This window comes from Moschus berezovskii, chromosome 15 (assembly GCF_049115385.1).
Source record: "Moschus berezovskii isolate FMDL1 chromosome 15, NW_MosBer_1.0, whole genome shotgun sequence".
Classification (NCBI taxonomy): domain Eukaryota; kingdom Metazoa; phylum Chordata; class Mammalia; order Artiodactyla; family Moschidae; genus Moschus; species Moschus berezovskii.
Window position 1 is genome coordinate 43,934,392 of NC_142474.1, and position 128,452 is coordinate 44,062,843.

A 128,452-nucleotide genomic window follows, 5' to 3' on the forward strand; every position below is an offset into this window, starting at 1 on the left:
GAGAAGACCTTGGTCTCCGGTTTCCAAGGAGAAATGTGGCCAAGCGGTGAGGGTCATTTCTTGGGACACAGGGGATAAGTAAGCTTCCACCTGGAAATAACAAAACTTTATAAGAAAGAATCCAAATTACTCAAAACCCACAGGGATAGCAAAGGTGGTTTTAATCTTCATGAGCTGATATTTGGAAATGAAGCAGATTGAGAAGATTCACAACATGATCTGCCCAGGTCAGCTGAAATCCAAAGTCCTGATTGTGAAGTATCCTGTTGTTTCAGAGGGATCCTCACCTTGGCAAGGTGAGTTCTTGATATTGAAGAAGAGAAGTGATATGGGTGCTGATTTAAGTTTCCACATTGTGCAGGGGGCTGTGTCTTTTACTGTGTTTGTAAAGAAGGGTGGTGAAGTCACAAGTCAATTTTAGATGACAAGTGTTCATCATTCTTTGAAAAAAAAAAGAATTTTAATAATCGTACTGCACATTTGTTTAGTATTTCCTATGTTCAGACACTGTTCCAAGTGGTTAATAGGTATTAACTCATTTACTCCTTACTACATCCCTATGTGGGCTTCCCAGGTGGTGCTAGTGGTAAAGAACCCTCCTGCTAATGCAGAAGACATAAGAGATGCAGGTTCAATCCCAGGGTCAGAAAGACCCCTGGGAGGAGGGCATGGCAACCCACTCCAGTATTCTTGCCTCGAGAATCCCATGGACAGAGGAGCCTGTCGGGCTACAGTCCATGGGGTCACAAAGAGTCAGACACGACTGAAGCAACGTAGCACACACACACATCCCTATGTGGTTGGTACCACTTACTGTACCCAGTTTCAGTTCAGTTCAGTTCAGTCGCTCAGTCGTGTCTGGCTCTCCGTGACCCCCTGAATCACAGCACGCCAGGCCTCCCTGTCCATCATCAACTCCCGGAGTTCACTCAAACTCATGTCCACAGAGTTGGTGGTGCCATCCAGCCATCTTATTCTCTGTCGTCCCCTTCTCCTCCCGCCCCCAAACTTTCCCAGCATCAGAGTCTTTTCCAGTAAGTCAACTCATCACATGAGGTGGCCAAAGTATTGCAGTTTCAGCTTTAGCATCAGTCCTTCCAATGAACACCCAGGATTGATCTCCTTTAGAATGGACTGGTTGGATCTCCTTGCAGTATAAGGGACTCTCAAGAGTCTTCTCCAGCACCACAGTTCAAAAGCATCAATTCTTCAGCGATCAGCTTTCTTCACAGTCCAACTCTCACATCCATACATGACCACTGGAAAAACCATTGCCTTGACTAGACGGACCTTGGTTGGCAAAGTAATGTCTCTGCTTTTTAATATGCTGTCTAGATTGGTCATAACTTTCCTTCCAAGGAGTAAGCGTCTTAAAGATGGGAAAACCATATCACGGGAATGTTTAAACTACTCACCTGAAATTGCAATAGTAAATGGCAGATGTCGGTTTCAAACCAAAGAGCTGGTATCTTAGTCTTCCTGCTCTACTAGCCACAAAAAAAGTGGCTCATCAGGTCGTATCAAATAAAAGGCAAATATTATCTTTTATAATGTGAAGTGTCAGAGAGGGATGCTCAGAAAAACCACCAGCAGCACCGTCAATCAATCAAAAGTCCAGTCTAAGTTGTTACAACTGTATCACATAAGTGTCATGCATGCCTCTTGGTGGGCTTCCCTGGTGGTTCAGACGGTAAAGAATGTACCTGCAACAAGGGAGACCTGGGTTCAATCCCTGGGTCAGGAAGATCCCCCTGGAGAAGGACATGGCAACCCTCTCCAGTATTCTTACCTGGAGAATTCCATGGACAGAGGAGACTGGTGGGCTACAGTCCATGGGGTCACAAAGAGTCGGACACAACTGAGCAATTAACACTTTCACTTTTCATGCCTCTTCGCGGATGGCTCCTCTGGGCTACACTGAAGGGACGAAGCAAACATGCATTTCATACCTTCCTGCTGGCTCACCTGAAACACGACTCCAGTTCCCCCCCACACCCGCTGCCTTCCATGGAGGAGGGGGCATGGGGACCAGAAAGGATCCATTTGTTATCAGTCGCAGATGATACTACCACCTCCCTTCTAAATGCAACACCTGTGTAAGGCTGTTCTCAACAGCAGTGGTGGTAAGAACAATATCTGTGCCCACCAGCAGGATCCTGGACAGCTCCTTAAAATGGACTATTCCGTTCCATTCCGTCGCTCAGTCGTGTCCGACTCTATGCGACCCCGTGGACTGTAGCCTACCAGGTTTCTCTGTCCATGGGATTCTCCAGGTAAATACTTAGCACGCACCCACACATGACTTTAACTAGAATCCATTTTCTCCTTGTGACTCATATGGTCGTTGAACACAAAGCCTAAATCAAGAGTTTCTGATGCTTTTCTCTGGGAGGCAGCCCTTGGTTAGAGTCAGCTGTAGTTTACTTTCCAGTAGCAGTTACTTATGATACTTCCTATTTATGTTATTCCTCTTCTAAACTCTACTATTTAACCTAATTTACTTTCAAATCTCAACTGAGTCCACCAAAGACAAGTAATCCTTCTGCAACTGGCAGGGCTGAAGATTAAGCCACCCTGGGCAATTAAGCGTATCCCAAGGTTCAGCTGGTATGCTGCAGTTTACATTAATGACAGGCATTTAGCAAGGTTCTGCAGCTTACACCCCTCTCTGAAGGGGGATTTGTAGCCTTCATTAGCATCCTGTACCCAGCTAGGAAGCTGTGGCATACGCCGCCGCCAGGCTGTGTCACAGTATTATGAGATTAGGGCTGCAAACTTTGCCCTTCTGCCACCAGTGGAACCCTCTAGTACTTGGCCTCTGAGAGTAGCTGTGCCAGTTTTTGAAGGCAAAGCCAGAGAGGGTGCCAGGAAGGAAGCACAAACAACCAGAGTTGATTAACACGGTTATGAAATTTGAAAATGGGTTTTGAATCGGGACCCCAAATAGGTACAAATGAACATGACTTTCAGGATGTCCAATCTGGTGTTTCTAAAAGGAGACTGCAAGTATGGTAGCAATATCAGTTAACTCTTGCTGCTGCTGCTAAGTCACTTCAGTTAACTCTTACTATGTAATAAATGTTCTCAGGGAAGTCTCAGTGGCATAGCTCACAAATCTGCATCAACCAATCTAGCCTGGATGTGGCTAGATGACTCAGCTGCTGCCCACAGGACTCTCATTCTACCCCCAGGGACTGGCAAGTTAGCCTAGGCAGTTCCTTCTCCTGATGATGGCGGATGCAAAAGAGCAAGAGCTCACGAGTGCTGTCCACGAGTTTGCTTGTATCACGTCTCCTGACATCCCATTGGCCAAAGCAAGTCATCTGACCAGAGCCAAGATATATGGAAGTATGTCCTGCCCTGCAGAGTTACATGGTGAAGAGCACGGAAACAAAAGGGGATAAAGGAAGGAATATAATGTACCAGAGAGGACAAAGAGACTGGAAAAGACACACCTGATTAATGACAAAGGAAATGAAAAGTGAAGTCCCGCATTTAAAAAAAAATTACTGATAGAAGACTGGCAGCTGTATTTAAGACCTAGAAGGTCATGTAATGTACAGCTGGAACTCCATTAATTTAGAGTCATCTAAAACAGTGGTTCTTAGCATTCTTTGGATCTGGATTCTTCTTACACATGTGTAACAACATATAACATTTTGTAAGCCTTCTGGGGACTATCTGAAAACCATCTGTAAGCCCCTGGACATCCATAAGCCTCGGTTAAAATTGCATTTTTAACCAGATCAAACCAGTCAATCCTAAAGGAAGTCAGTCCTGAATGTTCACTGGAAGGACTGATGATGAAGTTGAAACTCCAATACTTTGGCCACCTGATGCGAAGAACCGACTCATTGGAAAAGACCTTGATGCTGGGAAAGATTGAAGGCAGGAGGAGAAGGGGTCAACAGAGGATGAGATGGTTGGATGGCATCACCAATTCGATGGACATGAATATTTGAGTAAACCCCGGGAGTTGGTGATGGACAGGGAGGCCTGGCGTGCTACAGTCCATGGGGTCACAAAGAGTCAGACACGACTGAGGGACTGAACTGAACTGATTCAAAATTGTATTTTAAGTCATTTGTTAAGGAAACCTTCTCTTGTGACAGGTGGGCAAACTGAGTTACATTATTTCTTTATGCTTCAGAGAGGTCTTTTAGCTGGTGTAAAATAGGTGCACTTGTTTGGATTTGCTTTAAAGCCTCCAGAGGTGTTCCTTCACAGGGTGTGAAATCCCACCCATTCCTGTGGGCCTCAGGGCCTCCGAGAGCTGATACCTGCCTGCCTCACAGTCTCACCTTCATCTCCTGTCCTCCCTACATCCAGCCACACAGCCTTCCATTCTATCTCCTGCACCTGCCAAGTCTGAGGCCTGTGTAGTTGATGTTCCCTCTGCCTGGATCATGTGTTTCCTGCAAATCCACACTAAATGAAGCACTCCCCTGCTTCGTTTAAGATGCTGAACAGAGTCTGTCTCTAAATGCTTCATTTAAAGTGCCATCTCTCAATCATTCTTGCCTTATTTATAAGTCTAGTTATTCGTTGTTTCTCTCTCCATCTGGGGGTCAGACGACCAGAGGGCAGAGCCTTTATCCTGTTCCCCATGCATTCTTGGCATCCAGCAACAAGCCTGAGATAGCAAGCACCCAGTCGTCATTAAATGAGTAATTTGATCTATTGCCCTGTAAGTTACACATCCACAGAGAAACCAAGAGAAAACATGCCGGAATACATTCCACAACCAAATTGTAAGAGAGAGAGTTAATAGAACTCGTTCTTATGAAGAAAATGGAACCCTCCCTACTAGTCTTCTAGATGGTTTTCCTTTAAGAATTTCAAAGTTTAATATCAAAGAAAATAAAGACAATTCATTAAATCAAACTATTAGCTGTAGCTGCCTAGCCCTCTCAAGGATTCTGCAGGGTTTTTATTGAGTGATATAGATTTGCTGGTACAAATGGGCATGTTGTCTGAATAAAGGTTTAGAGGTATCAACTTGTAACTGACAGACCAAGGGGCATGTTGATCCCTTACAGGAGGGTCCCATACGGCTTAATTTCTTGTATGGTTTTCTTCTGGATTATCAATTTGAAATTTGGAGCAAATTATAAAACACCAAATAGACATGATGAGTTGGCTGTGAGGAGGTTAGAAGCTATCCTCAGCAGCGATTTATGGGAGCTCCAACTTCAGAGGTTAACAAAGATTTGCTTTGGGTTTATATGCCGTTTTCCAAAGTCATTCTGAGCTGAGAGATGAATATGTAGCCCTCTTTGCTGGCGCCTTTTATGGGTCAGTGCAGCTGGGTGAAAATCAGCTACAAAGGAGATCCTGGTGTTATCATTAATGGTGACTTTGTGTAACAGATGTTGTCTACATATTAGAGGAGGCTGCTTAATTTGTCTCTTGCAAACATGAAGCCTCTTAAAACTATTATGTACTAAACATTGTCAGGAAAATTCCATTCTTTTGTAACACAGTCCTCCTTCAGGAAGCGCAGCAGTTGAGAATTACAAGAATAAAAGCGAGACTCAAATGAAGGAATACTACGCCCATTACATTTGTGTTCATCGTGATTAGGGCAGAGAGAGACCAAAGGGGGAGGAAAGGCATTATAGCATTGCCAAAGGAGAATACGTGTATTAAAAACAAAAGTCTAAATGAATAGGTCCTGGGCAAATGATGAAAAATTAGGGCAGAAATGGGGTTTTGCCTCCTGCCATTTGCAGGGAGGCATCGCCATTGACTTCACTAGCTAAGGACAGAGTCATGACAAATACCTAGAAATCTTGCACACAATGGCAGGAAAGTGACTTCATCTCACTCACCATCTGGTCAGCTGAGCCTGTTTTTCAAGCAGAAGAGTACCCTCTTGTTAGGTACATTAAGCCCCAACTCTCCATACTGCCCACCATGCACACACGTGGACACTGTTGTGATGGCCGTGTACCAAACTTCTCCACCTTTTCTTCTCTCTACAGATATGTACAAATTCCATTTTTATTTGGGGGCTTTTCTGGGGGACGTATCATGCATATCATCAAACAAGTTGCTGTCACTCTTTTCTCAGTAAATAAAAGGAGACTTTCATGAGACCAACAAAAGAAGGTTGTAGGTGGTAGACTTATAATATATACTGATTCAACCACTTTGGAAAGAAATTTGGCAATTTTATCAAGAACCAAAAAGACTTCAGTTTATAAAGCTATTGAACCACTGTCATATACCTGAAACTCATATAATATTGTAAATCACTATACTTCAGTAAAAAAAAACCCAAAAAACAAAAAGACTTCAAACATTGTGCCCCAAAACTTCACTTCTGGAAATCTAATTTTAAACAATTTAAAATAATAAAAAGACATGTCACAAAAATATATTTTTACCACAGCAAAAGTGGCATTTTTATAATATTAAAATTGGAAGCAAGTCCAAATCCTTACATTAAGTTATATTTGATAAATTACACTAAATTACCCAATAAAATATTTTTCAGCAATTACAATTATGGCCATAAAAGTTAATAACATGGAAATATTTATGCTAGATGTTAAATTAATTAAAAATTGACAGCCATGTAAAATGTGAATACAAAAAAAGACTCTAGGGAAATATACCATTAAGATAAACATTTTTGAAAAACCAAGAAAGATACAGAAAGGAAACAGGGTGCAATCTTAAGAGTAATTATTTTCCTCAGTAAGCACCAGCTAGTATCTATCTTAGAAACAGTTTTCTGCATATTAAACTACTTTATTGCCGTTCCTGGCAACACTTCTCCCAGTGGCCATATTTTCAGATTGTTTGTTAGATCATAAGTGTAAACAAAGGAGTAAATGTTTGTATTAACACTAATTTCAGCACTAAAAACAGCACATTTGTTTCTTCTCTTGACTTGGAAGCGTGTAGAAGTCCCTCCATCCTATTCCCAAGGAAAACATCCAAAAGTCTCAGAATAAAGGCTTTCCTGATGGTTCATCGGTAAAAAAAATCCGCCTGCAATGCAGCAGACTCATGTTTGATTCCTGGGTTGGGAAGATGCCCTGAAGAAGGGCATGGCAACCCACTCCAGCATTCTTGCCAGGAAAAATCCCATGGACTGAGAAGCCTGGAGGGCTACAGTCCATGGGGTTTCAAAGAGTCAGACACCACTGAGTGACTGAGTACACAGGAGAGTTGAGGCAGTAAACTGTCTTGCACGGTTTCATCTAATTTATTCCTCAACAAAATGATTTTGAGGTTTGTAATTGCACTATCTACTCAATAATAAGGACTTTCCACCTTGCAGTCCCTTTCAGCATTCTAAATAGAGAGGTTGGTTGGTTGAAGAGATTAATAAGACTTCCAGGGGATTTCCCTGGCAGCACAGTGTATAAGAATCTGCCTACCAATGCAGGAGACACGGGTTCGATCCCTGGTCCGAGAAGATCCCACTAAGCCCGTTAGTCATAGCTGCTGGGCCTGCATTCTAAAGCCCATGCAACAAGGGAAGCCACCGCAAGGAGAGGCTCGTGCACCACAAGGAGAGTGGCCCCCGCTCACTGCAACTAGAGGAAGCCTGAGCATGAAGACCAGCACAGCCAAAAATAAATAAATACATAATTTAAAAGAGGGGAAAAAAAGGCCTCCAGGACTGCTCACCCTTAGAGGGTCAATACAAATACACCTGACACCCATCGGCCCTAACCGTTATCACGGCTGCAAGGAGCACCAGTGACAGAATATCTGTGGACTCAGAGATGACAAGACTCCGAGTCAAACATAACCTTCTAAAATTATAAAGTAGCTTACTTCTTGTTGCCAGTGTCAGGTACTGTAAATGGCTTAGTTGCGAGATGTATTTGTTTTATAATAACCTCCCCCACCTCAGAAATCAGACCCTAGTTTAAAACGAACAAACAAAACCTGCATCAGCAACAGACTAAGTAGAAATTGAATACAGTCCAGAAAGTAGGTGGGCAGAACCCAGCTGGAGAATCTCTCCTCCAGAAAGCACATGTCTGAAGGTCCTCTTCTATGTCCAGCACAGAGCTGGCCTCTGACTGCTTCAAAAGCATTAGGATCACTCCCTGCCCTCAAGCACCTTAAAATCTGGTGAAGGGGTGTGATACATGGGTCATTGATGATGAAGTCGTCCCTACTCATAGGTCATGGAGAGAAATTGTTTTTTCTCCAGTCTCTGCTTCCAATCAGGCTGCATCAGATGCCCCTGTTCTGGTCCTTAATGTCTTCAGTCCATCACAAAACTTCCCTAGTCTAGCCACCATGGAAAACAGTATGAAGGTTCTTCAAAGAATTAAAAATAGAACTACCATATGATCCAAAGTCTCACTCTGGGTATATATCCAAGGGAAATGATAACGGGGTATAGAAAAGATATCTGCACTCCCATGTTTATTGCCGCTTTATTCACAACAGCCAAGATATGGAAACGACTGAAGTATCTGTCAACAGACGAATAAAGAAGATGAATAAAACATGAATAAAGAAGACGAGATACACATATGTGTGTGTGCATGCTAGGTCGCTTCAGTGGTGTCCGACTCTGCGACACTGTAGACTATATCCCACAAGGCTTTCTTGTCCATGGAATTCTCCAGGCAAGAACACTGGAGTGGGTTGCCATGCCCTCCTCCAGGGGATCTTCCCAACCCAGGGATCAAGCCTGCATCTCTTATGTCTCCTGCATTGGCAGGCAGGTTCTTTACCACCAGTGCCACCTGGGAAGTTCCGATACATATGTACACAATGGAAGATTATTCATTCATGAAAAAGAAGAATAGGCTGCCATTTGCAAAAGCATGGATGCATGTTGAGGGCATTATGTTAAGTGAGTTAAGTCAGACCGAGAAAGACAAATATTGTATGATCTCCCTTATATGTGGAGATCTTAAAAGGATCTAAATTTTTGGAATCTAAAAAAGCCAAACTTATAGAAACAGAGTAGAATGGTGCTACCAGGAGCTGAAGGGGGTGTGGGGGAATTGAGGAGATGTGGTTCAAAGACACAAATTTCCAAATATAAGAGGAATGACTTCTGGGACACAGTATTATAATTATCAGTTCAGTTCAGTTCATTTCAGTTGCTCAGTCATGTCTGACTCTTTGCGACCCATGGACTGTAGCACACCAGGCCTCCCTGTCCATCACCAACTCCCAGAGTTTACTCAAACTCATGCCCATCAAGTCAGTGATGCCATCCAACCATCTCATCCTCTATCATCCCTTTCTCCTCCTGCCTTTAGTCTTTCCCAGCATCAGGGTCCTTTCCAATGACTCAGCATTCTTCAGAGCTGCTAAGAAGCTAGATCTTAAATGTTCTCCTCCCCAAAAAATGATAATTATGTAATGTGATGGAGATGTTTAGTTGAAGCTACAATGGCAATCATGTTACAATATATAAATGGATGAAATCAATGCATCGTGCACCTTAAATTTACACAACATTCTATGTCAATAAAAAAACCTTTCCCAGTTGCTTCTGGTTATTAAATTCAGTATACATAATTCTACTGAATTTCATTGTCCATGACAATTTCAGTTTTTTTATATTTGGCATTTGATAAAATGCAAATATAATGTGCTGTATTTCTAATAAACCAAATCATGACACTTGCTGCTATGACAACAATAATGATAATACTGCAGTGAACAACCCTGTATTTCTGAATGAATTTTGGATAATTTGTCAGTAATCCTACTCTGGGTTCACATTGCCAAATCCTTTTCCAGATTATTTATACCAATTCACACTCCCACCAGCTATTATGAAAGCCCCAATCTTAAGTGAAGCTGCTCAGTCATGTGAGACTCTTTGCAATCCCAGGCTTTTCCATCCATGCAATTTTCCAGATAAGAGTACTAGAGTGGTTTGCCATTTTCTTCTCCAGGGGAACTTCCTGACCCGGGGATTGAACCTGGGTCTCCCACATGGCAGGCAGATGCTTTACCCTCTGAGCCACCAGGGAAGCCCCAATCTTGACACAGCCTCAATAACATCATTGATTTTCAATCTTTCATAATTTCATCAGCAAAATGGTATCTCATAGCTGTTTTGACATTTCATTACAGATAAGTCTGAATTTTTTTCACAAATTTATTTTTTACTTTTATTTTTCAATATTATCTATTCTTGTTCTTTAGCCATGAATTTATCGAGATTCTAATGTATGAAATTTTTATAATTTAAAGTCATATTTGAAAGTCATATTTTTACATACACTTTGCTTACTTTTAGTGTTTTATCATTTCTTAAGCATAGAGATAAAAATTTATAAACTCAAAAATACTGATATTTTCTTTTGTGATTTTTCATTATGTTTAGCAAATGGTCTTTTCTTCTAGAGATCGGTTACATATTTGTTGATTTTCTTCAAATACTATTACTTTATTTTCTTATATATTTAATTCTAAATTTATCTGAAATTTATACATAAAGTTTTGGCAGAGAAGGAGAATCTGTATTTTCCTTTGCTATTTCTGCAAATAGCTTGTCAACTTTTTCAAACCATTTATTGAATTATTCTTCTTATACCTATTGATTCATGATGCTTCTCTTATCAAATGTTTTCATGTACAATTACAATCATGTAGCTAGCTGTTCTGCTACATTCATCTATTTGAATGCCTTAACCACTCTGTTTCAAATAGCATAGCTTTAGCACACGCTTTTATATGGGATCTCCAATCACTGGCTTGACAATATCTGCCTTTTTATCTCTTTCAGATAAACTTTAGTGTTACTTCCTCAAGATCCTGAAAAACAGACCTTAAATCGCCTTAAATAAATGATCTAATTTGAGAAGAATTAAGTTTCATTACTCATGGCCATTAGCCATCCTTCTCAGAAACAATGTCTTCATTTATTTGAAGCTTTTTTTATATTTCCTTTTCATTCCTGAGATTTCTTGTTAAGATTAGAGATTTATTTTTAAAATTACATACACTAATCCCATTATCTGCAATATTTTCAAATTAGATGTTGTGTAAATAGGCTTGAAGCTTTAAAGGGTAAAATGATGTTTTCCTGGTTGGCTTGCATGTGTGTGCTTCCATATTAATTTCAATAATGTAAACCTCTAATCATCTCTTTTGGGTTCTATCTATACAGGCAAAATATAGTAAAGAAGCAAATTTAAAACCAAAAGAAAATTTGCATGGATATTTCAGATAAAAGGGATAGAAAGGAGAGTGCAGCTTATTTCAACTGGATCATTGGTACAGGTCTTGACTTAACTTTCCATACATAGACAAAGCTTATTCAAAGATACACTAGTGGAATTCCCCCGGGGTTCAGTGGTTAGGACTCCAGGCTTTCATTGCCATGGCCTGCATTCAATCCCTGTTCAGAGAACTAAGATCCTGCAAGGCAAGCCGTGTGGCAAAAAATAGAAAAAAAAGATAGACTAACTTTGCAGTGATTTTTCTAGCTTAATATTCATGCGTCTGTGTAGAATGTTATTTAATACAAAGTTAAATGTTCCAAGTGCTTGTTGAACATAACTTTTCTTCTGATGGCTTTAGGTTCCTGAAAATAATTCCTATACCACAAAGTTTCAAAAAACATTTGGGTTTTGCCTTATTTGAGCTGACTGAGACAAGTCTGAGTTAATTGGACTCTAGACTCTGATGCTGGGGAGGATTGGGGGCTGGAGAAGAAGGGGACAACAGAGAATGAGATGGCTGGATGGCATCACCGACTCGATGGACATGAGTTTGAGTGAACTCCGGGAGTTGGTGATGGACAGGGAGGCACGGCGTGCTGTGATTCATGGGGTCGCAAAGAGTCGGTCACAACTAAGCGACTGAACTGACTGAACTGACTAATATTAAAGCCACTGAAGAACACATTTCCTCCAAAATGCAGGGGTCCATAACATTGTATTATATGCTTGCCATTTCTACACTGTATTCATAGTCCCCCCAAATAATTTTGCTTCAGGGAAGCAAATCCCCACCCAGGGAAGCCCCTCAAACATTTTTTAACTCAAGAGAATATAATAATTTTTTATATATATCAGAAAACTTCCATTCTTCCTATAAGAAGAAACTGCTTTCCAAATGCAGAACACTTTGAATTTTGCTAAAGATGATGGCACATAAGAGAAAGTGTTTTATGGATAACACTGGTTTTTCATTCCACATGTTCATAAGTTTGTATAACTCAATATACATGGAGTTTAACTGCTGCAGGACCACGCTCCCACACATCTCTTTATCTGCACTTGAATTTTCTACCTAGAGTTGCAGCGATCTCAACTCTTTCTTCAGTACTTGATTGTGGGGAGTGACTTTTGAAGTTTTTTTAACAGTTTGCTTAAGTTTCCACTTCAGAGACACCTCGAAAGACGTCTGTATCAACTCTCCCCGCTTCCCTGCGATGTTTTCTGAAGGACATTCACAAGGCTGGATCACATCTCTGCTCCAGAGATGGCTGAACATCAAGGTCATTGACCCAAACTCAGGAGATCTGGATGCTGCCCCATAGGGGTGAGTCCAATGATGGTATTTTTTTTTTATCTAGAAGCCTAAGCAATTCTCTTGAATAATTTTAAAGAGTCCAAGACACAAAGGTCTTCTTGTGAAGGCAGCTCTCCAACCACACTGAAATTCCAACTCATCTTTCTACACTGGCCATACTACTAATACTGTTTTGAGTATCTGTGACTAGTTCTCTGAATTTCCTCTTGATGAAAGTCTATTAGTTCATTTTCTTCCACTGCACCATCACCTTAGAGTCTACAGCAACCACCCCCTCTAGAAAAATTTCTTTCCAATAAATAGTAGTATTAGATGGCCAGGGCAAGTTCCATGCATGAAGCGGAGCTCCCAAAGCCGGTGCTCTGGGACAACCCAAAGGGATAGGGTGGGGAAGGAAGTGAGAGAGGGGTTCAGGGTGGGGGGGACACATGTATACCTGTGGCCAATTCATGCTGATGTATGGCAAAAACCATTACAATATTGTTAAGTAATTATCCTCCAATTAAAATAATTTTTTTAAGTACACATAATAGACAAGGGTATAGAGTATGCATGCTATCTTAAGGCCAGGAAACAGTTCTCTCATAATAGCATCTTCCTGATAGGATAATAGCCTGGCTTAAATGAATTGATTCATATATCAATACTAACCACAGGACCTGATAAGTCTTGAAGAGTATTCATGTTTTTGTTTTATTCTACATAAATGTTTTTGAAGAAGCTGGGAATATTAAATAGTCAAAAATCATTTCCTCAAATGACCTTATAACTACAAGTCAATCTATATACAATTCCAGAATGAAAACATCTTTTGAGATCTCTTTCTCACTCAATGTCATCATCATCAAAACCATCAACAAGACCCACAGACATCTGTGGTATGTTTCCTGTGTGTCAGGCCCTATGGTTAGTATTTATATGGGTTAATTCATTTAAGCCACACTATTATCCTTTCAGGAAGATGCTACTATTATTTCCATTTTGCAGATGGGAGAAAGGTTGAACGCCTGGCTGCACTTCTGGCAGGTAGGAAGCTGGAGGTGGGACATAAGTCCAGGTGGGTGAATACCTGAGTCCTCAGTCTTCATCACACATATACTGGCCAGCTTTCTGTCCTTGAGGTTCAGCCAGCAGCCAAGCTTTGAATCTCCCTTTCCTCCGCTCCCTCTCTTCAATTACTCAAGGCCAATGGAGTCTAACCTGGCTCTCAAATCTCCACCCTCCCCTTGCTGGGCTCACCCTAGCTCTCAACAAATCTCTTGCACGGCTGCTACTGCCTCCTGTCCCAGTGTCCCCTGACTTGAGTTAATCCTCTGCATGGGCACAAAGCAAGGACACAGTCAGCCCAGGTTCCTCTTAACAAAGTCAGAGATGTGACATGTCACTTCCCACTGACGATGGAATCAGGTTTCAGACCCTGAGAATGCCCTTCGGAGCTGTGTGTTCAGGTTCCAACCCACCTTTCCTGTTGGATTTTCCACCTCTCCTCCTGCCAGTCTCAGGTCTGGTGACCCAAAATTACCAATAGTCCCCCAGACGGGCCGGGGACTTCCCTGACTCCGTGCTTTTGCTTAAATCCATTCCTCTGTTTAGAATGTCCTTTTCCTCTCTCCTACCTCTAATCCCCAGTTTCTGCTAGTCAAAGCCTATACCTTCCTCAAGGCCCCGCTCAGGTGCAGAGCCAGCCTTGACTCCTTGAGTTGGGAGGATTTGCTCTCACAGAACTGTTTACATAGGCGCCCCCCCATTCCTTTATTCACAGTTCAGAAATGTAAAATACTTTGAAAACCCCAAACTTCTTTTGATAACTTCCATGCAGACTTTTTTTTGTGGCCTCACCTAATCTGAGCTGACATGAGACTGTCATTTATAGTCCGTGTGAAATGTTACCTTTCTCTTTAAAAATGTTGGCTTCACTTTAGAAATAGAAACTGGGGTGATTACCATGTGCTGCCCCTGATTCTGCTGGGAGTGTTACAGAACACATGGTCTATGCACCATGCTGCCCTGCGTTGTGAACTCCATAGCACCTCTGGCCTCAGTGATTTCAGATGATGGATTGCAGACCTGCACTTAGTGTTAGGGATTAACGGTAGTTGTCACCACTCATCCTGCCAGCCACCTGCGTGCGGTTCCTCTTAACAGAACCAGGGATGTGTGTGGCTGACGTCACCACATCCCTCATGTCCCCAGTGAGGGGCATCAGGAATGAGTCCCTGAACTTCCTGACGCAGCACCACCACCACCTTTTCTTCCCTTCTGGTTTCACACTGCTGAGTTCCCACACCTGTCTAGGACCAGCTTCTTCAATCTGCATCTTCATCCCACTCCTTCTTTAGACTCGATGGCTTAAATTACTCCCTATTATTTCCTACATTACCCATTGGGTCTTTTCATTCCATCTCTAAGAAAATTCATGTCTGCCCACCTTCTTTATAAAAACCTTCTTTATCCACACTGATATAAATAAATTAATAGGAGCTCTTCTTTATAGTAATAAACCAACCAATAAATGCAGAAGGAATACATTTTTTTAGGAAAAAATATCACATTTTATAACCATCATAGTAATAACTGATTCAGACAAAAGTCATCAATGAGGGGCTTCTCTGGTGGTCCAGTGGCAAAGAATCCCCCTGTCAATGCTGGGGATATGGATTCCATCCTTGGTCCAGGATGTTTAAACTTGGCAAGGGGCAGCTACTGAGCCCACGCCCTAGAGCCTGTGCTCACAACAAGAGAACAGCAACGAGCAGCCCACATGCGGCAACAAAGATTAACCCCCGCTCGCTGCAACTAGAGAAAGCCCCAGCACAGCTAGGAAGACCCAGCACAGCCAAAAATAAATAAATAAATATTTCTTTAAAATATCATCAGTTCTCTTCAGTTCAGTCGCTCAGTCATGTCTGATTTTTTGCGACCCCATGAACCGCAGCCTGCCAGGCCTCCCTGTCCATCACCAACTCCCAAAGTTCACCCAAACTCATGTCCATTGAGTCAGTGATGCCATCCAACCATCTCATCCTCTATCATCCCCTTCTCCTCCCACCTTCAATCTTTCCCAGCATCAGGGTCTTTTCAAATGAGTCAGCTCTTTCCATCAGGTGGCCAAAATATTGGATTTCAGCTTCAACATCAATCCTTCCAAAGAACACCCAGGACTGATTTCCTTTAGGATGGACTGGTTGGATCTCCTTGAAGTCCAAGGGACTCTCAAGAGTCTTCTCCAACACCACAGTTCAAAAGCATCAAATCTTCGGTGTTCAGCTTTCTTTATAGTCCAATTCTCACATCCATGCATGACTACTGGAAATAACATAGACTTGACTAGATGGACCTTTGTTGACAAAGTAATGTCTCTGCTTTTTAATATGCTGTCTAGGTTGGTCATAACTTTCCTTCCAAGGAGCAAGTGTCTTTTAATTTCATGACTCCAGTCACCATCTGCAGAGATTTTGGAGCCTCCCAAAATAAAGTCAGCCACTGTTTCCACTGTTTCCCCATCTATTTGCCATGAAGTGATGGGATCGGATGCCATGATCTTAGTTTTCTGAATATTGAGCTTTAAGCCAACTTTTTCACTCTCCTCTTTCATCAAGAGGCTCTTCAGTTCTTCTTCACTTTCTGCCATAAGGGTGGTGTCATCTGCATATCTGAGGTCATTGATATTTCTCCCGGCAATCTTGATTCCAGCTTGCACTTCATCCAGCCCAGCATTTCTCATGATGTACTCTGCATATAAGTTAAATAAGCAGGGTGACAATATACAGCCTTGACATACTCCTTTTCCTATTGGGAACCAGTCTGTTGGTCATGTTCAGTTCTAACTGTTGCTTCCTGACCTGCATATAGGTTTCTTAAGAGGCAGGTCAGGTGATCCGATATTTTCATCTCTTTCAGAATTTTCCACACTTTATTGTGATCCACACAGTCGAAGGCTTTGGCAAAGTCAATAAAGCAGAAGTAGATGTTTTTCTGGAACTCTCTTGCTTTTTCAACGATCCAGTGGATGTTGGTAATTTGATTTCTGGTTCCTTTGCCTTTTCTAAAACCAGCTTGAACATCTGGAAGTTCACGGTTCACGTATTGCTGAAGCCTGGCTTGGAGAATTTTGAGCATGACTTTACCAGCGTGTGAGATGAGTGCAATTGTGCGGTAGTTTGAGCATTCTTTGGCATTGGAATGAAAACTGGCCTTTTCCAGTCCTGTGGCCACTGCTGAGTTTTCCAAATTTGTTGGCATATTGAGTACAGCACTTTCACTGCATCATCTTTTAGGATTTGAAATAGCTCAACTGGAATTTGATCACCTCCACTAGGTTTGTTCATAGTGATACTTCCTAAGGCCCACTTGACTTCACATTCCAGGATGTCTGGCTTTAGGTGAGTGATCACACCACTGTGATTATATGGGTCATGAAGATCATTTTTGTACAGTTCTTCTGTGTATTCATGCCACCTCTTCTTAATATCTTCTGCTTCTGTTAGGTCCATACCATTTCTGTCCTTTATTGAGCCCATCTCAGTGAATACTAAACACTAACAGTAGGTGATTGTCTAATGAAGAGTAGGATATATTTACATAGTCTCAAAGTATCTTTTCATAAATTACTGATTTTAAAAGGAAAATAGCTACTTCACAGTGGAGAAACGTGGCAGACCCCACATTATCAAGTGATCATAAATTCTGTCCCTGATAAGGGAATAAAACAATGTCGTGTGCCTCCTGATAGGATGTCGTGAGAAAGACACATCGCTTCTGGGGCCATCCTAAAAAAATTAGAAAGCTTCATCAAGTCTTGAGGAAGCATAATCAAATCCACACTGAATGACATTCTATACAATAACCAGTCCATACTCTTCAAAAACTGTTAATGTCATGCAAGATAATGAAAGGCTTAAGAACTGTTTCTTTTCAAGGAAACCAGAGAGACATGACAAAATGTAGTACACAACCCCGGCTTGGATCCAAATGAAGAAAAAATAACTACAACAGGACTTCTTAGATACAGTTACTGAAATTTGAATACGGAATATATGAAATTATTATTCTGGTCACTTTACTATTGTAATGGAAAGTAATGTCCTTATTCATAAGAAATCTACATTGAAATGTCATCTACTCCCACTGCTTCCTCCTAAACAGTTAATCCAGCCTTGGATCTCTCCCAAATTTCAGAACCACATTATCAATGGACTATGAGCTTCTCATGGATGTTCCAGACTTTACCAAATTGAATTTATTCTCTCTCTCTTCAAACCTTCTTCTGCAGCCCACGTCTCAGTCACTAACTTTCCTAAGCACTTCGTCTCACTTGGAACGGCAAGGTGGCTGTAACTTCTCTTTCCCTTCTTCTCTTGGGTCCCTCATTCTCTCCTTTCCTATGGCCACTTACAGCAGCTAGGCTTGGCCACCTAGACACCTGATGGAGCAGCTGATTGTGGCCCAGATCCCTTAGCATGAGTCAGAGCACTTTCCAGTTCAGGCCAGCCTCTCTTCCAGCTTCACCTGCTCCCGCCGCTACAGCCCTCCTTCTCCAGCTACACTCGGCCTCTCACTGGAACCAGCATGTCACATCATCTCGTTTCTTCACCCCTCTTCTCACGCCGTTGTTTCTTCTCTTCCCTGATCTTCCACCTGAGGATCCTACTCACCTGCCAAGGAATGGCCAGTTTCAATACCAGCTCCATTACAAAGTCTTCCTCTATCCCTCCCAGTTTGGTTGAACCAGATTTAATTCTCCGAGCTCCCACAGCACTTGATTTGATGCTTGTTTTAGTGCCATCTGCAAACTAAAGTATTGCTGATTGGTGGTATACATATTTGTCCCTCCACATTCTAAACTCCCAGGAGACAAGGCTACGTGTAATTCACTTTTGGTTTCCAGTAACTCCCAAGCACACGGTAGGCTCCCCACCAGTGTTGGCATGGACTCTCATGCCTGTTTGCTGCGATGATGGTAGCTGCCCTGAGAACATTTCTAACAAACGTCCGTGGATCTTACTTTGAAGAGCCTTTGTTGGGAGCCTGTTAGTCAATTAGTTACAGCTCCTCACTCCTTTCTCTGCTGCTCATTTTGGCTCCAGGCATAATCCTTGGCTTCCACTCTAGCTCCTACCCCTGCCCTGAATATCAGTCAGGCTGATGGCCCACATGTCCTGATGTTCCATCTCCCTCTTTCCTGCCCTCTTCTCTGGAACCTGAGCTTCCAGAAGAGGTGGGGTTATAATTTGACTTGGAAGGATGCATAGAAGTAACCATGCAATTTTCTTCAGAGACTTTCACTGTATTCTTTTGTCCCCATAACCCAGCCCCTGCTAGGTGAGCTGTGTTCTGCTTTGGGTCATTCTGGGTTAAACAGACACCTACTTTAAGCTCCCAGTGAGACCTCATGTAGCATCTAGTAGAAACCCTTCAACATACAGAAAGAAAATTGAGACTCAGAGAGAGAAACAGACTTGGCTAAGGTCATCTAGGCAGTTGGCAATAGTCTTTTGAGGGCACTGCTTTCCCCAGTTTGCACCTGGGAAGAGGTTTACCTACTATCACTTGTGATTATGAAACAATCTTCCCATAAAAGGCCATTTCACAGCACTGGCTCATCTTATTTAATACCAGGCAGTCATGTTCCAGTGTTTGATTGCTGAATATATTATATTTCTCTATGTTTGCTAAGTAGGTTTTCATGTATTGTAAATAATGTGGATGGACAATGTCTCACAGATGGGAACTGACTAAATATTGGTCCTTATTTTGCCAGATAATTGTAAAATAATAACCACCTGGGAAAAAAATCAGATATAGTTTTCTATGCCATATTGTCTTCAATAACACTGGATTTGATTAACATGGGGAAAAATACCAAAGCTGAAATGAGAAAAATAAAGAGGGTTATTTACATCCTGCTTTGTTTGTGTGTCCTCAAAGACGCTTTAATGCAGCACAATTTCAATGATTGTCAGAAAATTGGTAGTTCTCAGCAGCACCTAAGATTCTCCATTGACCTGATTGTTCCTGGGATTCATTATAAAAGAAAGATAAGGATAATTTTCCTGGAATTGTTGTCAAGCGTCTGATTGTATAAGCAACTACAATTTTCAGGTGTTTTCTGAGCCTAAATGTACAACAGAAAGCAGTGATTAAGAAGAAATCCACAAAACCATGTTATATTCAGACCGCCTTATACATATGTCTGTATTCGTTTTGTCTTTAGAATTCAAAAATCAAAGAAAGCAGAAACTATTTATTTTCAGTTTCACTGATATTTAATACTACCTTTGCTGTAGCTTACATAAATGTTTTTTGTACTTGGCATGTACTAATTGCTTTTATCAAAAATGAAAATCTTCTAAACAATGCCTGAGCCATTTCCAAACTAAAATGTCTTTGCCAGCACTTGAGTACATTCAATTACAAATGGGAGTTTAATGACGCCCAGTATGAGTTTAACTACCCAACTGTTGGTGTGATGACTTGTCTTCTTCACTCTCCAGTAAGTGCCATTAGGTATCAGTATTAACAAACATTTTGGTTTGGGTTCCTCCAGAAACCAAAGTCCTGGACTGAGGATTTTAGCGCAGTGGTTTATTAGGGGGTAACCCCCGGAAGCATCTCTGGGAGTGGGAAAGTGATAGAGAAAAGAAGTAAAAAGAGGGTGTACTACTGAGTAGGTCACCACTACAGGCCACCAAGTTCAGTGCCGCTAGGGACATCTGGAATGCAGTATGGCATGTGCCTCACCCTTGTTCCCCCTTAGAGATTTTCATACTAACCACCCCTATCTGGGTAGCTTGAGGGCAGCTGGGGCGGGGAGGCATTAACTTTTCAGTATTTTTGTCCTGTGCTAAGTTGATTCAGTCATGTTTGACTCTTTGTGACCACATATTCTGTAGCCCTCCAGGCTCGTCTGTCCATGGGATTCTCCAAGCAAGAATACTGGAGTGGGTTGCTATGCCCTCCTCCAGGGGATCTTCCTGACCCAGGGATGGAATCTGCATCTCTTATGTCTCCAGGATTGGCAAGCAGGTTCTTTACCACTAGCACCACCTGGGAAGCCCCATTTATTTTGTCCTGAGGTCAAATAAAACCTTCAGCAAAGAAGTCAAGATGCTGGTGTTTGGAAGTCATAGTGTAACATACACAGGGATGGTACAAGTGCAAAGGACATCTGGGCAGGGCACCCACAGCTGAGCTGTAATAGTTTATACCTATTAAAAAAATCAATGGGGAGACTGCACCATGGCCCCGGACCCCTGGTTCTCCACCTACAATTCTACCTGCCAAATTGCACAAGAGATTGATGAGAAAATTCAGCAGCGAAGTCAGTATGAAAGAAATGGTGAAAATACAACCAAGGTCCAGCCTCATGACTGGAGGGGCCAAGCGAGGGGCACCCAACCCTTGGCTCTTGGAGGAGCCGGAGGAGACCGGAGGCTTGGGTTTTGATGATATCCGGCAACAGCAGCAGCAAATTATCCAAGAACAGGACGCAGGCCTTGATGCCCTTTCCTCGATTATAAATCGCCAGAAACAAATGGGGCAGGAAATTCGGAACGAACTGCATGAGCAAAACAAGATAATTGATGACCTTGCCAACCTGTTGGAAAATACCGAGGAGAAACTTCACACTGAAACCAGGCGTGTGCATCTGGTGGACAGGAAGTCCACGTCTTGTGGGATGATAATGGTGATTTTACTGCTGCTCGTGGCCATCGTGGTAGCTGCAGTCTGGCCGATCAACTAGTGGCCATCAAGGGACCACCAACCAGGACACCTGCCAGTGATGGAGTAAAGCCGAGCATCCTCTTGGTACCTGAAAGCCACTCTCAATAAATTCCCCCAAAGTTAATAAAAAAAAAAATCAATGGATGTGTATTGAATAGGTAATACACACATGGTTAAACCTTTTTTTTTTTAACCTTAATCATTTGTTTTTCCTGAAGTGTAGCTCATTTACAGTATTGTGTTAGTTTCAGGTGTACAGCATAGTGATTTGCCTTTTTTGTTTGTTTCTTTTGGAGGTTATATTCCATTATAGGTTATTACAAGATATTGGGTATGATCCCCTGTGCTATACAGTAGATCTTTATTGCTTATCTACCCTATGCCTGTTTTTCATCACCACTGCATCACCTACCAGACAGTGTGCCATGTGGTAGCTGCTCAATGTGAAAGAAAGAAAGAATGGAAGGAAGGAAGGAAAAGGAGGGAGGGAGGGAGAAATAAATTGTCCTGCTAAATGTATATCCAATCTATGTGTCACAATGAAACTGAATAATTGATGGATAGGCTGGAGAATCCCATGGACAGAGGAGCCTGGTGGGCTACAGTCCTTGGGGTTGCAAAGAATAGGACACGACTGAATGACTAATAACTTTTTCTTTCCTAAGCTGGAATGCTCATGGATGAGGCCACATCCTTCTCAGGGTATCAGACTGGAGGCAAACAGTGTCAATTTGTCCCTTATTGGTGGACAGATGGCCAAGGCACTACCTGATTTCTCCGTTTCCCTTCACTGAAATAAACTTGGGTTTGTTTTTCACCTTCTAAGTGATAAGCAATCTGTGAGGCGATACGTTAAGATCCTACAAACATACTCTTCCTCATCAAAATTTCCCCTAGGGTTGGTATGCTTTGGTGATTCTTGTCTGACCCTATGTTTACTGTAACAGTTGAAAAATGATGAGGCTGGCAGTGGTGAGTGTCAACCGGAAGGGGAGCTCCTGGAAGAGTCAGGCAGAGTCTCAGTAATAGGACTTCTAGGAGTCGGGGGCTTCTGTTTCTGTACATCCATCCATTCAGAGTCATAGAGGACCAAGGGCTGTGGGACAAAGCCAGGCTACTTCCCTGGAGCGCAGGGCACCGGAGAAAGCTGCCACAGCTCAGTCACAGTCTCAGAGCTGTGCATGCCCATCAGCCACTTCCCCTGGGCTGGGTCTCAGGAGGGGAACAGACGCCAAGCTATGGCAAGCATCCCCCACTGTCTGCTTCAGGACATTGAACTAAAACACGGTTGACCTTGTCCAAACATAAGTAAAGGATACACAAATCCACATGGAGCTTATGAAGAAATACCACGAAGAGAGGGAAAGAAAACTGCTTCTAAATGACCCAGAGGAAGATTCTTTCTCTGGGAATGACATAACTCAGTATACAGGGGGAAAAAAAAGGTTTTTAGTAATATTTTGTTACTATGCAGGAAGATATTACCTGTAGAGATGGTAGCAGAAATCTGTAAGGACATAATAGGCTGATATAAAAAGGCAACAGAAAGAGATGAAAAGACAGTGAAATAAAGTTTTAATGATGGCTGTCATTTATGGAGTATTTACTATATGCCAGGCACAGTGTATACATTATCTGACTACTCCTAAAAAATAATCTCTACTCTAAAAGACAGAGAGTTTGATAAGAAGTAACTTGCTCAAGATCAAGCAGTGGTAAATATCAGAGTAGTTATCTGAATCCATGTTTGTCTGTCTGACTCTAATGCCATGACATATAGGTTAACCAAAGGATAATTGCAAATAAATTATTAGAATAATATATTCAGCAAATTTGTTGGATTTCTATATAAGCTGTATTTCCATAATGAAAAACCACTAGAAAATAAAAATTTTTGAATATTCCTTAAATAATACATTAAAAAATCATTTTCATAGAAATAAACCTAACAAAATATGTGTAAAATTCTTTACAAAATAAACTATTAAACATTGATAAACCTAAACAAATGGAGAGATATACTATGTTTATAAACTGGAAAACTTATCATAAATAAGTCAAGCTTTCTCTCCATTTAGTAGGCTGTCTTTTCTTTTTGTTTATGATATCCTTTGCTATGCAAAAGTGTTTTATTCTAATGTAGTTCCACTTGTTCATTTTTTATTTTGTTGCATTTGCTTTTGGAACCAGGTCTAAAATAGTATCACCAAGACCAATGTCAAGGAGTTTACTGCCTGTGTGTTTTCTTCTTGAGGTCTTTTATATTTTAGATTATTTTAAATTTACCAGTTGTAACAGAGTTCTCCAGAGGAAGAGAACCATTGGGATACATATATATAGAGAGAGAGAAAGAGAGAAGTTTATTCTAAGGAACTGGCTCACAAGATTGTGGGGTTGGCAAGTTTGAAATCTGTGGAGCAGGCAGCAGGCAGACTGCAGACCCAGGGAAGAGTTGATGTTGCAGCCCTGACCCGGAGTGCAGTCTGGAGGCAATATTTTTCTTCTGAGGACTTCAGTCTTTTCTCCTAAGGCTTTCAATTGACTGAAAGAGGCTCACCCACATTAAAAAGAGTAAAATGCATAATAAAAGTCTACTGATTTAAATGCTAATCATATCTATTAAATAAAAAAATACCCTCTCCACAGGTATTTGACAGGAGTTTGACCAAACGATTGGGCACAATGGCTTTGCCAAGTTGACACATGAAATTAACCATCACACCAGTGAAGTTTTAGAATTTTAGAATAAAAGAGAATAGAATTAGTATGGATTCTATATACTAGAAACATAGAAACATCGTGGTACTACTAATTCCAGCCTCTCCAAGTGCTTTACTATGCCATGCAATCACAAACTGAAATCTGATTCACTGATCAAGAGAAATATGTGATTATTTACTAATATAGCAGTCTCCGAACAAGGCTTCATGATTTATTAAGAATTCTTAAAAGGCAATAGAAACATTCTAATGGTGAGTGAGATAATATTAAATATTGCCATAGTATCTTATGAATTTAGGCATAAACTAGAACATCAAATAGTAATATTTGAAGATTATTATATTAAAGTTTAACATTTTAGACACCTTTTCTTGGAAGGTATTTCTGATTACACCTTTACAGCATTATTTCATTATCATATTAGTAGTATGCCTATTTTCATAGGGAACAAGACATAGTTATCCTTCAATAATTGATGTGTAGTTATGCAGAATGTAATTTTCTGATTATAATGGTTACGTTGGCCATGTTATAGTGTAACTGCTGTAAGGATTGTATCGTACTTGCTAAAATTTTTCTGAGTTCAGAGCTTAGTGATTTAATTCCATTTGACTAAAAAAACTAATCCATGTTAATGTTGACAGCACAATCTCTTTGTATTTTACTATCAAGTAAAATACAGGGATTTTACAGGGAGCAAACATCACTGTTTTGACTGGAAGATTTTTGTTCCATTTTAAGGGAAAATATACTCAACATTTTCCAGGGAAACTGGACCAAGGACCCTTCCTATTTTTAGTTTTTGAGGTTTCTATACTAACACTTTCTATATTTGTCAAATATGCCTAGTAAAAAATCCCTCACCTCGATGAACTTGGTATAAGTGTGAAATTCCTATTGATCTCTCATAAATCTCCAGAATTCCCACAAGCAGAAATGTGGAATTTAAAGGATTTATGCAGTGAAAGGCACTTGAGTAATACCTCAAAAAAAGCAAACTATTTATACATACAATAAAAACCTAAGTTGGAAGCATAGATCAAAGGATTAAAGAAGATACAGTAGTATAAAAACAAAAGGAGAAGATACAAACTCTAAAAACAACTGCAAATGGAATTCATCACAAGCTTTCACAGAAGGGAAAAATTAATTACATAGCATAGCATTAAATAGTGAAAAAAAAGAGTAATATTTGGTTTTTCATTTTTCCCAACCAATCACATGGGCCTTGAAAATTAGTATCAGACATAAAGCCCAATTTTCCTCTGAACTAAATGTTCACAAACATATACATAACTAATCAAAATCAAAGAACCATTGAAATCAAATGGCCATTTATATTATCAACAGAAGCAAGAGTATCTAAGAAATAGATAATCCATGATGTCAGTGTGTATTGTTGAAAGTGCTTACCGAGAAAGCAGAAAATCTAAAAAGCAAGTCGTCAAGGGCAGTAACAGCTGTTGAAAGAGAGAGAATGAAATTACTAACAATGATGAAGTGATTTCAGGAGGAAATGAGAAAATCACATATCAACAAATAGAATTTTTACAAAAGAAAATAGTTTATCCAAGCTTTGATACTCAGCATACTAGAAATAAATGCATTGCTGACATCTGATTCATAGGATATTAGTAACTAAATCACCAAGTAATGGAAAAACTCAGGGCTGAGGCATTATCATCAGAGGAGTATAAGGTCCTGTACATCAGTGTGGCTGAGGAAGTCATTTATTAATAAAATCTGTTTCAACATGAATATCTGGGCCATCAAGGAACCTGAGGTTAGATATGATGAAGACCCACAACATGATTATCTGGAGTTCCAGACACACATTTTTAGCTTTCTCAAGGTATTTGGCTTGTTGTCTATCTCCAGCTATTAGTAACTACAGAAAACACCTGAGTATGAACTAGAATTTTGTAGGGGTGAACTCTTGAATACACAAAGGTGCTCCCATCTTTCAGCACTCCCAGGAACCTAAGGATATGTAAATATAACTGTTCAGAAATTGATGCTTACAATAAGGAGTGTGCCTTCTATCAGCTTTTAAGCCACTCCCCTCCCTCTGCTGTAGCTTTAATCACTGCAGATGGTGACTGCAGCCATGAAATTAAAAGATGCTTGATCCTTGGAAGAAAAGCAATGACAAACCCAAACAGCATATTAAAAAGTAGAGACATTACTATGCCTACAAAGGCCCATATAGTCAAAGTTATGGTTTTTCCAGTAATCATGTATGGATGTGAGAGCTGTACAATAAAGAAAGCTGAGCACCGAAGAATCGATGACTTCGAACTGTGGTACTGGAAGAAACTCTTGAGAGTCCCTTGGACTGCAAGGAGATCAAACCAGTCAATCCTAAAGGAAATAGACCTGAATATTTATTGGCAGGACTGATGCTGAAGCTCCAATACTTTGGCCACCTGATGAGAAGAGTTGACTCACTGGAAAAGGCCCTGATGCTGGGAAAGATTGAAGGCAGGAGGAGAAGGGGATGACAGTGGATGAGATGGTTGGATGGCATCACCGACTCAAAGGACAGGGAAGCCTGGCATGCTGCAGTCCATGGGGGCGCAAAGAGTAGGGAATGAACAACAACAACCTTCCTCTGCTGACACCAGAGAAAGACTCGAATCAGGCAAGGCCCTGCCCACATGTGGGAACCCTCTTCCCAGCCCCACCCCTGTCACGATAAACACATGTCTCCTTTCTTTACGCTCTGGAGCCATTCTGGACCTCCTTGACTACCTGGCTTTGCTCTCCCTAGAGACCCCCTATTAAGGACATAATTAAACTTTTCATACCCTCTTCATGTGTGTGTGCCACCAATAGTCTTAACAACTGAGACAAATTTTGAGAGAGTGTCCATTCTGTTTCTCAGAGTGGTTGCAATGGTGTCGTTCAGTTGCTTAGTCACATCAGACTCTTTGCGAACCCATGGACTACAGCATGCCAGGCTTCCCTGTCCTTCATCATCTCCTAGACTTTGCTCAAACTCATGTCCATTGAGTTGGTGATACCATCCAACCATCTCATCTGGCAGGGTGAGAAGGGGACAATAGAGGATGAAATGGTTGGTTGCAATAGTAATTAATAACACATTGCTTAGCCAGGTTTCTTTCCCCTTATACAGAAAACTCTAGGCCAACTGGTTAATGGTCTAAAATTATAAAGTTAGTACATACTTGGTCAAAGCTGGAAACAAAATATTTGTTCAACTTAATAACAAGAGAATCATAGGTTCTACTTTTCATTTACTTATGAAGCATTTGGGATGCTTGTATTAACTTTGTAGACACAATCAATGTCATCAAACTGGGCTCTTGGTTCTACTCAGCTTCTCTTGAGCTCAAGACAGTCTGTTTCACCAGACCTGTTAAGAAGTGACTTTACACTCCCCTTCTCCATTCAGCCTGGGAAATCATGCTACAATATTCTTTCCTTTAACAAAACAGCTTCTCCATGCTTAAAAGATTTTTTAAAATCATTAATGGCAATGCATGCATGAATGCTAAGTCACTTTAGTCGCGTCCAACTCTTTTCAACCCTATGGATGATAGCCTGCCAGGCTCCTCTGTCCATGGGATTCTCCTGGCAAAAACACTGGAGTGGGTTGTTTTGCCCTTCTCCAGAAGATCTTCTGACCCAGGGATCAAATCTGAGTCCCCTAAGTCCCCTGCATTGACAGGCAAGGTTTTTACCACTAGCACCACCTGGAAAGCACCATTAACGGCAATAAATACAATTACATATCTTATAATCTTTGCATAGGAAATGGGTGAAAAACGAGAAGCCACAAAAGAAAATACTGACACAGTTGGCTGTATACAAATTTAAAGTCCATTTAGCAAAAGACACTAGAATCAAAATTAACAAACAGACTGGGGGAAATACTTGCAATATACACACAAGACAAAGAGTTAATACCTTTACCATATAAAGAACTCTTACAAATCAAAACAAAAAAGATGAACATTATAGTAGAAAAAAAAACGGTTGTTGTTTAGTCACTTAGTTGTGACCAACTCTTTGTGACCCTGGCTTCCCATCCATGGGATTTTCCAGGCAAGAATACTGCAGTGGATTGCCATTTCCTTCTTTAGGATGAAAAAAAGATATGAACAGGCAATTGACTATTACGTATATGAAATGATAAGCAACCCTATTAATAAGCAAAGACATGCAAACTGAAACAATAAAATACTCTGTTTGCCCTAGTATAGGTATGGTCTTGAGACAGATGAAAAAGAATGATGAAACTCAACACTGGGAACAGTAACCCTTATAATACTGCTGGGGAGAGCATCAATGGTGCTGTTTCTAAAGGGTGGTGTGTATCAACATATAAATGCTATTAACTCCACCTCTAAGGATACACCCTAAGTCAGTCATCGTCCAGGGGCACTGATGTGCACATACAGGGATGTTCGAGGGAGTGTTGTTCACATTATCTGAAAACTGGGGCAATGTGAACATCAGTCACTGAGGCTCTGGAGAAGCAAACCATGCTGTAATTATAGACGGGCATTCCATGTAGCCTACAACATGAAAAATGCCATGCACACAGAAGACTGCAGTCTGTAAGGTATCTATCACCCCATGTATGTTTGCTTTTTTTTTTAATGCATAAGAGAATCTAGAAGACTACACACTACATCTTACAATGGCTGACTCTGGGAGTCATGTCCTGGAAAGGACAAGAGGCGGCGTGATTGAGGCCCTGGGATCATTTTCACACAGGGGCCTTCCTGGAAGACTGAAGTTTGAAAGGCGAAATGGAGTGATGAAGGCTGAAGATAAAGATCAGTTGCTTCTCCACCAGCCCTGGAAGACTGCTGCTCCAAGTCCTGAGCCATTAGGGCAGAGGGAGGAGCGGTCCAGCAAACAAGGAACCAGGAGCACAGGAAGGGTGGGCGGCTGAGTCAGGAGGCTTAGCTGCGTTTTCACTGACCACCACCCAGCTAATTATTCCTGGCTATGCTGCCCTCAAGAAAAGGGAGATGAACAGGTCTGTTGTAGCTCTGTGGGGTATGGGGCTGGGAGCTGGGGGTGCTGCAAAGTGCTAAGGAGCACTGTGAACTGCCTGAGGCTGGCTTAATCAGTGGGCTCTGATCTTGGCAGAGGGGATGGTGAGGAAGACCACTTTATCAGGGAAGGGGGAAATGATGTTGAGAAAAGGGCAATGGCTTGCTTCTGGGAACATGTCGGGGCAGAACCCCTTCAGAGGCTCACTCTGTGAGCTGCCAACTGGAAGAGACAGAGACAGGCTTTGGCAAGCAGGAAACAGCACAGTTTAGTGGAGGCAACCGAGTGCCACTCACAGAAGGGGCAGTGAATGTCATTATCTGCAAGCCTCGCTGCAACATTCTGGAACCTGGTGCTCAGCCATGTTCATGGAGCCGAGTAGGAGGCCCCTACAGTCTGTGAGTGACCTTGCTTGTCCAGTGTCAAGGCAGAGGGACATGTTTCCTAAGCTACAGAAAGCCCACTCAAAGGCAGTTACAGAATGAGAGTCATTGAGGAAAACCCTTCCCCTCTCATTCCTCTCTTCAATAGACATGGGGTCCCAGGAGTGAGGACGAACTTAGACCCAAGACCTGGGAGGTACGTACGGAGCATGGCTTGGAGTGGCTGGTGCTCTATCCTTTGCTTCTGTACCCACATTACCCCTGACAAGAGAGATAAAATCTGCTGCTGCTGCTGCTAAGTCATTTCAGTCGTGTCCGACTCTGTGCGACCCCATAGATGGAAGTCCACCAGGCTCCCCTATCCCTGGGATTCTCCAGGCAAGAACACTGGAGTGGGTTGCCATTTCCTTCTCCAATGTGTGAAAGTGAAAAGTGAAAGTGAAGTCACTCAGTCGTGTCCGACCCTTAGCGACCCCACGGACTGCAGCCCACCAGGCTCCTCCATCCATGGGACCTTCCAGGCAAGAGTACTGGAGTGGCTTGCCATTGCCTTCTCCAGAGATAAAATCTACCTACAGTTAAATATGGACTTGGAGAGAGAGTACTTCAGAAACAAAATACCTGATGAAATACAGCTCGTGTCAAGAAACCAAAGAAGCCTGCTTTGACCGTAGGCAAGGGAGAAGCTGGGACCCTCACATCTTGATGCAAGCGCTGCAGTTCAAACTCAGGCCACAAAGACGGAGTGAGACAAAAACAGAGAGACTGGAGTTCAAAGAAAGAAATAGTTCTACCCTCTTTGTAATGTTTTACTCTTGAATACTTTTAATATTGAAACAGATTTTCTAGAAACTAGAAAGTAATTATGGAACCAAAGACATATCTTAACCACATTAATGAATTTAAAAACTTTGAGATTTATACTCATATAGATCAATAAAACAGAAGTGAGAGCTCAGAAATTTTAGATATACACATATGTGGTAAATTAATTTTCAACAAAAACAGAAAGGCCATTCAACAAATGGTCTTCAAATAACTGGATATCCACTTGTGAAAGAAAGGAACAAAGAAAGAAAGGAGGAAGGGAGGAAGGAGAGAGAGGGGAAGAAAGGGGAAGGAAGAAGGAAATAAATAATTAGATCCACACTTCCTCATATTCTCACAAAAGTATCATAGACCTAAAAGTAAAATCTAAAGCTTTATAAGGCCACAGTTGATCTTTTTTTGGTTAATGGAAATATTCAATATTTTTATTGTAGTGGTGATTACGTGACTACATGACTACATGCATTTGTCAAACCTTACAGAATTGAACACTAAAAAGGGTGAATTTTAAGGTTTCTTAATTATGCCTTAATTAAAATTTTTTTGTAATTATGACTGCTAAGAGAGGATCACTTTACGTAAAATCTATCAACTCTGCCACTAACTATCAAAAGTGACTTGGGTAAAGTCCTAAATTTTCTGGGCTCAATTCTTCAGGAAATACACTGAAGTCAGTTTAAGTGGTTCTTGAAATATATAAATATATTTACAAACATATCTGGGGTTGATTAGAGAAGGAAAAAAACATGAACTGTATAGAATTTAGAGACCATAAATTATACAAAATTCAGAAACATCATTATTTCAAAATGATCTTTCTCAGTCCATGAAAACAACATTTAAAAGATTTGTTTTATTTTTCAACATTTGGGAACATGATTGTTTCTTCAAAATAAAACAGTAAGTAGTAAAACAACCAACCAAGGTCTTTCTCTCTTTTGTCATTAACAATAAAGTTTTTAGTACAAAGGCAATACAAAATAGCTATACTGTACATAAGCTTTGTGTTTTTAGCAAGCTTGCTACACGCAGCAGTTTACAAGCAATGGAGATCACCTTTAAGACACCCTGAGCTTATCTCTTCCCTGCACATAACCTCCTGCAAAAGGGGAAAGTCACTTCATAAGAGCTTGTCCACAGTGCACTTTCTCTGTCCTTTGCCTCACAGGCAACATAAGCAATGTCACCATAGCCCAGCACTCTGGGTTCCATGCCTAACCCTTAGCAGCAAAGCTGGAATGGGGTTTAGGGCACTGAACATCAGCATCCTCTACACCATCACCATTAAAAGTGTGTAAATGGATTGAAACTCTAGTTAGACAAAACTTAGGAAAAGAAGTGGACTTCTTCCCTTTTAAAGGACACAGTGTCTGAGAAACAAAGAACCTCCCATTGGAAGTTACATAGCGCCCCCTCTCATCCAACATAGTTTATCTTTTATCATCAGCACCTGAAGAGCTGTCATTTAACTTCTTTTACCTACTCACCTGGGGGAACAGAAAAAATTTAGTGGCATCCCCAAATCAATTCACATTTAGGAATGGATTTTAAAATTAGTAAACTGCCACCTATATGCCCAACATTGTTGAATAACTTTCCCAGAATTTTCTTATGTTGAATTAAGATCTGCCTACACACATAAAATTTCCACCAATAGATCTTAAAATTTTTTTAATTGAAGTATAGTTGATTAGCAATATCATATTAACCAAATAGATCTTTTGATGCTACTGATAACAAATCCAATCTCCCTTTTATAACTCTAAGTATTTTAAGACAGCTTTAATTTTATACTAAACTTTTTTAATGTAAGCTGGTAATTTTCAGAACAACAAAAAATAAAATTTTTAAACAAATACACAAAATTCTACTGTCTAATAAACTGTTTATTTAGTGGCTACTAAGTGCTCAGCATAGTTCACCTCTAAAAGCAAAGAGCTTAGAAGTCATCATTCTCTTCTTTACAACAAGCAAGATCTGGACAAACTGAAATATCAGTGGCTTTTCTTAGACCCATTAGAGAACTGAGGACGCAAGGCTATCTGCTACCTCGAAATCTGGCAAGATGGGAGAGCCCTGGGAGTCACAACTGAGACCTGTCTAACTGAAGTAGAAGTGCAAGAGCCATAAGCCGGTAGGGGCATACAAATAGCAAATATAATGAATCACTGGAGGCTGAGGGTAGAATACCATAGGAGTGAGAATCTCGTGGGGTGATCAGCCTTAGAGGGGTCCAAACGTCTGTGGGTTTTACCTCCAAGAACCCCAGGTTCTGATGATAAAAAGCCAAGAAAGATCCCCCAGGGTTATGGTAGGGGGAAGAGAAAAGTAACCATTGTGAAATGCACCCAGAGCGTTGCCCTACGAATGGCCATTCTCCAAGGGCAAGGACTTTACTGGAGACTTCTCTGACATGGGGGAAGGGACTTTCTCCAGCCCCAGCCCTCTCTAGCTTTTTTGCCTCTCTACAGGCAGGGGAGAACTAAAACACACTTGTGAAGGTCACATCCAGGGACACAGCCCCACTAAAAGACTGAGATTTAATCATAAGATTATAGAACACTCCCACCCCCAATGACTGATCACCACATCATAACTATTACGATATACTATTATGATATGATAAACTATTATGGTATACTAACAGTGGGATTGCAGCTGAAAGAGCTTTGAGACACAGGCTCTATTTAAGAAAGTCCTTGATGAGGCCCTAAAGCAACAGGAGGGACAAAAAGTAAAGACACTGGAGAAATATGTCCTACAACTGCAGAAAACATTAAATACTGCACAACTCCTAACTAGATTATCATTAAAACGGAAATTTAAAAAAAGGCCAGGGTAGCAACACTTGTATCACACAAAACAGACTAAGAAGAAGATATAACAATTGTAAATATATATGCACCCAACACAGGAGCACCTAAACACATAAAGCAAATATTAACAGATAAAAAGGAAAAAATTGACAGTAGCAGAATATTAATACAAGACTTTAACACTTTATTTACATCAAAGGACAGATGATTCAATTGGAAATCAATAAGGAAATACTGGCCTTAATGACATATTAGACTGTATGGCCTTAAAAGATATATATAGAAAATTCCATCTAAATGCAGCAGAATACAAATTGTTTTCAAGTGTACATGGAACATTCTCTAGGATAGATCACATGCTAGACCACCAAACAAGCCTCAGTAAATGTGAAAAACTGAAATCACATCAAGCATATTTTTGACCATAACACTATGAGATGAGAAATCAAGTACAAGAAAAAATGTAAAAAACACAAATAAGTGGAGGTTAAACAATAGGCTACTAGACAACCAATGTATCACTGAATAAATTAAAGAGGAAATTTTTAAAAATCTGAAATAAATGAAAATACAATGATAAAAAAATCTATGGTACACAATAAAAGAAGTTCTAAGAGATTAACTTTTAGTGACACAAGTCTACTTCAGGAAATAAGAAAAATCTCAAACAAACAATCTAACTGTACACCTAAAGAAACTAGAAAAACAAACAAAACCCTAAGTTAGCAGGAGGAAAGAACTCATGAAAATCAAAGCAGAAATAGAGACTAAAAAATAATAGAAAAGATCAGCAAAACTAAGCTGGGTCTTTGAAAAGATAAAACAAACTTGATAAATCTTTAGCCAGATATATCAAGAATAAGAGAGGGCTCAAATCAATAAATTGAGAAATGAAAAAGGAGAAGTTACAACTGACAGCACATAAATACAACAAATCATCAGATGTTACTAAAGGACAGCCATATGCCAACAAAATGAACAACCTAAAAGAAGTGGACAAATTCCTGCAAATGTACAATTACCCAGGACTGAACCAGGAAGAAATAGAAAGTAAGCACCTATCCTTCTCAAACTAATCCCAAAAATTTCAGGGGAAAGAATGCTTCTTAACTAATCCTGTGAGACCAGCATCACCTTGACACCAAAACCAGACAGATACTGCACACATAAAAAAATGACAGGCCAATATCACTGATAAGTACAGGTGCAAAACTCAACAAAATGTTAACAAACTGAATCCAACAATACATTAAAAAGATTATGAACACAAAGATCAGTGGAACAGAATTAGTTCAGTTCAGTCACTCAGTTGTGTCCGACTCTGTGACCCCATGAACTGCAGCACGGCAGGCCTCCCTGTCCATCACCAACTCCCAGAGTTTACTCAAACTCATGTCCATTAAGTCAGTGATGCCATCCAACCATCTCATCCTCAGTCGTCCCATTCTCCTCCCACCTTCAATCTTTCCCAGTCAGGGCCTTTTCAGATGCATCAGGTGGCCAAAGTATTGGAGTTTCAGCTTCAGCATCAGTCCTTCCAATGAATATTCAGGACTGATTTCCTTTAGGATGGACTGGTTGGATCTCCTTGCAGTCCAAGGGACTCTCAAGAGTCTTCTCCAACACCACAGTTCAAAAGCACCAATTCTTTGGTGCTCAGCTTTCTTTATAGTCCAACTCTCACATCCATACATGACTACTGGAAAAATCATAGCTTGACTAGACGGACCTTTGGAGAAGGCACTGGCGACCCACTCCAGTACTCTTGCCTGGAAAATCCCATGGACGGAAGAGCCTGGTAGGCTGCAGTCCATGGGGTGGCTACGAGTCAGACACAACTGAGCGACTTCACTTTCTCTTTTCACTTTCATGCATTGGAGAAGGAAATGGCAACCCACTCCAGTGTTCTTGCCTGGAGAATCCCAGGGATAGGGGAGCCTGGTGGGCTGCCTGGGGTGGCACAGAGTTGGACATGACTAATGTGACTTAGCAGCAGCAGCAGACGGACCTTTGTTGGCAAAATAATGTCTCTGCTCTTTAATATGCTATCTAGGTTGTTCATAACTTTTCTTCCAAGGAGCAGCATCTTTTAATTTCATGATTGCAGTCACCATTTGCAATGATTCTGGAGCCCAAAAAAATAAAGTCTCTCATTGTTTCTACTATTTCCCATGAAGTGGGAAACTTCTATTTGCCATGAAGTGATGAGACCAGAATAGAGAGCCCATAAGTAAACCCACACACTTACGTTCAATTCCTCTACAACAGAGGAGGCAAGAATATACAATGGAGAAAAGACAGTTTCTTCAATAAGTTGTGCTTGGCAAACTGGATAGCTACACGTAAAAGAATGAAATTAGAACACTTCCGCACATCACACACAAAAATAAACCCAAATGGATTGAAGACCTATACACAAGACCAGATACTATATGACTTCTAGAGGAAAATATAGGCAGAACACTCTTTGATATAAAGAGTAGTGATATCTTTATGAAACCATCTGCTAAAGTAATGGAAATAAAAACAAAAATAAACAAATGGGACCTAATTAAAAGGTTTTGCACACAAAATAAAAAGGGAACATACAGAATGGGAGAAAATATTTGCAAATGATGCAACTGACAAAGGGTTAATCTCCAAAATATACAAACAGCTCATACAGCTCAAAAAAAAAAAATCCCAATCAAAAATGGGTAGACAACCTAAATCTTTTTCCAAATAAGACATACAGATAGTCAAAAGGCACATGGAAACATGCTCAACATCAGTAATTTTTCGCACAGTTGTGTCTGACTCTTGCAACCCCATGGACTATATAGTCCGTGGAATCTACAGGTCGGAATACTGGAGTGGGTAGCTGTTCCCTTCTCCAGGGGATCTTTCCAACCCAGGGATCGAACCCAGGTCTCCTGCATTGCAGGCAGATTCTTTACCAGCTGAGTCACCAGGGAAGCCCAAGAATACTGGAGTGGTTAACCTATCCCTTCTCCAGCAGAGCTTCCCAACCAAGGAATTGAACTGAGGTCTCCTGAACTGCAGGCAGATTCTTTACCAACTGAGCTACCACAGAAGCCCCAACTATTAATACTGGAGAAATGCAAATCAAAACTACAATGAGGTATCACCTCACACTAGTCAGCATGGACATTACCAGAATCTCTACAAATAATAAACCATTGGAGAGGGTATGGAGAGAAAGGAACCTTCCTACACTGTTGGGGGGAATGTAAATTGGTACAGCTACTATGGGGAACAGTATGGACATTCCTTAAAAAAACTAAAAATAGAGCTACCATATGATCCTACAATCCCACTCTGAGGCATATATCCAGAAAATCCATAAGGTGTGTGAACCCATGTTCACTGCAGCAATATTTAAAACAGCCAAGACCTGAAGGCAACTTAAATGTCCATCGACAGATGAATGGATAAAGAAGACGTGGTATATTTATACCATGGAACATTACTCATCCATAAAAAAGAATGAAATAATGCTATTTGCAGCAACATGGACAGACCAAGTGGGTATCATGCTAATTGAAGTAAGCCAGAGAACAAGAAATACCATATGATACCACCTAAATGTAGAATCTTTAAAAAAATGATACAAATGAATTTATATACAGAACAGAAATAGACACACAGACCTAGAAGACAAACTTGTTACCAAAGGGAAAAGGTGGGGGAGGGATAAATTAGGAGTTTGGGATTAACATGTATACATTACTATACATAAAACAGACAACCAACAAGGACCTACTCTATAGCATAGGAAACTATATATTTTGTAATAGCCTGTATGGGAAAAGAACCTGAAAAAACATATCTATGTATGTATAACTGAATTACTTTAACTTCTGAAACATAACATTGTAAATGAACAATACTTCAATAAAAAAAATTTTAAGTACTTTCTTTATGCCTGAAGAGTCATGCTTTCTCTAAAGAGGGGATAATGTTGTTCAACATTTTGGCTGTAGAATGTCATGGGACAAGAGAAGAACTGAAGGACAGCTGTCAGGAGATGGTGAGAATGCTCAGCCCTTAAAGGCATAAATCTCTACACAAGCCCATATCCGTTATAATACTAACGTTACTTTTCATCTATCTCCTTTGACATAATGTGGGTTGCCAACCTCTGCAATACTACATGCTATTTTAGGAAATATGTCTTTCTGTTGTTCTCAGAAAGAAAGCAGTGACTGAGAGTAAAATAAAGGAAACAAGAAATAAAGTAAATATTCTAGGAAACAGCTATGATCAGTGACTTCATCTACTATTTAAACGTATTTAAGCCAACCTTCACATTTTTACAGATGGGAAGACTGAGTTCAGAAAGTTTTAGTACAGTTCAATAGAGTAGGAATCAACTGAAGTCTAATTCTAAAGCATGATTGCTTTTTACTATGTCATATTCCTCTCATAGAAAACTAACAAGAATGAAAATATGAATATATCAGAGCCCTAAGCTAAAATTTCTAGCTTGAATATTTATTTAAGAGTGGTTATTTCTGAATGTTATTTCAAAGGACTTTCCCTTTGCACTTTATATATGTCTTGGTTAATTTTCTTTCCTTATTTTGGTTTTTTAAATGAGCAATAGTAACTTAGTAAATAGAAGGCTATTAAGGAAATACTAAGTTATGTATGTAAAACTGAACTAGACTGATTAAAAACATACTTTTAAATAATTATCCAGTGCTGGTGAGAGACAAAGGGACAAAAGGTTACATCACACATTGCTGACATGTAAACTGGATACAGGTTTTGGGGAGGGTAATTTGGCAGCTTCTCCCAAAATGTATAATAAACTTATCCTTTGATCCAATTTTACATCTAGAAGTCCATCCTGAGGAATTATTTGTACCAGTACACACAGATCTGCATATATTCACCGCAGCACTGTTTTTAATAGAAAGAAACAGGTGAAAAGGGAGAGGGAGGGACAGAGAGAAGAGGAAAGGAAGAAAGTACACTTGTCACCATGGGACCCATGAAATAAAATACAATAAAATTATCATGGAATATTAATAATCAGAAAGAGAATGTCTACACGCACTGCCATTAAAGCACATATTTGTACTGACAAGGAACGTGTGTAAAAGTACTGATTTGCAAGCTGATATAAAATAATTAAGTGAAGAAATCAGAATATATATGTAATGATGCCATTGTATTTTTTAAGTGTGAATGCATAAGTTATGGAGAGGGCAATGGCAGCCACTCCAGTACTCTTGCCTGGAGAATCCCATGGATGGAGGAGCCTGGTGGGCTGCAGTCCGTGGGGTCGCTGGGGGTCGGACACGACTGAGCGACTTCACTTTCACTTTTCGCTTTCACACATTGGAGAAGGAAATGCAACACACTCTAGTGTTCTTGCCTGGAGAATCCCAGGGATAGGGGAGCCTGGTGGGCTTCCGTCTATGGGGTCACACAGAGTCGGATACGAATGAAGTGACTTAGCAGCATAAGTTATAGATACATACAGAAATAGAACTATAGAATAAGAGTTGGACTGTGAAGAAAGCTGAGCGCCAAAGAATTGATGCTTTTGAATTGTGGTATTGGAGAAGACTCTTGAGAGTCCCTTGGACTTCAAGGAGATCCAACCAGTCCATCCTAAAGGAGATCAGTCCTGGATGTTCACTGGAAGGACTGATGCTGAAGCTGAAACTCCAATACTTTGGCCACCTCATGCAAAGAGCTGACTCATTGGAAAAGACCCTGATGCTGGGAGGGACTGGGGGCAGGAGGAGAAGGGGACGACAGAGAATAAGATGGCTGGATGGCGTCACTGACTCGATGAACGTGAGTCTGAGTGAACTCTGGGAGTTGGTGGTGGATAGGGAGGCCTGGCATACTGCGATTCATGGGGTCGCAAAGAGTCGGACACAACTGAGCGACTGAACTGAACTGAACACACCTAGAAAAACATACCCAGAAAACCCTCCATAATGATTACTTCTGGAGAGAGTTGTGGGACTGAGTATTTGGAAAAATGACTTTCACTTTCACCTTGGCTGAGGTTGACCAACATTTTCTGTAAAAGCACCAGCAAGTAAATATTTTAGACTCGTGGGCCATATGGTCTTTGTTGCAACTACTGTGCTCAACTCTGCCACTGATAAAGGTGTGTGGCTCTGTTCAATAAAATTTTATTTATGAACACTGAAATTTAAACTTCATATAATTTTAATGTTGAGTTTCAAGGCAGCTTTTTCACTCTCCTCTTTCATCCTCATCAAGAAGCTCTTTAGTTCCGCTTCACTTTCCACAATTACAATCGCATCATCTGCATATCTGAGGTTGTTGATATTTCACCCGACAATCTTGACTCCAGCTTGTGTTTCATCCACCCCAGCATTTTGCATGATGTTCTCTACATATATTAATAATATTAAATAAGCAGAGTAACAATATATAGCCTTGTTATACTTCTTTCCCAATTTGGAACCAGTCCATTGTTTCATGTCCAGTTCTAACTGTTGCTTCTTGACCTGCATACAGGTTTCTCAGGAGACAGGTAAGGTGGTCTGATATCCCCATCTCTTTTAATAATTTTCCACAGTTTGCTGTGATCCACACAGTCAAAGGCTTTAGCATAGTCAATGAAGCAGAAGTTTTTCTGGAACTCCCTTGCTTTCGCTATGACCCAAAGAATGCTGGCAATTTGATTTCTTGTTCCTCTGCCTCTTCAAAACCCAGCTTGTATATCTGGAAGTTTGAGGTTCATTGTACTACTGAAGCCTAGCTTGAAGGATTTTGAGCATAATCTTGCCAGCATGTGAAATGAGCACAATTATACGGTAGTTTGAACATTCTTTGTCATTGCTCTCTTTTGGGAGTGGAATGAAAACTAACTTTTTCCAGTCCTGTGACCACTGCTGAGCTTTTCAAATTTGCTGACATACTGAGTGCAGCACGTTAACAGCATCATCATTTAGGATTTTATATAGTTCAGCTAGAAAGTCTGTCACCTCCACTAGCTTTGTTCATACTAGAGGGTAATATGCTAAGTGAAATAAGTCAGAAAAAGAAAAGTACTGTACGAGCATTTACATTTATTCATTTACACATGGGATCAAAAAAAAAAAGAATCAACACAACAAAATATATAAACAGAGAACAAACAGATGTTTTCCAGAGTTAAGGGGAGTAACAGCAGGAAAAGAAATAAGTAAGGGAGATTAAGAGGTATAAACTTCCAATTGCAAAATAAGTGATTCATGAATATGAAATGTACAATGTGGAGAATATAGTCAATAACTATGTAATGTCCTTGTGTGTATTAAATAATATATCAAAGCTAGACTTATTAATCAGCTTGAAATGTACAGAAGTATCAAATCACTATGTCATGTAACAGGAACTAACATACTGATGTAGGTAAATTATACTTCAAAAACAAACTCAGAAAAAGAGATTGGATTTGTGCTTTAGCCTGGTGCCTCAGAGGTTAAAGTGTCTGCCTGCAATGCGGGAGACCTGTGTTTGATCCCTGGGTTGGGAAGATGCCCTGGAGAAGGAAACAGCAACCCACTCCAGTATTCTTGCCTGGAGAATCCCATGGAAGGAGGAGCCTGGTAGGCTACAGTCCACAGGATAGCAAAGAGTCGGACATGATTGAGCTACTTCACTTTCTTAAACTTACACAGTGCTGTATGCCAATTATATCTCAATACAACTAGAAGAAAAAAAGTACTTTTTTCACTTGAATCACTGTCAATTTTGATCACATTTTAAGCTCCCTTCTACTATAACTATCAAATGAGATAAGCACCTAGAGTTCATGCATGTATAAAGCACATTAGTAAAAGACGATTGTTAGTGGGTTTTAGGATTTTAGCCTTATCACCACCTTACAAGGCTTCCCTGATAGCGCAGTTGGTAAAGAATCTGCCAGCAACAAGTAGGATATGCTCTAAAAAGTTCATTAGTAAGTCAATTGTTTAGAACCTGGCATGTATACATGTGTGTATACACATATATGTATACATAAGCATATGTTCATACATACAAAAAACTTAAAGTGATACATAAAGTAATACACATATATGTATATATAATTTAAAAGTGCCACAGGACTGGAAAAGGTCAGTTTTCATTCCAATCCCAAAGAAAGGCAATGCCAAAGAATGCTCAAACTACCGCACAATTGCACTCATCTCACACACTAGTAAAGTCATGCTCAAAATTCCCAAGCCAGGCTTCAGCAATACGTAAACCGTGAACTTCCAGATGTTTAAGCTGGTTTTAGAAAAGGGAGAGGAACCAGAGATCAAATTGCCAACATCCACTGGATCATGGAAAAAGCAAGAGAGTTCCAGAAAAACATTTATTTCTGCTTTATTGACTATGCCAAAGTCTTTGACTGTGTGGATCACAATAAACTGTGGAAAATTCTTCAAAAGATGGGAATACCAGACCACCTGACCTACCTCTTGAGAAACCTGTATGCAGGTCAGGAAGCAACACTTAGAACTGGACATGGAACAACAGACTGGCTCCCAATAGGAAAGGGAGTATGTCAAGGCTGTATATTGTCACCCTGCTTATTTAACTTATATGCAGAGTACATCATGAGAAACGCAGGGCTGGATGAAGCACAAGCTGGAATCAAGATTGCCAGGAGAAGTATCAATAACCTCAGATATGCAGATGACACCACACTTATGGCAGAAAGTGAGGAAGAACTTAAGAGCCTCTTGATGAAAGTGAAAGAGGACAGTGAAAAAGTTGGCTTAAAGCTCAACATCAGAGGGAACAGCCAGGACTCCAAGATGGTGTCAGTCATACCACTGAAGGAGAAGCAGCTCCTGGAAGTCAAACTAGGGGAGCTGCCAACCTGGATACTGATGCGGGATTTCACCCCTTCAGGCATCGCTGGAGCATTTCAAAGAGGTTACTATCGCTATTACAATAAGTACGTGAACGTGAAGAAAGGCAGCATCGCCGGGTTCTCGACGGTGCTGGCAGCCTAGGTGTTTTTAAACTACTGCTGCTCTTACAGGAGAAGGAAATGGCAACCCACTCCAGTGTTCTTGCCTGGAGAATCTCAGGGATGGGGTAGCCTGGTGGGCTGCCGTCTGTGGGGTCGCACAGAGTCGGACATGACTGAGGTGACTTGGCAGCAGCAGCAGCAGCTGCTCTTACAAGGAGCTCAAACACGAGTGGCTACGCAAGTACCACTGAAGAGGTGCACTCTGCATTCCTGACCATCACCTTTGCCGGCACCCCCGAATCCTTTCACATCCTAAATGGAGAATTAACATCTAATAAAAAATGACTGGTTAAAAAAAAAAAAAAGCTCAACATCAGAAAACTAAGATCATGGGATCCAGTCCCATCGCTTCATGGCAAATAGATGGGGAAACAGTGGCTGACTTTATTTTTCTGAGCAATCACTGCAGATGGTGATTGCAGCCATGAAATTAAAAGACGTTTGTTCCTTGGAAGGAAAGTTATGACCAACCTAGACAGCATATTAAAAAGCAGAGACATTACTTTGTCAGCAAAGGTCCATCTAGTCAAGGCTATGGTTTTTCCAGTAGTCATGTATGGATGTGAGAGTTGGACTATAAAGAAAACTGAGCGCCAAAGAATTGATGCTTTTGAACTGTGGTGTTGCAGAAGACTCTTCAGAGTCCCTTGGACTGCAAGGAGACCCAATCAGTCCATCCTAAAGGAGATCAGTCCTGAGTGTTCACTGGAAGGACTGATGTTGAAGCTGAAACTCCAATACTTTGGCCACCTGATGCACAAAGCTGACTCATTTGAAAAGACCCTGATGCTAGGAAAGATTGAAGGCAGGAGAAGAAGGGGATGACAGAGGATGAGATGGTTGGATGGCATCACTGACTCAATGGACATGAGTTTGAGTAAACTCTGGGAGTTGGTGATGGACAGGGAGGCCTGGCGTGCTGCGGTTCATGGGGTTGCAAAGAGTTAGACACGACTGAGCGACTGAACTGAACTGAACCATTTCAAGATCAGGATCAGTTCAGTTCAGTTCAGTTCAGTTGCTCAGTCGTGTCCGACTCTCCGCGACCCCATGAATCACAGCACGCCAGGCCTCCCTGTCCATCACCAACTCCCGGAGTTCACTCAAACTCATGTCCACAGAGTTGGTGATGCCATCCAACCATCTCATTCTCTGTCGTCCCCTTCTCCTCCCACCCCCAACCTTTCCCAGCATCAGAATCTTTTCCAGTGAGTCAACTCGTCGCATGAGGTGGCCAAAGTATTGCAGCTTCAGCTTTAGCATCAGTCCCTCCAATGAACATCCAGGATTGATCTCTTCTAGAATGGACTGGTTGGATCTCCTTGCAGTATAAGGGACTCTCAAGAGTCTTCTCCAACACCACAGTTCAAAAGCATCGATTCTTCGGCTCTCAGCTTTCTTCACAGTCCAACTCTCACATCCATACATGACCACGGGAAAAACCATTGCCTTGACTAGACGGACCTTGGTTGGCAAAGTAATGTCTCTGCTTTTTAATATACTATCAAGATTGGTCATAACTTTCCTTCCAAGGAGCAAGCGTCTTTTAATTTCATGGCTGCAATCAGCATCTGCAGTGATTTTGGAGCCCAAAAAAATAAGGTCTGACACTGTTTCCACTGTTTTTCCATCTATTTCCCATGAAGTGATGGGACCAGATGCCATGATCTGTTTTCTGAATGTTGAGCTTCAAGCCAACCTTTTCACCCTCCTCTTTCACTTTCATCAAGAGGCTCTTGAGTTCCTCTTCACTTTCTGCCATAAGGGTAGTGTCATCTGCATATCTGAGGTTATTGATATTTCTCCCAGCAATCTTGATTCCAGCTTGTGCTTCTTCCAGCCCAGCATTCCTCATGATGTACTCTGCATAAGGATGACAAAAATAAGTTTCCTCTTTCTGGTACCAGACAGGTTCCCTTTCCAATTTTCTAAAGCACTCAGGGTACTCTTGATAATCACTTGATAAATTCTTGGGTAATAATTGTGTATTTTCATTACAGATGTTTTTGTTCTGGGGAATTTTTTTGTGAAAAAGAGAGACATAGTATGATAATGATTAATATAATACCTTCTTATATTTAGAGGGCTTTATGGGAGGAAACCAAACTTAAAATTTGGCATCAAAGTATTGAACTGGACTGATGCCTGCAAGTTAGAGGGTCATAGCCTCAGTATAAGAACTTTGTAATAGGGAAAGCATAATAATATTGTTGTTTTTATGAAGTCTTCTTTGAAAGGTGTGGAGTTCACTCCTTGGCCATCAGAAGGCTACACATCTGGACCAGGCTGCTTACTTTGCTCCCACACCTTGGAGTTACCTTAGTTGAGCTGGCTTGAGATCTCAAATTGTTGAGGAATGGCCACTATTATAAGCTAACTTCAGGAAATAACTCCATCTGCTAGAGAACCATTAATAATTTTATATTCAGTGTCTCTTATGTGAAGCCCCCATGAGGAATTTCTTTCAGAGCACAGTATTAGGAAGTCCTTCTTTTCCTGAGGAATCAGAGGAGGGGGGTTGCTCCACCCCCACAAAAAATAAGTTTAACTGGCTTTTCAGCTGACCAATAGGAAGCTTACAACCAAGACTGAGGCTCAACTATAGGAACTCAGTAGGCTTTATGGTCAACAGAGTTGATGCTTCTTTCAGCCACATCTTAGCTTCTTACTTTTATGAGTATTTATATATATTCATTTATTGCCTATGTACTTAAATGCAAGTACATATGCAATACTAAATAGGTAAAAGATTCTCCATTTCTTTTGAAACAGGTATAGAACAGACACTATGATTTGATCATTTAAGATCCATGACCAAATCATCTCTTTATGCCACATAAAATTTTTTTTTTCAAGAGCTGAGCACTTAAACAACACTTGTACCTACTAAACCTGGGTTTTATGTGAAAATGATTTCAGAGGGCACTGGAAACCCCAGGTTTCTTTTCGATCCTCTGGTGTCTTTAGAAAGCAATTCCTAAAGCACCATTTCCATCACCCTTTTAATCTCTGCAAATTGTTCATAAGAGCTGCATCAGGCAGACTGTCATCAATTATGTTCATAGTGACAGCTCAATCATATATGCACTGCCATGGATTATTCTAAAGCAACACTGCATTTAAGAGAATTAACTCCAGAAGAAATCTTCATACATACCAGACTATTTACAGAAAACTAAAACTTCATATGTGAAATAGTTCTCTTTCAGATCTTTGAGAATATATATTTATAATAGTAAGACATAAAACACAAAACAATTACCACGTATTCCATCATCTGACTCCTAGAATGACTTATGCACAACATTCAAGCATAAACTACCCTTCACAAATCAACATTTATTTATCCCATTAAAAAGTAAACTTTAAACAATTAAAAATTCTATTTTAAATTTATTTTACTTTGTAATTAAAAAAAATCTTTCACCCACTAACATTTGCCATTTTCCTATAGTTAAGATAGTTTGTTAGCTTTTTAAACTATTTTGCATGTACACATATACTTTTTATTTTGGAAGAGATGATTTACTCCAAATTTTACTTATTTCTCATGTGGGAGAATTATTTATTTTTAAAGACTTGTTGTATACCAATGTTGCTTTCATTCAAGCTATACTGATTTTCTCAAGTAATTCTTATGTGGCATTTTTGGCCAAATTCCAATAGCTCTTGTCTCGTGATACTTGTTTCCAGTATTACCTCTGTAATTCCCTACGCAGTTACAAGATCAAATTTAGGACTTAATTTTCAAATACTTAATAAACACTAGTTTTACTGAAGAGTCACCTTATTGTTAGTTTACAAACTGGGTATTTTGAGTCAATATCTAGTAATTATCAAGTTCATCTGACAGGTTTGTTATAAGACTCATTTTACTAGATTAAAAAAAATTTTTTTAAAGAAAACCTTACAAGGCAACTTTTATCAATTAGTTCTCTTCATGCCACTCACTGTCTATAAAAAGTATTTCATATCAAGCTTTGCAAATTACTGAACCAGAAACTAAATTGCTTAAAATGTACCAAAAACTGATTTTGATTTATGACATGAACACCAGCCTTGTGCATCAAGCACAATTCTCAACCTAGAATGCAGAGACCTCCACAACATTTGTAGTACACAGAACAAACCCAACAAAATTAGGCAACGTTTTCTAATTATACTATTGTCACAGTTGTTTTTCTTCTAAAATATACATCTTGTTGTTTAGTTGCTCAGTCCTGTCTGACTCTTTACAACCCCATGGACTGCAGCACGCCAGGCTTCCCTGTCCCTCACTATCTACCAGAATTTGCTCAAATTCAATTCATGTCCAAAAAATATGCACAGTAAAACTTTGTTAATAAATGCAACAAATAGTTTATCAAAATTCCCCAAACTGAAGTTTCTTTTTCAAGTGACAATAACAAATAACCCCAGTAGCTGACTCAGATGGAAAGACAGATATATTCCTTGATAATCACAAATTAATTTGTAAACATAAGAAGATACATCTTTAATGGGACTTGTAGGACAAAAAGAGACTTTACAGTAAATTCAACGAACCTCTTAGATTTGGAAAAATTGAGTGCACATGAGAATAAAAGTTATAAAATTATATTTTTAAAAAAGTTGTATATAATCACTCAGGTTATGTGTAGAGTTACAGTGCAAACTTAGACTAGCTTCTCACACAAAATAATAAATAGAAATACAATTTTGCTTAAAATTCAAAGAATTCTTTCTTCCTGTAAAAGAACAATTCAATTACATTCCAAGACATGTAAAAATGTCAGATAATGTTCAACAGAAATGCTATTTTAAAGTTTAAACACTCTGTGTAAGCAAAATATACAAGTAAACTTGTTGCCGCAATAAAGAATATAATTCCATATTGCCTGCCCTTGTTTCCCATATCATGTATTTAATACTTACTCTAAAAATAATTTTTAAAACACAGAAAAATTTAAATTTCTAGCCAAAGCTTGTAATCCTAGGGTAGGAGAGTTGTGCCCTAGTGGTCAATTTTCATATTTTTGAAAACTGACCAATATTTTTACACCTCTGATGTAGGATAACCTTATTCCCTACCTAGACTGTAAGAGTTAGTATTACAATTCGACACTAGAAGGGAAGACTTCGTTTTTGTGGGTTTTTTTTTTGAATCATTTAATTGATCTCATTATTAGGATTCCAACAACAATCGTATCTTTAACACCTACTACTCTTTCTCATATTGTATTAATAACCACTTAAATTTAAAATATATTCATTGATCAGAAAAATATTTTCAATCTAAAAATCTGATGATCAGGAAACAGTGACTCAAAATTTTTTAGAGGAGTTAAAGTGCAAGAAATTTGCATTTGTGAAGAAATTATGAAAGAATGGGGGGGGGGTTCAAGTTCTCTAACTTCTTTCTTGTGTCCTCCCAAGGAGAGTCTCATCCCTGGGCGCTAGCTGCATTTCAGGGCCTCAGGGAGAGCAGAACAGAGGGTTAAGATAAGGAACCCTGGTGGGGAAGCACGAGGGTTGGGGGTGGGGTAGAAATAACAGAGTAATTCTGTTAATAACAAAGGGTAAAATTAACATGCGAGATTCACAATAATTGAAATGAACATTTAAAGCAAAGAGTCTTTTAGGAGGAATAAAAAGAGACCAAATTTCAGAAATTGGTGAAGTTCATAAACATTTTCAATTTTTTAAAACTTAGTGTTTCATATCTATAGCAATTTTGTTTCTTTATAATCTCAATTTTGCTACAAAATATTAGTATCCTGACATATTCTTTTTGTTCCTTCCCTCCTGCAAAGACAGTATTTTAAAGGCACTTCCAAAGAGTAACAATTTTATTAACAACTATTTTAAACTAATCACAAATGTGGCAAGTGTCTCATTCCTAAAAGGCATGGATCTTGAATATCAAGCAGGAAGTTACATTTTCAAACATTATTTTCCTTTATAAGTAAATTCAGGACACACTAGGAATCTACTTGCTACCTTAGAAAAACAACATTGCCTTTTAAGTAACCGACTGGTTTTGCAAGGTCTCTCAGGCCTCTTTCTCTGAGCTTCTGTTTGACAACAGCAAATCCTCTATTTGGGTAAGGCTCCTACCTCAGGACTGTTCTGCCAAATAATTTTGACCCTAAGGTTAACTAATACATGAGAAATTTTCAATGAATACCACATTTCTGTCAGAAAGCCAAGAGATTCTATTGAATCTTTTTGTTTAGGTAATTTTTCTATGTCTGCCACAGTCCAGTTATTAAGTTTTCAGTGGTGTGGTATACAAATGTACAGAAACCTAAGCTGTGAAAAAACTAAGGCATCAAACCACATGCCACCTCCTGTGTGTAAAATGGCAGCATGTTTCAAGATGCATAGACTCACCCAGAAGAATCAGGTAACCGTGCCTCTGAGGGGCAAAGAGGAAGGCTGGAGGATGGGGAGGAAGGGCCATCTCTTCACTGTGTTCTCTTTGGTAGCATTTGTTGTTGTTGCTTTGCTGAGTGCCAGCATTATTTTTAAGAAAAGAAACCAACAGGGAAACATTTCTCAGAAATATATTTCCTGTGAAATCCAGTTTGGTCAACAGTATTTAACAATCTACTGAGTACTAATTTCCATACATAATTTAGACAGACAATAATATGATGAAATGAATTTGATAAAAACCTTTAATGGAGTATAAATTGGATTATTCTAATTTGCATCTGTATATACACATCCTCCAGAATACACGTTTTCAGAATCATCTGCACACATCCAGTGTTTTCAGCACTAAGATATGCAATTTCTGGAACAAGACCCAAACAATTGAGAGGAAGAACTGTTGAAGATTGCCGATATTTTTCATAACTGTTTACCTCTAGTAAACAAGTACTAATTAGGGTGTCAAGTTCCCAAGCAGCCAGAAAGTGACAGTCTGCAGAGAGCCTCCAGACCTGATAAGGTGCTTTCTTTATTCAAAGGTGTGAGCTTTCCAGATGTCCTCGGACTTGTAGCAGGACCCACTACAGTTGAAAAACAAAATAAGCAACAACTTGCAGTTCAACCACTCAAATGAACTGCTATCCTAAAGTTTATAAAAATATTACATGAGATGAAGTGTATAGCCTGAAAACAGAGCAAATAATAACTGTCTGGAAAAAACTAATGATAAGCACTTTTGCAGCTTGGATAACTAATCAATACAAAGACTATGACAATAGGTTTCATTTTTGAAACATGTTTGAACTTTAAAAGTAAAACATAATGATTCACAAATGACTTTTTCTGTCCATGGATGTTAAAACAACTATTTTTACTTACCCTGTTATCTTTGAGGAAAGTTTGAAATGAAAGACTCTACTATTTTTTATTTAAGTGGATCAAATAAACAATACATTTTGAATTAAACTAAACTTAAAAACCAAAGTGCAGTTTTCAAGATTCCAGCAACTACTTAAATACATACATAAATGCTTCTCTGTAATTCATTAATTAAAAAAAATTAAGTAGGCAATTCAACTGCAGGTAAGGATGAAGATCTAGCCCAAATGTTTCAAGCTCAGGAAAGACGTGTAAAAGTGGCATAGTGTTAAAATTACAGCAATACTAGTATTGCGAAGTAAATAACTGACATCTGCAAATAATCACGGTACCTTGTCTTTTGTTCTTTCAATATTTTAAAATACTAATACTCTACACACTTGCCTGGTTGACACTTTCTTCCCATAGGTAAATATGGGTCCCTTCTCCCCCATCCCCCCACCCCTAGATTCATTGCAAAACTCACTGAAATGAACAAAACAATGATTAAAACAATAAAAGCAAAACCATGGAAAACATTCCAAAGTACTGAAACCAAACAAGAAAAGGAATAGGTAACTGTTCTTACCTTCAAGATGTGTACTATTAGATTTTATGTTCTAATAGGTTAAACTGGAATTGTTCTGTTACATCCTGATCTTCTTCTGTTTTAAACAATAAAATCTTGCTTAAGAAAGCACTCTCCCTGTTTTTCTTTCTCCTGCCCCAGTCTCCAGGAAACCTTAAAAACTGCATCTTCGTTTCCTTGGCTGTTTTAAGCAAAGGACTGTTTTCAAATTTTAGTCAATATGTTTCACAGACTTCGTCATATTTTTTGTCATGTTCAGCATTCATAGGAAAGTTCACAATGTCTAACTTCTTCTGTGCTATGCAGGTAAATTTACAAATCAAAGGATGACAAAGTTTTTTTTAAAAATCATTTATCTACAGTTGAGTATCTTTCAAGCAAAAGTACCATTCTCACATGATTTCTGTATCCATTTCACATTTTTAAGCAGATTATATTTTTTGAACAATAAAAAGGCCCATTTTGAATAGCTAGAAATTTTGGACTTTTGGGGTGGGTTTTTTTTTTTTTTTTTGATTACTGTAGTGATAGGCCAGTAAACCCCAAGTTGGATATTTTCACTCGGGGAAGGGGGTGGTGCAGGAGGAAAACAAAAGGGAAAGAAACCTGTACAGAACTTTACAGGTGCGAGCTGAACAGGAAACATTAGAACACATAAAAACCTAACCTCTTTCCCTTATCTAACCTCTATCCCCACAGATCAGAAACAGAATACTTACAAATTAGCATCCGTGTATTTGTGTCTCTGTGTGTTTTCTCTTCTTTGGATTTGGATACTTTGAGCTAATTTGAAAGTGCCCGGTTGGTTGCCCACAAAATGATGCTTGAGAGTCTAAAGACGCATAAATTAGAAACCCTACAAAGGGAGAGGACGGTCATTGTACCTCATCTCTTTATGCGCTCTTACGGTGGGACCCAAGAGCTTTTTTTTTTTTTAACACTTTAGATGATGGAGCAAGTGAGAGGCTGATAGCTGGAGAGGACCAGGCGAAACCGCCATCCGCTCTCAACTTAGCACCATTCTGTCCACCGCCCCCCCGCCACACCTCCAAAAACACTGGACTTTGCTACTAAATCATTTTAGGAAACCGGGGTCTGATGGGCAGAGGCGCGGAGTCCTTTACATCCAACCTCGACGCCAGCCTGAGTTTGTTTCTGATCCTCCAGGGCTAGGGTAACAGGAAGTCTGGATGGAAGCAGGAAGGATGGAGAAAGCGAAGGGGGTGATCCTTTCAAGAAACATCCAACTGCCCCCTTTACCATTTTTGCCTCCCCTATGGGGAGTGGGGGTGGGGTGGGGGTGTTGGCGAGAGAAAAAAGATGTCAAGGACCATTGTTTGCTCGTTTGGGATGTTGCTCCGCCCCCCGAGTCTGTCGTAAACCCGGCGCCGGACTAAAATAAACCCCAGATCCCGCAGCTCTGGGGGCTCGCCGCGCCGCCGACTCCAGGTCACAGGCGCAGCCGCGGCCGAGGTGGCGGTGACCCGCGCGCGCCCCGGGCCCCCCTACCTGGCCGCCCGCCGAGCCATGTCGTTGAGCCCCAAGCACACGACGCCCTTCTCCGTGTCCGACATCCTGAGCCCCATCGAGGAGACCTACAAGAAGTTCGGCGGCGCCATGGACGGCACGCCGCCCGGCCTCGGGGCACCCCTGGGGGCCGCCTACCGCGCGCCGCCGCCCGGGCCCTCGTCGCAGGCGGCGGCCGCGGCGGGCATGCAGCCCCCGCACGCCATGGCGGGCCACAACGCGGCGGCGGCGGCAGCGGCGGCGGCGGCAGCGGCGGCGGCCGCCACCTACCACATGCCGCCCGGCGTCTCGCAGTTCCCGCACGGCGCCGTGGGCGGCTACTGCAACGGCGGCCTGGGCAACGTGGGCGAGCTGCCCGCCTACACAGACGGCGTGCGGGGCGGCGCGGCCGCCGCGGCCACCGGCTGGTACGGCGCCAACCCGGACCCGCGCTACTCGTCAAGTGAGCGGGGCGAGGAGCGCGGGACTGAGGGCCGAGGATGGCGCGGGCATTCCCCGCCGCAGCCCGGGGCACGGGGAGCGCTCGGGAATCCGGCCGGGAGTGCGCGGGGAGTCCTGGGACCCTGACACACTGAGCGCGCGGGGCGTCCTGGGACTCTGGGACTCCGAGCGCGCGGGGCATCCTGGGACCCTGGGACCCCGAGCGCGCGGGGCGTCCTGGGACCCTGGGACCCATCCGGCCCCGCCGGCGTCGCGGCCGCCGCGGTGTGAAGAGAGCGGGGCGGCGCCTGCTGACCGGTCTTCCCCTTGGGCCCCTCCCCAGTCTCCAGGTTCATGGGGCCGTCGGCGGGCGTGAACGTGGCTGGCATGGGGTCGCTGACGGGCATCGCCGACGCGGCCAAGTCGCTGGCGCCCCTGCACGCTGCGGCGGCGCCGCGGAGGAAGCGCCGCGTGCTGTTCTCGCAGGCGCAGGTGTACGAGCTGGAGCGGCGCTTCAAGCAGCAGAAGTACCTGTCGGCGCCCGAGCGCGAGCACCTGGCCAGTATGATCCACCTGACGCCCACGCAGGTGAAGATCTGGTTCCAGAACCACCGCTACAAGATGAAGCGCCAGGCCAAGGACAAGGCGGCGCAGCAGCTGCAGCAGGAGGCCGGCCTGGGCCCGCCGCCGCCGCCGCCGTCGCCGCGCCGCGTGGCCGTGCCCGTGCTGGTCAAGGACGGCAAGCCCTGCCAGAACGGCGCGGCCACGCCGACGCCCCAGGCCGGCCCGCAGCCGCCCGCGCCGACGCCAGAGCTGGAGGAGCTGTCGCCCAGCCCGCCCGCGCTGCACGGGGCGGGGGCAGGCCTGGCGGGGCTGGACGCGGCGGCGGCGGGGGACTACGGTGGCGGCGCGCTGGGCGCCAACCTGCTCTACGGCCGGACGTGGTGACGACGCGGCTGGCCGGGGGTCCCGCCGCCGCCCGCGGGTCTGCGCGCGCCGACGGCTGAGCCGCCGCTCGCGAGCGAACGGACGGATCGCGGAGAGGGGTGGGCGCCGGGCCTCCGCTGCGGGTGGGGACGCGACAAGCCCCGGCATCGAATCCTGAGATCGCGCCGGCCAGGAGGCTTTGAGGTGATTGCCTCTTTCCGGAGGTTCCTAAATTGTGTAAAAAGCCGGCCAAGTCCACATCTACCACCACGTTCCTAACCAAAGCTCTCGGAGTTTTAAAGGTGGAGACTTAGGTGGTGTTTGTAGCTCTAAAAATCAACCCAGCTTTAACAAGGTTTTCTTCTTGAAGTGGAATTTACCGTGGGAGATTAATTTTCGAACCCCCCCCTCACCGCTCCCCCCGCCCCGCTTAAGTGCAATTTCATTAATGTTTGATGGAAAGTAAATTGAATTGTAGCTCAAGGTGGATCATGCACATAGCAACATTACTGAAGAGGAGTTATTGCCATTTAGAGAAATGGAATAAACGTAATCAAAATATTGCTTATACGAATTGATATAGCTTTTTAAACTTAATGCTGTTTTTTAAATGTTTTGATCATGATTTGGCAATGAGTGTTTGTATATTATCCTAAAAGAGGCTTTTCCTCCTAAGATGCAGCTCATCAAAAGAAAGGATTGTAAGCTACTTTTTATATGGAAACTGGTCTCCCAAAATCAACGGACAAAATAAATTATACCCTATTCTACAGACATGTTATTTACTCTTTCTAAGGTATTTGATTATCTGAATTAAAGTACCTTGATAAAACACTAGAACAAGCAAGCAAAATTGCTAAGACAGACATCAATTAATCTATTTTTCAAAGCATGTCAAGAAGGAAGAAAATAAGGTGACTTATTGAATGGTAATCAGTTTGTAAAGAATCAGTAAAATATTATTTTCTCATATTTAGAAGTTAATAGGGGTTACACACCGATTTTGTTGGTGTTTTCTTGTACAGATAATGTATTTAATATGCTAAATTATATTTCCTATGTTTCAAAAGGATATTTAAATATAACTTAAAAGAATTTAAGTACTTTTTTTTGTAAATGTCAAATGATCATTTCTTTTTCACTAAGTTGTATAGGCTTTTTTTTTTTTACACTAGTTGGCATGATGTGACAACACAGCTCAGTTTATTCATGATTTAAAGAACTGGTAGTAGATTTAAAATGCTAAAAGAAGGCTGGAGAAAGTGAGTTCATAAAATGAAGAAAAATTAAAGACATAACATGGATAATGCATGTTTTACAAATGACCAAAACATTTCCCAGAGACCCTAAACCTCTTCTACATTTGAAATTTTAGAATTATAGTTTGAAGTGAAACATTTTATTTCATTTCATTGCTTGGGTATTTTTCCAAACTGTGCAGTGTTTTTAAAAATTGCACTTTCTCTAAATATATTTTCTACAGTAAACAGTAATAATAATTAAAAACTCCAGTTCCCTTCACAAAGAGAAAAAAAAACACTAAAGAAGCAAGTGAATCAATCTTTATCAAGGGGCTGTGAATGCATTTTTGTAAAATGATAACTGATTTTTAACACATTCTACACAGAAAGGAAATTTGAGCAGAAAAAATATGAAAATGATACAGTACACTTTCAGAAAATTCTCCCAGTTTGAGTTTTTGCATATTAATAAAATAGATTTTCAAAATGCTAGCCAGGCTAGTGTAACTATTACTGATGTGCCAGATTTAAAAATGCTTCTTTATATTGATTCCTTCAACTTCTGAAATTCTACTTCTAGAAAACATGTTATAAAAGCTCACATGGTTTGTAATTTTTTTTTTTTTTACAGCCCAATACTTAACAAAAACAGTAGCTTATGGACTAAGGGTTCCGAGTAACATATTTAAAGAAAATAAATCTTCATGCACAGTTTTTCCCTTGATAATTTCTGGAACAAAAAAATCCCTTAGACTAAGTGAACTATCAATCAAAAAGACAATTAAGAAGAAACAGCCTTCTTTATACAATATTTTCTGAAAGTGTATTTGGTACAGGCATATCTTTTTCCTTTCAGTGTTCCTTTAAATAGTAAGGGACTCAAGCCAGAGGTGATTGCTGGAGAGAGCTTAACATTGTGCACCCACAAATGTACTGAGTTTATTTGTGCACATCCAGAAATTAGGATAAAGTTTGCTTTTGAAACATTAAAATAGAAAATGTTTATACTGTAGAGTTCCACATTCTGATTAATGCGAAACAAAAGCTTTTTTTTCTTCTTTTGCAATTAGTGCTTTGCAGATCTTTTATAAAAACACAAACGGCCAGACTAGGTGAAACTCATTAACTGAAGAGGAGGATAAGTGTCTTCACAACCAAGAGGGAGGTTGGCGCAGGGTCTAAGTGGGAACAAAGCCCCTCCAAAGTTTAGCAGAGGCCACAGCAAAACTCGGTTTGAGAAATGCTAACTGCGGATATCACAGTTCCTAAAGGTTTTTGGGGTTTTACAGCACTCTAACCTATTTTTTCCCAGTTGAGACCCAGAAACCAAAATCCAGAATCCAAGTTGCAGAGAGGAACGGCGGAGATTGCAGGTACTTTTCTGAAATCTGTGTTGGGATGTAAATTGAAATGGCGTGTGTGTGTGTGTGTGTGTGTGCGCGCACGCGCCCCAATGTTGAAAGATACAGGAAGGGTGTTTTGTACATGGAAGAGGGGGTGTAACCCAGTTGTCTTCCGTTTGAGGCTTTGCTTAAAACTAAAACCTAACAGTCAGAACAAGTAAGTCAATCAGACTTATCAACACAGATGTTGTGTCCAAAACTCCATTCTGCTATTGACTGTTTACTTTCAATTTAAAGCAAATCAGAGACATAATCCTGTTCACTAAATGCAAGCACCTTCCAAAGACTTGCTTTGTTAGATGCATTTCATAATGATGACTTTTAGAAAGACTTTTAAATTTGTGAACCATAATCACATCAAGACCCATGACTGGATTTTTAGATAATGAATTTGTGCATAAGATAATGCACAATGTAGTGGTGATAAAAGTTTCAGATGTAGTTGAGAATATGAATGGGACCGCCTAACTATTTAACATTAATAACACTAATACGTGGATAAAACTCTGTATGTTAATTACTCAAGTCCAGTTTTAAAAAATACAGTTACTTGCCATGCTTAAATCCAATGAGACAGGGCACTAGGGTACATTTTATTAAAAATGAATTAAGTAAGTAGACTTTTGCCGCTAGTGAAAATTGGTGAGCATCTGGGGAAGATTCAAAGAAGACTTGAAGTCAGGAGTCGCTCTCTCCAGTAAGTATGGAGATAACTGTGATTTTAGGATCACTTTTATGCCATTATTTTTTGAGCACGGAGGTTTGGAAGCTTCTGAGAGAGGTGTTTTGGTTTCCTTTGTTTTTGCTTCAGAATGTTGGAATGAAATGACTTTTATTTCAGTTTCTAAATTTCCATGTAACCTCTTTCAGTAGTCGCTTAGGTGATTTCTAATAAAGGTTTAATCACAAATGTTGCCTAAGTTTAAGTTGTGCAAACTGTTTTGCGGTAGTAAATGGTTCCATTTCCATTTCATACACACTAATTAAAGCCTGTTACCTCTGGCCCTCGTGCCGTCTATGCTGTCTCAGATAACTAGCAATGCAGACGTTCACCTCACCCTGAGTGGAGAAGAAATCCGCCGAGAATGGACCGCTTGCTAGTTGATTAGTTTTGGAGCTCGGGGGCCGGAGGCTAGCGGGTCTGCTCCAGGCAGCCGCGGGGCCGGACGAGCCGGATGCAGGCCACGCCCGGGACCGCGCCGCCTGCGAACCCGGCTTCCAGGTTACGTCGGAGAACGACTGCATTCTGATTTCCCAGACAAGTTAAATTCACTTACCCTCAGGCTTAGAACTAAAAAAACTAGCAGCCTCGGAGAAGACCCTTTCCGCTGTCTCCTTCCAGCGCCAATGATCGCATGCGTGCGGGGCCAAGACGACGCTGGCCGGCAGCGAAGCTGCGGCGCGGGGCCCAGGGAACTCGGGTGATGATGCCGCCGACGCGCGCCCCCCAGAGCCGCCCGCCCGGCCCTGGCTCGGGGTCAGCCTGCAGGTCACCTCCCCACCTGCTTCCCCGACGCCGCGCGGCCGTACAGCGCTCTGGGATGGACGGATGGCCGTGTGCTGCCCTCGACCTTACCCTGAAGACAGTCGCCCACCACCGGCTCTCAGCGCCGCGATAAAGTCGGGGTGTTCCCAGGTTCTTAAATGCTTATAAACCTTCATCATGAGACCTTGAAAAACTTGGCCCTACTCAAGCATAGTAAGGTGGAGTACAGTTAACTACACAAAATCGACCCGTTGGCTTTATTTACTCCTGAGTGTGGAGGGGGCTAGTTATAGCTTTAAAAGCGCCATTGAAAGTTCTAAAAAGCCTTTGTTGAAATAACAGGGCCTTTTTCTGGAAGATTCAAACGTGGGGACAAGTTGGAAAGAGATGTCAGAGTAAGGAGAAAGGAAGCAAGGGCTCACCACTTGCTAGCGGAAAGCTAGGAGCTTAATTTTCCCATCAGGCTTTTGCTTATGTGTCTTCAAAACACTTAAAAACATTTTCAAACTTAATGTGTTTTGATCAGTTACGTGCAATGGTGCAAAAAACCAAGTCAAAAACAATGACTTTAGATATGCTCATGAAAACTTAAAAAACCAGATCAAAATTAAAGATCTGAGAAAATCTAGGTCCTGTAGAAGTGTGGCTATAGGGTACTTATGAAGCTGTACACCCTAAGACATGTACATGGGCTCCTTTGGAATATGCAATACTTGATTCAAGTGTTACACATTTTTAATATTCAGAAGATAAACAGCATTATTCCTTCACTGTATTGTGATGGTAATATATAATGGTTAATTCCCAGCAGAGACTCTTTATCTCAACAATAAAGAACCCTGCTCTATTCACCCATCATCAGCAATGAACTCAATAGCTTCAAAATACCTTCCTATCCAAGGTTAAGGTGAGATTTTTCCTCAATAGATTTACGATTAACAAATTGCCTTTGTTGAATATTAAAGCAAAAATGTCGAAAGTCAGAAAGACAAACCTTATTTTACAATCTGAGGCTAGAATGGAAGAGTGGACAAGTCTTCATACATGTGTCTAAATTTGTTGTGGAAAACGAAAAACACATATGGAAGTGCTTGTGTGTGACCTGCAAGCATACATTTAAGGAATTAGTGTACTTAGTAGCAAGGAAAAAATGAGTACAAATTGGAATCTATTGTGAAATAATGCAAAAATATACCAAGGAGCATAGACAATTTAGCTAGGAATTAAGCTTTTCAGGTTTTCTTTTTTAAATCCTTTATTCATTTCTGGCTGTGCTGGGTCTTCATTGATGCACTCGGGGTTTCTCCAGTTGGGTGTGCGGGTTTTCATTGTTGTTGAGTACAGGCTCTACGGCAAGTGGCCTTCAGTAGTTGCAGTGCTGGGGCTTAGTCACCCCGTGGCATGTGGAATCTTCTTGGACTGGGAATTGCATTGGCTGGCAGATTCTTAATCACTGGACCACTAAGGAAGTCCAAAACTTTTCAAGTTTTCTTCTTTCTGCTCTTCCACCGTGTTTTTTTTTTTCAACTAAAGTATAACTGACCTACGACACTGCATTAGTTCCAGGAGCGTAGACTGATTCCAGAATTCTATACATTACAAAATGATCACCACAATAAATCTAGTTACCATCTGTCACCATACAAAAATAATATTGATTATATTCTCCATGCTGTAAATTTCATCCTATGATCAATTTATTAGACCCCTGAACTTTTCTCAAAGATTTTTCTCAAACTTTGAGAATTCTCAAAGATTTAAAACAAATCTTTAAAACTGCAGCACAAATATGCATGAAATTTGTAAAATGGAGATAATCTCATGATGATTTTATAATTTGCCAAATTAGTAGTAGAAAGGCACACATGAGTCAGATGGGTTGTCTTTCTGACCATATCCTCTTAAAATCTACTTCTTCATTGATTTTCTTTTGACATCTAATTGTAAAATTCTGATATACTGATTTCAAACCCATACACTTGGCCAAGATTTTCAAAGTTTAAATACTGTAAAAGGAAAACAACAAGAGACGAGTTCTAAGTTTTGCATTGTTTTTTACTAAAGTCCAGAAATTTCCATATGACAAGTACATCAATGAAATGTTCCCAAAGAAATACTGAATATACACTCTAGTTAGCTGAGGGTTCCAGCTCAAGAGTTCATACCTAATTCTTGTGCATTAAAAATCAGCATGGATCTTAGATGATCTAGAATACACTGTGTTTTGAAATCCACAGCTGGTTTGATTTTTAACCATAATGAAAAACCAGTATTCCTATTCCATCAAATGTGTTTTACAAGCAATAATAAATTCAGATCCACTGTATTATGCAACACACATCTTTGGAAGGCAACATAAAACAGTGAGATCGGATCAGTAGAAATATACAGTTAAAAGAAATACACAAAGTACTGTAGTTTTATTAAAAACTACTACTTGAGAAAGAAATCTTTCCACAAATAGCATAAAACTGTAGAATGATGAAAGGATCTGGGAAAGCTTTACAAAAGCCTAATTCCAACTGTATCTTCCTGAGGGTGGTGGCAAAGGGTATTTCCTTCCTTCTCTGGGATATCCCTGAAGGGGAAAAAAAAAAGCAAAAGTTTACTTTGTGGATTAACATTCCTGCAAAGAAATTTAATCTTACTTCTTGATAGAAAAACATACCAAAAAGAAAGGGACTATTTCTTATAGGTATATCACATGGATGATCTCCATGAACATGTGTATTTGGTTTTCAGCCTCTTCGAAAGCTGCATGTGAGTGGAAATTAGCATAAATGCTATCACTGACGACTAACCAAATCAGCCTTAACAAGCGCCTAAGAAATCCCTTAGAATGTACACAAATGAAGGACAGTTAAGTGTATTGTATAAAACACTTGTCAGTCTCGCCCACTACCAGACCCTCCCCCAGCCCCCTTGGTATTTCAGGCCACATTGTGGGAAGGTGCCCACATCATCCTCAGACATATTAGACTAGGAAAACGGTTTTGCTTAACCAAGGCAGGAGCCTGCTGCCTCAGCTGTTTGTTTAGCTATAAATAATAGTGGACCACATTAGGTTATAACATAATCAATTACCGGGAACTTTCATTAACATTTCCGAGTATGCTTCCAAACACCACATTTGGTACAACCTAAAGACAAATGTGATGTGTCTGCCATCACAACTCCTTGTTTCTAGGGAAGATGCTGAAATGGACCCCTTTCCCCATACTGTCGCTCAGAGCACTTCACTAGTTCTCCACTGAAAATAGACTGAAAGTATAATTTTACTGGTTTTAACAGTGAACTTCTACAATTTAATACTGCTTCAAAATTCTAATTGAAAAAGAAATCTCTGCAGAAAAAAAGGCTGAAAAAGAAATGTATTTCCTAAAGGTCCTAAACGATTTAGATCTCCTGAGTGAATAACAATTATACCTCCTGGAACAGCAGAAAGCACCTCTAAAGGGAGGGTCTCCCCTAAAGGAGGCAGGAGAGCCACTGAACTGGGGTCAGAAGTTAACAGGCACCCCCAGCTCTGCTGCTGAACAGCAGGAGATCTGAGGTTTCAACTCCTGACTTGGAAAATGAAGGAACTGGACTCAAATTTCTCCAGAGCTACTTCTAGTTGCAGGTGCACCTTCCTTTCAATAATAGTCACTGTTTAGGTTGCCTGGTGTCACCTTGACTCTAGCAGCATAAAGTCTCAATCCAGAGAACCTGCTGATATCATCTGTAGAGATTCTGGGCAGACAGTATGTATGCAAAGTAATATTATATGTCTAAAGTACTGTCACAAAATTCTCTCAAAGGACAACTAAGATGGTTATTCTCTTGTAAAGTGAACTGAGACTTTTAAGAGTACATCAAAAAAAGTGTGAAGAAAAGATTTTCTTAGCTGGCAGGAGATTCTTCTCAGTTGTCAGAACAAAGGGACACATGGCAAAAACCTGAGTTAGAAAATTAATATTCGAAGCACTGCAAAAGGCTGAGGTAACACAAGGTAAGCAATTTAACAACCACTTCACATCACCACAGGTGCCAACTCCACGAATACTACACACTCTGAATCGCTGCATTCAGACCCTGCTCTCTGGCAAGCACTGGATTAAAGGGCATGTAAATACTGGCCAGGGTGTCAAATGGCTGAGGGACAGACTGAGGCAAACAGACCTCAGGCTTAAATGTTGCTACAACTGGATGTTATAAAGAGAAGGAAATAAAGCTTCCTCTTACTGAATTTGTCTAAGAATTACTATACTCAATGTATAGCTGGTTTAAATTTAGTTTAAAAAAGTGGGAAATTAGGAGAAATTTCATCCCATGAAGATACAACAGATAAATCAAGACAGAAAACTCCTAAGGGGAATAAAGGTAACAGCTGAAAAGGTGAGAGATTACTTTCAGCTTCTAGAAAATTACCATTCATTTTGAGAGATCTAGTTTCTAATAAAACAAAAAGCAACATCATAAGGAGAAACACTATGTTTTGGTGCTGGACCATATTTGTGCTAAATATTGGACTGTTGTGGTTAAAGGGGCTTTTGGTCTGAAAATTCTTCAGCATCTTCAAAGTACAACCTATTCAGTGAGGCAGATACTCACCCCATAAACATTTTTAATGAGAGATCCAAGGGCAACTGAGCTACTCTTAACAGTACTTACACAGAGATGTTTTAAAACAACCAACCAACCATTGAGTCCCAAGAGGCACGGTTAGTACAAAATGAGCAATAAGCTTCCCACCCCAAAGCCCAAACCACATCCATCACCTGTCTCCCTCCACGATCGTCACGTCTGGGTGGATACCCGCCTGGCCCAGCTAGCATCTGATACTGGTTTGGCTGGAAGGCTGCATTTTGGGTTTGGAGCATCCGGTTCCATGGTAGCAGAGGTTCGGCCCCAACACCTCTGTGGAAAAGCATCACATTTACATTAAAAGTCCAAATCTCGCAGGTATCATTTCCAAATTTGGGACAATCCAATGTGCCCTGGATGTGTCGTATGGGATATATAGGATCAGAGTGGCCTTTAGGTCCCTCACAGCAAGTGTAGTGTATGTAAGATATTTCATGAAATATCAGCATTTGTTTAAAACTCAGTTGAATCAGAAAGATCTGACTTAAAATTTTTTTTTTGTTCATCTTCAATTGTAAAGTTTCCTTTTTAGTCAGTAAAGTTTTGGACCCAAGATCACCAAGTTGGCTACATTTTAAGATGCTATCCAAAGAGTAAACATGCACGAGACAAGAGAATGAAGCTTTATTTTAAAAAATGTCCAGGCTCGTTCTTGGAGTCCATTCTTTCTAGTTAATTGCACACTGCAAATGAATTCTTACTGCTGAGTATTTTGAATCTAGGGTAGGGGACTTGGCTGTTTTTTCCCATCCATTATTCTGCTGAATATGTCAGAAGGTCTGATAGGGAGGAAACCTTTTCAAGTTCTATTGATGCGGCTTTCAATTGACCATGGTGACCTAGCAACATGAGCACTAATTGGCATGGACTGACTGGCATTTGGTGTACAGTTTACATGGGAACACAGATTCAAAAGCTATTATAACCCAGTTTGCTGGCCTGGATTACTGGTCAAAAGAAATGTTTTAATTGTTTTCAAGTGCCTATTTTAACTCTGCAGATACAAAACAACAGGTATGAAGTATTAAATCATAACAATTTAAAGCTGTCACATAAACAGTGTAGCAAAGATTTACCCTCTAAAGGCAATCACCCTGTATGACACAGCTTTCTTGAGGTATTTTCCTCAACTTCCATTTTATTCAACAGTCACTACCAAGAATAAACAGTAGCAAAATTCCCCAACGTACCTCAGCAGTAGAAGCTTTGGGGGCTGTTACATACATTGGGAGGAATTATAAGAAAACCTGAAATTTGCTAAAGCACTGAGTAGCTGGTATTAGCTATGACCACATCAGCATATGAATCTCACTGCCTAGGTCTTAGGGGGGAAAGCCCAAGGCTGGGCTCACCGGGTAATGGCATTCTTCTCACAGCTATTCAAGCCTGAATCCATCCTCTCCACCCCCACTCTCCTTCCTTCACTTGGAGCTTGCCCTTTAAAACAAACAAACAACAAAACCAGCAAAGATAACTATTTTTGTGTGATGTCTCCAAGAACTGCTCTCTAAAGAATTCTAGAAAGGCCAGTGCTATTCTTCACAGTTAGTGATGGGACCAGAACTCTAATGATATAATCTGCTGTGAGTCAAAATAAACTGAAAAATCTGTAACTCAGAAAAAATATGCACATATTCAGGGCTTTTAATTATTTTTGAATTCACTAATACAAATATATTTCAGTGAGAATGGCTCAACTGTCAAGCAGGAACAGCTCTGTATGCAGAAAAGACATGGTCTCTTCTGGTCTCTGCAGGACTGAGCAGTTAAGGTTCGTGGTGTGACCAAGGAGGCTCCTGAAAATCGGGCCATTAATGCAAAACCCGCTTGTTCCACGTACAGCTCACACATTGTATGAGCTGTGACCATGTTTTCTCCACAGTTTTACAACAGTAAAACTCAGTCAACTGAGTTTCAGGAAAATGAAACTAAATGGCTAAAATACATTATAAATGCACTTCTACATTATTTTATGACCTAAAGACAGGAACACGGCCACAATGTAGAAGCACAAAGTTCTCTTTTTGGTTTAAAATGATTAACTGAAATGTTTTTTGACAAAAATATTTATAAAAATAATAATTTAATCAAACAGTTACAAAAATAATTAATTAAATGGAAAGAGCCATGTAAGAGGGACATGTACGACTACCCTCTTTTGCTTGGTAGTGGCAGAAAGACCTTTATTTTACCTAAGTTTATCATATTTCTATACTAATTATATCAGTTTTCAAATACTTTTACAAACTGAAATCTGCCCTGGAAAATACATTCTAAATCTGAGATGGAAGTGCTGAGACTGACACATTTTAATTTTTTTAAATGAGTAGCTATTGATTGAGGCAACTTATTTGAGGCATTCCGCAGTGGATGGCAACAATATTCTTAAGTTTCTATACTACTACTGTTTTGGAAAGTAGCTGGCAGTATGACGTAACTATATACTACTCATTGGGATATTTTTAATTTATAAATACACACACACATATATATATGTATATGACAAATCAGCTTTTAAAAATCTACCACTGAGCTTAGTACCCATTAAGTGGAAAAACTAAATGGCCACTTTGGATAAGATATGGCCAGAAAAGAGACTCCGCCACTGGCAAGGACACAGACAACAGGCCAGCACCCAGGGGAGGAGGACGCACGAGCTGGGCATTAATCACCATCATGACGATGGCTAGGCTGTCCTTTTGAGGGGAGGCAAAGGTGGGAGCGGGGTGCTCCTGTTGTAATTTAAGTGAAATGAACATATGAATTATAAACACTATCTCAAAGTAGGAATTAATTCAAGAAACAGTGTAGTTTATTTAAAAAAAAAAAAGTACACTTAAAAAATTTTCTTCTCTAATAGGGTTCTCAACCAAACACTTAACAGTGCAGTGGAAAAGTACTGAACTAATGATCAGTGAAACCTGGTTCTAGTAAGAATTCTACTTACCAGTTGTGACATCTCAGCAAAGTCAAAGTGAGTTTGTATTTTCTCCTCTATGTCACATAAGGTCAGAAAGGTTAGACTGACACAGGCTACAGAAATGAGTGATGTATCTGATAAAAGTCTGGCTAATGGAGAAGTTTAGGAGGCTAAATTCAAACTTTGTTTTCTTTAAGAATAAACGGTGTGTTTCTTAAATGACCATGCTCTAAGACATAAGAAAGAATTCTATTAAGCTCACACGTAACTTCTGCCTTATGGCACAGTTTTAGTTTCTGACTGAAAGTAAACCAAAACTCTGGGTTCACAGAGTCAATCAGGAAGATACCAACTTGACTAGGGCACAGATCATCGATCAAAGAAAAACCCACGGATGTCAGGACATAAGTGACAATCTTAGGGGAGCTTAATGTGGAGAGGGAAGGAAAGCCGTAGGACTAAAGAAAAGGTGTCTCAGAGGGGGAAGGACTTCTCTGAAGTCCCTGTGGCTTCATGGGACAGGATGCTCAGAGCCAGTTTTCCGATGAGTTTTGCTCGGGTGAAAAGTTTCTTGGTAAAGAATGGTATGGAAAAGAGACTTCAGATAAGATACTGAACTGTGGGCTTCAGTTTCCTCATCTGTAAAAGTAACAACATCTACTTCAAAGCGGGGACAGGAGGAATAAATGAATTCATGTTTCTAAAAGCATGTTATTAGCACAGTGCTGGCACTTCAGTGATTATTAAATAACATGGGAAAAAGCAAGCAACAAAGTGGAGAAACCAAATCTTAAACATCAAACATGACAAACGTTCTGCAGAAGACGGTCATCTAAGGTAAGATCAGTGTGAATGTGATAATATGTCTTTAGAAAAAATTCACCCCTCACTCATTTAGTGTGACAATGGTGCTAACTCTGAGGATGCTGAAGTGGTGCATACCATGTGCCCTGAGTACTTACACTGAAAACCGAACATAAACACAGGCAAGAGCAGTCGTTCTAAATTAAAACCCAGCTTGCACTAAGTAGCTGATACTATTAATAAACAATTGAATAACATAATTTCTTTTATCTTCTTGAAGAAAATAATGAAATGAGGTTTTGGAGTCTCTAAAAAAAGAACTTTTTTAAAGGGGTAGAGGTTATAACCCTGTTCAAATAACAACACTTCATTCATTTCAGATGTGAACAGATCAGGCTGCTAAAACGGCAGAGGAGAGGCGAACAAAACAGATCAGGACTGGGAAGGCAAAGAAGGAAGTCGTGCTAGGAGAAGGCTTAAACTCGTCTCAGCATTTACCGATGCAGGCAAGACCAGCATGAGACGACAGACTTTAAAGCTGCCCTTAAAAATTATTCTTCAGATGTTAATATAATTATTCATAACACGCCTGGCTGCCTTGTCGTGCAGAGACCACCTGACTTAGGCGAGCACAACTTATCAATGAAAGAACACATGTCAAACATCCCTTGTTATTAAACCATGTCACATTCTTCCTCGTCCGTGGTACTTATTAGACTGCAGATCCCATAATCCTCTTCTGAGTCCCTTCTGAGTTTAATTCAGTTCAGTCTTAAGTAGTTGAAGAAACTGTTTTCAGTGGCAACTAATAACTACTGACCTACAGTGACACTGCACTACAATAAGCTTGTCAACCCTGAAAAAGTTGTACCAAAGAAGCTGATTAGGACTTCAAGAGGTCTGCAGCAAGAATCAATGGTTGGTCTGTACTGACACTGTGTTGCCGGCAAAGAAATGATAAAAGTGGAACCCCATTAGTTATGCCTCATTAAGCTGCACAACTCTTCTAAAAAGAAATTTGTTTAGCCTGACCAAAACCTAATACAATTTTAAGCTCTCTGTGTTGCATTTTTCAGGGCACCTCAAAAGCATCAATAAAGTAAAGGCCAGGAACCAAGAAAAGCAGGAAACTATATACATATAAATCTTTTACTTCAACGTGTTAACCATGTATTTTCCTAAAGAATAGGCCCAAGAGAAACTCTTTAGAGGGGAGAAAGTACATTTCATACTACAGAGAAAGCCCAAACCCCAAATGCTGGTGTGAAAAATTACTGAAAACTCACTCTAAATACTAAATACTAAACTCTGCTTTAGTATTACCTGTCAAATCTTTGCTGCTGGAAAAGGGGAGGGGGACCTCGCCAGGAGTCCTGGGGCCTCACATCTGGAAGATAAACAGGAAAGGATTAAACAGATTTTTTTTTTGGGAAAAGTAATTATTATTCAGCTGCCCACATATACTATAATTAACAATTCTTGGGAAAAACTGAGACTGAATATAATAACTACCATCATTACACACCGTGGAAATGTGAAAAGATATGAAATCGACAAGGTCAACAAATTTGTCTGTAAAATTATTTCTCCTTTGATAAGAAAACATAGCTTTTAGTTTTAGAAGCCTTTCTCATTAAACTCACACGTTTCTCTTTCCCTTGCTATGTGTGTACGTGTGTATGCAAAGACATATGTATTTTATATTCATATTTTAGATGCTGTGCAAAACGATGATATTTTTGCTTTATCCATAAACAGAAACTAAACAAATAGTAACTTTAATAGAAAGCCTAAAATCTGCCCCTTAAACAGGTCGACCGGAAAGCACCCTGACTTTCTGAGCTGTGCCGACAGGACGCAGACAGCACAGTCTCCAAAACAGGCCAGAGGACGTGCTCACAAAGGGATTGCCTACTTCCCTGCTGTTTTCTGACAGTCAAACCTCTTCCCCTAACACGAAGCGAAGCTGGGAACACCAAACAAATGACAAGGAACAGGTAAGCGGCTGCTGGCCCTCTGTGTAAATGGGGTGCAGGGCACCCCCAGCGCGGCCCACAGTTGGTACCAACTGTCCGCCGCGCTGGCCCCCAGTCTCGGTCACCTCAGCCACCTTCTGGCAGGGTCTGAGTGTGACCAGCTGTTCTAGGAGCTGTCTAATGAGGTCTCCGTGTGAGGACAGTAAGGCCTCCAGACTCCCAAGGCCCAAAGACAACAAGGCTTACCATAATGTATTCAAGCTCACATTTTAATGGAAACACAAACTAGAAACATGCTTTTCAAAATTACTTTCTTAAAGGAAAGAAGAAATGAAAGCTTATCTCTGGTTAGCAACCAAAAAGATGCAATCTGGGTTTACTTGAGGAGAAAAAGAAAGAGAAGTAGAACGGTGCTTTAAAACCTCCTGCCAAGGAGAATCACGAACAAGTAAAGGCACCTGGCTGCTCACAAGGGTTCCAGCAGGAAACACCTGGCTGCTTCCGCTTTGGAAGCAACATGGCCAAGGTGCTGGCCCAAAGAAAGCCTCCGAGGTGGACAAACCAGCCTAGGGGAGCCACCCAGTCCTGGGCCAACAGCACATGCGTACATGAGGCCTCCACCTCCAACACTCCCAAGCAGAATGCTCTTCCAAACTGAAAGAGTGATGGCAATTCCAGTCAATCTGAATTACGCCTCCCTGTCATCTCTTTAAAACCACACTGTTGTTTAGCTGCTAAGTTGTGTCCGACTCTTTGTGACCCCATGGACTGTAGCCCACCAGCTCCTCTGTCCATGGGATTCTCCTGGTAAGAACAATGGAGTGGGTTGCCATGTCCTTCTTCAGGGGATCTTCCCAACCCAGGGATTGAACCTGCATCTCCTGCACTAGCAGGGGGATCTTACCACTGAGCCACCTGGGAAGCCCTAAAAACCAAAAAAACCAAATTAGTAGCAGTCAAACCGAGAACAATGCTGATGACGTTTCCAATAATGATGTGGTCATTATTCAGACCTGAATGGAAACTCAGAAAGCTCATCACCACACAAGTCACAGGAAGCAGGGCCAAGAACCCTAGTCCAGGCCTGAAGTAATGTCCGAATCACTATGCACCATCAGGAAATCTAAATCAGAGGAGGTAAAACCAGAACTTCTTACAAGACAGCAATCATTTCACCTGTGTGGTTTATTTCTATAGAGAAACCTAAAATACACATACTCCAAAACACTCTATGATTTTCAATGAATTATGAGAAAGGAATCTACCAACAGTAAAACCACACTTGGGCCACTTTTTCTGATCATTACTTTGTTAAACTTGTAGTCCATAACTATTCAGATATTGTACCAAACTTAAGTTTGTGAAAACTGGTAAAATGTTTCCAGAAGCATTATAGTTTAGTGTCTTATTTAAACAAAGTTAATTAATATAAGAAACATCACCATGGAACAACTAAGCCCATGGGCCTGTGCTTGAGAGCCTGGGAACCACAACTACTGAAGCTCACCTGTGTTCTTCAAAAAGAGAAGCCACCGCAGTGAGAAGCCCACACAGCAAGGAAGAAGCAGTACAGCCAAAAAATGAATTAATAATAAAAAAAAAAGATCAAAGGAAACACAGTAAATTTCATTTGGACCCCTGTCTAACTCTGTACTTCACATATTCCAAAATCACTATGGACAGCCCGGAAACAGGCCTCCTTTTTAAAAGACTTAATTCTGTGATTTGGGTTGCATGGTGTCTATATACAGTGTCACTGCAAAGTACGCACTCTCCACGGGACTGCCCCCTAATACGAGGAGAATCGAATGAAGATAATAAAAAAAAATACATTCATATTAAGAAAAGCCTTCAGAAATGTTTATCCTAAGGTTTTATGAAAAGTAAAGGTAGGAAAAAAAGCAGGTGTATTTCCTCCCAGGAACACTGTAAGTGGAGGGAAAGTCCTCAACATTCTAGAATATTTACTACATCCGAATATACCACGTTGTTAGATTAAGCACACCAATTTCTAAGGAGAAATGGAATGTAAAGTTCACTGCGCACAAATGTTTTCTTCGGAGAGGCAGAGCCCTTCTCAGCAGTCCAACTGTATCCCTACAAGTGCCCAGGAGAGCGGCTGGAGTTCCTACTCCACCAACTCTGGTATGCCAGGTGCTTTCCTCTCTGTTTCTTATTCACTATTTCTTACCACCAAGACAATCTTCTTTCCAAACTCAGCACATGCAAAAATTATCGTGTTTTGTTAAAAACCTAAGCAAATTTTATAAGACTTTTAAAAATTCCATCACACGACTATTAAAATACCTCTTGCTCTCAATCAAAGAAGAAAACTAAAGAGGATTGACAAACTTCAAGGCTACCTTTAAACAAATCTCTTCATGTGGCTCTGAACAATATATATGGCCCTTAAGTGTTCATAAAGCAGAAATACTTCCTGGCTGACAAGTAATGAAGTAGAATGTAAAACAAACTTATTATCATTCATTTGTATGGCTCTAACAGAAGATCCATTAGAGAGGGGAAAAAAAATTCTGAGATACTGAATTGCACTTCAGAAAGGTAGGAGCACAAGACAGAAAAAATGAGAGCTAATTTTTTCCTGTGATCTTTAAAAACACATCCGTTTTCTAGAGCTCTACGACCACAGAAACCAAGGTTTTACCAACAGCTCCTCAAGTGACAATTTACCTAATCAGCATGGCAATCACAGAAAAGATCCCATGTTTACTGATTGCCACTAATCAAAAATCACTTTTCAAATGCAGATAACTGACAAGTTTACGGACTGAAGAGAAGTGACATGCCATGTTCTCCAGGCTGCAGAAGCGAATGCTTTATTCATGTCGAGCACTCAGGGCTGCACTTGACTCCAACAGTCCCCGGACAATCAACCCATCAGCCAAAAACTGACACATCAAAGACAAATCAAAGACCGATAGCGAGACGCCTGCAGCAGACACTTGACAGAAACTGGCTCTGTGACCAGTGGCTCTCCTTGACGGAACTCAGCACCACATGAAGAAACAGCTATGATACTACAAATATTTTAAAAGACTGACTAACCAGTTTAGATCTCAATTTTATTAAAACTATTTCTAATCAAAACTTAAAGTTCAAAATTCTATAAAGAGGAACGCTATATAGAGGATCATTTACTACTTAATACTTTCATAGCACGTACCATGTGCCAGGTACTGTTTCAAGTACTTAATAACTTAAACTCATTTACCATGGAATTTTGTGAGATGGGCATTCTCCGTACCATTTCAGAAATGAAATAACACTGAGTATTGATCAAAGCCTGCCTGAGGTCACAGGCTATCGAGGGGTGGAGGGGAAGCCAGGAGCACCCCCGCCACACCATGTCACTCCATGGTCCACGTGCACTTGCGCTGTTGGCTGAGGTGAGTCTCACGTTATTTTATGTCAGAAGCACCAGGAAAGCTGCCCCCTCAACCAGAGACTCAGAAGCTCAGGATCTCCAGAATCCTGAGCAATTGCCTCTCCAGAGGCAAGACTGGGGATCTGTACACTACTTTCAGCATTTTCAAAGTTTAGAATACACACACCTAATTAAAATAGGAGGGGAAACAAGCACACTTCACACATGCACTCTGGGAGTGAGCGTCTTGACAACAGAGACTCATTGGGAGAAAATAAGAAAAGATCTTATCACTGCTCTTCTTAAAAGGCTGTCACCACCCTAAAACTTTTTTGGTATTCAAAAAAGATATGAAAATGTAAATGTAAAGGATGAGATACAAATCAGACAGGAAATATATAGAGAGATACAGATGGATGGATGGATAGATGGATGGGACGGACAGACTGGTTGGCATACATGCAGGGATTCACAGAAATTGAGAGGTCACAAGAGGTCATGAAATAAATATGCCACAAAAATATTAATGATAGTAAACTTAAAAAAGAAAAGCCAAATCTTATGTTGAGCTATGTGTGAAGAGTACGGGGGAAAACTTCACAGGACATGGAATCTCCTCTCCTGACAGCTGGCAGCATCTGTCTGTGCTTATTGTACAAGTGTGACCACAGACGAGTGCAGACTTTCGCCTCTCTCCCTAACCAGAACCACTACCAAGCCTTTCCACAACTGAGTTGTGGTTCCAGAAATGAGATGTAACTGTGCACTTTTCTCTTTTAAGAAGCTTTAAAAAGCTCTTGCAAAAAAGGAGAGACACACAAACCACTGAATTCTTCGAAGGATTAAGACATGGCAACAATCTCACAGTAACCCTCACTAGAGAGATAAAAATGTAGGAAACACTTTTTAACTTGTTTTATGAGCCCAGGATGTGTGAAGCTGTAAATTCATCTCTCAAATCATAGACATGAATCAATATCCCACAAAATGCTAATACACACACACACAAAAATGGATAAATCAACATTAGGCTCATTCCAGTAATGCCAGGTTAGTGTGACAGTCAAAAATCAGTCTGTGTCATTCACCACAAAACAGAAGAAGAAAAAATAAAAAACAAAGAAACAAACATTACCACCTCAAGAAATGGAGGAAAAGCAGTTGATAAAATCCAATCCCCACTAGAAACAAGGAATAGAAGGAAACTCCTCCAACATAACAAAGGTTATCTATACATTAAAAATTTTTAATTCTTAAAATATAAATTAAAAATTTACCTAAAAATTAAATTATAACCAATATCATATTTAATGGTGAAATATTACAAGTCTTCCCCTGAAGACTGGAAATGAAACAAGGACGCCCAGCACCACCATTTATGTAGAATCACACTAGAGGTCCTAGGTAGTGCAATAAAGCAAAAAAGTCCAAAGGCATTAAGATCAGAAAATGAATACATAAAACTGTCACTACTCACAGATGACATGAATGAAAAGGGCAAAATCCAAAAGAACATACAGAAAAGACTTCAGAATAAATGAATTTTAGTGACACTGTCAGTCAATATTCAAAAATCAACTCTTTATATATATACAAGCAAGCAACTGGAAAATGACGTTTACAAGTCACCAGGTGGGGAAGGCCACCTGTTTCTTGCTCAAAGTGAATCCCTACTCTACAAAGCCTATTTCCTATTTTTAATTTAAAAAATTTTATATATCTTATTTTGGCTGCATCAGGTCTTAGCTGCAGCATGTGGGATCTTCCATCTTCGTTGGGCTATGTGAGATGTTTAGTTGCAACATGTGAGATCTAGTTCCCTGACCAGGAATCGAACCAGGCCCACTTACACAGATTCTCATTTGGGTCTGTGATGCCCTGATAAGAACTACTGACCTGGGTAATACTTCCCAAGTGTGTTGCATATCACATGTGATATGGAGATGGTTTTCTAGAGGTCCATGAAAAAGCTTGTTATCGTCGTGGTTGTATTCACTTTGATGTATATTTGAAAAAAATACATCAAGCACATCAAACCTGGAATGCACTGACTGATGATAGGAGGAAGCTGTTTAACACAGAGCCCGTGCTTTCTTTCACCTGTGCTACTCAAACTTGTTTTCTCAAACCTCAGAAACTCTACTGGACACAGTAACCTCCAAAATTCCCCATAACTGTGGTCTTGAGAATGACCAACTAAACCAAGACAAAGAGACAGATGGATTACACCTGGGCCTAGCATTCACATCTCATTTTGTTCTCCTCTTGGGAAGCCACGATACCAGCAGATAGAAGGAAACGGCCAAGAGCCACCGCAGAAAAGCACTGCCGAGGAACGTGTGAGTGAAGAGTAGGCTTTAACTATCCACCGGAGGTGCCCTCACCCACTGGTGAGCTCCTGGGGCACAGACAGCTCTTTCAAACCAATTAGATGCTTCAGTTGTATGTGGTACATCCTGATACATACTTCGCACACAGATATAAATGGAAATGCTAAGAAACACTATTTGCTCAATTTTGGGGGGGAAAGTAACTAAAGAAACTACCATACCAAGCAGCTCTCCACAGCCTATTAAACTCCATGCCCTCTGTGCTTCCTTCACTGAACAGAACAGAACCGCTCAAGTCCACAGACTTTACGATGGAGGCAACAACGCTCCATTCACTATCATTAAGATGCACAGAGAAACACACAGACAGACAGAACACAGTGAAAACAGAACCCTGAGAGCAGAAGACTGTCAGAACTCCTTTCTTACAGGGCTTCAGGTTAAAAATGCTTTTGTAAGTAAATTAGCATGAAATAATACTAAATATATGGCATAAGTATTTCCCAACAATGATCACTTTAATCTGGTTCTTTGACAGTTATAACTTTGATTTTAAAAGAGTTCTAAGGGTTCTCTGCAACAGAGTAACCCCCCCTGCTTTTTCTAAATTTAATTTTTATGAACTCTTTGAAACATTCAGAAGAAAATTTAAATGATAGGACACTTGGACTTAACAAATGTCATCATCTTGCCACATTGTCTCTTCCCCTGCCATGGGGGCTGACTGGTTGGGAAGCAATCAGACAACCAGGAATGGAGATGCGAAGGCTTCATGAAGAAAAGTAGCTTTGAGAACTTGGTACATGGCCTGTATTTTCTAGAAAATGAGCACAGCCATGGAGCTCAAACGTAACATTAAATGGGGATACGAATTAAAATGAATGCAATTACGCTATTAGGTCCACCCTTTTAGCAATGCAGATCAGAAACCACCCTTTGTCGCAGTACTTAAGCTAGGAGGTAGAACCCATTACAGAAAACGTACTTGACATGAGCTTTGGAATCTGGGCTTGTCCTCGCAAAAGTGGCCGGTACACGTTCCCCTGGAAAGCTGCAGGTGGTGGCGCAGCATTGCTGTAGACGCCAGTTCCAGAGGAGCCTCTTGGCATAACATGGCTATGAAAGGACCCCCCCCAGCCAAAAAGCGAGTTAGACACAGACATACCCATCACTATTATAATAAACAAATGCTGGCAGCCATCTCGTCACTACTAGATCTGACCAAGACAATGCAAAGTTGAAAGATTTATAATGAACAAAGTTCAAAACGGTACCTGATAATGGAGACAGCAAATGTTCATTTGTCACACCAAAGCTTCCCGATAATCATGTAAATATTTAGTACTTTATACAAAAAAAAATCATTTCAGTCTATTTCTCTTTTTCTGCATTATATTTAGTTTTGCCCTCGAAGACCTATGCTGTTGCTATCACTATACAGTTGACCCTTGAACAGCACAGGTCCACTTATACATGGAGTGTTTTCAACAGTAAATACTGGAGTCCTGCACAATCCACAGCTGCAGATTTTCAGTGGCTGAGTGTCCCTAATTCCACAGTTGTTCAGGGTTCACCTGTATATACTACTACTCTATATTTTACTGTTTTCAGTTTATTGCATCAAACATTTCCCTATACCTTTCATAGTCTTCCTAAGTGTAATGTGTATTAAGTATTACAGAATACTTACATGTTAATGTCGCATACTTTACTAAACCTGTCCACTCATTTAGTACTAGTTAGTACTAGCAGTATAGACGGCAATGCCTAGAGACATGGGTGTATAACTAGGCTCCTCTAAAATATTTTCTCAGGATAAATTCCAAGAAGTAGGAATCTGGATCAAAAGTTCAGAGGATCTTCAGAACTTAACACTCTACTTAGAGATACTTCTACGTTGCTTTCCAAACTGGCTGAAATAATGCAAAAAAGAAATCTAAAGAGTATTTTAGACTTGCATTTTTTTTTTTTTTTTACTATTAAATGAAGACTTTCAAGCAACCTGCTGAATACCTCACATTTACATAGCAGTTTAGAAACTATCCCAAGCAGTTAATCCCCACAGCTTCACGAGGCTAGTGTGATTACAACCTCCATTTCACACACAGGAAACGGAGGCAGAATGAGGTTCTGTAACAAGAATATCCAGTGGTAGACAAGGTGTCTGATCCAGTCACTCAGGACTCAGAGCCCATGATGCCACTGTCCCTTACTAGTCACTGCATAAAGTACATGCTACTGATGGTAACCTACTGCCTAAAGCCCACTTTGAATCTTAAAGCTTTCCTATGAATTGGAAATATCTATTTATGACTTATCAACATCAGTTCACAGATGATAACTCATTAATACATGCCCTAGTACTTTGCTCTTTTTATCCCAGCTTTATGTGTCTATAAGCCAGGAAAAAAGAAAATTTGAAGCTAACAAAGGCGAAGGATAAAAAACAGAAATTCACAGCAGAGGAGATACAAAAGGCCAGCAGACACTTTGAGAGGCTTGACCTCACTAACAGGCCAGGAGACGCACTCAGGCATCACGGAGGCCTCAACACACGGGCACGAGCCTAGGAGCTGCCAGCTCCTCACAGAGGGACTGTGACACCCAGAGGTTAACTCAGTCACAACTCTCTTGAGGGTAAAGAACATGTTTCATTTTTTCGAAATAACGGTCAGAGACAGCAAAATCTCTTGAGAAAATAATGGAATTCTCAGGCAACATAAAGCAATAGATAAACCAAAGACACAGAATTTAATGTAAAAAATGAAGAAAAGCAGAAAAGAATCAAAGTCATTAAAACAGCTGCAGAACAGTTGTATTTAATGATCTTGCATATCTGTGGTGTAAATGCTGATAATGCTCCATGCAAGATTCTGGACAATCAAAATACATAGACAGAAAAACCTACCACTCACCCCAAAGCCCTGAAGGCTGCAGGATCCAGGTGGACAGGCCGCCGGTCCCGGTTAAAGCCGAGCTGGGGCTTCCACTGCCGTCCGTTGCTGGATTTCTCCCAGTCACTAGGTTTCAGGACCGGTGCGGGTTTTCTAACCATTTGAAAACACAATATTTAGTTACAGGGATGGACCTCACTTACACAAAATAAACTTGAAGAGTTTATATTTTCTAACTTGTACAGTTGTTACCTTGCTCCCGGAAGCATAACAGCTTTAAAAATGTAATCTTCAGCAAACTGTGGGTCTTTAAAATTGATACTAGAAGAGAACAAGAAACAATTTAATGACTTCACTGGATTAGCCTGCTTCACTACTACCATGTAAATTCAGGTACTTATGACCTTTGTTTTATTCTTAAGGTTTTTTTATTTTTCTTTTTTTGGCTGTTCTGCATGGCTTGCAGATCTCCGTTCCCCAGCCAGGGACTGAACCTAAGCCACGGCAGTGAAAGCCTGGAATCCTAACCACTACACTACCAGGGAACTAGATACTGTAGATCTTTAAGCAGAATGACTACAATTCAGAAGTCTTTTCCCAAAATTATCTTAGCAGATTCTGCCAAACTGCCAAATGGCTGTACATCGTTCTCACCAAACTGCCACTAATCCCCAGGATGGCCCTCGTGTAACTTTATGTGCAAAGTCATGCTCCACCTAATTATAGGTGATCACAGAGAAAGAACAGACACTGCCAGCCCAACTCTTGAGAAATTCCAGTATGATACCAAACACTGGTACAAGAGGTTTGCAACAACAAAAATAAAAACCACCTTTCATTTTGTTCGGTCCATGGCAAAGACCCTGCCTTGAACATCTTCAAGAAGATCAGTGTTTGTTGCAAGAATCAGTAGAAACATTTGCAAAATCAAAAACAATGAACAGATTATCCACAGGGGAAAACACACAAAGCCTCCCTGTTGGAAGCCCACATCCTGCTCGACTGATGTGTTTCTATGAGAACGTAAACAGTCACAACTTGAAACGAGTGATGGCTGCATCCAGACTCAGACTTTTAACAAGTTGGGCCAAACTGCCTTTTTGTGTGTGCGCGCGTGTGGGTGGGTGTGTCACTGTGTGTGTGTCTCACCCAAAGCACACGTCTTCCTTCTAACAAAGTAATGTCTCTTCTAGGACTCTGGATATGCACCTAGTTTATATCTAAGAATGCTCATAGCATCAGGATTCATAATGCTAAAAAACTGTCTAAGTGTATGGGCGAATAATGGACTGGTTAAAGAAACTATGGTTCTTTCTAAAAATGGTATCCTTGGAGACTTCCCTGGTGGTCCAGTGGTGAAGAATTTGTCTGCCAATGCTGGTGATGTGGGTTCCATCCCTGGTCCAGGAAGACCCCACATGCCAGAGGCAACCAAGCCTGTGCACCACAACTGCTGAGCCCACACTCCCTAAAGCCTGTGCTCTGCAGCAAGAGCAGCCACCTCAATGGGACGCCTGTGCACCAAAACCAGAGAGCAGCCGCTGCTCAGCATAACTAGAAAAAGCCCAAATGCAGCAAGGAAGACCCAGGGCAGCCAAAAACAAATTTTCAATTTTTTTTAATAATAAATAAATAGAAATGGTATCCTCAACTGGCATTTCTTAAAATGTAGTAACAAAATACTTAATGACAAGGGGGAAATACAGGCAACACACTAGACACATGTTCACCAGAAGGTTATTTGTACACGCAACCATTTCCAACCATTTCCTTTCCTTCTCTGTGCTTTTTTATATTCTCCAAAGATCCTCTGAAGATTACAGATTACAGTTGCAATCAGTGAAAAAGGGTTTTATTGAACTGGTTGACAGTTTAGATAGCTAACTTTTTTTCTCTTCAAACAATGCCACTTAAAATAATTAGGGCCCATCTGTTAGAGAGAAACTTTTGTTAACTGTATATTTTAAGTACATAAAAATGGTTCCATTTATAATAAAATGCTATAAGCTCAAGAACAGCTGAACAGCACTTCATTGACTCAATCTGTTCCTCTTGTAAACTCACTCTTCACCATGACTGTTTTTATCTCAGATGTTCTCTACTCCAGGTGGCTTAGGGCAGGGCCAGGCACAGCAGGCAATGTGAAAGGTTTAAGAGGGAGAGAGACAAGGTGGCAGGTAGGTATGTGGATTTGGTGGGGCTTTCTAGACACAAAGTAAACAGAGAAAATTAGTAATAAAGCAAGGCCTGCAACTAAAGTATCTCAGAGCAGTTCTCTGAGTGTCAGCAGGCCTTTTCGGCAGTTTACCAAATAAATTTTCAGCATGCCTACTATATACATGGTCTCATGGTGGGAGCAGAGGCACAAACAGTGCCACCATGGGGCCTGCCTCCTCTTCTAATACGGGAGACAGACTGGAAAAGTTTAACAGTTTAGTAAGGAAGAAAGTGGAGAAGGCCACGACAGCCACAAAAAAGATGCTGATCAAAGCCTGTCACCTGCCTGCCACATAGGACCTTGTGAGCGTGCGCTAAATGCATGCGTATGTGAAGGTGGGGTCCTCATGGAGGGACCAGCCTAGAGAGCAAGGAGGAGGCGTCCCTGCAGAGCTGTGGGACCCAGATACAGAGCATGGTTCCACCAAACTATGGCAGGAACCAAAGGTCTCCGAGGGGTGGCAGTGGTTAAGAAAGATGAGAGAAGATTCAGTGGGAAGGTAGGTGGGATTTGGAAAAAAAAATCAGCTGGGAGAGCACTACAGTAATCCAGGAGAAGAGAATACAAACAGGCTCACTGGGAAAAGCCAGATACGAGAAATAACTGGAAAGAAAGACGGTTCCAGAGCAGTGGTATCAGTACACGGAGTCACGTACCATGAAAAGCTGAAGTTCCTAAGTCTGGGCAACGGGGGAACAGGAGGCGCGGGAAAGACGGAGAGATGGGCAAGGAGGTGTGCGTGGGTGCAGGACACAGCAGCCAGTGTGGACACAGAGTCCGGGTGACACAGAGGGTGTCACCTGCTGCTCCAGATGGGAAGAAAACTGAGAATCAAACAGAGGTTTTATATATTTAAAGTTAACAAAGAGTTACTGTAAAAATACCATGCCGAAGCAAGTTACAATGGTGGAAGAAGAGAAGGATGAGAGAAATTCAGGGAGATGGCTCAGTTCTACTCACAGTTAAACTACTACTATGTGGAAAGATTTATGGAATCAGAATTGAAAATAAAATTCCTAGGTCACAGTTGATTGTATTCTCTAAAAGTCCTTCCATGAATTTAAGACCCTTCAATAACTTCTAAAATATATTTCCTCAACAACACAGGTAAGACCTAATGCGATGGAAACAGGAGGTGAGGGAAAGTCCGCTGAAGTGGACTCAAATAGACAACTTCTCAAATACAGACTCCAACACCAGATGCATGCAAACACAGAAGGAGGGAAATGCCAGGAGTCAACACAGACAGGAGTAACTGGCAGGGGGCACTGGAGGTTTGCATGTTCAGATTTTTTGTTTGCAAAGCAAGAACAACACTGGGATACAGAAGAAGCCCTGAAACAAACATCCAAAAAGCTAAAGTAAACTGCATCAGTCTCAGCATGACCTCCTCAGAGAAAAGACCAAAAATGACCTCATAAAAGGAGTTACTTTTGGTCTTTCAGGCATCTCCAGGAAATCAACTCAATTTTATTATGAAGTTACATTCAACATACACCTGAATAAACAGCTGGATTTGAGATTTCTTTTATAAATTTAATAATCTTGTGAAAACAATGGATACCAAATAACACGAAAAGAAATTGCAGGCTCAGAAATCACCGTCACCACCATAATCATACAAACAAAAACTCCAGGATTTGTCAACTCTCGAACTCTTCCGTGCACAAGTCCCTGTCCTAATTGGAAAGTTAAGTAGAACTTACTATTTCTAGGGGGCTGCAAAAACACACTGAGAAACTAAGGAGCACAGCAAACATGTGCCAATCCGGAGAGGACTGGTGGCAGTAACCGGCCTGAAGGTCTGCTGCAAGACAGGGACCCAGGGGTAAAACAGAGTCCACACTGGCTCTGCCGGAATCAGACTGTTTGTGGTGGACACAGGAACCTAGCTTATGGTTCTGAATCCCACCTTTAACAAAAGAGCCAAAAGACAAAGAGCCAAGACAGATTATACGCCAAGATAAACAGAAACCGTGGGTGAAGATAAAGGGTAAAGCAACTATATGCCAATACAAATTAATTTAAAAAATGATCCACCGGAAATGTAAGAATGGGGGTGGTGAGAGATGAAGGCAATTAGTCTAGTAAGATTTTTTAAATTCACAAAGGATTTCTATAAGTGAAAACCTTCCTAGAATGGCAGCTGCTATCTAAATCCATTAAAGATAGGAAAATAAACATGCTTATACTTCACAATGAGAAATCTAAATAAAATCCAAAATAGTCCCTGAGAGTGAGAGAAATTGTAACATGTGGGAAAATAGTATTCAGGAACAGCTTTTACAAAATCCTTGAATTACTTGAACATTTGCCCTGTTCTCATCTAAAGAGTGAGGGAAACAACAACATAAACCTTGCCATCAAGATTAGGAATTCATACAATAGTTACACAGATGCGTAGTTAAGTTTGCTGATTTTTATTCTAAAGAGCCATATTATAATTTACATACTTGGCAGAGAATGCTGTCACCATTGAGGAAATGAAGTATGAGTTTTCCACGTAGCAGAAATTAGCCCTTTAAAAGTCTGTAATTGTTGATAAAAAAATATTCCACAAATTCATTCTATCTCAACCAAAATAAAGTACATTAACAGCTCTGTTTTTGAACTCTACAGGGCCACGAATATAAATACAATTTATATTATGTTACAATACAGGGAAGCCATGTGGGCCTCCAGGGTGAAGAGGTCTGTTTGAACCTACACAGCACACAACTCCTGGAAACTCCTACTTTCTACCTCCCACCTCTCTAATCCAGGAAGAATTAGAGGTTGTTAGGGGAAACCAGAAAGCAGAGAAATAAGCTTGTTAAGTCAGTAACCTTAACAATATACATAATTTAAAGTCAAGAGGCTCTACTTGGAGGTCTGCAACACAGGGACTCTCCAAATATCAAAGACTTGCTGGAATAATAGTTACCATTTCCCTGTGAATCACAGGTCTTCTTAAACTTATTTGCAAGTTCAGAGCTGTATTCTGGGCAAATGTCAGGAATTTGGGGAAACTTACCTGATCACAGCATTGTGTGTCAGATCCTTCAACACAGGAATAGGAGAGCATACTACTCTAAAAAGAAACAAAAGAACCACCTGTTTGTAAGTTGTAACCTTTGGGAAAAGTGGAAACAAAATGTTGCTATGTTTCTTAGGCTTTCAGAGAGAGAAATCACTAAATCAATAAAAACAATACAATCATAGGTAACTTCTAAAAAGGGCCCTGTTTGTAATTTCACTAATAGAAAACAATGATGAATAAGGGGTTATAACAGAATTTGTAAATAATTCTGATATAAGAATTCTTTATATTCTATAAACTAAAAAGGGGGCAGTGGGGGAACAGATAACTGAATAGAAAAATAGAACAGGTACTTCATAAATAAGGAACACCAAACAGTTGAGAGACAGGTACACAACAAGGTACACAACATCCTGACACTTTAGTAAGATTATGAAAGTAATTTTGACCTTGTGGATGGTCTCAAGAGCTGGGCTCTGACCCCAAATCCAAGGGTTTTATGTTGTTTTGTTTTCTATTTTCTTATTATTTCTAGAAAATGAAACATTTAGGCAACAAAGTAGAAATGCTAACTAAACATCCTCCCAACCCCTCAATTATATACAATGATGCTTACTGATCTGGAAGAACAGCTTCCTCATCCAAAGAAAACTTCCCCTGGATCCCATGACATAGTTCAGGTGGTACAGCCACTGACTGTAGGGGAAAAAACAACCCAGTCCTGATTATACAGGTGAAAGAATGGAAAGCAGGAACGCAAGCCAGTGGTCCCAGGACTACCATTCTTAACTCCCCGAAGGAAGAAACCACGCAAGTCCCCATCAACAGACGAGTGGACTAATGAAATGTACTGTATACACAAATGAAGTATTATTCAGCCAATAAAGAAAAGAAACACTGACATACGATGGCTAAACCTTGAAAATTCTGCTAAATGAAGTGAGCCAAACATGGGAGGACAAATACTGTATGATATGACTCAGGGGAGCTGTCAAAATTAGGTGACTCCATAAAATCAGCAAGCAGCAGAGAGGCTGTGAGAGGTTGGGGGCATGGAAGGATGGGGAGGAGTGTTTAATGCTGTCTGCAGGGTACAGAGTTGCTGATCAGGAAGATGCACAACTTTGTAAATGGTCTTAATGCCATAAAATTATACACTTAAAAATGCTCTGAATGGTAAATTGGGTTTATATTTGGCCAAAACTGTAAAAATGCATTCCTGATTAAATAATCAAATGAATACACTGTCAAGAAACACATCACGATGGAAAAGAAACCATACCTCTGTGGAACCTGTCTTGTACAGCTCTAAAATGAAGTCGTGCAGTGGGTGATGTTTCCCAACAAATAAGATGTCGCCTCCAAGACTGTTTCTTCTGGCTGGGGAGAATGCAGGACAAGATCAAAGTTATACCAGCAAGAGCAATTTTTATTATGAGACCAAAATTAGAAGATGCATCTAAATTTTTAAAGCTTTATTACAGGGACTTCCTTGGTGGACCAGTAATTAAGAATCCAATTGCCAGTGCAGGGGATGTTGGTTCGATCCCTGGTTGGGGAACTAGCATCCCCATAAGCCCCAGGGGAACTAAGCCTGAGCGCCACAACTAGAGGACTCAAGCGCTACAGCAGAAGATCCCGCATAATGCAACCAAGACCCTATGCAGCCAAATAAATAAATGAATGCTTTTTAAAAAACTTAATTATAATGAGTTTGTAAGAAGATAACAAGAAGAGGCCTAAACTTAGGTGATGTGCCTCTGCAGAAGAAAAAAAACTTTGACAATAAGGTTTCAAAAATCAATGATTATCAAAAAAAAATTTTAATCTCAAAAAAACTTTAAAAATCAAGGACAATTAGGAAAAAAGTCACTGAAAGATACCTGCACATAGAATTGCAAGATTTTATTTATGTAGAACTCAATTTCTTATAAAATACAAACATTCCCCAAGGAAGTACAAATTGTATCATCTGAGAATAAAAATTATTCTAAGGATGGCTGATAGAGAAATTATTTCTACAGGTCTGTTACACTGGTATTAAATTTGCCAGTTGAACCCAACCTTGCAATTTCCTAATATTTTAACTATCAGTAAAATGACAAAAATCCCAGTTCTTGCGAAAAATAACATTTCAAGTTAACAATCTGAGAGTAAATGCTTGCAACTCATCCTAACCTTCAAGCAAAATTATTATAATCTGGAAGGTGGGGGAAGATGGAGGGAAGAAGGGAGATGGAGGAAATCAAACACTTATAACTTAAAAGCTTTCAATTTAATTTACTAGTTAATTAGTACTCAAGGTACAGATAGTATTAATTTTAAGAAACTAATTTTTGTTACAAACAAGTAAAATCAATGATTTATGTCTCCTTTATGAAAAATTTGACAAATGGGAAAAAAAAGGTCTAATTCTATAAGCAAATGCCTGTGTCACACAGACTGTGCTGCCCGGTGGGCACGGCCTTACTCTCTTCAGGGGTGAGGTCTGGGTACACCTCTTCCAGGGCAGCACGCAGTCTCCGCTCATCCACAAACGGCAACAGAGCCACACCTGGGGACACAAAAGCACACCAACCGCCCCAAGTATTAGAGTCACCTAAATGTCAACTGGTCCAAATGGACATTTCTAGTAGAATATTCCCACAAACATAAAAACATGCTGGAATTGAACTATTTAGCCAAAATTCAAATGTAGAAGAAAAAAGCTCCAATTTTCCATTCTTAAAATGGTTCATATGGAAAACCATCTTTGGTCTTAACTCTGTGATAATAAAAATTTTAAGTTAAAAGAACACTTAAGATAGCAGCCTGTTCTCATCTTCCTTATGAGATGGCCTTGGGCAAGTTAGTCAATTCCCCAAAGGGCTTGGGCTTATCTTCATCATTCTAGGACCTTATATTCTTCTTTTACAAAACATGTTCATTCAACAAAAGTATTTAGAAGTTCTATCACATTTTAAAACCTAATAATTAACTTACACAAAAATTTTAGAGATTTGTTTGCTTAAATAACTCAGGGATGGTAGAAGAGATGTTAATTTTCAGGCTAAAAACTGTCCTCTGGAATGTGATAGAATTAAGGTCATTGTTTTATTTAGACCTGTGTGCATAATCTTCAAAGAAGCACACCAGTGAATGCAGGATCCATTACTAGAAAAACATATGAAGCTTTTGAAGCATAGTAAGTTATGCTATCTGCAGTATAAATAGTATCTTTGCCAAATAAATTTAAGATAAATAGCAAAGAGAAATGCTAAATGAAGCTAAACAGTTTTGAAACTACTGCCATTCAAAACTGCTGCATTTATGATTATTCCCTTTAAAATGATTAGAAGTGGAAAGTTTCCAAAGCTGTCATTAATGATTTAGCTGTCATAGTTTCAAAGTTAGGAAATGTGTTCAATTGTACTACCTACTAAGGAGAATACGTATTTTTTTTAAAGTTAGAAAGAAACTAAGTTCTAGCGTGAATTTCATAGGATCAAAAGCTGATAAACAGAAAGAAACCTCGAGACTTGTTTGAGTTTAGTTAGTCACACACATAAGTTACCATGAAAAAGTAAAACACTGCCTAGCTTTCATTTTCTACCTACTAGATTCAGGATCTAAATGAATTATGAGAGACCTTCCTATGATATCAACTCCAGAAGCAAACAGTAAGCAAACTGCAGTGCTAATGACAGCAATATGGTTAATAAATAACAAACAAGCCCTACTGGCCGGGGGAAGACAGAATATTTTGCACTCAGGTATGAAGATGGTGGTGCCTGAGAATGAGATGATAGTAAAAACGACAGCAGTGGTGACTTTTTCCTGAGTACTTGTATCCAATGCTCGTTTAATCATCTCAACAGCCCAGAGACAGTCCAAATGGTGGTAGTATTTAGATAAAAACAGTGGTCACACTTTTCAGGTTCTGATCTTACTTCTGACATTGTGTGACTCTGATCAAATAACTTATATTCTCTGTTCATATAAAAAACACATTTGAAATATCTATATTATTACATATAGTATTTGTATGGTCAATAAATGTTGGAAATGTACCCAGATAAGTTTTATCTTCTATCATTTTAGATGCACTCAATTTAGGCAAGAACTTAACTATTATCATTACCTTCCATAAGTTTTAAACACATGTATGAAGGAAAAAACTATACCTCCTAATAGTAGTAAGTTTTACCTCAAGAAAGGTATATTCTTGGTACAAAGTCTACTAAGTGAAAATATTTATATAAGATATAAAAAATATTAAAGGTCTGAGTTAAACCCATGCTGGGACTGCCCGGGTGGTGCAGTGGTAAAGAATCTGCCTGCTGATGCAGAAATGGGTTCGATCCCTGGGTGGGGAAGATCCCCTGGAGAAGGAAGGCAACCCACTCCAGTGTTCTTGCCAGGAGAATCCCATGGACAGAGGAGCCTGGTGGGCTACGGTCCAGGGGGTCACAAAGAGTCGGACACGACTGAGCATGCATGCATGCATGCAAACCCACCCTAAAATTCATTTGGAATCTTAAGGGACTCAAAACAATCTTGACAAAGAAAAATAAATTGGAGGACTCCAATCTTCTGATTTCAAAACTTACTGCAAAGGTACAGTAATTAAAACAGTATATAGTACTGGCATCAGACAGACTTACTGACCAATGGAACAGACGGCCCAGGAATAAACCCCCACAAGACCACTGAGTGGAGAAAAAGCAGTCTCATCAGCAACCAGCACTGGGAAAACGGATATCCACCGCAAAAGAAAGAAGCTGGACCCTTACGTTACACCATATACAAAAATTAACTCAAAATGGCTCAAATGTCCTAAACGTAAAGAGCCAGAACTATAAAGCTTTTAGAAGAAAACATACAGAGGAAGCTTCAATGACATAGGGTCAGGTATTGATTTCTTAAGACACCAAAAGTAAAGGCAGGAACAACAAAACAGTCCAACTGAAACTGGAATTCACCAAAATTAAGAATTTCTGTGCATCAGAGGACACTATCAACAGTGGGAAAAAGACAATCCACAGAATGGGGGAAAATATATGCAAATCATGTATTTGATAAAAGATTAGAGTCTGGAACAGATAAAAGACATCTACCATACAATACCAAAAACTCAAGTCAAAAATGGGCCAAGGACTTTCAAGAAAGGTACAGGAATAGCTAATGAGCACATGAAAACAATGATCAATATCACTAATCTCTAGGAAAATGAAAATAAAAACCACAGTGAGACACCATTTCATACCCATCCAGATGGCGACTATCAAAGGAAACAGAAAGCTACTATCAGTAAGGATGTGGAGAAGCTGTAACTGATGCGCACTGCCTGCCCTTTCCTCTGGGTAATTTACACTACAGTAATAGCAGGTTGTCTGCACGTCTATGTATTTACTTACTCATTTAACACACTCACATAAATACACTTAAATTTTTATTTACTACTTCCTATTCTCCTATGTCTCCTCTCCCTGTTACTCCTCTACAAAGCATCTTCAAAAGCAACCTAAACCCCAGTCTATATGTGTAACACAATATGCCCACACAGCACTACACTTGCACAGCCCCAAGCAATGGGCTGCATTTCCCACTACCATTCTGTTCAAGTTAATACGAAATTCCAGTTACTGCGTAAGTCAACTCTAAAATCTCATAAAATAATTATTTCTATTGGTAAATTATTACTTATTCCCCTTTGTTCCACAATTCTCTGAGTTATTTTACTGATCTTCTGCACCACAAAGAATAATCAAGAAAAAAGGTGTGAAAAATGGTAGTACTAAACACACTTACCATTTTAGAAAAATAACGGTAGAAGAGGTTAAAATGACTTGTTGAAAGGGATTCTGATGGGAAACAACAGCTGGCTTACTGTGTTTGAGACTTTCTTGTGTTCTACTCTTATTACACACTTTTTGAATGCTAAATTATCACCTTAAATTTAATACTAATTTTTACTGCCCTTATTTCTACAAAGTCTGTGAACAGAAGGAATGAGAAAATAATATACACAGATAAAATAGTAAACTTTACGTAATGATCAATGTTAAACATTAAACTAAATTTCTAATATATTTTTCAAAAGCTTCCACAGAGTGTAAGTAAGTCTCCACATGGATACTCTTGTGTTTCTATTAATACATCACCAAGCAACTTCATAAGGCGTCAATGACTTATAAGGAGCCAAGCCCCGGGCTTCATTAATTAACCCAAAGTAGATAAAAGATAAAATGATTCATCTGTCTCAACCTGATTTACTAGTTATCATAATGTGACTATTAAAATTACATTAATCATGGCTAATGCCAGTTTGGATGGCACAATATATAAAGTTCTTTCATTCCATAAGTCATGTTCAGTTCAGTTCAGTCACTCAGTTGTGTCGGACTCTTTGAGACCCCATGGACTGCAGCATGCCAGGCTTCCCAGTTCATCACCAACTCCCGAGCTTACTCAAACTCATGTCCATTGAGTAGGTGATGCCATCCAAGCATCTCATCCCTTGTCGTCCCCTTCTCCTCCCGCCTTCAATCTTTCCCAGCATCAGGGTCAGTTCTTCGCATCAGGTGGCCTTCAGCATCAGTCCTTCCAATGAATATTCATGACTGATTTCCTTTAGGATTGACTGGTTTGATCTTCATGCAGTCCAAGGGATTCTCAAGAGTCTTTTCCAACACCACAGTTCAAAAGCATCAATTCTTCAGTGCTCAGCTTTATGGTCCAACTCTCACATCCATTCATGACTAGTGGAAAAACCACAGCTTTGACTTTTATTGGCAAAGACCTTTGTTGGCAAACTAATGTCTCTGCTTTTTAATATGCTGTCTAGGTTTGTCATTGCTTTTCTTCCAAGGAGCAAGCGTCTTTTAATTTCATGTAGTCACCATCTACAGTGATGGTGTAGCCCATCACTGGAGCACAAGAAAATAAAGTCTCTCACTGTTTCCACTGTTTCCCCATCTATTTGCCATGAAGTGATGGGACCAGATGCCATGATCTTCATTTTCTGAATGTTGAGTTTTAAGCCAGCTTTTTCACTCTCCTCTTTCACTTTCATCAAGAGGCTCTTTAGTTCTTCTTCGCTTTCTGCCATACAGGTGGTATCATCTGCATATCAGGTTATTGATATTTCTCCCAACAATCTTGATTCCAGCTTGTGCTTCATCCAGCCCAGGATTTTGCATGATGTACTCTGCAGGTAAGTTAAATAAGCAGGGTGACAATATAAAGACATGATGTACTCCTTTCTCAGTTTCGAATGAATTGTTGTTCCACCTGGTTGTAACTGTTGCTTCCTGACCTGCATACAGATTTCTCAAGAAATGGTATTCCCATCCCTTGAAAAATTTTCCACAGTTTGTTGCGACCCACACAGTCAAAGGCTTTTAGCGTAGTCAATGAAGAAGAAGCAGATTTTTTCTGGAATAAGTCATATTAGTGCACAGTTTTATCAGAAAGAGAAAATTATTTTAACAAAAAGGAATACTGTCTAAATTTTACCTTGCCATGCATACTTCTTCCCATTCAAATCAATAGCAAAATCTTCGGGGTAGAAGTCAATTATACTAGAATCCTATACCAGGGAGACAAAGATTCAAAAAGTGAAGTCACACATTTCTGTTATGAAAAATTTGATATAAAACTTTTGATCATGCTATCATGCCTGATAAGAAAACAAGCTTTCCTTTTAAAACAGTATTCTTTAAATTGCAGATCCGGGGGGAAAAATCAATAATTTTAAAAGATAAAAAGATATTAACATAGAAGAATTTTAGAGTGGATATCTGTGGATCCAGTGTAGAGTGAAGAATTTACAGAGAACCCTGTTTCCCAGCTGTGCCTAACTCTACCTCACACACAAGATAAGCTAGGAGGGGATTCCAGGTGTGCCAGTCTTGGGTCTGGCAGCCACCACAAAGGCCAGAACAAACAAAAATAATGGCTTACAGATAGGCGGAGAACAAAATAACTGTTTTAGGAATTTCTTCAAAATACAAATGCATTTTATTTACTAAGTAGGGTACTGATAGCCAAGAAAGGCAGAAAAAAATAATAAAGTAGTGAAAAATATACAGAAGAACTCAAATATCCGCACTGTTTCTGTACTTCACTCCTTTAACTATGAAATGCAGATGCAACTGTGACTCATGTTAGTAAAGTGGATGACAAAAACCCAGTTACACACTCAAAACACCAAGACTCATGGCAAATATATCTCAGAATATATCAGATACATCATATTGAGTTTAATATTAATATAGTACCATACTGATAATATAAAGATCTTATTCTCTCAAGCCAGAGAGCAAAGTTTCTGTATCATAAGAAAAAAAACAAACCACCACTAACACCTATCAAGAAAAATTCTTAAGTTTACTATTTAGATATTAAGAAGTTTACTTATTTAGCAGGATGAAGAAAGAGAATGCACCTGTTATTTTGCAAAATAATAAACGTGTCTAAGACTTGTGGGGTAAGGGAGAGACTCACTGGATCACTCATGAGCTTCCGCCATGATGGAGGTAGAAAGTTACCACTAGCAGCTGGAAAAACCCCCATAAGTTGTTCCAGTGGTTTAAACTATTAAAAACAAAACAAACAAAAAACTTTAACATATGACACACAATTTTGATCTAAGCCACAATTCTATAAATTTTATGGCTCTAAATAGCTCAGCTTACCGGTTTGGTACCCTTCTCAAAATCAGAAGGCATGTCTGCAATCCCTTCGAAGTCTGAAGCAAATGGTGCATAATGGAACGGGTAATACCACTTCCAGGATGCACAGCCCTGGAATCATTCAAAATAGCAAAGCCACAAATCTATGTTAATGATATACACAGAAAACCAAAAAAATTAGGCTATTAATCTATAGTATTCTATTTATAAAACATATGATTTCTAGTAGATGGTCCATGTATTAATTTTTCCATGAGTCCTAAAAGTTATTTTGACTCAATTTGAACCTTTCACTTCATATCAATGGTCCCTTTATTTTAAAAAATACTGCAAAACATCTTTAAAATCAGTAGTTAATATCAAATTTTATATTCACAAACACAATTTGGTGAAATTTTTGTCCTTCAAATGTGTTTGGTGGCATTTCTTTACAACTCTAGAGCTTCCAGTTAAAATGAAGAACAAAAGTGTAGCTGACACTGAGCCTACAGATGGAGAAGGGACATCATCATGATTGACAGCAAAACCAGCAAAAGTTTCATTTGAGAATTCCCTAGATTTTCAGTAAGAACTTTCTTTTTCTTATAAAAATATTCAATGATATATAGTTTGACTCTGTGTCTGGTGAATTAATCTTTGTAGGAGTAAAACATTGTATTAAAATATTCTATAGTTGCTACTTAACACATTAAATTACTTTCTACTTACTAATTTCGGATCACAACAAACAACTTGCTTCACTCTACAAACACAAAACCAGATACTAACTATGAGTTACAACCCCCATGTCTACCTAACCTCTCACCAATCTGACATCCCAATTACCAAAGGCTTTAAGTCAGACTTCAAGTAACATTGTTACTTTACATGGAGGAAATGGTATCATTCAAATTCCTTTCCAATTCTTACTAGTATTTTCCAGGCTTTCTCTTTTGTTCTGTAATTTAGTGACTATCTAATAGTTGCTCAGTTATTTTTTTTCTTCCAATTCATTTAGTGACTACCTATTAGTTATTCAGTTGTTTTTTTATTTCAATTAAAAAAAAACACTAAACTGTAGTCATCTGCAAGACAAAGCATACTCAACAACATTTTGAAATTCTTTAACAACAAAAATTAGCTCTGTGTGTACATTAATGAGCTTTAGAAACAAACATTAGGTTCAATAATATACATTATTACAAAAATTATCTTTCTAAAATGATCAGCTAGAAATTGAGAGGAAAATATCCTTTGTACCTGGTAATAATATCGTAGAACCCAGCAGAGTCCTTCAACGTAAGACTGAACAACTTTACGTCGGAATTTCTCATCTGCTGCATCAACATCAAATTTGTTCTTGTAGTATCGCTGTTTCCAACCAGCTTCCCATAACCTACAAACCAGGCATGATCAGTTTCTCCTGATTCAATATGTTAACTGTACACCTATTTATCACCCCAATCAACTTATATCTAATGTCCAGGTGAAATGTAAATGAGTTCAACAGTAATGCTAACAAACAAAGTTCATTTAACTCTTTTCTAAAAACTCCACTTTCACAGGATTTATTACCAACTTTAAGACAGTTAAACATCAAAAACTTAAAACACTGATTCCAGTAAGATCATTCTAAAACTACATTTTAAAAAAGGATCATCACTTATGTTAAAGTAGATACGTAACAGGGCTTCCTGGGTAGCTCAGCTGGTAAAGAATCCGCCTGCAGTGCAGGAGACCCTGGTTTGATTCCTGGATCAGGAAGTTCCCCTGGAGAAGAGAAAGGCTACCCACTCCAGTATTCTTGCCTGGAGAATCCCTGTGGACAGAGGAGCTGGTGGGCTACAGTCCCTGGGGTTGCAAAGAGTTGGACATGACTGAGTGACTAAGCGCAGATACATAACATTTGTTTGCTTGAATTTTTATACTGTTTTACATGCTTTTAGACCGTGGAATAATTCTAAAACTACACTTTAAGATTCAAATACTGAATATATTTTTATTTAGTTCAAGTTCCTCAGTTTATTAGGATATATTTAACTGCACAAAGAAAGTCAGTTAAACCACTTAGAAAAAAAAGATTTGCTATAGGTAATTCTTTTAAAGGTAAAACACAATTTATAAAAGAATAATCTAGAAACCAGGCAGAAACTTGGTATAGCTAATCTACACTCTTCATGCTTGGGCATCTTAGAGCTAAGAGTTAAAGGGAAGCACATGCATGCACATGTACATATGTATATATGCATGTTCTGGTAAAACTTAGAAGCAGGCCAATTAATTCACTAAGTTATCATTAATTACTAAACATACAATGAGAAGAACCACAAAGTACTGATTTTTCATTCTCTGAGAGATTAAAACATTTTCTTGAAAGAACACAAAGAAACCAAAATAATTTTCTTTTCATCAGGACAGATCTCAAGATGCTTCTACAGTAAGGCCACTTTCTACTATGTACCAGACCTTACAAATTAACTGCAGTCATGTTTCAGAATACAGGTAAGCCCTTTCCAAAGTTCACTTTACACTACTTGGCTTGTGCAAAACCTCCATCAATGCCTATTTTCCCTAAGTGAAAAAAGTGCAGAGACGATTTCGTTTTTCTAAAAAAGGGAGAAAGTAGGAATCTCGTTTAGCACATTTGTTTTCAGGATGCACCTCAGGAGTGGGAGCAGCCCAGCAAGCTCCTTCCTCAGGAACCACACTCAGCGTCTGAGCATCCGTTGTCAGAGCTGTGAGCTGTGTCTGTGAGCAGCTGGGCCTGATCTCCATTTATTTTGTGCAGCAAGATGCAACCTGGGGTAACTGGTTCTTCGCTATATGCCATTCTAGCTATGAAAGGTTTCATAGATACACAAAGGATTCACAGAACTTCAATCTGGAGAAATATCTCTATTCATGATGCAGATTATCACCATCATACAGAAGATAGTAAGAAAATAAATGCTAAGAATTCCAAGCATTTCTTGATAGAAGCATTTCTACCATGATTATTCCCAGCACCAAAATTAAACAATAAAGTACTAAATAAATCAAGTTTACTATTAAGCTAGCCAGATCATGATGACTTCATAGTAAAACAAAAACACTCAAAGAGGAAAATCCACTGTTATAGAAGCAGAGGACAAAAACTCAGGTAAGGTAAAAGTATGATGACACATCATCACAGACTGCAGTATCTGACATCAAAGGTTGTCTGGAAAATGCAGAACCTCACATGACATTTGTGAGGTTTCTAATCATAAACACAAACACACCATCCATAACCTATATAAGAAGCATGAGCTTCTTTTATTCATGCTTTTGGACCACTATTGTTTGCTTAACTTTGGATTACCTATCATTTTGCTAAATTATTAATGAGTTACATTTATTGAGACTGTTGGCGTTTTGCACTAGGGAGTCCAGGATTCAAGCTTAGATTTAATTATAAAAGAGGTTATTAACCTCTGATCTGGACAAATGAAAGAATCAAAGTTTCCCATCATAAATGTTATGTATACAGTTAAAGGGAAACTCCTCTGTCATGAAATATAACTGTGCACATGCAAATTTGTGGTTTTTAAAAATATACGTATTTCTTAACCAAATGATTTTTGCATATTTCATCTTGAGGAAGAAACTTTTCAATGGAGAAGATTAAAGCAAACTATATCAAGTATCCAAGTGTTACTGAACTTTCTGGGTTAAGCAGCTTGAAAATTTAATCCCCACATAGTAACATTCAGATCACATAGTCAGAGTTAAACACCTCATGCCTAGCCTATCTAGTGCCTGGTCTCAGAGGGAAAGTGGCTTGGAGGCTGAGAACCTGCACGCATACTAATCTAGATACTTAGGTTTAACAGCTATAGCTTACACATCTCACTGGAATTTACTGACTATCCTAACCCTCCACATTAATTACTGGTGGATAAAAAGATCACAGGCAAGCAACTGAAGGCACAGCTTCTCTGAGCTAAATAGCATTAATTAGACCACCTCTATTTCAGCAATTTGCTAACAAAGTGCTACCAAAAAATGGCTTCACCTGACGTTATCCTCTGGCTCAGGTTCACTGTCACTGTCTTCCGCTTTTCGTTTAATTCCTCCTCTCGGAGATGGGGAGCCATCAGAAGCGAAACTCGCATTAGGAGAGACTGAAGGACTCTGAAGACAATTATGACATTACAGAGGAAGGATTTAATTATTCATTTCAGAAAAGAAGCTACATCCCACTGCTTCTACCACCATGCTTCATGGTAATACCTTATTTAAAGCTGTTAAATAGATTCAGTGAATATATTTAGAAAGCATAAAGACTGATTTTGGTCTATTGTACTTCTCCCCCAAAAGAGTAATATGGTACCAAGCTTCCTATGCTTAAATGAATTTGAACGTTCTTAGGGCAAAAACTGCTTCAAAAGAAAAACTGAATTTTACAGATTTTTAAAATTCTTACTTAAATACTTCTTTTCTTTGGTGGTTCCCTGATCTTACAAATTCACAATCACTTTCTACTAATCAAACAGCAAAACTGTAAAGGGGGGGAAGATAAATATATAAATTAACAATATACAGAATAGCCAAGCAGGTGAAAATGAATTTAAATAGTACGTGTTCAACCTAGCATAGTATAACCACACTGGAAAGCAACAGTTTAGTAATAAGACTCAGCCAGGTAACTACTAAATTATTAAAAATTTTATATACACAGATTTAAAATTCTATGTACAAATAAAAACCTACTGGTTATCTTAGAAAAATATACATTAGTATTTCAAAGACCTGGATACCAGTTTAAATTCAGTGTTCTCTTCTCTATGTACCTAACTCAATGAGGACAGGCACATCCTACAGTACCGCAACTTTAGTTTTAAGTGACCAAAAACATATGCAGCAGAAAAGGTTTTCACAGTAAAGGTTTTATTTTATTAGTGAAAATCTATTAGATATTTTGAGTAAACTAAATTTTTTAAATTGAGAAGTTCAGGAGGCTATTTTGATGAAACAGTAAAATCTGAGCATAAAGGCAGTTCAAACCATAGGCTAAGAAAGTTTGTTACAACAAAGCAAAATTATATTTCACATAGAGTTTATAACCCTTTCTTTTAAAAATGTAGAGTATCAACTTTACTCATGATACTGTATGGCCAGGTGTCACAGGTGACAAAGTTTAGACCTAATGCCTCCCTGATGTTAAGAAAACTACACTCCATCATCAACATGGTGCTGCCAGTCACATTCATGTCCACTCTGTGGGGACTGTAGCCACTGTGCTCTTCAATGACAAACATCAGTTTCTTCTGTCCTACTCAAGAGTCTCACTGCAATCCCTTTCACTGACCCTCCGTAGCTCACTGTTAATGGTACAAGTAATAAGACAAGAAAACAAAGAGCAAAAAGAAAAGATACATGTATATGTATGCACAGCTGAATCTAACGGGAAACCAACACAGTTAACCAACTATATTCCAATATAAAAGAAAAATAATACTAAAAAAATAATTAAATAAAAATTAACAAAAGCAAACCCACAACAGAAAGGCAAGCTTCTCTTGGAAGATGCAAAACCTTGTTTCTTCAATTTCAAATCTAAGGTCCTAAAACTTCTCATTGTGAGTTAATGGGAATATAAATTCAGTCTCTTGACATGGCAAAAATTCCACATGTAGGATTGCCCTATAATAAAGAACTTGAACATCAACAGGATAACTAATAGGAATAATAAAACTTAAATATCCAAAGTTACACAATTTCCTTGAATTCATCATAGTAAAAAGTCATGTATCTTTTTTCCCTGTACAGAACTAACTCTCTCGTGCCTGCTAGACTGAAATAAGCAACAGCCTCGATCATCTGCCATCTGTCTGTGTTAGCTCAGGGTCTATTCCCTCATTGCTGCTTGCTGTCTTGCCAGGTGCTCTGGGCTCTTGGGTCTTCTGTCAATACAACAGAAAGCTAATGGGCAGAGTATAGCCTTGCCGGCTGAGATGATCTGCTCCTGCAGTCTGGATTACAAAGTTCAATCAGGGAGGGGATATTACAAGAAAAATCCATTTAGTTCCTGCGTTTAAAAACAGGGAGCAACTAGAATTTTGGTAGTGAGAGGTACCTTAAAATAGATACTTGGATCTATTCCATGACTGAATCAGAGAGCGAGAGTTTAGTCAGTAATGAGCACCTGTACTTAACAGACTGAGGAATACCATTCTGCAAAATGTCCACAACTGATCCCTGGAAGAAAGGGGAAATTAGGTAGCAAAACCCTCCCTCCTCTCTTGCCCCAGCTATGAGACATGTGGATGTCCCCTCATGCTTCCATCACTATCACCATTGTGCCTTGAGGAGAAGCTGAAAGCACTGAGGCCCATGTTCATTACAGAAACACTATAGCCACTAAGCCATCTTATTTACATGCATTTTTGTTCCTTTCACATCATTTAGGTATTTTCATATTTCATATTCACATTTAGATCATTTCATATTGATAAAGGTGGATTTAACAGAAATAAAAATATCCCAAGGCAAAAGACATTGAGAAAAGCTGTAAAACAAAAAACACCTCCGAGCTACATGATCAAATTCATACACAACTACAAGGGGCACCTGGTAAGCCACCACCCTTTCTCACTACACGAAAAGTGAGTCCCTTACCAAGTTATTCTGCATCCTCATTTCATAAGCCGCTTGTCTTGGATTACAGGCCACTTGAGATCCTGGTGAGCTTCTTGAACCAAGGGCATGAGGGGTTAATATTCCACCAGGAGAGAAAGATGGTTGATCTCGCTAAAATAAATGGAGATAAACGAACGTAGAAATTAAAATGAAACCACAACACAGTTGGATGACAGGAAAAAAAGAGGGCAATGGAAAGAGACCCCACTGTAAGCATGTAAAAGATGAAATGTTCTGCTAACATTCAGGGTTGTTTACACTTTAATAGATGGTAACTCACCCTGTAAACAACAGTCTGAAATAGCAACTCTGCTCTAAAAGTACATATAATTCATTGTTCTGGTACACACATGTGAAGTCTGAGAATAGCCATCATCACATTTAGTTCCACTCTATGGAACTATTCAAGTCTCAGGCTGTTCTACTACATTTACTTACAATTTCTCTACACATTCAAGACATAATTCTAGTCAAATAAAAATAACAAATAACATTAACATTTTACCTTAATGATTAAAAAAAAAAAAGTTTGATTTGTACTTAGGAAATACAGCTTTTCCTCACTCTTCACCTTGCCAGAATTTAACTCTTTATTACCAATCAGAGCTATGACAACAGCTATAACAGATGACAGCTGTGACTGACAGATGTTTTTAAAACAGATACTGAATGAAAGAAAATAATCATACACAGAATGAACTGTTATGGACAGAATAAATAAGCTGCGAGGATACACTGTAAACCACAGGGAACACAGCCAACGTTTTATAATAACTGTAAATAGACTGTAACCTTTAAAAACTGAATCATTATGCTGGACACCTGAAACTTACATAACATTGTATATCAACTATTAGTGAGTGAGTGAAAGTCACTCAGTCGTGTCCGACTCTTTGTGACCCCATGGACTATACAGTCCATGAAATTCTCCAGGCCAGAATACTGGAGTGGGTAAGCCTTTCCCTTCTTCAGTTATCAACTATACTTCAATTTAAAAAATTAGTAGAAGAAAAAAAAAAAAAGCAGTAACCAAACAGGCTTCTGACCAGATCTAAGTGGTTTGGAACTAATTCAGCAATAAATTACTTTTCTCCTTTCTAGGTTCCTGAAACTGCTCAAATCCAATAAAATCTGAAAATAAAAGGCAGTCCCTCAACTCCATTGAGTTTAAAATCTAGGAAGGACGACAAGAATCACCAGAGGTGAAGGAAAGGCCTGCTCAACCCAGGCACCAGCCAGGCAGCAAGGGAGGCCATGGAGAAGCTGAAGTGTGCACTGATGGGAGGAAGAACCTCTGGAGGAGCCAACGGGGGCCAGGCTTGGGGCAGGGGCAGCCTGGCTTATTTAGAGGATGTTGAGAGGACAGGAGGAGAGGAGATGGCGGCAGGAACTCGACCAGACGCCAGTGCGCTCTGCAAGTCAGACTGAGAGTGGACTCTGAGGGGGACTAAGGAGTCACTGCTGATTTCTGAGGAGAGAAACAACAAAGCTCCAGGTAGCCATCCTATTCTGCGGGCTTCCCAGGTGGCACAGCGGTAGAGAATCCATTTGCCAAGCAGGAGACCTGAGTTCAATCCCTGGGTCAAGAAGATCCCCTGGAGAAAGTAATGGCAACCCACTCCAGTACTCTTGCCTGGAAAATCCCATGGAAAGAAGAGCCTGGTGGTTACAATCCACAGAGTTACAAAAAAACCAGATGTGACTGAGCATGCATGCATCCTATTCTAGGAAGATTAACCTGACGAAGTTAAAGATAGAGCATAGTGACTTCAAGGAGCACCAAAGGTTGACTGCTTTTATTACAAAAACAATAATAACTGATTATTGTAAAAAAATCAAATAATTAAGTACTACCTGCCCCTCCTGCCCATCAAGTATTTCCCTTCAGACTCAAGACAGAACTTAGATAGGACTCCTTTAAAATTAATACCAGGCAGGAAAGCAGTTGGCTGGGTACCATATCTCTAACCAGCTCCTACTGGGTAAAGAATAAAAAAGCTACCGTAATGAACACCTTCCTCCCAAATTGTAAACTTATACCACTGCCAGTCTTATGAGTTAAAACTCACCTTCATTCTCTTTCTTTTTTCTTTCTGTCGTCTTCTAAAACTGTCCTAAAAGTATAAAATCCACATATTCTGTCAAATAATTACACAAAAATGTAAGAGTTAAACATTACCAGGAATGATTCGAGAGACAATTAAAGTTTTAAAGGAAGACCCCAGAAACCTAGATACAGAATGAAACTAGGCAACAGACTCCATGTTCAAAGTGCTGCTTATCAGAACCGTACACGGCTAGAGGGCATTCCAAATTGCGTTTCTATACAATTTAAATGGCTCCTCTTAATATTTTTTCAGATAGTTTTTAATATCATTTCAGAGAAGAAGAGTCATGACAAAGACCCTTGGTTTTACCCTGGAGTGAATATGCTGTCAGTATAGAGAAGATACACATAATTAAGAAAACAATTCTTTAAGTTGTACCTGAATATAGTTTATAATCAAGATGACAATTTTAAAAATTCAACAAGACAATTTAACAATGAGCCTCTATTACCTAAAAGGGCTGGACAGTCCCTACCCTAGCACATGTGTGGCACAAGTGATAGAACAGTGGGGCTCCAGGCAAACACCACCACTCAGGTGCTCCCCTCAATGACCACCACCAAACAGACCCAATGAGAGAAGGAAGAAAAGACAGAGGTCTGCACTGCTTATTCTGGGCCAGTTTAACTCATAGGAAAGGGTCCAATCTGCCTTGATTCTTCCCTCCACTCATTTTTGAAATCTAGCCATGGTTTCAACTAGACAGGATTTAGGGCTGACCTTGCTCCCCACTAAGCAAGTCATTCTAAGGCATCCTTCCCCAGAAAGTACCCCTCCTGTGCCCATGCCTGAGTGTCCAGGCACTGAAACGACAGCGAAGGTGCCCACAGCAGGTACTATAATGACCATCACCCTCCTCTTGGCACTTCCGCCCTCCAAGGCAGTACTGACACCCAGAGAGAACACTTAACAAGATGGGAGGTTAGCACCTTCCGCCAGGAGGGGCTGAATGCCAGATACATGCTGACTGACCACTTAAAGCCTTCTAAGATCCGAACACCACCAATTTCCCTAACCATGCTCTGCTCGCACAGTTAATGAACCGTCTCTTAATCTGGCTGTGACTCCTCCTTCTGAAACCACGCTCTTCACCTGGCTGCTAGGACACCACACTCACCTGTTCTTTCACTCCTGCTGCTGCCTTCACTCAGCCCTCCTTCAACCCTCTGAAAGCTGCTGCTCCCCTGGGCCCAATACCTTGACCTCCCCACTTCTCTGCTCTCATAACAATAATCACCAAGTCTCATGAGTCTCCCAACCAGAGCCTCTCCCAACTCAACATCCCCACCTATGTGTCTCAACCTTGACATATCCAAAAGAGAATCGCAAACCCCCATCTCTACATCTCCCAGTCTTCTCTTCACAGCTACTCAGACCAGACCATTTTTCGGCTGTTCATAAAAAAGTGCCTTGGAGTCATGCTTGATACCTTTCCTTCTCTCACACTTAGGATTTAATCCATTAGCCAATCCCACTGGTTCTAGCTTCAAAACCTATTCCGAATCCAACCATCTATTACCACCTTCACTGCCACCATGCTGGCTCCCTTAGCATACTGCAGAGGAGCCTCTTAATTGGGCTTGATGCTTCTGTCTCTGCCTCCACACAGCAGTTCAAGTTAAGGTTTTCTAGTTCACGTCAGACTTTGTCACTTCTATGCTTCAATGATGCAGACTGAGAGCTGAAGTCCTGTTAATGATCGAGAGGGTTCTACCACATCCACCACCTTTCTGACCTTTTCTTCTATTCCCTTCCCTTTGCATCCTCTGCTCTCACACGGGCTCCTCGCTGTTCTCAACACCCCAAACGTGCTCCAGACCAGAGCCTTTTCGTGGGTGATTCCCTCTGTCTGCAGTGCTCTTCCTGAAAACATCTGCATGGTCCACTCCCTGACATCAGCAAGGCCTTCTCCAGCCACCTTTCCTAGGGCTGCGACCTCCCCAGACACTTCATCCTCTGCTTCAACTTCCTTCACGGCACACAGCACTCTCTCACACCCTGCATGCTACACTTCAGCTTTGTGCTAAGTATCCATCTGCCCCAGAGGAATGTCAGCTTCACAAGTTCAGACGTTCCATCTACTTTTCATTTTGTTTTTTTGTTGTATCACTAACCCTCAGAATACGAATACTATCTGGCACATTGTAAACAGGAAATGTGTGCTTAATAAATGAGCATTTGAAAGATAAAAGGCAAAGATCAAAGCTCATAAAACAAAAAAAGACATTTCTGACCTAACTGTTCAATTTTAATAACAAATTATCGATAGACTCCCATTCTACTATTTTGCTCTTTTTAAGAGAGGCAGCCACAAAAGCAGATCAAGTCTACCTGGACAGGCGGCGGCGGTGAAGTCGCTCAGTCGTGTCCGACTCTTTGTGACCCCATGAACTGTAGCCTACCACGCTCTTTCCTCCATGGGATTCTCCAGGCAAGAGTACTGGAGTGGGTTGCCATTTCCTTCTCCAGGGGATCTTCCCAACCCAGGGATTGAACCCGGGTCTCCTGCATTCCAGGCAGATGCTTTAACCTCTGAGCCACCTTACTGATATTTCATCTTTTTGTATGTTATGTATTCCTATGGAAATCTGTCAAAAGCCATGGACACACATTCCTGGAAAATATATACACCCAGATACTTTTATGTTGAATTTCTGAGGGTTCATAAATTTGTCCAATGCAATGCCCAACCATGCAAAAAAACGTCATAACAAGTCACAGACACCAACAAAGACCCAAAGCTATCAAATGCCCTCTGCCAGGCCAGCCGGAAACCACATGACACACTGAAATCTGAAGCACTTTGGTACCTATCAAATCTTACACATCCCAGTCTAATGCCAAATACCATCAACATTTAATACTACAGAGTCTGCTAAAGTCACAGAAAAAGACTCTTCTAACATGAGATTTTTATACCAAGTAGTACACAATGTGTGTCGTTTATTTCTTAAGCATAAACAGCAGCAGTTCAAGTGGAGCTACTGTAACGGTTGAAGACTTGTTAAAAATGGCTGTTCTGGTAGGTGCTTCATACCCCAGAGTGAGTGAGTTCTGCTATTTGAATTTTACATGTGAAGATTACCAAATACCAAAGGCTTTGAAAAAATGCCTACAGTCCACTCACTGTTATACAAAATGGTACCCAAGCTTCTAAAGAAGAGGCCATTAGCTAAAAAGCTGAGGAAAACACAAAATCTTGTCAGATACAATAACATGTTTTAATCTTTGAGGAGATCAGGAAGTTATGTATCGATATTATGTTGCCATTTGCTCATAAAGATCTGTAGGACTAAGAAGCTGAAGGATCTACTCCACTTCCTTTCTGCTCCTCTCACCCACTGCTGGCCTCCCTCCAGCCCACTCTGCCTCTAGGCTGCGACCCCTCCCTCTAGCCTGAGGACCAGGGGCCCATCCATCCCACTCGGACAACCTCAGGCAGCACCAACAGCTTTGCCTCTCTCCAGGGGCTTCCTCCCCCCGGCCTTACCTTCTCCTGAAACCTCCACAGTCCCAGAGACCCCTGATGGAGGGACTTTCCCTCTTTATAAGCTCCCAGGGATGTCAAGTTTCTGCTCAAGATAGGAGCTATCTCCCGTCTGCTCACGGTTCTCAAATCTCCTTCTGAAGGACTTCTGACCTGAGCTCCACATGGATCCACTGACTGGTTCACAGACTTCTCCTCTCAGGTGTCCTGCAGCCCCTCAATCGCAGCACCTCCAAAATAAACTCAGGTCGACCTTATCTCCACCCCATCCGCTCCACCCCCAGGGCTCACTACCTGGGGAAATGGCACCAGGAAACTCCCCACTGCCCATGCTAAGCACTCACCCTATGCCACATAACTAATTCCCAAAGGCTCTGCGACTTTATTTCCTTCTTCTACACCCACATTTCTTACACCAGCTGCAACCCTCTACCTTGGCCAATGCAGTCAATCCATCCCAGATCCCCTACATTCTGCCACCAGAGTACAGAGTTGCAAAGTCCAGAGCATACACAGTGCCTATAAAACACGGCAGCCACCAGTTCAATTCCAGCATTCTTCTAGCTTTGGAACCCTCATTTCATGGCCCATTGATTAGGCAGATAATTGGATTTATATCTTACTTGAGATTAAAAAGAGAGAAGGTACAATGCAACTCACACAGGGTGCAACATAATTCCACACAGCAAGCAACACAGCCTTTATAAAATCGTCAAAGCACTGAACACTCGTGATTACACTGGTATTTGATACACTACATTGATTTAACAGCGCACTCAGAGAGGTTAAAAGGACAATCACAGGATCATCACAGCCTATGAGAGACAGGAGCAATTGAGCTACTGCAAGAGAAACACTTTACCTCATCATCCTTTCTTTTTTTAAAAATGCTATCCTCAACTTCACCAACTGCTAACATGATCATCTGTACTCTCTGCAGATTGACATAACCACTTTCTGTAAGGTAACCCTGTAAGTGATAAAATACATGTAAAATGACCTTCTTACAAAAGCAAACACTTCTGTTTTGAAATTATTCAAGAGTGAACTTACCCCGGTTTTGTGTACCACATTTTTGTATATGTTAACCAAGCGGTCAATGGCACCTTCCCTGCCACCAGGAAACAAACATCAAGCGTTAGGACCAAACTGCACTGAAAGGCCAGAGGGCTAAACAGGAGCTTGAGGACACAAGCTCACACACACATACCTAATCTCTAAGGATGGCAGGTGAGGAAGGAAGTCGTTTCCCACAAAGAAGCACATGAAGACCCAGTCATCAATGCTCCTCTCAATATCAAACGTGAATGGCAGGCTGGCCATGGTGAGCTCTCTTTCCAAATACTGTGACCAAAAAGGAATGTTGTCACTAAAGCCATCAGATAGCAGTTGGCTTATTGTTAGCGCACTGATGCCAATGGTCACTGCCACATACCTCACGGAGGACGCTGAGACGAATGAAGATAAACTCTCCTTCTGCACAAGGAAGGCTATCTGCCAGTTCATCGTGCTGCAAGAAAGGGGGTGAAGACTCAATATATCTACTTTGAATCTTGGAACTTTCTTCATCCAAACAAACAGCACAGCTTTTTCTAAAGCAAGACCCATTTTAATACTACAAGTATTACATAAGAGAAGAATTTACCAAACCATTTTAAAAATAAAAATTACCCACAATCTCTATCACATCTAGACCAGGGGCTGAGCGCTCAGACACACAGTTGTGTCTGAGTCTTTCGCGACCCCATGGGGCTTACTAGGCTCCTCTGTCCATGGGATTTCCCAGGTAAGAACACTGGAGTGGATTGCCATTTCCTCTTCCAGGGGACCCTCCCGACCCAGGGATTGAACCCGTGTCTCCTGCAGGTCTACACTGGCAGGCAGATTCTTTACCATTGAGACAGTGACTGAGCACACACACGTTTTTAACAAAGGGCGAGACACTAAATATTTTAGCCTGTGGAGGGAGATATGTATGGTTTCTGCTGCATATTCTTCCATGTTTTGTTTAATTTTTACAACCCTTTAAAAACAAAAGACCCTCTTAACTCATAGGTCGAACCTGGAGAGTTGTAGTTTGCCAAACTACAACTAGTTGACCTACACCTAGGTTTGACCTATACCCAAACAATATTAACATTTTAATGTACATGCCTCACCCTTCTCTGTGAATATGTATACTTTTTACCAGTTTTCACTCAACACATCTTTTAAAGAGGTACCATATTCTTAAAACAGACACCCTTTAAAATGGATATAAATGGTTTAAATGAATATAACCAAAGGAACTCATAATAGGGAGAAACTAGGAGTTACTCAAAGGTATCAAGAAGTTTAATGTACTTGATTTACAGTTCCTTTTAAGACGAATAACCAAACAAATCATGCACAATGGGCATTATGACCTATGAGACCTCAGCCTCATGTAGATGTAAGCTGTGCTAGGAAAGTGGAGAGGAGAAAGAATCTGACTGCATGCAAGGTTGTGAATGTGTGTTTAAGGAGTTTGGAAAGATACAGCTCTGTGAGGGGTAACAGAGCAAGTAGATAAAAAAATCAAATCAATCAGTCTTCTTTTTATCCATTTTTAAAATGAGGCAATTATATACTTAATGTCACTGAACTGCACATTTAAACATGGCTAAAAGTGGTAGTTTGTTATGTATGTTTGATCATAAAAATAAAACTGAAAAATTTTAAATGAGGCTACTACCATCCTGAAATTCTTACCTTTCCCTTCTTTTCTCTTGGCAAACCTTCACAGTCCTTGACATCGTGTCCAAATTGATTACAAAGACCACAGGGTTTGGGTTTGTTTGGTTTGAATTCTTCTCTGATAATGGTAAAGTTGGGCTCATGGGTAGCAAGGCCAAGCATAATGAGATCAGCTATCAACAACAACAAAATCCCGCACAGTGAGCATTTCCAGAAGACCCTTACCATAACCAAAGGCAAGATATTATCACAACACGAGACAGCAAGGCGAAGAAAAGCCCAAAGGGCCACACAGAGAGCAAAGCGGAAAAGCCTAAAACTTCCTAGTGGCCAAGAACAGGACCTCCAGAAACATGGGCCTAGAGTGTAACTACCACTCAGAAGTCAATACCTGGAAACTTTCCATTTTAAAGATATGTGTGACCATATTAAAAAGTTGAAAAAAAAAATTAAAAAATCAAGATAGGTGAGTATTAACCACAGATTAAACCACTCCACACTAGTTCTCTCTCAAACATAAAATAAGCATGGCATTTTAGAATTTCCAAGCAGCCATGAATAATTCATTACTACACACTAATCCATGGACTCACTATTGTTTAACCCAAGAGACTCAGATCCCGAAGAAGAAACTTACCATCTGCTCCACATAAGCAGTGATGAGTGTTTGGGTCATGGTTAGGCTGGGCTAGAGAGAAGGGGAATATATATTTATGTAAACAGATCTCATACCACAGGAATATCACATTTTACCAAACATTTTCTATACAATGGGTTGTCTTTTTTTTTTTAAATAAAACATATAATCAATTATTTATATATGAATTTTACCTCTTTGTCTTCTAATATAATCCATGATTTTATGTTCCCCTTCACCAGGAGCACTAGCATCAGATAAAATAACCTATAAAAAATAGTTTAAACATTTTTAGCTCATTCACATTTTTCAAGTTCTATAGAACTGAACATTTTAAAATAAACTGGGATAATTCTATTAAAATAGTGTTACTAATTGGAAATTTTTCTTAGTAAGGTGTGTGTTAGACATCAAAATTATTTCACTAGTTAACTGACTACTTGAAATAGAAAAAATGAAATGTTTGGGTCAAACTTAGCCATTAGAAAAACAGATCAGTTCACAAGTTTCTACTCTTCGCTGCTACTCAAGTATACAGCACTGAGCCATACAAGCCCTGAGAGTAACTGGTAAGAGATACCCATTAAATGCAGAGTACCACATCTAATTAACAGGTAAACAGGCTTATGAACCCAAGATTATATAAACATTTTGCTTAAATTTTACTGAAATACTCAGGAGCACACACCCATTCTTTAAAGGCAGTCCCATGACTTTTATCTTGCTGTATTTTGATTTCTAACAAGAGAAATTACTTTCATATATATGTATTTTAACTCATGAGTCCCATCTATGGCTTCACAGTGACGGTAAGAGGACAAAATTGGCACTGAGAGAAAATTCAGTGGCCGGTAACTGGACCATGCAAGGCACCCCATCTCTAATAACCCTAGAAGCTTCTCTTTCCTCTAACAGTCAACCAGTATTTCATAGGGGGAGAAAAAGACAAATAATATCGTTCTATTAAAGGACATGACTTTGATATGACTCAAATTGTCACCCTCATCTCTTTCTGAAGTGCCAAAATGTGAAACTTACTGTCAAATTTCTCCAGCCAGGGTCATTATTTAAACGATCAGCTATGTAATAGCGAAGGCATTTAGCAAGATTGTCCATGAACTCAGTTCCCTAAAATGATAGAAAAAAATAAATTAACCTATCATTTAAGAGTTAGCAATAGCTAGCAAAGTATGAGACTACTTACTGGTGTAATACAGTTGCTGTCAAATCTTTCTTTTATTTCTTCTGGAGGAAGATAGCCACCTAGAGAAGAAGGGGCAATGCTTTGTTCTCCCCATGAACAGTGAGGTAAGTTACTCAACAGTAGACCAGAACAACAAAAACAGAAACTTGAAATATAAAGAAAGAGAAGTGTTGTCGCCTGAGGAACAAGGTTCCCCGCTTTTCGAAGAAAGTAAGATTCCTCCCCTTGAATTACATGAAGCTGCTTTAACACGACTGGCAAACAACACATGGTACACAAAAGATACTCATGACATTCTTCCTATTGACCTGGCACGTACGCGTGCGTGCACACGCATGCGCACACACACACACACACGGGATAGACTCTAATCCCAGTAATAGTTCTTAAGATGAAGGGGCCCAAGAAAAAACTAAAAAGCCAAGTTTATCACAGCTTTATATCACTTAGAGCGATTTAGAAATTCTATTTTTTCCTCTGTTATCATTGCAAAGCCTTTTCTTGAGCTTCTTCTAACATCTTCAAGAAAAAAAGACATCTTTAGAAGCAAAGACAACCTGTTATAAATACAAACAGTAATCAGAATATTAATTACAAGGTGTTAAAATATGTATGTACTTGCATACTTCCAGCAAATTAAAAAACATTAAATGCACTGTAACAACTAGCCTCAGATGACTACACTATGTCTCTTTTTCCACCTGCCAGACACAACATCCTGAACCAATTATGGTGGCGCTCTCCTGGTCTATCACTTTGCCTCATGTAACACAGTAGCGAACGAGTCACCCTGCAGGCACCATGCTTCACCCTGCCTTACCCACAGGGGTCTTGAGAGAAGTGGTTCCAGGGGATCAGCACCCTGGTCTCCCTCCTCTCTGAGTTGCAGCCAACTCCTGCCTCTGGACCCATCAGGCCTTCAGTTCAGTTCAGTTCAGTCGCTCAGTCGTGTCCGACTCTCCGCGACCCCATGAATCACAGCACGCCAGGCCTCCCTGTCCATCACCAACCCCCGGAGTACACTCAAACTCATGTCCACAGAGTCGGTGATGCCATCCAGCCATCTCATTCTCCGTCGTCCCCTTCTCCTCCCGCCCCCAACCTTTCCCAGCATCAGAGTCTTTTCCAGTGAGTCAACTCGTCGCATGAGGGGTCAACCCTACAAGCCCCTTCCTGAACTGAGGGAGCCCTGGGCACCTCAGTGCTGCCACCACCACCCACAGTGAGAGTGTGCACGATCCCAGGACAGCCTGGAAACATAGTGCCATCATCCCAGGCCTCTGCATACAGACCTGAGTGCTACGGAGAAGCAGCAAGCAAGCCATCAAAACTGATGGGAGGAAAACGTTTACAGAAGTGTGGCTTCCTAACAGCCCCCACAGCAAAAGGCAATAAGAAGCACTCAACGTATTTCTAGTTTACAGACAGGTGAAACTGAACCGAAGAGCTGCACTCGCCCTGACAGAAGTTGACAATTTGTTCTCCCTACATAATTCCTTCCTTTTGTCCTCAAGTTTCCCTGGTGGTTCAGCTGGTAAAGAATCTGCCTGCAATGTGGGAGACCTGGGTTCAATCCCTGGGTTGGGAAGATCCCCTGGAGAAGGGAAAGGCTACTTTCTCCAGTATTCTGGCCTGGAGAATTCCAAGGACTGTATAGTCCATGGGGTCGCAAGAGCTGGACACGACTGAGAGACTTTCACTTCCCTTTTACTACAGAGTTCAGAAACGAACAAGCTTCTATTAACTACTTTTCCTCAACAGTGAACGTAAACTTCTCCTGGATATCCTGGGATCCTGCTTAAAACCCTACCTACTTGTAAGGAGAAGGCACCAGCCCCACCCCCCTCCACACAGCTCACGTAACACATCTAAGCCCAAGGTGCATGCTCTTTACCTTTCGCCAGTATCTCCTCCCTGACTCGCTGCTTCTCTATCGCTGCTTCCATTCCTTCTTTGGATGCTCGGAACCTCCTTGAACGCTGCTGGTTCATTTTAGCGCGCGGTGCCTGAAATAGGTATTTCATATTCACATACTATTTCAAACATTTATAATTATATCTGTACATTATTTTGAACCAGTTACTCTTATAAAAATAGCACACTCAAATGGAAAAGCTAAGTAACACGTCCAAACAATCCTTTCACCACATAGAGCAGAACCTGAGGACTTAAAATTGGACCAAAACCCTTAAACGCAGTGCAGTCAGGTGAACAAGTGACGTGTCAATAAAGGACAATCTCCCATGAGGCCACAGCACTGAAGGCCGCTCAGCTCAAGGGTGGACCCAGGACAGTTCCACTGGGCTACAATACTTTCAGGCACCCCAGATGGAAAGCTCACTTCACTCAGAGACTCAGCACACAGAGAGGGAGCAGTTGCCACAGAGCCAGGATCAGGAATACCTTCTCGGAACCCACACCTAAAAGGAAGAAAGGTCTCCCAACGGGACTCACAAGACCATAATTATCATCCTGTCTCTATAATAAAGCACAGCGGGTAGAAAGAGAACACTTTATCTTCTATCACTTTAACCAAACGTAACTTCAATCACTGAGTAAGTGTGAATGAAGTGAACTGAACTGTAAGGTTTTACGATTACTGAACTGGGTTTGGAAGGGACTCTCAAGCTTCCTGTCTGCATAAAGTAAGCTATTTCATATTCTCTTTCCTGTAAAATGAGACCACCTAATCTAACTCTTTCAAGTGCTACAATCTACATTTATATTTTTAACAACAACAACAAAAAAGGGTTACAGACAAGAATGGGTACATATCTATAAACATTCAAATGTGCACATAACTTATCCTTGACCCAGCAGAAGAACACAATGGAGTACTACAGTGAAAGGGCTTCTGCAAGAAACAGCTAATGTGAGCTGTAATCTGCTCCAAGAAAGACATACTCCTGCTCCCTTTACTTTTTCACTATACTTTACTTGTAGCTTAAGTTTTCAGGCAGCTAAGATTCTTTCCTTGAGTAAATACAAAAGTTAATCTTCTCTGGCCCAAAGTTTTCTCGATTTTCAAAATTATTTCATTCATTACTCTTAACTCTTCAAAAATAAATACATAAATGGGACAAAGGCCCGTTCCTCTTTATTGCCCCACTGCCATGTAGCACTGCCCGCTCCATGCCCCAATGCCCTGCATGCGCTGCTGATGCTCAGGAAGGCCCTGGGTAACTCACCTTACCCGTCTATCCCTGCCTCTGCCCCTGCAGTGGTGAGCCCTTTAAAGCCAGGGCAGCCACCAACACCCCCAGGACCTCATGGGCTCTGGCACAAAACAGGCACACTCACAAAACACAGCTGAATGAGAGGCTGAAAGATGAGGCTTTCTTTCTCAAACTCATTATCGTCAACCATTCTTCACTTAGATGACTTTTATTCTAGACACTGGGGACACAGCAAAAACAAACATAGGGGAACTGATTTAAGTCATTCAGCACTTACCACTCCATCTATTGCCATGTAGAGAAGCCGTCTTGGTCTGACAATACTGAAGAGTCTGTCAATGTACTCAAAGATCGCAACCATCATTTCATCCTCGTTTTTTGGTGCTGGTCTACAATGACAAGCAAATAGTGTAATATCATATAGCACTCCTCCGTGACTTGTGCTATCAGCAACAAAAATGGGTTACGTACTTGTCTTCAGGATGCGTACAGGGGTGGATGATTCCATTCATATCCAAATACAGATTATCAAACTCCACATCATTGGGGTTAGGCTTACTGGCATCGACAGGAATCTTTACACCATTGCATTCTTTTGGCTATGAGGAAGTGATAATTAATAGTAGTTTGGTTTGACTGTTCAAGTCTGAAATTGACATATCCTAGGCTCAGTATGAACCTGTGCTTCATTTCTGAATTGGAAATAAAATACTTTTAGTCATCTTTAAGTTACAAGATAGGCTATTTTTACTCCTTAAAGCTTCCAGCACGACAAGTTACTCTTGACTATGTGGGGGGTAGTGACCAAATTCCCAAGTCATTCAGCTGTGCAAGAGAGAGACCAGGGAGTCTTCCCAGAATACTCCGCCTTACCGCCCATTTCAACTTAACCTGAAAAACGCCTCTCCATGCCACATTTTCTCACTCCTGCTACCAGCATCAGGCACCACTTCTCACCCAGAAGATCGGCCTTTGGATGGACTGCCCCACTTCCAGGCTCTCTTTTCTCCAGCCCACCCTCTATGCTGTCAATTTTAAGCACAAACGCGGCTGTATCTTCTCTTACCTACGTCTTCCAGTGCCACCACAGCACGTGCATGCATCAGATCCAGCCCTCGGTCCTGCCACAACACTGCTCAGGCCACCCCACCTCCCCTGTTCCCAGAAGATGCCCCTCCATCTCTCACCGCCTCTGTTCCTCCTTCTCCCTCCTGACCAACACTCCTTCCTGACATCTTATTCATTTTCCAAAGTCTAGACTCAGATCGAATGCCACTGTGTTATCACACCTTGAACACATCCACCCAACAAATTAACTGTTCCTCTTCCATGTCCTCACAATTCTTCTTATTCTGTATTTTTCTACTTGGTTTGTCTTTCTAACCCCCAACTACACTGCAAGTTCTTCAAAAGGTAAGGACTGTGCTATACTCACTCCTGGAGGCTCTCAACTGTGTTTTTGTGGTAAAGCATTATCTATCTTTCTGCCAGAGCTTTAGCAAATGATAAGAGCTAGGTTTTTATTCTTACTAATAGTAGAGGCACTTTAAAAATAACACATGCAAAGTATCATTTTAAAAAATTGTGAATTTAAAAACCCATCATATACATGCTATTGCTGTGTCCAACTCTGCGTGACCCCATAGACAGCAGCCCACCAGGCTCCCCCGTGCCCAGGATTCTCCCGGCAAGAACACCAGAGTGGGTTGTCATTTCCTTCTCCAATGCATGAAAGTGAAGTCACTCAGTCCTATCCTACTCTTAGCAACCCCATGCACTGCAGCCCACCAGGCTCCTCTGTCCATGGGATTTTCCATGCAAGAAGACTGGAGTGGGGTGCATTGCCTTCTCCAATATACACGCTACCTCATGGATGAACCTCAAAAACATTCTGCTAAATAAAAGCCAGTCACAAAAGACCACACAAGATCCTATTTACAAGATTCAGAACAGACAAATCTTTAGAAAGAAACAGATTAGCTTCAATCTGCAGTGGGCAGGAGAGGAGGAGGGGAGGAGATAGGAAGTGACTGAAAATGGTTACAACATTTCTTTTGGAAATGAAGAAACTGTTCTCATACTAAAACACACTGAACCGTATCATTTTAATGGGTGAATTATATGGTACAATCTCAATAAAGCTATTTTAAAAAGATATAAAGACAAAAGGTCAACTTAATGAGAAAAAATAAACAGGGCCCACAGAAAGGACTGATGAAACTGTGGTACAACCATATACTGGAATGTCAGACAAAAGTAACATTTATTTGTTACTTGATATTTGGTCACAAATATCTTCAACCAAAAAAACAGGTGAAGAAAAACACATGCTGTATACCATTTACAGAAAATTATAAACCAACAAAACAGTGCTAGGCATTGTTCAGGGATGAACAGGTATGCAGTGAAACCACAGAGAAGAGAGGATGAAGGATGAACACCAATCTCAGGGCAGTGGTGATCCTCGAGAGAGAGGAAAGGAATGAGATTGGGCTTCAATTGGCATTCCTAATCAGAAGTGGGTGTCAAAGAAAGAGGCTATCAGAGTTCTGTGCAGACACCCTGTGAATCAGGAAAGAGGGGTTTGATCAGAAGCAGTGAACTGGAAGGAAAACAAGTCAATTTTAGAGGTCTATCAGAGATCGTCTGATGACTCCCAAACAAAAACAAGCTCTATAAAGGCAGGAGGCTGTGCCACTCCACTTTCTCTACACTCAAGGTCCAAACTTCCCTTCCTCCTGAACCAAGCAGACACCTCACTCAGGAGAATCCAGACCCACTTTCTTTATGCTTCCTAAAAAGTCAGACAGTATAGTATTTTTGACTCGTTGACCTATGACCTCAGTTGCAACAACTCATTTCTGCCTTTATAAAGTTAAAGCACCCCTAAACAGTATGGACATGAGTGAGTATAGGTGTGTTCCAGTAAAGTTTTATTTACAAAAACAGTAGACCGCTGGCTTGCTATATTGCAGCTATTCAACAAATGCTGAGTGTAGCTGACGAGTTTCCACTTCCCCTGCCTAGAAAGCAGAGCCTAGGGAAGAAGGTGTAGGCGGGTCCTGATTTTGAGAAAAGAACGCCAGGCATTCCCAACAAGAAAGACACACATTTTCCTCTTGGGAGTTCTAAGGATATCTTCAACACATTAATTACATAAACCTAGAGTTTCTTTCTTCAGGAGAAGATTCTCAACAAAGGAACTCACTCTTCAAGAGCCTGGCCATTAAATACAATGTGAGTGTATCTGCTGCTGGATTCGAGAGATTCTTAATCAAAGACTAGCTACAAGGAGAGCTACTCTGAACACGAAAACCAATTCATCTCAAATAGCTTTTCATTATCTTTGGGGGTTTCCAGTAATAAACGGAGCACATATCGCAGCCTTCCCTTTCCATCCCTGGGCCACGTAGAAGACTAAAAACATCCCACCACAACTTCAGAGCTGTGCTGGAAAACCGAGAGAAGAACAGTCGGTGGCTGGAAAATCACAGGGGACGCCCGAAATGTGGAAAACTAGGAGATCTGATCAGAGGGCGTGCCTCAAACATGCAGATATGGGAGAATCTGAAGGCTCACGTAAGAGCCTCTGGGGGATCCAGAAGCAGCAGCAGCAGGGACAGGCCAGCTGGTCAGACCGAGCACTCTCCCCTCCGCCCACCATCTCAGGCCCCATGAGGGCCAGGCACCGTGAGACAGTTATTCCCAAAAGACATGGGTGCCTGCGGAGGAAGGGCAGTCAGCAACCTGGCTGATGGAAGGCTGGCTGTAGGGCAGTCCTACCCCACAGGAAGCCCACTTCTCCACAGCACGAGGGGAGGAAGAGCTATCTGCATCCCAGACAAGTAGCTGAGAGATTAGCCTGTTTCTACACAGGCTGATAAAGAAGGTATATGGATACCTTCTTTAAAAAGAAGGTGTGTGAAAAAGTAAAGATGGTCCACACACAAATAGTGACTCTGTATAAAAATACACTCCACAGGTTTTAATGCAAAACCCCTAAAATAAACTCCACACCAACCTGCTGTTCTAGTCAACCGTATACAACTCTCTGGCTCTTCACATGTAAGGCAGAAACCCCAACTATCAGTAATATTTAAGCAAACGCATTTTTTGTGTAACATATTTCACAGCAGCATAAAGAACCCACGTGCAACGCAGGAGACACAGGAGACGGGGGTTTGATCTCTGGGTTGGGAAGATGCCCTAGAGGAGGGCATGGCAACCCACTTGTTTTTGGTCTGGAGAATCCCATGCACCAAGGAGACTGGTGGGCTACAGTCCAAAGCATCACAAAGAGTCGGACACGACTGAGCAACTAAGCATGCAGCACAAGCAGACGCACAAAAAAATCAGGACCCATGCCTGAGGTTCTGCTGCAATGAGAGCTCCTTCCATTTAATGAAAGTGAAGTGAAAGTGGCTCAGTCATGTTCAACTCTTTGCGGCCCCGTGGGCTATACAGTCCATGGAATTCTCCAGGCCAGAATACTGGAGTGAGTAGCTGTTCCTTTCTCCGGGTGATCTTCCCAAACCAGGAATAGAACCCAGGTTTCCCACATAGCAGGCAGATTCTTTACCAGCTGAGCCACAAGAGAAGCCCAAGAATACTGAAGTGGGTAGCCTATCCCTTCTCCAGGGGATCTTCCCAACCTAGGGCTCCAACCCAGGTCTCCTGCATTACAGGCAGATTCTTTACCAGCTTAGCACCAAGGGAAGCCCAAGAATACTGGAGTGAGTAGCCTATACCTTCTCCAGCGGATCTCCCCATCCCAGGAATCAAACAGGGGTTTCCTGCATTGCAGGTGGATTCTTGACAGATAACATATTGTAGAACTTGGTTTTAGGTTTCCCTTAAAGCAGCTGAGAACTTCAGAAAAGAAATACAAAACACAGGTGATATTCTGGGAAAAAAGCGTCACAAGGCTACTTAAAATTTTAAATTACAGTATTCTGGTTAAAAATTCAGGCCATAAATTTTGACATAGCTGCCAAATAGAAAAACTTCATATTTTTAGTGATTAGTATTTTTTCACGTTGCATGTCAGCTCTCCATTTTTATATGGTGTCAGTCAACAAAGATTACTAATTACCACCAACGTTTACAGAATACTTAAAATGGGACAGGCACTGCTCTCAGGGCTTTTACGCGTGGATTATTTCCCTCTCTCCTCACAACAACCCTGTGAGGTACAAAGCATCTCACTTACTAATGAGAACACAAATGCTCAGAGGGGTTAAGTAGCTTTCCAAAGTCATACTTCTGTCAAGTTCAGAGACCAGGACTGAACTCAGTCATCTGAATTCAGAGCTGGTACCCTAAGCCATATGTCAGCCTGATTAATTGCAATTTCACTAGATTCAGCATGAACTTAATGAACACCTGTAACGTGCGTCAAGGACCACAGCCAGAACTACAGGGGACACATAGTATGCTGATGTGTGAACCTGATCTTCACTTGCCCAGAGAGCATACTGGTGAGTTGGGCTGCCAGCATGATGGCATGAGGACTTCTGCTCACCTGCTCTCCAGCTGAACTAGTGAGAATCTTTTGAAAAAGACAAAAGCATTTAAATTTAAAGCCTTTGGAAACAGTCTGGAGGCAAAGAGCAATCTAGTCAAGAAAACCTTTGAAAATTCAGAACTCACTTCATTTGTGACAGAACGTGGAGAAATTCACACCCAAGGGCATTCTCAAGAACTGTGTAAGTTGTGGCGAAAAGGAACCAAGAAAAGAATCAGGGACCTAATGAAGATACAGCTTAGACCACAGACTGGCTAGTCTGCAGGAGAGAAGTGGGGTTTAAGACAGCTGGGAGGAGCCGCCCTCCAGCTAGGGTTAGAACAGATACCAGACATTAATCTCAGAGGCGAAGCCTTGCAGGTGTCACTGCATCAGTCTATAACAGACTTCTGTGGAACACTCGACTCAAGAGACTATATACATTCTCGACTGGGTGTACAACATTCTCTGGGATAGACCAACTGCTGGGCCATGAAACAAGCCTCAATAAATTTACAAGCATGAAAGTAATACAAAGTATGTTCTTCAACCACAACATAGTAAATAAAATTCAAGCTCAGTAACTGGAGAAAAGTTGGCAAATTTGTAAACATAGGAAATTTAACAACACACTCAGGAATAACCAATGAAGAAGAAATCAGAAGGGAAATCAGATGAATGAAAAACAAGATACGACATATGAAAACTAACATCGTAAAGCCCCAAAAGCAGTGTTCAGAGGAAAATTTATAGCTGTAAATGTTTGTATTAAGAAAGACCTCAAGTCAATTAACTAACCTTCCAACTTGACACTGAAAAAGCAAAATAAATCCAAAGCAAGCAAAAGGAAGAAAACAAATATGAGAGAAAATGGCACAGAGAGTAAAAAGGACAATTTTCTAAAAAAAATCTATGAAATTAGACTTCCCTGATGGCACAGTGGATAACTCACCTGCCAATGCAGGGGACCCGAGTTCGAGCCCTTATCCTGGAAGATCCCACGTGCCACAGAGCAACTAAGCCTGTGCGCCACAACTACTGAGCCTCTGCTCTAGAACCTGTGAGCTGCAAGTCTGAGCCCTTGTGCTGCAACTACTGAAGCCCATGTGCCAAGAGCCCAAGCTCTGCAACAGCAGAAGCCACTACAACGAGAAGCCCACACACCACAACTCGACAAAGCCCTCACGCAGCATCAAGACCCAGTGCAGCCACAAGCAAATAAATAATTTATGAAACCAAAAGTCAGTTGTTTTACAAGATCAACAAAATTGACAAGTCTGACCAAGAAAGAAAAAAGCAAGGTGGGAAACCTAGATTTCACTACAGGCCAACAGCACAATTCTATACGATGCAACGCTACTAAGAACTAGACACAAAAATATCTCCACTTTTACTTGGATAGATAAATTAACTTATCAATCAGTACAAGGCACTATTTGAAGCTGTTAACTTGGATTTACTGACTCAATCCACACAACCACCTTATGTGGCGCACATACAACTGGTCTTCTTTATTCACAAATTCCAAATTTGCGAACTCATCTGCTCATTAAAATTTTGTTATACCCCAAATCAATACTGTTGCAGCCTCCAGGTCATTCACAAACACAAGCAGAATGGAAAAATCTGAGTCCACTGACACACACACTTCCAACTGATGTCAAACAAGACAGCACTCTGCCCTATGTCAGCTCTCATATAGAAATGACCAGAGCATAGACTGTAGGAATGGGGTTGTGAAATACAAGAAACTCCAGTTTGCTTATAAACATGGCATTTAAAGGTTTCCAAAATCCTGGAAGAAAAAAAAAAAAGAAATTGATACATGCCAAACAAGGAAGAATCCTAAAAACATTATGCGAAATGAAAAAGTGAAATACACCAGACACGAAATAACAAATACATGATTCCACTTACATTAGTTCTTAGAATAGGCAAATTCATAAGACAGAAAGTAGGTGGCAGGGGAAGCAGAGAATTGTTGTTTAGGTGAGTACAGAGTTTCTATTTGGAATGATGAAAAATTTCTAGAAATGAATAGCAGTAATTTGGCAAATTGACTCCCACGCATATAAAAAATACTACACCAGGACCAGGTGGGGTTTATTTACCTGAAATGCCAGATTCATGTTAACATTTAAAAATCAATGTGATTCACCATTTAAAAAAAAAAAAAAAAGAGAAAGCAAAGCATGAAGTATAATTTCATAACAGTATAATTTTAAAAACTCTAAGAAAACATGAGAAAAATCTCAGTGACCTTGGCTTTGACAAAGATTTCTTAAACACAACACAAAAAGCAGTAACATAGAGAAAAAAGAAAGCGGGCTTTACTAAAATTAAAAACTTTTGCCCTTTTTTGCATGAAAAAGGAAATCACAGATTAAAAGAAAATATTTACCAAAAAAAAAATCAATATGTAAAAAACTCTCTAATTCAGTAAGACAAACCATCCAACTTAATAATGGGCAAAGGGGACTTCCCTGGTAGGACTCTGCTTTCACTGCTGCATGTCTAGGTTCAATACCTGGTTGAGGAACTAAGATTCCTCAAGTCTCATAAAAGGAAAAAAAAAAGTCCTTGCTCTTAAAAAAAGGGGGGGAGGGGAGATCTTAACAGACACCCAACTCAAGAAGATATATGGAAGGCAAATAAGCACCCAGAGAGATGCTCAGCATCATTTGTCATCAGAGAAATGCAAATTGAACTCACATTGCAATAACACTCCACTAGAATGGCTAGAACCAGAAAGACTAACCACACTCAGTGCTGACAAGGAAGTGCAACAACCAGACCTCTCATACACTGCTGTTGGCAATAAAACAGAAGACTCTTTAGAAAACAGTCTGGCTAGTTTTTTCTTTTTAAATAATCAAACACCAACATACAATGCAACCACTTCTCTAAAGAAATGAAAGCATTATGTCCACACAAAGATTTGTATACCAATGTTCACAGTTTTTCTTAAAAGCCACAAACTGGAAATAATCCAAATGTTCACCAATCGGGTGAATGAAAACCAATCCAATGAATGAAAATCAAAATGTAATATATGCACAACAAAGAATACCATCCCAAAATAAAAAACTATTGATACAAGTAGCAACATGGAAGACTTTCAAAATAATTATTCTGAATGAAAGTAACCAAGTTAACTGAGTCAGGTTTTTTAAAAAAGTACCTATTGTATAATTCCATTTATATAAAATTTTAGAAAATGAAAACATCGATAAGTGAATCAGTGGTTGACCAAAGAAGGGCAGTAGGGAGGGGCTGGGGGAACAAAAAAGAGGCAGAAGGAATGTCTCAGAGGTGATGTTCATTACCTTGATTGTGGTGATGAGTCCATGGATAGACACATGTTAAAATGCATTAAATTGTACACTTTAAAAAAGTGCAGTTTGTTCTAGGTCAATTATGCCTCGGGGGAGGAGAGAGAAAAGAAAAATAAATCAACTAGGAGAACCAGTATTCAGAGTTCAGAGGACAAAGTAAAAGGAAAACAGGAAAAAAATAAAAAAGCATTCCCCATAACTACAGAACACAAGCCTCCAGACTCAGTCAGCCAAGCACTGATGAAAAGGAATCAAAATTAAAAAAAAAAAAATCTGTAACTAAGTACATAGTCACACAAGCTTATATTATCAAGGATAAAGCTCTTTTTAAAATTCAGAAAGAAAAATAGATCAACTACATAAGAATGAAAGCAAAAGAACATAGAAATTAAGAGCATGGGCTTCCTGGTTTTGACACAGGCTCTGACATGCATTAACCACATGACCATGAGTACATTACTTAAGCCCCCTGCGCTTCAGTTTTCTCATCTGTAATAAGAACCAAGGGGAGGAGAAGAAATATTTACATGGTTTTGTTATGGGGATTTAATAAACTCATCTGTGAAATGCCTGCTGCTGCTGTTAAGTCGTTTCAGTCGTGTCCGACTCTGTGCGACCCCATAAACAGCAGCCCACTAGGCTCCCCCATCCCTGGGATTCTCCAGGCAAGAATACTGGAGTGGATTGCCATTTCTTTCTCCAATGCATGAAAGTGAAAAGTGAAAGTGAAGTCGCTCAGTCGTGTCTCACTCTTCGCAACCCCATGGACCGCAGCCTACTAGGCTCCTCCGTCCATGGGATTTTCCAGGCAAGAGTACTGGAGAGGGGTGCCATTGCCTTCTCCGTGAAATGCCTAGTATCTACTAAATACTGCATAAGTGTTAGCCAAATAAATAAAGTGCATTAACATTCAACTTTTCATCAACAATTTTGAATTACAAAAATCAAAAGAACAATGCTTTCCAAATTCTGAGGGAAAGCAATTTTCAAACTCTACCTCTGCCTAGCTAATGATTACTCATGATTACAAGGGAAGAATGGACTTAGAAAACTCACATACTACAACAGCACTTCTTAAGAACTCAAGTAAGAACAAAACCCAAGAAAGATGATTAAAAACCAGTACTTCCAACTGCAGAAAATTTTAAAAATATGAAGCAGCAGCTTTCCAGCAAGGCTACATAACCAGGTGCCACAGCAGCAGAAATACAGACTTCAAGCAGTCTTCAATTAGAAAGAGGACTTGATAGAAAATCTGATATACGAGTCTGGATAGGGAACCATGTACAGTGGAAAACAGGCAACAGAGAAAAAGACAAACGTAGCAAAAAGAAACAGAATCCTAGTACACAACCTAGATCTACATAGTGACAGTAATCACCACTACTACTTGATTTTTCAGCTTTTAAAACAAACTTGTATAGCCAAAGTCCTGACAATTTAATCCTGGATGCAGACAAGGCAAAAAGCACACCTGTCAAGTTTGGGATGAGGAGTAAGGACAGCAGGGGTAGAAAAGTTAATACCTAACCTCAGCATGTGAAGAGTCAAGGGGTACTCTGAATGTATAGGAGACGAAAAATAATAATAATAAATATTACTTAACGCTGTAGTTTATCAGTAGAATAAAGGCACTGATTAGGGGGTGGGGTGGGGGGCGGAGGCCTGTACAAGTGACTACTCCTAACACAGCTACAACTCAACAGATACATCCAAAAGTAATACATCAAACATAACCATGACACTCAGAGATAGAACCAAAAATAAGTTTAAAGCAGTTATCCCTGCAGAGCAGAAAGGAGGTAAGACATAAAGTTAATAAAAGTTTTAAACGCAAAGGACATGAGCATTGTTTTCACAGTTTCTCTTTGAGAAAAACACAGGCAGTACTGGAAATTTCATCAGAACCATCAGTTTCGGTTTCTCCTCGGACAGGAACTAAGCAAGATCAAGATCTCACACTGAATGAAGCCTGGAGACCCATCTACCTGTCCAAAACAAACAAAAACTAAACAAACAACCTTTCCCCCCCTCTTTCCCCCCAAAATCCCTCACTAGCCTAAGCAGAAAGTTCCCAGTGTCGGCTGGGCACTTTGTTTAAAAACAGGGCATCGTGTGTCCCTGAACCTCCCCGATCTGGAAACTGAAAGTACGGGTACCAAATCGAAACCGGACGGAGAAACCTGGAAACGACCAACACGAAACGCCAAGAAACCAACAGCAAAGAGGCGTAGCACCGATCGAGAGCGCCCAGGAACCCTGAAAATGTCAAAGGCAGGCTTGGTCCAGCAGTCAAGAAACGAGGGAGGGGCCCCTTCGGGGACCTGAGTGCTGTCCGAGACCTTCCCGAGGCGCTGCTCTCCCCGTGCGACCCCTGACACGACAGCGACGGACAGCCTCTCCCCGAGCCGAAAGCCTTTCAGGCCGGCCGCCCCAGGAGGAGACAAAGCCGTGGGCGGGGTCTGCCGCCCGGGAACCCGCGGGCAGCGCAGGGGCGGCCCTTGCGCCGCCCGAGCCGCTCCGGGGCCCCGAGTGCGAGCGCCCGTGCCCCCGGCGCGCGTTGGCCCGCGGCGACCGGGGAGGCAGTGGGCGCGGGCCCCGCGGGCGGGCGGCGGGCCCCCCAAGGACCGCGGCCTGCACGCGCGCCGGGGTGGGGGTGCTCTAGGCGTCGGCGTGGCGGCCGCCTGGCGTCCCCTCACCTTCTCTTCCACGCAGTTGACAATGATCGACGGGTACTTGCGGCTGAGCCAGCGGAAGAAGGCCGGGACTCCCATGGCGGCGGCACAGCTGCGGGCGGCGGCCCGGCCAGCGAACGCGCGGTAACCAGAGAGACGAGCCGCGGCGGGCACCGGCGCTTCCGCCCACGTGCGCCCGGCGACCGGAAATGATGTCATGGCGCCGCCGCACCATGAGGAGACCAGGAAGGAGGTGCCGGCCGGGTGCGGCGGGGCCGCCAAGGGGCGGGTCTAGTGCGCGGACGGCCCGGAGCAGTGGCCCGCGTGGCTCATCGTCCTCGGCCGCACGGGACTCGGAGCTTCCCCGGCAACCGGCGACCCTCGGCCGGAAACCCTGCGTTCCAGGCTGCTGCAGGGGAACCTTGGTGGATTGGTTTTCTCCTTCTCACCCACCTCGATTCATGAAGAATCAAAGCATCCACACGCACTCGTTACTTCTGCTTCCTGCTTTTCCCCGATTTTATGCCACAGTATGAATCTGGGTTAGCAACCGTATTTTTTTTTTTTTAAGTATTCTGCACTGATGACGGCTGGTTTGCATAAACAACTCACTTATCACTGGTTATAAAATGCAATATAGCATGTAATTCAACCTTCCAGCTACATTTATGAGTGTAAAATAATTGCTGGTGTCACTCTCCAGCACTTACTTGCAAGTTTACACTGTGCTAAAGCATTAGCTAAGGCATTATCAAATTTGATCGTCACTTGGGCCTTCTGAGGGTACTTTAATCATCTTCCTGTAACAGATGAGAGGCCGGGATAGAGGGGGCTTAAGTCACTTGCTTATTCACACCGCTTCTGTTTCAGTCCAAGTAAAGATCATTTAATACTCTGTCCTTGCACTAACAGGATATTTTTATCCTTTGTTTTCTGATAGCTTCAGATTCATTTTTTTTCCAACATATAAGAAGGGAGCCGTGGAAGAGGAGGTATTTATGTCCATTTGCTCAAGTCTGGAAGTCTGTCTCCCTGGAATCCCCTCCCTCCTTGACAAATCACACTCAATCCTAAAGGCTCACCTCAAGAGGTCTCTAGGGAAGCATTTCTCCCTGCCTCCTGGCAGTATTCATTGCCCCCTTCTCTGTGGTCTGATGCCACTTTGTTTAAACCACTGGTGTGGAAATTAGAGAAATGGTTAGCCCATATTTTACCTAAGAACAGTCAAAACTATTACCTGGAATTATGTCTGTGATGAAGTCCCTCGTTTCTCCTAGAAAGAGCGCTTCCTCAAGTATTTGACTTCCCTGAGCAGTGCCGTGTTCTCATAGGCACACACATGCAGTAGGCGTTTGGTATGGGGATGGATAGCTGGGAAAGCTGAGTCATTGAGAGTCCTTGCCCAGCGTTTTTCAACTTCAAGCCATGAGGAAGGTGAGGCAGCACCTCCCAGATGGTTGAGGCTGAAAGATCAGAATGGGACTAATTGCCGGTCTGCAATGAGAGAAGCAGATTTAGTTCCTGGTTTCAGTGGGTTTTGAGTACAGCTAAATCCCTCTTCCTGCAGTTTGGTTGGTAAACCTGTCCTTTATTTCCATGTGCCAATAAATGATCCTTTTGCCCTAAGCTGTTTGGAGCTAAGTTCCTCTCCTTTGCATAGGAAAGAGTCTTTATGCCAGCTCAAATGCTACGTGTTTCCACTTCCCCTCTTCTCCATAAATTTTTCCCAGCACAGAACCCAAGGCTCCCATCAGTTCTCATCTTCCATAGCTCTCCTTGACTTCTAACGCATGGTATTGCATCTTACATTTTTCTTATCTCATCTGTAAATATTCTCTTTCTTCTAATATATCAGGATAAGCTATACTTTGCTGGGATAATAAATAATGGCTGAAATCTCATCAGCTGACCAAAAGTGTGGTTGAGCTCCCTCCAGGGCTGTTTGTCCTCCACGTGGTGACTCAGGGATCCAGCTGCTTTCATCCTGTGGTTCTGTTAGCTCAACACATGACCACCACAGCCACTACCAAAGGAAGGCAGGGCAGGAGGGCTGCCCTGGATATTCTGAAGGTAGGCTTGATGGTGGCTTACATAGTTTCTACTTATATTCATTTGACCAAATTCCCACTTGGCTCCCAGCTGAAAACGAGATTGGGAAATATTGTGGGGAAATATTTCCCAGTCTCGTCTTTTGAAGTACTCAATAACAGAAAAAAGAAACAGAATTGGGGAACACAACATTGTCTCTGCCACACTCCTTAGTTGAGCTGCAAATCAAATTATTAAATATCTATTTAAGGTCCACAGCCTTTGCTGCCTATGTGGGCACCATTAGCAAAATAAATCATTGTCTTGCTACCATCACTTGTCTTATCCATCACTAGCAAGGACAAGGTATAGCCATGGCATATGAAATAAGTGAAGTAATAAAGTCACATTTTGACCGATAATAAACAAGCCCCATACCACAAGTCTTATTAAATATCCCAAATGAACTACACAGACAATTGCTATAGACATTTTAAAAAGATACAGATCTAGTCATCTAAAGGGATAGTCAGAGATGATAGGGAGGAAATAGATTGACAAGGAGTCTTGAAATCTCTGTGAGATTGGGTTGGAAATGAGGTATGTGTGGAAGGAAACACTGTAAGTTCCCTGGAGGCAGGGATGTGTCTTTATTGGTCTTGTGATGAGCATCCACGGAGAAGGCAATGGCAAGCCACTCCAGTACTCTTGCCTAGAAAATCCCATGGATGGAGCAGCCTGGTAGACTGCAGTCCGTGGGTTCACTAAGGGTCGGACACGACTGAGCGACTTCACTTTCACTTTTCACTTTCACACATTGGAGAAGGAAATGGCAACCCACTCCAGTGTTCTTGCCTGGAGAATCCCAGGGACGGGGGAGCCTGGTGGGCTTCCGTCTAGGGGGTCACACAGAGTCGGACACGACTGAAGTGACTTAGCAGCAGCAGCAGCAGATGAGCATCCAGTAGATTGTCAATATTTTCATTGAATTGAATTTTGAGAGCAGTAGTTCTCAAAATGTGGTCCATTGACCCCTAAGATCCCAGAGATTCATTCAGTGGGTCCATGATGTTAAAACTTTTTATAATAATATTAAGATGTGATTTGGGGGAGTTCCCTGGTGGTCAAGTGGTTAGAACTCAAAGCTTCCAGTGCAGAGGACATGGGTTCAATACCTGGCTGAGGAACTAAGATCCCACATGCTGCACAGCCAAAAAAATGTGTGATTTTCTGTCTTCACTTTCATCCTCCAAGTGTATGAAGTATATAGTGGAAATTTCTAGAGGCTATGGGATGGGATCTCTCAACGAATTGACGATCAGAAACAGCTGTGGCAACCCAGTTGTCTTCTATTAAGTCAGACATTGAAGAATTTCAAAAACTATAAAACAGTGTCAATCTCCTCACAAATCTGGGTTTGGGAAAAATAGTTGTTTTCATAAGCATGTTACTTCTGTTAGCATGTTAAGGGCTTCTTGTTATTTTTAAATGAATTAATAATTATTTATTTTAGCATTTTAAATATTCTAAAATTTTCTCAGGTTTGATTTCAAACATGGTAAATATTGATAGGTATAATTACATGAACAAAACCTCTTTGGGGTGCTGGATAATTTTTAAGAGTATAAAGGAGTCCCAAGGCCAAACACTTTGAGAACCTCTATCTTAAGACATAAGAAATGGAAATAGAATCAACAAATTTCTGCTTTTAGAACCCATTCCAAAGCTACTTTTTCAGATTTCTAGGATTTTGATATATTCAGATCTTGTCTCAAATGCTCCTTGCAACACAACACAATAGGCAATCATCATCACCAAGTGTAATTCACAGGTGCAAATGAACATGACATTGATGAAAGCATGTTTGTTCCTCTGCAGTCGTGTCCTGGCTGAACTTCAGAATGCAGCTCAGAAATGTAGATAACTGTAAGATGCATTTGTAAGGCCTCCATCTGTACACATTGATGAATGTATTCAGAAAGATTATTTCCCTCTCAACTTTCTCCATCTGTGCTCACACCTTAAGTTAACCAAAGACGTCACAACAATGAACATTGTACCCCAAAGTGTTGAGAAAGGGAAACTGTAATGAAATGACTTTAGGGTTAAATTGCATTAAGTGGACTACATTTCTGTGGCCATTTTGGAGCCTTTTTGCATGCCCCATCTCTCAATTTCTCCAACCACAAAAATCTTTCTTTTTTTTTTCCAAGGCCCTGTATCCTTCAGATACTTTTAGAATTGATGCTGTATGTTTGTAAGTGTGACATGTTGTGACTGACATTTTTGCAAAGTTTGGCTGGCTGTACATAGTTTGGTTCCAAAGAACAGGATTTGACCAAAACCACAAATCTAAATCATACTTATTATTACATGGATTTCAGTGACAAATCCCACACTCTAAAACATAACCCCAAACAGTCAAAGTCCACTAGAATGTGATTTGCTTATAAAACAGGTATAAGACGTTCTCGGTCAGCACCGTGAAAGGCTCCTGCTATTTCATTCCATAATACGACATTTGAGAAGATCCTGGCAGATTTCTGTTTAAGGCCACAGGTTATATTGTCTCCTAAAGCAAAAGACAGGACACTGACAGAAGGTACATGTTTCAAGGAGTCAAATGGTAATAATTCCCTCTGGGTGTGTAAGTGGAGAGACTGGAGGGAAAAGGCCTCGTTTCAAGGATAATAAAGCGTGAAGCACTCAGAAGAGTTGAAGGTACAACCTCAACCCTACAAGCTGATAAGCAGGCCTAGACTTTTATTTATAGTGACATGAGTGACATTTATCTGCCTTTCACTGGAACATCTAATCCACTTGTCAAGGTGTGTCTTAAGCGGACACCTGATTTCTGGCCAGAGTTGGCAGGCTTCGAATACAAATGTGACTGCCCTGGCTGAAATTCAGGATTGAAAAAAAAAAATCATGGTGATATGAAATCATCAGGAAATACATCAACTCGATTTCAGTTTGCCACAGAGACAACATTGCCTGAATAGGGTATTGGCTTTGTGGTAGAAATTATGGTCAGTCAATTAAAGTAGAAACAGAGATTAATTACTGAAGGGTTCACAAACCTCAGTATCTCTTCTTGTTGTTGTTTAGTCGCTGAGTCATGTCCAACTCTTTTGCAACCCCGTGGACTGTAGCCCACCAAGGCTTCTCTGTCAATGGGATTTTCCAGGCAAGAATACTGGAGTGAGTTGCCATTTCCTTCTCCAGGGGATCTTCCCAACCCAGGGATCAAACCCACGTCTCTTACATTGGCAGGCAGGTTCTTTACCACTGAGCCACCTGGGAAGCCCCAGTATTTCCCTACTTAGCCCTTAAGTTCAATCATAACAGAATTGTAGCTGTCTCTTCCTTATGCCAAATTATTAACAGAGTCCAGTTTTAGGAAGTGAAAACCAACGTGAATCAAGAACATACACAAATACTGCCTGACTTCTCTGGAGGCACTTAGGGGGATCCAGACAATGGTTCCCTCTTCAGGGCCTGGCAGTAGAAGATGATGTAAAGTGTAACCACATTTCAAAGTAAGTAGTGATAAGCAACTGGAAGAGCAGTACAAGAAGAGAAAAAAAAAAAAGGCCATAATTACTCCAAACAAATTAAACAAACAGGACTTAGTGTAAGAGTTCAGAAGAGAGAAAGAGGAAAAGGCTGGCGTGGGCCGGAACTCAAGTAAGACTTCATGGGAAGTAGGACTGGGAAGAATCTTGAAGGATGAGCCAATAGTTAAGATCTTCACTAGAACAACATGCATTAATTAGCTCCAGGGATCCCATCCCCTCAACACACACACACACACACACACACACACACACAGGCTTTCTTGGCTCCTTTCTGTCCATGTGGTTCCTTAGGCCATGCCCCCCCATGCCGCTGTCCATGGTGCTACAGAGCAGGGCCTCTATGTCACAGGCTACACCTCACCTTCAGGCTAAAGGACAAGCATGTTAGGAAAGCCTGTCCTGTTTCTTCTTTGCCCTAGGTAGTGATGTGCCCAAATATAGTTCTGTTTTCTTTTTTTTAAACCAACTTCATTTCGCTTTAGTTTACATACATTGAAATGCATCCGTTTCAAGTGTACACTTCAATGAATTTTGACCAATGTATGTACTTGTGAAACCACCACTATAACTGGGATATAGAATAATTCCATTGCCATACACACACACACACAAAGTTCCCTGTGCTCCTGTGCATGGGGTGGCAACTCCTCCCCTCACCCCTGGCCTCAGGCAACAATTAATCTGCATTTTGTCCCAATAGATTAGTTTTTCTAGTGCGTGCTTGTGTGCTCATTCATGTCTGACTCTTTGAGGCCCCATGGATTGTAACCTGCCAGTCTCCTCTGTCCATGGAATTCTCCAGGCAAGAATACTGGGGTGGGTTGCCATTTCCTCCTCCAAGGGATCCTTTTGACCCAGGGATCAAACCTGCATCTTCTACATAGGCAGGCAGGTTCTTTACCACTAGCGCCACCTGGCAAGTTTTTTGTTGTTTTCCTAGATTTTCCTATAAATGAAACTTACTGGTTGTAGTCTTTTGTCTGACATCTTTTCCTCAGTGTAATGGTTTTGAAACATCCATATTCTCTGAATCAACCCTTTGTTAATTGCTATGTCGATGTACTATAATCTCTTGGACCATTCAGCTCTTGGTGGATATTTGAGTTGTTTCTAGCTTTTTGGAATTAAGTTTCTATAGACACATGTACAAATTTTTTGTGTTTGCAAATACACTTTTCATTTCTTTAGAGAAAATACTAGGAATAAGAATTGCTGGTAACATATATGGCTTCCCTGGTGGCTCAGATGGTAAAGAATCCACCTGCCATGTGGGAGACCTGGGTTCAATCCCTGGATTGGGAAGATTCCCTGGAGGAGGGCATGGCAACCACTCAAGTATTCTTGCCTACAGAATCCCCATAGACAGAGGAGCCTGGTGGGCTACAGTCCACAGGGTCGCAAAGAGTCGGACATGACTGAGCAACATTTATGTTATGTATGTTTGATGATTATAAGCATGGCCTCTATGAGCATTTTTGTCATTGTCTAAAACCTTAGGAGGCTCTCTGATTTCTATGAGTGGAATTCATACTCCTTAGACTAGCATCTTTGGCCCTCTGCCATCTGCTTTTCATTGTTTTGCTTTTCCATCTTGCTAGTATACTTATGCTTCACTCGCTCACACACAATTGAACTACTTGCTTGTCCACAACTGAGCCAAATATAAGT

General features: G+C 40.7%; 2 protein-coding genes and 1 pseudogene across 4 annotated transcripts; 2 read left to right on the forward strand and 1 right to left on the reverse strand.

Moving 5' to 3' along the window:
- Positions 1–20,809: 20,809 nt before the first annotated feature.
- On the forward strand, positions 20,810–21,315 carry LOC129555383 (syntaxin-8 pseudogene; annotated as a pseudogene).
- A 30,060-nt stretch (positions 21,316–51,375) lies between these two features.
- Positions 51,376–52,743, forward strand: NKX2-4 (NK2 homeobox 4). Its single transcript, XM_055424724.2, has 2 exons — positions 51,376–51,817; positions 52,139–52,743. Exons 1-2 carry the CDS (start codon positions 51,376–51,378, stop codon positions 52,741–52,743), a joined length of 1,047 nt encoding a protein of 348 aa, XP_055280699.1.
- A 6,143-nt stretch (positions 52,744–58,886) lies between these two features.
- Positions 58,887–121,372, reverse strand: XRN2 (5'-3' exoribonuclease 2). Of its 3 annotated transcripts, none has more exons than XM_055430801.2 (30): positions 121,203–121,372; positions 110,137–110,264; positions 109,943–110,054; positions 108,384–108,495; positions 106,490–106,548; positions 106,324–106,413; positions 105,480–105,552; positions 105,286–105,336; positions 104,664–104,821; positions 103,369–103,443; positions 103,144–103,277; positions 102,987–103,044; positions 102,796–102,903; positions 98,408–98,452; positions 96,318–96,449; positions 93,712–93,830; positions 90,939–91,074; positions 89,703–89,810; positions 89,512–89,601; positions 88,522–88,594; positions 83,495–83,578; positions 82,307–82,404; positions 81,641–81,720; positions 81,019–81,075; positions 76,040–76,108; positions 75,809–75,940; positions 73,879–74,009; positions 66,526–66,589; positions 61,613–61,751; positions 58,887–59,430 (listed from the first exon to the last, which is right to left on the reverse strand). In XM_055430801.2, exons 1-30 carry the CDS (start codon positions 121,275–121,277, stop codon positions 59,365–59,367), a joined length of 2,856 nt encoding a protein of 951 aa, XP_055286776.1. In that variant the 5' UTR covers positions 121,278–121,372; the 3' UTR covers positions 58,887–59,364. The 3 variants fall into 3 exon arrangements, with proteins under 3 accessions (XP_055286776.1, XP_055286785.1, XP_055286794.1); XM_055430810.2 differs by lacking the exon at positions 121,203–121,372 and adding an exon at positions 118,495–118,879; XM_055430819.2 differs by lacking the exon at positions 121,203–121,372 and adding an exon at positions 110,732–111,999.
- Between the last annotated feature and the right edge of the window lie 7,080 nt (positions 121,373–128,452).

Bases quoted from the DNA above. Each gene is read 5' to 3' on its own strand.
- NKX2-4 (XM_055424724.2), top strand. From the start codon at position 51,376: ATGTCGTTGAGCCCCAAGCACACGACGCCCTTCTCCGTGTCCGACATC. The intron at 51,818-52,138 runs GTGAGCGGGGCG...GCCCCTCCCCAG, and splicing joins GGACCCGCGCTACTCGTCAA to TCTCCAGGTTCATGGGGCCG.
- XRN2 (XM_055430801.2), bottom strand. From the start codon at position 121,277: ATGGGAGTCCCGGCCTTCTTCCGCTGGCTCAGCCGCAAGTACCCGTCG. The intron at 81,721-82,306 runs GTATGGTTTCTT...TTTCCCCTACAG, and splicing joins ACAAGACAGGTTCCACAGAG to TCAGTGGCTGTACCACCTGA. The intron at 74,010-75,808 runs GTGAGTGGTAGG...GTCCTTTCATAG, and splicing joins GCAGCCTTCAGGGCTTTGGG to CCATGTTATGCCAAGAGGCT.